We start from the raw sequence: 143544 nt of genomic DNA on the forward strand, positions 1-143544 counted from the left end.
CTTCATTAATCAATAAGATCACTTCCTGTTGATGAAATGTGTTTCAAAGCTCCGACCAATCAGGGAAAGGCTTCAGTGATGCCACGGTTCACATGACCTGGCTCCTGGTGAGATGCTCTCTCTGAATTCTGGGGGATCTTCTCTGTGGGCGTGGAGAAAGAGCAGTGATTGATGTGATGAGTGGTCTTTGTACAGCACCTTTTTCTGATGTGGTTGGCTTTTCTGCGTCAGGGCATGACCTGCACTGCTCAGTGAAATGCAGCCTTTCAGTTATTTGGCCGATGAGTGCAGCATGACGATTAATTTAATGTTGCACACAGTTACTTAGAATCAAGAAAAGTATGACCATATACTGTAAGTATTTTGTTAATATCTTTCATTTTTGTTCTGACATTAAATCATTAATGTTGAGTGTAATGCATTTTTACATACATCAGGCATCCCGTTAATTTTCTGGGAATACTTGAGTTCCATTTTTGCCCTCTTTTTTGTTTGGGTATTGTTCCACAGACAGTCTACAATTTTAGCCGTTCTCCACCCTGACAGATTTCTGTACATGCTGGGATTCAAGGTCAGAAGCACCCATATCACCTATTCATGGAGCAGCCAACAGCAGTTAATGAGCAGTAACCATGAGTCAGAGAACTCAATTTGATGCTTATCCTGAACCTTCTTCGACATTGGATTGAAGAATTAATTAAAGATTTTCAATTAGCACATAATTTCATTTACCTTTTTTTTTTGCCTCTGATATGGTTGCTCTGTCCATGCAATTCATGGCAATTATTTTACCTCTAATTAATAAGGAATTATTATATGTTGAAAACAGATCAGCATTCTCTTAAATTAATTACATTTTAAAACAAGAATATGGTGCCATCTCTATTCTTTACAAAATAGTAAAGCTGGTTAATAGTGAAAACTGGACATTTAAAGCAGTGGTAGGTTATTTGAGGACCCAGGGCCACATGCTCTCCATATTCAAAATCCTAAAACAAAAACGGAAAAATTCTATAAATATTTCAATATATAAATAAATCCAGTTTATACATAGTAAAATGATGGAATGTTAACTTTAATTGATATATTAATTTTTTGCTGACAACAACATTTTGTAAGTTTTTAAATTTTTGAAAAGCCCTGTATCAGTCTGGGAGGTGTAGGGATGTTGACGTAATGGTGGCACACAGAGGAGAATTTGGGAGCCCATTAAAAAAACCCAATCCAAAACCACCAGAACTGAAGCCAAGCAGAGTCGGCTAAATGAGTTAAAACTGGTCTAAAGAAACACTGATTATGTGCTAGACCTCAAAGCAGAGGTGATACTCCCATGCCTATGAGTTTTAATGGCATGAAGGTCTACCGTGGGGGACATTTCCTCTGTATCCCCGCATCAAGTGAAAAGGCTTTGGTGGCAGAAAGGGCAGAGGTATCAGCTGTCTCACTGCATTAGATATCAGGGGTGTAAAGGGGGGAAAAGGACACTTCATGATAAACCAGCGATGTACAGTGTGGCAGTGTCACCTGCCGCATGCTGGCGAATAGCACCGATGAGCTCTCCTCTGTATCCTTGCGTCTCTGCGTCACGGAGAGCCGGCTTGGGTTATGCACTTTGACACGGTTCTGTGGTCATCGTTTCAGGGTGGCACGTGAGGTGAGGTCTACGTCTCTGTGATTTCTTTCACCGCTTGTTACCCACAATGCAGTTCTCCATATGTCATACGCATGGTAATAGCAAGCCATATTTGCATAAGGGTACCCTCTTGGCCTCTAATTGATTTTACATAATGTAAAGTGCTGACTCATAAAAAGTGTTGCCAGATATGTTTCATATTTGGCCTCTACCTTCAAAATCCTGTCTCTCGGCATTTCTATTTTTGCAAGCTGTCTTGCTGCCTCTCTTACTGTGTGGTAGCCTGTAGCAGGGATAAGAAGCTATTGAGCATCTTGGTGCAGCCTTCCCTCTGCTGAGCTTTGTCCTGGGGTGGGGCCTGCTGTGGATGCAGAAGCAAATTTGATCACTCTATTATTTATTTTTTTGTACTGTGGAATTTGGTAACAGAAATTGGGATCAGGGGGGTTGCAGATTCGAGTCATAGCCGGGGCACAGCCCTTGAGACTGAGGGTGGAAGGAGTGCGTCCAGTTCTGCACTGAACCATTTCCTGATAATAGCCTGGGCTGCTTTTACTGTAGGATAGCCAGGGATGGGTAATACCATCAAGGTCTTTTCCCATGTTTTATTTATCAGTGGAAGTGCCATTTGTTATTTTGCTGCTCACAAAAGAGATATTCTTCACCTTTTCTTCACTGGTGTTAACTTTGGCAAAACAAAGCTACCCCTCCCCCCCCCACCTTCCCTGTTTGTTTATTCTGAAAATAATATAACTCTTACCCCAGGGTTCCAACTTGGCAGTCAAATGGTCCTAAATCTCAAATCATAAAAAAATAAAACAGAATTGTAATTATTCTCTTGGAAAGGGCCAGATGCTGTAGTATATTTTGTGTGGCAGTGTGCATTTATTCCTGTACTGATTCCCCCCCCCCAGTACTGCTCAATCAGAAGCTTGATCAAGATATGCAATGTCTGTTGTGACAGGAGTGGGGACTGTTAAGGGTGTCATGTCTTTCTTTGACAGGACACTGGTTAATTGATTCTGCAGGTCATGTTTATATGAGCCCATTTTTATAATAACCAAGGGTAAGAACATGTACACCAGATAAGAGCAAACCCCAGTACTAGCTGGTGAACTGAACACAGCGTAGCAAAGACCGAAATGCTCAGACCTACTAGACTAAGATCCCTCACTGCAGGCAACACTAATTGACACTAATATGCATATCACTACAGCTTTTCTTCACTGTGTTTAGACACTGTATGGCACATCGTTGAGGCCGACAATGCATTACACTAGTCATAGTTAACCCTTTGAAGAGTAGGTTGGTTTTTTTTGGAATACTTTTTTCCCCCCTTAAAATTCTAAATCTGTGTTCTAGAACTCAGTTTCTTTCCATCGCCAGTCGTGATTGTTACATCAGCATTAGAATGTTCAGGTGAGAACATTCTAATCGCATATTTTTGAGCAACCGAAGCTGAAAAAAAAGTTTAGAATTGAGGGGTAACCTTGAAACCCCCCAGCCTCTGCATCGAGGGGGCACCTGCAGTCTCCTCGGCTGGGCTGCAGTCTCTGCCGCGTTCCGGAGCGGGTGGGTTTGGGTCTGTCTGCCGCTCCAGAGCGCTCTGCGCAGAGCCTCTGTCCCCTTCCAAAGAGGGCTGACCACTGCAGAGGAGCACTGCTGAAGTTTGCCCCTCATTTGTGCGCGCATTTGGTTCATGCTGGTCGGATGAACTCTATCGGTTGGAATAACCGTTCAGCTCTGGGCATTCTGTCGTGTGTGTGTTTGCTGTGAGCAGAAACATGCCTGTAGATACATACAGCTCATGGTCAGCCCCCTGGATTTAACCAGCATTTGACCTTAAAAGTTTGACTTCCAGATTTTTTAGGTTTCCCCATTCCTTTCAATGAGCATCAATCCTAAAACGTATTTGTGAAGGAAAGGGTAATTATTGTACTTCATTGTACATTAAAATTGAGGACATACATTGATAGACTTTGTCGGTAGCTCATTTTTGTGTGTATAAACGTTGTGAGGTTCTTCTCTTATCACTCCTCCAGACGAAACTGCGCCTGCACATTGCCACTCAGATTTGCCTGCAGCTTGCTGAATGCATTGACTCACTGAGCAAAGCAGTGGTGATTTGCTTACCAGCAGATCTGTTCTAGTGATGTAAGATTCTGGTTAAAAGTGGCTCTTTTTTTCCTTCTGTTTTTGCTCTATTTTTCTGTCTTCGGTGCTGCTCAGTCTTGTCTGTTCGCCGTCCACCTCTCACCGCAAGTTAAAAATAAAGTCATGTCAGCGTGCGCTGCAGAGGTGTGCTTCAAAACGACGCTTTGCTCAACAATGGGGGATTTTTCTGTGGCGCGGGGGCGTGATCGGGCTCGCAGAGTCATACTGAGCTACTGTACTTTTTTAGTGCCATTGTGAACGAGGCAGCGGCGGACCATGCCTAGCTGCCACGGGACGGGGTGCATATTCCTCCTCTTGTGCGGAGGCGAGGCGGGCCGTCCCGTTTCCGGAGTCGGGGCGTGTGGAGGAGGCGCATGCCGCCCCCCCCCCTCCCCCCCCCACCCGGGGGGAGGTTGCGGCTGCATTTCCCCTTTAAAAGTCGTGGCGCACGCGGATACGCAGAGCCTCATGCAGGATCTGCTGCGGCAGTCGGGGGAAGCACTGCTGAGCGCTGCAGTTTGTGCTGCCAGAGAGAGAGAGGGGGGGGGGGAGAGAGAGAGAGCACGAGGGTGGGGGAGAGAGAGAGAGAGAGAGAAAGAGAGAACATGAGGGGGAGAGAGAGAGAGAGCACAAGGGGGGAGAGAGAGAGAGCACGAGGGGGGAGAGAGAGCATGAGGAGGAGGGAGAGAGAGAGAGGGGGAGAGAGAGCAAGAGAGCACGAAGGAGAGAGCTAGCACTAGGAGGAGAGAGAGAGAGAGAGCACGAGGGGGAGAGAGAGAGAGCGCACAAAGTGGAGAGAGAGAGCATGAGGAAGAGAGAGAGAGCACGAGGTGGATGGGGATAGAGGAGAGAGTGCATGAGGAGGAGGGGGAGAGAGAAGGAGAGAGCATGAAGAGGAGAGAGAGCACCAGGAGGAGGGGGATTCAGGACAGTGAGAGAGTGAGAGAGAGAGAGAGAGCCTGAAGAGGAGGGGTAAAGTGAAGAGGGAGAGGGATGCAGCTAACAATGTCATTCTGTTTAGGAGGCGTTGCTGCAGTCAACTTTACCCTGCTGGGAGAGCGCACTTCGCCGTCCCCCGGGTCGCCTCCCGAAAAAGCGCCGCGTCGGTGAGTATGCAGAAGTTTCTCCCGCCTCGCGCACGTCTCTCCGCTGCTCTCGTGCACGTCTCTCCGCTGCTCTCCCGGCTGATTCGCCGGGAGGCAGAAAGCGATCCGGAGAGCTTCCTAGTACCGATGGCTGTGATGCTGTAACGCGGCGGAGGCGGTTTTTGGTTGATGAGGGAGCAGCAGCAGCAGCAGCGCTCGTGTCGCCCTCGCTGCCGGCGCCCGCAGCGGGTAACGCCGCAGCCTGTAGCGCCGCTAACGTAGCCTCTGCGCAGCGGCCGCCTTTCTCTGTGCGCCTCCTTCAGCTGTTTCCTCAGCCGGGTTAAGATCTGAGCAGCGTAGGTGTGTGTTAGGAACCGATGCCGGCCAGGTCTTTGGGAGCGATCTGCAGCATTGGAACCTGACCCACAGGGAGAGGTAGATGACCGTACTGTACTTTGTATGTGGGACTTTGTGCGGGTATTTTTTTTTAAAAACGGCTTCGGGAATTTGCACAGTTGAGTGCGGTGGTTGTGGCCCTTGCTGGCAGAAGTGTGTGCGGAGTGAAGGGAAGGGCAGAGGCTGCCTCAGAGGCAGGGTCAGACCCTGGCACCCGCCTCGTTACCCGCCTCCCCTACCCGAGCGTGGACGGGACAAGCTCCTGCCCGCTGCTGAAAAGCTGGCTGAAAGAAAGGTGAAGGATCTCGTGGCCAGCCAGAGATTAGCTGGGGCTCAGAGTGGCCCGGCAGAGTATGAGATCGAGTGTCCTTTGGGCTGCACGTGGCTGACGGCCCCGGCGGGTTCAAACGTGATAGAAAGGCCAGGAGAGGTGGCTGTCATCTGTCCCACCGGAGTGGGCTGCAGGTAAAATGTGGCGTGGACCTTGTGGACCCGCGGTGGGACGGGAGCCGGGTTCCTCCCGTGCTGCAGTGCTCTGGCCCAGTACCCGGCAGCGCAGTGCTGTAGCTCGCCGACGCTCGCCTCCATGACGTTTCGGGAGAGTAGCGGGATAGCCCGCGATCCTCTCGGTGCGGAAAGAGGTCCTTCGGGCTCATTTTCCCTCCACCCTTCGTCAGTTATGCTTTCTTTTTCCTCAGATCCGCACCGCTCCTTCCCTGCTCTGATTGGGGGAGTCCGCGGGGCTGAAATCCTGCCTGACAGGTTTGATTGGCTGTGCTCGCTGCAGTGTCACGATTTATCTGCTGCCGTTTTTCGCCCAGTTAATCTTAAGGGTGAGACGAGTCGCGCGCTAACAGGGGTAACGTATTGCCGAAAAGTTTCTGCGTGGAGTACAATTTGTACGAGGTGACAGAAAAAATCCATCCCTCCCGCACTGAAACACTGGAGCCTACCTTCTGCTTATTACAATTCTGTACCTTCTCAGGGTTCATTTCAGGCTAAACGGTGTAGCCTCCTCCTGTGGGACGCCTGCTGAAATCACTGCACACTTTACAGGGTGCGGGACTGCCGGATGGGATGTGTGTTCAGAGTGCGCATGAACTTCGGGTCTGAGGCGGTGTGCGGTCTGACGAGGCTCTCGGGCTTCCGACAGATGCACTGGGCGCCTCGTGGCCAAAACTAAACTGCAGCAGACAGAGCACTCACCTGACATCCTCTGCAGCTCTCGCTCGCTCTCTCTCTCTAACGCTCTCTCTCTCTGTCTCTCTCTCTCTCCATTGCAGTGTGGTTAAGTGGAGTGCATATGTGTGAGTCACTGAGTGTGTGTGTGTGTGTGTGCGTGGATGTCAGATAGTGTGTCTGAAAGTGTGTGTGTCAGTGAGTGAGTGAGAGTGTGTGCGTGTGTATGTTTGTCAGTGTGTGTGTGTGTGTGTCTGTGTGTGCATTTCCTTTTTTTATGCAGCACTGTCCTCAAAGCCCCCCTGCGTAGCGTGCATTAGCTGCAGGGACGGCCAGCTGGCCAACTTCCTGCAGTGCTTGGTGTGACCCCGCAGCTTCCCCGCACTGCCGTGTGGTGGGATTTCACGGTGTGGACGCAGAGGAGAACAGGAGCAGCGTGGGAGTTGGAGTCCTCTCAGCCAGCGGCAGCCGGGCTCGCACTTGAGGGAGACGCTGGAGGTGAATTAGCTGCAGGATCTCCCAGTGCTGCATTGTCCCGCGCTCTTCCGCTGGGCTCAGATGATGTAATCGATGCAGCAAGCTGTGGACTTGCTTGGGTAAGGAATCTGTGCGTCCTCCCTGCTCACTCCGTTTTTTCCCCTCTAAAGCAAATCTGGAACTGTGCATGGTGCAGTCAGTGATTAGTGGCACGTCACTGGTGGGGGGGGGGGGGGGGGCAGGGGGGGGTATGGGGGTGCCTGGTGGAGGACATTAACTCAGCATGCAGCCCCAGCACCTTTCAGTCCTGCAATAACGACCTTCTGTGTATGTGTGCGTGTATATGTAAAATACTTTGGAATTATACATTAGTAGTGTACAAATTGTATATATTTCAGGCTTTTTTATTCTTAAATGACAATTAGAAAATTGGGCTTTAATTCCCGTGAGAATTCAGGTCACCTATTTCCCACACAGGTAATCTTTTTTATGTTTAAATTTGGGGAATGTAATTCTTGGGGGTTTTTTTTTTAATGATAATGTAAAATTGTGATGCGCTGTCTCACCACTGTCCGTAGCGCATTGTTTTCAGTATGATGTTGATGCGGTTGGGCATTTCGCTTTTTGAGTGTCTTGTGTGGATGTCAGGAGAGCAGTGTACACACAGCGAGTCGGGTCCCGCGGTGCTGAGGCGCGGCGGGTCGCAGTTTAGCGATGCGTAGGTGCGTTCAGCTTCTCGGCGGCTCAGTGCGCAGGCTCACCTGCCACCGCTGCGCTCGCTAAGGTGTGCAGTTATCTGAGCCCTGCGGCAAGACACCGCACACCGTCCCGTGTCTCACAGTCCCCCTGAGATTCCGGACCAATCGCGCGCACGCCTCAGCGCGGTGGGATATGTAGTTTTCTGTCACCCAGCTGTCATGTCGCTGTTTCCTGAGTTTGCAGCACAGTTCAGTATTCACCGCCACCAGGCTATGCTGCTTGCAGCCTTGCAATGCGGTGGAGATGTTCAAGGAGCTAAAATAGCGCGGCGTTGTCTGAACCGTAGCCGTTCCTGTGCCTGTTTGCTTGTGTGACCTTTCTGAATATTATTTGTATTAAAAAGGGAAAATTAATGAATGTCACTTTGACACAGACATTTGTGTGTTTGCAAATGTTTTTGTCATTTGCTCTTCACCTTTTCATAATTGCTGTTATCTTCCAAACTGTGAGTGCTCTGTCTCGGTAAAGCAAATTAAAATGCAGTTGACATTAACATTTATATGAAAATCCATTGTTACCTTATTGAGAAGGATTTTTGTTGTGTAGCTCATGGGAACATGGGCACAGGTGATGGCTTTTTACATTTGTACTTCATTTAATTCAGCAGCAGTGAAAGAGACCCTGGAATATTAGAATATACCATTAATTAATCAAAGACTCTCCAGTGGCGTCATTGACCCAAACATGAATGCTGTCGTATTTATTATATTTCTGAAATTACCCACTAGCTCCTTAGGTCTATTTCCAAGGGTAGATTGCCTGTACAGTTTGGGTTGTATATAATTACAATCCTATATTTGTTGCCTGCCAGATTTGTCTCTTAGCCTCTAAGCGTGCTTGTATATGTTGGGAATGTGGCTACGGTAGCCAATGGGAAGGGAGAGCAGGATTCCGGCATATTCCCTCAGGCTCTGCAGATTATCACGTGAGTGCTCAGACTGCATAGTGCTGATGTGGGCGAGTTATGACTTATGATTGGATTTTCTTATTGTTTATCAAGGTGTGTGTGTGTGTGTGTCTGTGCGTGTGTGTGCGTCTCCAAATGTGTATGTGTACAGTATGTAAGGGTCTGTGCGTATACGTGTATGTACATGTGCGTGTGCCATTTTTTCTGCGAGCCAGCCGACGTAGGGCTCAGCGGTTTGCTCAGATCCTCTGTCACAGCCTCCGTCCTCAGACGCCGAGCATATGCGTGTGGCCCTTTGGCCTCAAGGACGACGTATCGCCCTCTGTAGTGTTTTTTGGCCGACGTTATTCATAAGCTGAGTAAGCGCGTATGCTCTGTGGACAGGACGGAACAATGAGTGAGCCCCGGAGGAGCGTGTGCGGTGTGTAGAGTCAGAATGACCCGGTGACAGGAGCAAAGGGGAATCAGTAATGGATGGCCTTAATTTCGCCTCTAATTTTCATGATTAAGTGGGACGAGCGGCTGTGAATCTTTCTAAAGTGCTGGAGAGAGCTACTCCCTTGAGAGGCTATCCCGTTACTCTTCCATAACGTCCTGTGCGTGCGTGCGTGTGTGTGTGTGTGTGTGTGTGTGTGTATGTGTGTGTGTGTGTGTGTGTGTTTGGCCAGGTACACATGTGTCCTTGTGCGTGCTCTTTCAGTTTCTCACAGTTCCTCACAGTAAACATTTATTCATTTATCATATTGATATTTGCATCTGCTATTTATGTCATTTTCGTGACAACATCTCTATATGTTCTTTACATTAGTGCTAAAAGATGTATATCTAATTAAGGCCATCCATTCTCCTGCATTTGCCTAATGTAGGTCAGAAATTAGCCAAATCTCCACAGTGCTACTGTCTTGTCTGCAGTACATAGGGTTTCGCTGGCTGTCTGGTCAATGACGGAAAAAAAATCTTTTTTTTACTGCAGAAACCTGCTGGTGCGGCTGGGTCATTTTACGGCCTCCTGCATTCAGGAAGAGAATTTGCTTATAGTCAGGATGTTGAAGTGCAACTATCATTTCCCCCCCAACATTTAGCCTCTTTTTATTTTGGCGGGTGAAGATACGTAAAATTGTAGAGATGGAGAAATCGGGAGTACGTTCCATCAATGATGAAAAATGACCTGAATTGCATAGTTTTGCTGTGGGGTTGTTTTTTTTCGTTCCCCACCAGGGGGTGCTGTTTTATTTTAGGAGTGTCTCATGAGCCACATGCTACTCACAGTTGCCATCTCTTCAACCCTGCTACATTTGGTTGAAAAGTGAAAGTTTTCTATTTGGGTAAAACCTGAGCTACATTGGGGTTAACTTAGTCTATTTATGTCAAAAATGTCTCTCAAACTTGATGTCCACCCCTACAGATTCCAGCTTTTGCTAACAGGGGTACTTTACTACTCACTTTATTTACTCTCTGTAAATTAATAGCAAGAATTTGATGACATTAACATGAAAAATATCCATGTTGTGCAAGGACAAGAAAACGTGATACTTAATGTTATTGATTATAAGATGGACATTGCAGGGCAAGCTGCAATGAGTCATACCCTCTATATAAATGAGGTTGCAGTTGCATTTGTGTCAGTAAGGGTGGCTTTATTTTTACTTATAGACTCATGTGTTGTGCTGCTCATTTTAAAATGAGGTCAGTCCTTATTACTTCATATTCCATGTAACTGCAGACAGTTGTGTTAGTTCGAGATATCATTAACCAACTAAACTGAAAAGAGTCATGACCAACAGTCATTTAAGGTACAGTTCAATGGTTTTTTTAAACTAGTATTTCAGTTTTAGTGTATGTTTTTGATTGGCTCAAACACTTTTTATGTGCATTGCACAATATTTTATTTACTTACAGAAGTTTCTGATGGCCAACCACCTTTACAATGTTATTTAATAGTTTATGGTCTAAAGCAGGAAAATACACTTCAGGTAACTCCAAAGCAGCTTGTACAGCAATTTTGCTTCCACAGACTGTACAGCTATATATAACAGAATCATTTTACATTTTATTCACAATTATAAACACAAACATCCGTTTTTAATTTGTGGAGGAGCTTCTTTCATTGAGCGTTTCAGTCTCAGTCTCAGGTTGTAGAAGCCATAGGAAATAGTTACCAACCCGAAACTAATAAGAAACTGAAAGTGAACTGTCAGTTTAATGCATCAATACACACGAAAGACAACAGAATTACAGACACCAACTTCTTTATTTTATTTTGTTTTAGGACCTCAAGAATATATTGCCACTTTTATAATCCTGACTGTTGTTTTTCCACGTCTTTGCTGAAGTCCCACCCTCTCTCCAGGCCTGTGAAGTAGAGAGAGAGAAGCAGAGACAGTCCCTGAGACATGCCCCAACTTGCACAGGCTTGTCCGGGTGAGTGCAGAGGGTTTGTGGTCAGCAGAGTTGTCTGGACCGCGGGGAGCAGACGCAGAGACGCACGGCGGAGAGGCAGCGAGAGAGCAGCTGTGACTGGCTGGCCCGAGAACGAACAGCACTGGGATATCATCTACTTGCCCAAAAAGAGCACTGCTGCTAAGGGATGAAGTGAACTTCTTCACCCAGAAACATGGGTCCTCCTGACCCTCCCCTTCGCCCTGCCGTGCTTGAGGGGAGTTTCCTGTGGCAAGGCGGTTACGTTGTGAGTACGACGTCAGGGAATGTAGAAGCTTTCTTGGTGTTTTACTAGGGAATTTTGAGGAAAAGCAGTAGTTCAGTGTTTTCTATTTGTGGATTTATTTAATTTTGTGCAGTGGGTCGGTGTAGTAACGTTGTTTCCTGGATATGCCGGTTATTCAAGTGTTCGAGGGAACTTCTGTTTGTTTCCTTCTTACCCTCTAGTCTTATTCAGTGTTTCAATTGCAGTCTGGAACATTTTCTGCCCTCAAACCTATACTTATATTCTCATTGGCTGTACAAGGAGAAAGTGTGGCTTTCTAGGGCAAGGACAATAGCTTTAAATACACCGTGTAACAAAGTTAGTGAGTAGCAGGCTCTCTCACATATGGCTTGGTAAAAATATATATATTTGTCCTGTCTGAGCAGGCCAGGATAGCTGGTAGGGGCTTGCCGTGATAGTATTTGAGGCGGAGTGATTGTATTCTGTCCCCTGCATGTTCTGGGTATGGCATCAGCAATCATATGAAGTCTGTGACATCATGTGTATTATTAAAAGTGAGCAGTTATGACACAAGATCTGTATTTCGATGCATGTGGAACCAGACATGGGTGAGTTGGATAAGTTGGATGAGCAGGATAAGTCATCATCATTTTTTAATTGGCCCACTCCAGAGCTAAGAACTGCTTTGAATGGCGTTTTGTTGTGTGCTTTTTTACTTTGAAAGGAGTCGTTAGGGACAAGCAGAGTTTAAATCATACCTGAACATCCTAGGGGGCGGTAGTGCGCTGTGGAGTCTACAACCAGGCCTTCTGTGGCCTCACCTTTACGCTGATCGTTGGGCTCAACCTGCTGTGATTTATTTTGCCGGATTAACTAGTGTGCCAATTATCTGAATAATCCACTAGCAAATAATCACAAAGCTTCCCCTTCATTGTGTCTTCTGTTGTTGTGTTCCCTTTCCTAAATTCACATTACTGAACACAAATGACAATCAGGGGTTTTATTGAGTAGAATTCTTTTCAAAGAATGGTCTACACTTTTAGCTGAAATCCTTCCATTACACACGATTTTTGAGCATTTCTTTATCAAAGACTAGCAAACATTAAATAAATGAAATTTTAAGTTTGATGAAGCTTTCGCATTAAATTACCTGATCAGCACCAATCAGATTAATTGATATTTACAGCCAGTATTTTGTTAATTAATTCTAGCATGAAGAGGAAAGAGTAGGCAACAATTACTCAAGTTCTGATAATCTGTGCGTAAACAGCAGGGAAACATGACACACTTTTTGTGATGTAAAAAAGTGTCTCACAAAGAAATGCTACACCAATTAGTACTGGTTATTCCGTCAGTCAGTTGCTTGAATAATAATCAAGTGATGAGTGATATATAAACTGAAGAGTGATATTTTATGGAGCTTTATTTTATAGTATTTTATAATTATTTTATAATTTTCTTATTTCTCTAGTGACATTCAATGTTTATCATTTTTTAAAATTAAATTTTACTTTTGTCCATTTTTGTCAGTTATTTATATGTCTCTCTTTTGTGTGTTTTCCATGACTTGGTAATTTGATATGGATGTATTTTGAAAGCTACTTGTGTGGAATGTTCTTCTGCTTGGGTGAAAAAATAAGATTTTTCTGACATGTTTTGACACGACATGATTTGAGCTTGTATTTGAAGAAGTATTACGTCAAAAGAGAAATGATAGTCGTAGTAAACTCATTTTGTTCAACCAGTGAAATGGCCACTGACTTCCCTTTTTGGTCAAATAGGACCTGACTTCCAGGAAAAATATAGGATTATTAAAATTGTGCCTTTCATTTCTTAGTTCTTATTTTTTGACGCTTATATTAAACGCATTTCTGAATTCCTGGAAGTTAAAGTTACTACAGGAACTACCCTTTGTCTGCATATTACAAAGAGGGCTCTGTATGACTGTTTTTTCTTCCACATAAAACGTATGATTGTTACCATGTTAGTAATCACAAATAATGTCTGTAGTTCATTTTGGGATATCACACTTTGAAGTTTTAACCTCATATGATAACACTGTTTTGTACTTCATATTAGTTCCACATTTAATAAAAAGTAATAAAATATATTTCTCCTTTTGTGTAATATAAAGAGCATATAAAATTAAAGCAATTTTAGACTGGAATGTTATGTGTAATAATTCAGAACTCTGAAGTTTCAAGGTAATCCATCTAGACCAGTTCCAAATGCTTATGCATGGACAGCTGCCTACTTAAACACACCTTTGAAAATATAAAATCCTTGGGGGCACAGTTAAGTATTTCTTAATTAGTATGTCTTAATTAGCATGAATCCCTGACCACCCTGTGCTTCTTTAGTGCAATATTGCACTGCACTGTACCATTGCACATGTGAGCAATATTTTTTACACATCATCACTTGTGGCTACTACCTGAGCATTGATTACTGATAACTGATTACTGATAACTTTCTGATAATTTGAAGAACCCCAGTGAATGCAGTGGAAATATTTTTTACTGTACTGTTATTTTCTGTATGAGTTATTTGCTCTCTGGATAATTCCTGTTTTAATACTGACTACATTTGCAGGAAAAAAAAATGTTATTTTTGTTAATGTTGTTTTTTTAAAATACTATTTATAGGTACTACAAATCCAGTGTCTTAGTAATTATCAGTTGTAGGTACAGTGGGCTGACAGGATGGTGCGTCGTGTTCCAACCTGACGCTGCAGGCAAAGCGTAACCTGATGAATTAAACTGAAGCTTCTCAAAAGCTCAGCCACAGCGGAACTAGAGCTTTCTATCACTTTTCAAATGATGTGTACAAGTTTCGCTTTTGCTGTAAACTTGGCCACAGCACTGATTTTTTTTTTTTTTTTTTTTTTTCAATCAGCTGCTTTCGATTCTCATGTCCTCCTCCCAGCCAGCACTGCAGCAGCTGCTGAGCAAACAGTGAAGCTTTCTCTGAAGAACAAAAGGCAAAATTCCAGCTGGTTTACTGGAATCTCCGATCTCCCCTGTCTGACTCACCTTTAGCTCTGTCGTGCTGTATATAAGCACGCAGGCTGCTCATGATGATGCTCACCGGTGGTTCTCTTGTCGTTGTTTCTCAAGGGCACGCGGCACGCACCTTCGCAAGGTCAACTGTTCGTCTGTGCGACGGCCCCACGGGCTACCTGTTTACGCACCGCCGAGCCCAGGAGAGGGAGGTTGCCAAGCTGGCTGACTCCGCCGGGACCTGCGTTCGGGGTAAGACGCCCTCGGTTAATGGATCACCGTCTCTGTCGCTGTCACGGGTTCGCGGTGCGAGACCGCCTTGTTTTCGATGCGCGCAGAACGGCGGACCCTGCAATTTCACAGCGTAGTGCGTGTTACTTAGGAGGCCTGTTATCCAGCGAAACGGGCACTAGAGTCACTCGTAGGGACTCGCTGCCGTCGAAATCAGACATTTAAAATGAGCGCAGATATTAACGAAGCGGATATTACCACAGACCAGATTAATCTCCACAGAAGCGTTTTCTCAACGCCGCCGAGTTTCGGTCTCCATAATATCGCCATTCACACCTTTCTTTGATGCTTCTGCTTTTCTGACTCCAGTTCAAGGTGTTTTGAAGCAATCTGTCAGCACACCAGTCAATTTTCATGGAAGGTGTGTGTGTGAAATCTGCTGAGCGCTAACCATTCTGACATTCTGATGGCTGTTTTCCCCGAAGCAAGATCATAGGGAACGAGCAGAAAAGATTTAATAGAGAATTTGTTTCCTGGTTCATGTCATTGAGGTGCTGGGTAGTCAATGTGTTCCCCAGCCTACAGAACAAAATTAAAACTTGTTTAAGGACAGGAAGTTGAGTTGCCGCAGTGTCATTAAAGCTACTTGTGTGTGCTACTTGTAGATCACTACGGAGACCTCCATGCGCTTGTTCTTTTCCAGTGATGAGCTGGCACAGAGCATGTACCCTAAGACACACAATCCGAGCAGGTGCCACTTAAAGTCCAAGCATTTGCATGGTCAAAACCAGGGCTGCCCAACCCTGTTCCTGGAGATCTGCTGTAGGTTTTCTTTCTGACCCTAACAAAGCACACCTCATTCAGCTGCTAGAGATTTCGTTGATCTCCTGGAACAGAAATGGGCAGCCCTGGTCTGAGCATTCAAAATGCAGTTTGCATGTTCTCCACACATTCACACAGTCAAAATGCTGCTTATACAGCAAGTGTGCTTGTCAGTATCTCAACTTTGCATGCGCAGTCCACACTTTTCCATGCAATCAAAAATCTTATTTGATGAAGTCACGATTTGAATTTGAAAAATACACTGTCAGAAAAACTGTGAAGCTCTCGCCTATGAGGGACACAGTTCCATTTTTTATTTATATTTTTTTGACTGACACACACGCACCCACCCACACACACACACACACACACACACGTAGACACACACAGCCGCCCGTCTGTCTCAAGCATGTTGTCAAGGTTATCAGAGGGAGCCTGTGCATGTTCCACTGCTGAGGAGCTGGAGGCCTTTAATTATTGATGCACCAAAGTTCCACAAATAGAGCTGGGATTGATCAAACGGCTGCAGGGTAAACTGATACTGAGCCAGAATGCTGTGTCTGCACTTTGTACTTCCTGGTGGCTTCTGTCTGGGCAGGTCTTTTCCAGTGATGAGGTATTAACATGTTTGTCTGTTGTACAGAGGGGAATTTACCGCAACCATGTCTGTGATTTGCAAACCAAACCACAGTTACTTTTCTTTTTTTTCATGTGCCAATCAAGACCGGGAGAAGGATGACCCATCTGACATTTTAGGATTACTGTGTGATTTTTAAGAAGATATGTTTTAGATGACAGTAACTGACTGTTTAATTCAAGTAATTAAAAAATAACTGAAAGAACAACAGGCCTTCCAGAGTGAGATGAATGGTAGGACTATTCCCAATAACTCAACATGCTTTCTGGGTCCGTGTAAGGTATGATACAAAGGAAACTTTGTGTGAGAAACCTACGCACAACTATGCTGCCCTCACATATGAAAACAGCAACAGGTGAGTTTTATTGAAGCACACTGTGTACTTCCAGATACCTTGAGTCTGTGTTGTCATTTGCAGTCCAAACGTGCATCCCCTTATAAATAGGTAAAGAATCAATGGGGGCAGCCTCCTACATTTTTTATACGTGCACACATCTCTGTATGTCTTTGTCACTTTTGGAAACCTAGGGATGTGGCTGAAATGTTCTTCAGGGCTCTCCATAGCCGGATAGCTGGAGCATTAGGAAAAGCAATGTTCTTTGCGAACAGTCTGATGACCACGAAAAATGAAATAACCAGTAGTTCTTATTCAGTACTGCGTCTTGCGTTTCCCTGAAAAAGGTAGGGAGGCTGAAAATGTGTAGGGAGCACAGTGAACTTTCCAGTGTTGTTGCAGGTGTCAGGAGTGACATATAACTAATTGAAAAGGCCTCCCTTTGACATCCTGTTGAGCGTGGTATCTGTAACTTTCTGCATTTCCCTGTGCCAGGATGCCAGGCATTTTCCTGCCGCTGCCGTGAGCACCCATATCCGCGCTTTCAGCCTCAGCTGATAAGGAAACAAATGATTGAATTCGGCGAGAGCGCTCCTTTTCTGTAGCTCCTTTGGTGCCATTGACAGCTGTGTGAGAGAGAGAGAGCGAGAGAGAGAGAGAGAGAGTATTCCAGATCTATGCTCAGAAAAATGTCTCAGGAAACTCAAGTGCCTGCACTCCCTGGTTTTTTTTTTGTTTTCAGAGGGGGGCGTGTGTGGATTCGTTGGTTAGCGGATTACGCGCTCGTCAGGTCCCAGCCCACTTTCGCTTTAAGACGACCCGGCGTGAGGAGAGCGGCGCTCGGGAGCGAGGCGTGACTGCTGTACACAGCGCCGGGCTTCACGCCGTCTGGGAGCGCAGCGGAGCTCGTCCAGCGAGAGGTTCATTGTGAGCGCGTGCGCTTCCTTCTCAGCGCCCTGCCAATCAGACGGGGAGAGAGAGAGAGAGAGAGAGAGAAAGTGAGAGAGGAGAGGAGGAGAGCTCCTTCCAGGCTTCTCTACTGCTGTGCACAGGACAACAGCGGTGAGCTTTTTAATTTTTATTTGTGTGTGTGTGTGCGTGTGTGTGTGTTTAAACAGGTGTGCATGTGCCTTTAAAGCACCAATTGACTGCGAGACACTGAGTCCCTTTTAGAAATCGTTATGGTTGTGTGCTCTGATTCTCTTTTAATGCAAATCTAATTAAGTTAAACTCCTACCTGTTCCACTACAGGAACAGTACTGTACGTTATGTCAGTGTATCACAGGCCTCTTAAATGATCTCTGTTCTGTTTCTGAGACTTTGGGACTCTGTCAGTCACTGTCCACATTGGGGGGTGGGTGGGGGGGGGTGAGGGGTTATTCCTCTACCATCTGTTGCCACTTGCTTGGGGGTGGTGGGGTGCTGAGGTCTGGAGTAATCAAAGCCTCTGTTATGCCTAAGCAGGCACTGTACAGGAGAGAGAGAGAGCTGGGAAGTAAAGAGAAATAAACTTCCAACCAAGCATTCCGTTTGGGTTGTTAAGTTACAGGCCCTACAAATATGTTAAATTTGAATATTTATTGGTATGAAAAACCAAATGTTGATAAGTTGTGAAAATAGCAAATAGCTTTTCTTCTGCTTACACAAGAAAAGGACAATAATATTGTTATGCCCTCCTCCATTTCTTGGGGTGCATTGATAGATACAGCTGGCTGCCCCACCTGGTATCTCAACAGGCAAAATATACCACACTTTGCCACGGCAACTACTCTCAGATAAAGCCTCTTGACTCAAAATATGAAGGAAATGTCCGTGTAGTAGTATATGTTTATTTGTGCAGTTCAGCATTATGCAGCAGTTGTGTGCCTATGTAATTATGTCTGATGTGTGGATCTATAAAGCCAGATGATGTATAGTAAAAAGCTATGTATTTTTAATTACATAGGATGCCCCACTTACGGGATATTCCAGTACATTCAGACATATTGGGAGATAAATCTTTCATCTTGTTCTGTAGAGGGGGGAATAACTGATATGTAATAGCTAATGTGTGAGTGTCATCCTTCTCACAAAAAAGAAATAAAACGTGTTCCTCTAGGTCTGTCCAGTGAGCTGCCATGTACTGAACCACAAAAGACTCATACTTATACTGTAAGTGTGCCTTTAAAATCGGAACAGCGTATTTGGATCAGGGTTATCAAGAAGTAAGAAAATCGCGACTTTATGTTTGATGTGTTACCCTGCTTTGATCAAAACATTTCAAACCTTATGACACCACCTACTGTTAAATGCATTCCCTATTTTTAATGGTTCACTATAATTAACCTTTACTTGAGCCAATTAATTTTACTTACCTTAAATATGTACTGTGGCAGATTTGCACCGGTCCATTCACAGATAAGGTTTGAAACTGATTTATTTAGTTGCCATTCGTGCATGGGTTCAAATGAGGATACAGCTTGTTAATGTGATTACTGTGGAGCTCATCGGAAGTTCGTAGAAGTCATAATCATGTAACACTGAACTTTGAGCCATGTTGAGGAGTACCTTCTTTGCCTGTTTTACACCAGTGCTGTAAGCCCCATCACTAGCTTGTACACACTATGCGTACAGTTAGGTGTTAAATCAAAAGTAGCTGGCCTTAAATGACACACTTCTACCTGTGCTCAAACCACCCACCAAGGTAAATGTTTCCAAATTGCTTTTACATCAGGGAACGCACCGCATGATTTGAGCATTCCCCGCAGGTTGCAGTCATCGGTTGATCAGTAGTCGTTTGCGTATGAGGATGGGTGATATTTTTGCACAGCAAATAAGTAAGGGAAAATTTATGCTCAAAAATACATCCTTGTGCTTTTAGACAAGTTCAGCATTTTTTTCAAAAATGCCTGTACCAGGGAAGGTCTAGAATCTTTATAAAGTGTTTTTGTTAGATTTATGCACACAACGCTTGCCCATGAAGCACGGGGCATTAAATTGTGAATTTCAAGCATCGTTTTAAAGAGTCTTGTGTTCACGCTAATGGAAGCCTCATTTAGCTGGGGCGGTTTGCAGGAAGTTTCCCCCTGGGAAAACAAGTGATTTTGAAGCTGCAAGTGCTTTTCTCAAACTCCCTTCTGACAAAGGCAGGAAAGGTCGAACGGACCATGCCAGTGATATACAGCATGTAAATATGCCTGCATACATGTGCAGTTGCAATCAGTTGTGTGCATGCAGTTGGCAGAGTTGCTAGTTAAACAGTCCGCACTTAAAACAATCCTTGCTGGGTCTGCAGCGATATATGAGTTTGTGTGTGTATGTGTATTTTGAGTATGCGTGTTTGTGCAAACGCTTGTGTTTGTGTGTACACCCTTGCATGTGTGTGTGCAGTACAGTGTGTACTTGTGCTTGTGTATGAAAAGCAAACACTGGCACAAAATATGTATCGACCAATCTCTTTTCCATTAACACTGGCCTTTCACTCAGAAATGGAATCTGTGGTTACATTATTCCAAAGGGGAGTACCTTGGTGGTGGGGGCTTTTCGTTTAATCAGGGGTGCAAAACTCCGGTCCTGGAAGGACCTAGTTTTTGTTCCAACCAATTACCTTAGTTTTAGTTTTTAAACTGTGCCGATTAACTTCTTGTACTTGAGCACAGTAAAATCTTTTGGATACACTTGCAGTCTTCAGCTGTAGTTGGTGCTGGTACAAATATCAGGTCAAGAGATGATTGGGTCACTTAAACAATTAGAGCAGAGCAGAAGTTGGCACAAAACCCTGAAATGGATCAGTCCTTATTGTGCACCCCTGGTCCCTGGTTTAAAGAGAGACAATGGGACTAAATTCTCATATCACCCAATTTATAAAAATGAGCTGGAACGACTGCCCAGTTCTCAGGGCAGAGGCTGTTCTGTACAGGAAACTCAAATTTGGGTTATTTCTCAGAAGTGCATTTTCAAGTTAAGCTAGAGGGAAGATACTGCCATTTAATTCAGAACAAATATACGCTTCACATATTAAATGCCAGCACTTTTAGGATCTTGTAGAAGAACACCTCGCACGGAATCGTAAGTGGCATTAAAGTGTGCACTCGATTGATTGCTGGCTTATCCTCAGATCTTTAACATGCACCCATTTCCAGAAATGGCTCAGAACTGAATGCGTGAATCTGAACCCCAGCAGGAGAGCTCTGGTAATGCTCAGAAACAATATTGTTAGATGTTCAGGCCACATCCAGCTGCATTATCTGAGCGGTGAGCTATGGACATGGCCAGTTTTTAGCTGCGACCGCAGCTCTATAGCTCTGTCTGTCGTTCGGTCGGTTGGTTGGTTGTTTGCTTGGTTGGTCCACAAAAAGTGTCCCACCCCGTAGCGGCCACAGTTTTCACCCCAGGAGGCTGAAATTTGGCATGGACGTTGGTCATGACCGAAGGTAGAGCTGAGTAACTTTCAAGGCCAATTGACCAAGAGGGGGCGTGGCGATGGGCTTGGCCTATCACAAAAAGGCGCGTAACTCCCGAGTGGATTCACAGATTTGCACAAGATTTTGTGGAAAGGTTGGTCATGAGCCAAAGAAGAGATCACATGTTTGTGTGAGGGCGTGTGCGTGGATGCATGCACACATGGATGCATGCGCGTGTGCAGTCGCAGCTATTGCGTATTCGCGCTTGTTACTCTGCAAATTATTATGCTGCACTAAACTTCAAGGGATAATTTTCTTGTGCGTAGGTGGATTTTTTAATTAGCGTCTTCCTTTCAAAGTCTTCCTTTGCTTCCGTCAGATCGCCAAGAGTTGCTGAAATTTCTCTCAGCGGTGAAAAACAGTCTGCGATTTCTTAGTGTACTTACATGAAGCTTCAAGGACTTATGAGTGTTAAAATACTTTTCTTATGGCCTGCATTCCTCAGTGTAGAATAGCTGGTATTATGAGTCTGCTGGTTTGTACTGAGTGAACTTGCTAAGCAAGTGATGAACAAACACCAGGTGGGAAATAGACATACTAGAGACCTTTTGCGTGGGAAATGAGTAACTGTGTCTATTGTGATTACAAGTGAAAAGATTCACAAGGCAGACTGTGCTTTATTAGCAGATGCGTAAAGGTCCGTTGGAGTAGCCTAATTTTCTGTCTGTGCCTCAACAGACTGAGATTACACCTGGGCCAAACACATATGTGCTTTTCTACATCGCGAGGAATTATATGACGGAGTGAAATCTGACAGTGAAGAGGGAGAGCCAGGTTTGGACACTGGAAGTTGACAGAGCAGAGTCTCTCTCTCTCGCTCTCTCTCTCTCTCTCTCTCTCTCTCTCTCTCTCTGACACACGTGTGGGTGTAGAGGGAGGTCTTCCTCATATCTGTGTGCTTCCGTCAGTGGGCTTCTCTTGGCGGTGGTGTGAAAAATGAGGCTACGTTCCAAAAATAAACCAGGCGATGAGGAACACCAGCTGAGAGCTAAAGAATGTGGCCCCCCATCACTGTCGCATCTGTGATCTGGCCTTCCCTCTCGCTTCTCCGCGCACAGGAAAACATACACAAGGCTCACACAACACATACAAACAAACACGTGCAAATGAAAGTTAACACAAAGAGAGACACTCACACACACACACACACACACACACACACACACAATTTCCCTTTGTGCTTCTGCTTGGCTGAAATAAGAACTGGATCCAGATCAAGCTTCTGTTTGACAGAAGAGATATTTGTGTGATGCAGGGAGGTGCAGTCTGTAACCTCAAGCACTGTGCACTAAATGAAGGTGCACGGTCTCTGTGCGCTATGCGTTTCCCAGCCCTGGCTGCTGCAGGGTACATTTTGGCACTGCATACAGAACGCAGGGCCTCTGAGGGCTGCTTCGGCCCTGCCAGAACACCAGACAATCGATTCAGTTCAATTTTATTTGTATAGCGCTTTCTACAGAGAACTGTCACAAGGACAATTTACAGAGTAGCAAGGCAATCACTTCTGCTATAGGGATCTTTGACTCCCTTCTCCCCGTGTGGGTTTTGCTGGCCTTAGGTTCGGTTCCTGCTGCCTTTCGCCAGAAGTCCTCCTGGGAAGTTGCTGCTTCAGCTCTTTGGAAGATACCGACACAGCGGCTGCCCTTCCTGTCACCTGTGACATCACAGTGCTGAGAGGCTTTTAAAATGATTGGCTGGAGTCACTCCTCAGAGGCCCCTGCAAGGTCCGTGTCAATCACTGTGTTAAGTGCAGCCTGACAAATGGGCAGGTAATGGCCGCAGAACACAAGGGTAAGTTATCCAATGCCCTTTTAAGGAAACAGTCCTAACTGATTGACTTTAGGTGGTCCATTTATTCTTAGTCTTGAAATTGACCTTTCTCAGGGACCGGGTGGTTTTTAAAACATAAAGAAATCCACGTAATTAACAACCTAACTACAAATAATTTCCTTTGCATAAATTCCCTGATTTTCTTTCTTAACAGTAGCTGAAAGGCAGCCAATGGCAGTTCAGTGCCTGTACACATGACGGACATTCCACAGACGGAACGTCAGAGGAATGCCCGCGGTGGGCCTGCTTACCGCATGGATACACCTCACCGGGCCCCCAAGACCCACGGAGGGGCCACAGGGGGCCCACAGCGGGGGGGCAGGAGGGAGGAGAAGACCCAGGCACCCTGTGGGTGTTTCTGTGGCAGTGTCTTAGCTGGTTGTTGTGAGGAGCGAGAAAGAAGCAATCAGCAAGTATACTGCCGCAGAAACTCTTCACCCTGTGATGCCCCACCCCTTCCCCCCTGAGGCCACCGCCCCCCACATCTGAGACCATTGGCTGAGCTAGCTGGAATGACAGGTGGGTAGTTGTTCTCTGACTGGCGACTGCATCCACGTAGAGATGTTGGTGCTCAGACAGTGTCATTAGGCCCTTAGTGATGCATGTGAATGAAATCACTCTGATTTATGAAGGCAACACCGCCAAGGCTGTGCTTTCACACTTTCAGATCCGTTAATGGCTGTTATATGGATGCAATTCACTATTGGCATTTATTGTACCTGAAGGTGTTTTTTCTCTCTCTAAAATAAAAATATTGCTTGTTATAAATGGTCTTGTTTATTTATTTTTTTTCAACAAAATGTGTACTATTGCATTTAGCCCCTGGTTTACATAATAGTGTTATGAGAGAAGTCTGTTGCAGAGTGAGTGGTGTGTGTAAGAACTATTCTCACAGGAACCGGCCACTGGCATAATCGCTCCATGCTGTCGATTAGGTCCACGGCTCTCCCTGGGCCACACCATTCAAGTTTTTTTATTTTTTATTTTTTTATTTGGTTTATTGGAACACTGGGGCCACAACAACATTCTTGTTTAGGGCCACCCAAACCGAGAGGAGGGGGGGGCGGAGATGCCAGCCACTCTGACAGAGCAACTGTGAAAATGCCAACAATACTTTTTAAAGTCTAGCTTAGGCCAAGAGATAGGCACCTAGACTGGTAATTCTAAGTTTTTGTTTAAAAAAAAAAAAAAAAAATTGGTTTGTCTTTGGTCTTGTGATATTCATACGAACATGAGACTTAATGTCTCTAGTCTTATTACTGCTCCACAAGTCTCCGTGTACTGTAGGTCTCAGAACAGATTTGTAGGACGGTCTAAACCATCTCTTGATCTCTTGGGGAGAACTACAGGCGTGACTTCACGGTGCATGCTGTCCGAATATCAGCCAGCTGATACAGCAGTCTCACGTGTTCAGTGCTTCGGTGCTCCAGATTGGCGCGTGCTTAAGGATGCCTTTTGGATGAACACTGGCGGTGTGTGTGTATTATACATGAGCTCCGCGTACGCATGAAGTCTGTTGACCGAGCATCCCAGGAAGATCAAATAGGAGCGCAATCTCACTGCCGGGACGCGTGAGTACGGTTTATTTCAATGGTAGGTGATGGAAAAAGGCAGATTGAAACCCACTGAGGCTTTAATGCTGGAAGGCAGTGTAGCGAGGCCCTAATCGCCTGTGAGACGCCTCCAATCCCAACCCTCACCGCTCCAGCATGCAGCCAGTGCAGAACGAGTCTCATCAACCTCTGTTAAGTCCCGACTGGCAATAAACCGCTATCTGGAGGATGTCTTGTGTTGGGGTTTTCTGCATTGCTTGCTCTGATAATGCCCAGTCGGGAACTGTATCTGTCTCTTTCTGCAGCATTAGATCGATCTTTATAAAAACATTTAACACCGATGGTCCTTTGTAATGAACAACATCTAATGTTCTTTTACAGTGGAGTACTTTAGTCCTGTATGCTGAGTTTTAATACAGTTATCAGTCATGACCACAGCACAGTGTTTTGTGTGTGCTGCAGTATCAGAGAATTTAATGTGATTAATAATAAAATTTGAGCATTCGCAAATTATTTATAGTTTTCCGCACAATTGAAGAATAGAAACTTATGAATGGCAATTAAATACACCCTATTATTGTTATACTTAATATCAATTAACATAATCAGTTATTAAGAATAGTTTTTTATATTTTGTGGTGCACTGATTTGATTCTGAAAATTGTTCCACTGCCCAAAACATTAAAATGTCCCGTGTTAATTCAACTCAGACTGCATATGAATCCAATAGGAACCATGTGTACCCTGTAAAATGTTCAGTGTTAAAGAGTTGATTTAACACTGAACATTTTAATGAGAACTATAAGCAATGTATACACACAAACATTCCCACACTTCATTGACTTGCATACCAGCTTGTCTCTGTTTCAGTTTAGCCCTGTGTAGCTACTAGGACCGAACTTGGTTGTCAGTAAGGTATGCACCAATGGTAATCATGCTGGAAACATGTTGGTCCAAATGTTGCTTTTTCCATGTCAAATGTAGTAACCAACAACAGATAGCAGAGGGAGATCATGATGCCGAATATTGTTGGTGACCTTCAAGTGTCAGTAGTCCCCTGTGGACATACTGCCTATCTAATTTAATCGCTGCTTGATGGAAAGTAGGAAATATCCATGTAATAGATATAATCATGATCTGTTGTAAAAATAAATAAAAATTGCCCTCAAAAATAGCATTTGCTATTCAATCATTACAATTTACTTGAAATGAAAATATAGCAGTACTTACTGATACAGAACGGTCTGGGATGGCATGAATGGTTATGTTTGTGATATGCATTATGATTTTGGATTATTACTAGTCCCAGTCTAATATAATTGACAGCTGCTCTGGTCCCCAGTGTTAAAACGTTGTTCCACAATGTTTCTGTGTGTTCACTTGGTGCCTGTTTACAATGAGAAAAGGCGAGAGTACAGCATACCTCACTGTTCAGAGTACTCTGAAGACACCAGTCCCAAAGACATACTAAAATTTTAATTCTGCCCAGCATCAAAGAAACTTATTCTGCGGAAGAGCGCAACTATTATGCGAGCTAATTGTTCACAGAGAGGATGGAATGAACATTCAGCTGAGCTTCTCAGATGAACTAAGGTGTTGAATTCATGCATTATTCACACATTTACAAACTGAGCAAATGCAACCAAAATTGATTTGCGAAAAGAGCAGATTTAAAAATTCCAAAATACATTAAAATTAAGATACAATCAACCAGAGAACGCACATTTGTTTGTTATGTGTACCTGGCAGATTACACCACCTGGTGGTTGACTGCTCTAATTTCATATACGTGTAAATCACGAGTCTATTAAATTAGATTCGTTTCGTCATAATTATAGCATGAACAAAGGATCTTTGTGTTTGTTGAAAGTGTCAGCCAAATGACAGGCTCTTTCCTAGGCTCTTCACGGTCTGTCTCAATTCTCAGAAAAAGAAAACAGGGGCAAATGAAATTTAATTACATTCCGGGTCTTCTAATAGGCTAATGGCTACTATTACTCAAGTTACATAATTATCGTGTGTTTGATGCAGGGTTGTTAGTTCCCAGTATTGTACTGTGTTCTTATTTAATTTCTATTTGATTAATAGAATTGAAATATTCCCAGATGCAGTGATTTAGTTTAGTCATGCTGATGTAAAAAGACAAGGGGTGAGAATATTAATTCACGTTACTTTCTGTAAGATTTCTTTCAGCTATTTCAAAGACAATATCACACTAATCATTTTTTATTTTAAATCCGTAACTACTTGATTTTTATCTGTGGTAAATCAAAGTTCTCCACTCCACAGTCACTCGATCGCTGGAGGGCAGTATGGTTCACTTTGGCCGTATTTCAGAGAGGAACTCTGAGATGACTTGGAGAGAAGTTTGCTAGCAACCTGCTGACCTAGAGCACAGCAACAACAAGGGATAAGACGCGACTACTGGGGGTTCACATGATCGTGTTTTCATGCTCGAATGAACAAATCCAAAAAGTGCTGAGCCAGATTGTGCTGCAAGTTTGGGTTCCGGGTTAAACTTTGTAAGAAAGGGAAAGGATACGGATCGGGACTATTGTTTTTATGCGATCAGATGGTGAAATTCCATTAGTTTTCTGAACATGATTTTTAGTTCTGTGTTCTAAGCTTTTTTACTTTTCTTCTCACTGGTGTAGAATGATTGTGTTAGTCTCGAAGTTCATGTTTAATAGTAATTGCACCCCGTGATTGCTCTTGCCTTCAACGTAAACATTGGGTTGGTCTGAAATAGCACGAGCTGAGTCGGAAAGAGTGGATGAAGCAACAGGATTCCTAAAACCATTGTGCAATAGATTAAACCAAACGCACCTTGGACAAATGTAATCAATATCGCCAAATTTCGTTTGGCACTTTGTATACGTGGGGGTATCTCCAACATTCAATACAATGGCTGACGAAAACGAGACGGAGGTGTATGCTTATGAACAGGTTCTTATTTTGATTTCTTGTGTGCTGTCATTTTTGGGATCTACCCTGATAATATGCACCTATGTCATTTGGACAGATTTAAGGACCAAGCCAAGAAAGCTCCTCGTTTATTTATCAGTCGCCGACTTGCTGTCCGCGATTTCTTACTCCTATGGAGTTGGGAAGATTTTCAAATCGAACACTTGGGACTGCGTTCTTCAAGGTGCGATATCCACTTTCGCCAATACAAGCTCGTTTTTCTGGACTGTGGCGATTGCAGTTTACTTGTATATTTTCATCGTGAGGTCCAATCAGCAACTTGCTGACAACCTGGTGCTGTGGTTCCACATAATCAGGTAAGGAAGGAGTCAAACTTCCCATGTATGTGTGACATCCGGTACAGTACTAACAGCGTGTATTATACCGGGTATTGTATGGATTTTTCGCCTGAAGTAAATGTAGTTTGTCAGTAAGTTTTGTTATGCAGGTTCAGTTTTAGTGAGTTGCCCGGGGAAGTATCTCGTAAACTTGTTCAATATTCAATAAAATTTTCCTATTTCTAACTATGATAGCCTACTGTTCATACAATGTGTCTTTGTGACAAACAGTCGAGCGGACTTTGCAGAAACGCTTAAAAACAATACAGTTGTTGGACTTGGACCACGTCGTCAAATCCTGACCAACCCAGTTGTAGTTCTAAGAGTCTTGAGGAGGAGCAAAAAAAAAACCACTTATATCAAAAGTTTAATGGAATTTCAGAATCCAAAGAACTCTCACTGTCATTTAGGTTGCTATTAACATAAATGTTTTCCTTCTTGACATACAGTATTTAATCACGCTTAGAAGGAACAGCATAGCCTACACTTCGGCAAATGAATCAAGTGACATAGTGACCGTGAAAATTCTTCACGTGCATTCACATTCATGTGGTCAAATCACGCTATCTGAACCGTTGGAGCGATGCCTCCCATGTGTTATGCGGAGACTGCGGACATATAGAATTACGGGTGTCAAAATGGAGAAGGCGCCTTCACTGGGATGTTTGGACTCAGCAATTCAGCGGAAATGCACACTTAAATCAGACGAAATCCTGACATGACCACCAGTAGGCCTACGCGGCCTTTCTGACTGGCGTCATGCGGATTGTTTCCTCCTTTGCATAAAACTACAGAACCTAATTGTGTTCAGTAATAAATTAAATGTTTGATTACTTCAACAAATAATGTAAAATAGTATTTTTCCCAATCAAATGTTATCCAAACTGAAAATAACTTTATATAGTCTATGGTACATGTTTTTTTTAGAATGCTGGTTTTCATGGAGTGCAACAAGGGGTTTCCAAAAGATAACTCAAGCAAGAATTACTACTGTTTGCTGTGTGTTCTGGGTATTGGGTAATCAATGTAGGAATTACAACCTTTTTTTATACGTAGTTGCCCCCCCCCCCCCCCTTCATTTTAGTGAATGAAAAGTAATCTTTGACTTTATTTAATGACTAATTAACATAATCATACTTAGAACTTGGTTACAAATCCATCGCATTTGATGACCGCCTGAAGTCTGTGACCCATAGACATCACCACATTACATTTATTTTGCAGACGCTTTTATCCAAAGCGACGTACTATAAGTACACTGATGTCCACCACAGGCTGGGTATCTTCCGTGGTGATGCTCTGCCAGGCCTGTACAGCAGCCATCTTCAGTTCCTGTTTGTTTTGGGGGGATTTTTGCTTTCAGTCTTGTCTTCAGCCAGTGAAATGCCTAATCAGTCAATGGTTTTAACAATGTGTCAGTTTAATGTGTAGGCAATGCACAAAATGAGAAGTGCCCCTGTGGCATTTCTTAGTGCAGAGTAGCGCTGAGGCGGCTACTCTGCACTGAGCCACGTGGTTGCCCTGAGTTTCGCTTCTCTTGCTGTGGTAGTGTGTACTCATCAACCGATGACTGCTTCCCCCCTCCCCTCCCTTGCAGAAGTGCCCAACAGCACTTGGGTGGGAAGACAGTGGTACCTATTTCACAATGTGCTTCTTTTTTTTGTTGCACAAAATCTTTGATTTGCAGGAAGGACAAAAAAAAACTGGAAGCTTTGGTTTGTTATGCTTTAAAATAAAGACCTACCTGTCACAAGACTAAATTCCCTGCGATCGTAGAAACACTTGATGAGTGGAGTCAGGTGTCTGACTCCAGTCCCATATTCACATTGTGCTACATTGTAAGCAATTACATTAACAAGAGGTGAAATAACGTTTTAAACAAATTAAAGACTGAGGCGAATGAACAGGCTCCTAATTTCTGAAGGTGTGGACACTTGGCCACTAAAACTAACCATTTGGTAGATAATGAAGAATTCAAAGACAAAGAAAATAACACGCCAGACCTGTATTGTGTTAATAAGTTTAAGGGAATAATTAGGAAAGAACTTAAACACGTGTTCAGCAACATAATTAGCAGCCTATTGATTCACCTCCGTCTTTAATTTGATCAGTTCAAAAAAGTTTGTTACCACTTTTTATGCAGTTGCGTGCAATATAGCACAATAAGCACAATGGGACTTTATTCTTCACGGTGTGTATGGCAATTTCTGACATAATGTACAAGAGGCCTTTTTCTCTTTTCACAACCACGTTTCACTTCCTTGAGCACCATGAAGGGAGGGCAGCCTGCGTCTGTGCATAAAAGCTCTCGTTCTTTCTCCTTCCTAAAGTTTCCTTTGTCGACTTTTTCCTACCGTGGTTGGACAAGTATGAGGGTTGCTTCTGGGTATTTACCGACCTGAACGTGACAAGGATGTGTGAAAAGACCACAATTCCTGTCCTGTTCCTGTCTTCCCTCAGATGTTTCCACACTGACAGGTTTGCCTGCTGAAAGCCAAACTACCCACAGAAAGCCACGTGTGGCGGGTCCTTCTCAGTAGATCCAGGACAAGGGTTCCTTTTTAGAGAATAAGTTCCCTTTAGAAAAATAAGTCACACCAGCTGTTCTTTGATTCTTTTAGTCAACGATGAAGTCTCAGGGCTGAAGTCGTAGGTAGTTGGACTTTTTGTAATGACAGGTCTGGGGCGGGGATTTGTATAATGTAGCTAAATTTTTACGTGGGCAAGCAATCTTCCCCCATCTGCCGTACAGTGTTTCTGGTACAAGTGTAGTGTCAGCTTTACCCTTATCTGGCTAGCAAAAATCCAAAGCTAGCTTGAAAATAGAATTCTTGCATTTTTGCAGTTTATCCTCAAAATTTCATTTTATAATATGAATACTTATGGTGAACATGCAGCTGTAGAGATCCTATATTCATGTTTGGAGGAATGGAACGGGTTCAGTATTTGTGCAGTTTGTGTCCCCAGAGGCTGTTGTTAGGAGAGTAGACACAGGGTTGCTCAGTAGAGAACCTGTTTTCCTGCTGCAGAGTCCCCAGCCCTTCCTACCACACTCCTGATCTTAACTCTCATGAGTTGAAGAAAAAAAAAACTGATCTGGTACGTGGTTGCTATTTGGAGTCAGTCCACCTTTGAAGCTTTGGTGTGGATTTCACACTGGTTTGTCCAAACCCCATTTCCATGCAGCATTGCGTAATGGGTGCAGAACTGTTGTTGGTTTTGCACCCCTGCCTTAACGCTGAATGCTACCGTCAGTATAGAGCAGTGGTCTCCAACCAGCAGACCCTGTAGCTTTCCAGGACCAGGGTTGGAGACCACTGGTATAGACGATCTGTGGACTTAATCCTGTGTGTGTGTGTGTGTGTGTGTGTGTGTCTACGTGTGTGCCTGCGTGTGCGTGCTTGTGTGTGTGTGTGTGTGTGTGTCACAGCTGGGGCGTGCCCCTGGGGATCACGGTGGCGGCTGTCAGCCTGCAGAAGATCGGGTACGATGCCTCCGAGGTGTCTGTAGGCTGGTGCTGGGTCAGCATCCACGCCCCCGATTACGTGCTCTGGATGCTGCTGACGGGGAAGATCTGGGAGTTCGCGGCCTACCTCACACTCCCCGTGCTCTACATCCTCATCAAGAAGCACATCCATCGAGCGGTGAGAGCCCCCCTCGCCCGCTGCTCACCGAAACTCCCAAAATCACGTCTGAAGTTCGCACATCTGCCGCTGTAAAGCATGCAGTAACACCACTGCATTAAAGATAATGCTGTTTTTGAAGAATTAAGCTGGCACAAACAATTTTTAAAAAAAAGGAATGCTACTGCAAACAGGGATTCTGTGTGCCACGTGTTTATGGTGTCAAAGGCAGCTTTCATTTGCCTGTTGATTGTTTGATTGAACCACTTTATGGTACAATGGAAAGCATAAATATTATAGTGTTATGAAAGCAGTCTTCTCTTATCTGAGAATAAAATTGTAGAGAAAGTTAGGTATACATCAATTGGAGTGATACCAATAACCTTTGATCTTTGTGTTTCTCAAGTGTCTTCCATCACATCTGGGTATTGAAAGGCTTGTATTGACAAGGAGATGTGAAATATCACATTTTCGTTCCCTTTTTTCTTCCCTGTAGAAGCCTCCACGTATAATATTTGCATAAACTGTAATGCTTGGAGCTGACATACAGTATTATTATGCACTTAGACCATAGAGTCATCAGTAGTTCTTAATAACCATAGAATAGCTAACAGCAATCATCTTAATTCTGAGCCTGAGACCAAACATTCTGTGCATGAGACCAAGCGTTAAAAATGGGCATCCAAGTAATTATATAGCATTCGAGTTGTTTTTAATTTTCTATCCCAGCATGCTGCTCTCTCAGAGTACCGGCCCATTCTGGCCAGCAGTTCCCAGGCCCAATCACGGTCTTCCATGGCCGACAGGAAGATGACCCTCATCCCCATCATCTTCATCGCCCTGCGGATATGGAGCAGCCTGCGCTTCTTGCTCTTGCTGGTGGGATCCCCTGCTGTCCAGAGCCCCCTGCTGGTCACCCTGCACGTGAGTAAATGGTGTAGTCAATGTGTGGAATAGCCTGCCAGGTCACATAGTAGAAGCAGAAACTTTTGGGGTTGTCAAGACCAGGCTTGATATGGTGTTGAATGCTATTGAGACTGTAAGTACTAGGTACAGTTTGGTCAGGAAAATGGCGAGCATTGTTGGGCTGAATGGCCTGTAATCGTTGTTATGTTATGTTGGGAGCACAGCCAGCTCACAGACGTTGCTCGCTGAAGCAGTGGCGGCGCTTTGGTTGGTTACGGTTACCCAGTTGTTGCGCCTCATTTTTTTTTTTCATTGCCGCCTTTTTTTTGTTCGTTTGTTTTTTTTTGTTCAGGGGATCGGGAACACCTTCCAGGGAGCGGCCAACTGCATCATGTTTGCGCTGTGCACGAAGCCGGTGAGGTCCCGCCTGCTCGCCGCCGTCTGCTGCTGCTGCCGCCGGCACGCGGAGAGCGGGAACGCGGACACGTCCGTCCACGAGACGCCCGGCGTAGACGCTCCGCCCCGACGGGAGGCCGCGGGCCCGCGCGGGTGGGGTGGCGGCGAGGAGGACTGCTGACCGCAGCGTCCAGGGCGAGATCGCCGAAACTAGGGACGCTGCAGCCCGTTAGCAGTGAGCTAACGCGGGGGGCCGAGTGTCCGTCCATCGCTGCCTTTATGTTTCGGAAAGTGCCTTTAAGGTCAGTGGACAAACTCAAACACGCACAGCCGTCTCTTGGACTACACTAGTGCAAACAGCGAGAGGCTGTTTAAAGGTTTTTTTTTTGTTGTTTCCTTAATATGCATGTACTGTCATTTCTTCTCTCTTGTTTGATCTCAGTGTGAAGAAAGTTAAGTTAAACGTGGCATTGTTTGAGTCATACAAATCAGCACCAGTTGGTGGTGCACTGTAGGCGAATGCATATCACTCGGTTCCAGATTTTCAAGTTTTTCAACTCAAGAGGTGCCGAGGCTGTGTTAAACTATCTCTCTATCTGCGTTAGTTGTCTCTGACCACCTTTTTATATCAGTGGGTATGATACAAGTCTTCCAGGGAGGCAATGTTGCAATTCAGACTTTGTACACTGGTGTATAGTGACAGACCACTACATTGTCATAATGGTAACAATGGTAAGACAACCATGGTGATCCACTACAGTGGTTGTGCCTTGGCATTATTGTGTGAATTAATTAAAATGTTTTTATATGTAATCTCTCTCATTGTGATGAGTGAGTATAAGATGTCCTTCAGGGAAGAAATGGTCAATATTCCTTGAATGTGAAGACTCTTACACATTGCTATTGCTGTATATTTTATATCTGTAGATAGTGTTTGTTTTGTAAACATTATTTTTTTCAATTTTTGGTACTTTTTTGGATGGACTATTTTGGTACTATGGATTTATTATACTTGTGTTGAATCAATTCACTATAAATGTAAAAGAAAATAGCCCAATGTTTGTTTTTTTGCTGCCTATGTTTATTATGTAGTTCCATTTAGTTTCATTTTTATCCTTTATGCCACCTTTCGTAAAAAAAAAAAAAAAAATGTCCTCTGTAGGGAATGGGTGAATTCTAATTGTCTTACCTTCATGAATTATGGATTGGACATTAAAATATGAAAATAGGTCAAGGTTCAAATTTGAAGCCAAAGTAAACTGTGGCATTATAGTGGGGAAAAAAAGGTTTTTACACAGTCTTGTAACAGTGGGGTGAAAAGTGTACTGTACTGTAAATGTTTTGTTTTCCTGGAATTTTTATGAGGGTTGTGTATTTTCACTTCAGTTGCAATTCCTGTGTAGCATAAATTCCATTTTGTAGCATAAAGGTTACTGAAATACTGAATCCCAGAATTTATGCTTGCATTTCTTTCCACAGCTGTACTTTAAAATTACACATTCTCTTTATTCCTTTAAATCTGAATGAGTTAGAGGAGAGCACATAATAACCTGTAATCAAATTATTAGGACAGATTGACTGGAATTTCAGAAGTTGACTTCTAATTTTTGCAGCACTATGCTGTGGCCCCCAGTGATTGTACAGCTTTGCACAAAGGAGTCTGGGTGGAGACAGGCCTGGAGTGCATTATTATAATGAATGTGTACTGGGAGCAGAATCTTCCACAGAAATGTCTCACACGTTATACCACCACTGAGATTCCAGGGGTGTCGCCACATTGCATGTTCCTGGAGCAGGTTGTCAGGCCAAATGCTGGAGATCAAAACGGTTACAAAAGCAAAGCAGTTCATGGAGGTTTCTCGAGTGGTTTCATTATTTTTAGCAGTAAAACTAACAGTTCCCACTACGCTAAATGGGTGATAGCGTACATAGATAGCGTTTGTTTAGAACTGGGCTGCCCAACCCTGTACCTGGAGATCTGCCATCCTGTGGGCTTTCCCTCCAACCCTAACACAGTCCACCTCATTCAGCAGCTAGAGATCTTGAGCTCACAATTAGCAGGATCAGGTCTGCTAAATTAAGGTTGAAATGAAAGCAGACAAGATGGTAGATCTCCAGGAATCAGGTTAGGAAGCCCTGGTTTAGAACCTGCAAAATAACACCTGTTTCCAGAGAACATATCCATATTGATGTTCCAGTATCCCTACTAAATCGTATTTGTTGATTAAAAAGAATAACCAGTTATTCTTTGAGGAAAATAGATTACCAGCGGCATAGTATACAGTGTACTTGGCTTGTGTATTCATTCAACCCTGGTCATAAGTACTGCCACTCTATCTGGTTTTTCTTCCAACCGGATCCATGACTAACATTATTTCAGTGGTTCCTTAACCACAGGTCACCGTGTAGCCGTGCAGACGTTTTGCAATGATTGCACTTTTATTTCCCGTTCTCTGGGAATGCCGTGTGACCTTCTGTGGAAGAACCTGTACCAAGCCTGGCAGGGGAACTGCACAAGCCAGTTGGTCTTAGCTCCCCGTCACATGACGAGTCAGCATGGTAACAATGTGGGAATTCTGGAACAAAAATGTTCCAAGCATCTGATGGGTGATGTCATGTGACAGCTGTTCAATACGGCATATGCTGAGAGGCCAGAAAAACAAAAAGTACTGACAACATCCGTGTACTAATAGAAGGCTACATCCTGTTTCATCAGTGTAAACTAGACCAATATTTATATATTGCTAAAGACATTCTATGCTGTGTTAGGGCTTCTGGCAAAGCTTCAGGAAGCTAAATCTCAACTAAACTAAATCCAAGGTGTACTATACAGTATTATATACAGTATCCTTTCATTCATTTACACAATCTCACAGGTATCAGTAAGCAGAATAACACACATTTAAACTCTTGAATAACAAACTATTTTTTAGTAAGGATTTTTCCTGATTTTTTCTCCTCCCTTTGGAATATTTAATTCCAAGAACTATCATGTCTATTATGTGCCCTATCAATTTGAGAGACATTTTCCCAGGCTTGTACAGCCAGCTGCCACCTATGGTGTCACACTTCAGTCCACAAACTAATCTGGGCTGCAACTGCACTGGATAACTGCACAGCTCACACAGACAGACAAACCGACAGACAGACACCGTTGCATGCAGAAATATTTCCATTGGTAATGCACTGCCTAATTATACAGTGCCCATATTTATTGTTAAGACTAAAGAGTGCATCAGTCCCCAAAAGCTGTGTTGTGGATACACTAACCTTGAAACCCTGGAATTATTAACCTGTTTTGTTAACCTGATTCAGCCATTTTTCAACTAAAAATGGCTAAATCTGGAATTGACAAAGCAGGAGGAAGCCATCATCTTTTGGTATTTGGATGCATTACAATTCAAAACCTTTACAAAGATATTTCTAGGTATTTTCACATCCAGTTCACACATCAAACATTTCCTGCAGTCTTTCAAAGCCTGGAAAACCTTCTGGCTGAGCACTTCGGTGGATTGCCCATAGATACACTGCATGACCATAACACACCCTTACTTATATATGCGACATCACATACACCAAGAATGTAAACATCTTCCCTCAGAGACAAATAGTCTGCACCCAAAACCAAGACTAGCAGGAAATGAGCCAACAAAAACTTATTAGAGTTATGTCCCTTATTTTAACAACCACTTAATTACACAATAAAATGATGTTGTTTCACAATGATAAACATATTTAACCAACATGATTACTATTTTGGGCTATGAGTGTTGCACCATCCAAAGAGAATTATCCCACAACTGCTCCTTTTAATTATTATGACCCGCGGCTTGATCCTGTCTCACAAAGAAGTGGCTTTGTTTGTTGTGCTTGGTGTGTATTATTCATTCTGTGTCTTGTTTGCATGTGATGCTGTAAGCACATCTTTCCTCTGGGTGTGAGGATATAGCATTCATTCATTCATGAGGAATGTTCTCTTGGTAGATTTCCCCACACCCCAGATTTTGCATTTTAGAAACATGTTACTCCATTTCCAAACAAAACGCAAAACCATTTTAACGGTTTAGCGGCTACTCGTGTGTGTTTCTTCAAAGGGAAAACAGGAGGAATTGGGTGTGCATCTGTGTTTTTTTTTTTTAATTACATGCAATTAAAAGCAAGACATGATAAAAAAAATCTTAACAACCTTCAAGCTGCACACACCACGTGTCACCATCACTATGTTAGCCTAGAGCCAAATTTGCCCTTGGAATCGGTTGTTTGTGCTGGTCCTAATTCAGTCGAAAAACACAGTTGCCCTAGAGCAATGCTTCTTGTTAATAAAATGAACAGGTGCTCCAAAGCCTGCATTGTGCCTAGCTGAGCTGCCTGTGTATATAAATCCAACCAGTTCCCAAGTAGCTATCGAGATGGTGGGCCTTTCTTTTTGCAGAGGTTATGTTTGTTGGATTGATTGATAGACAGAGAAAGTGTGGACGCCTGGTACCAAAAACTAGCTAAAAAAGAAATTAGAAAATGAGACAATAGCCATACTTCCACAGCTGCAACGGTCCCTGTCGAGACAGAGCAGCACCCAAGGTTTCCAAGCGCCCTGTGTATGAGGGTCACCCCAGACACAAGTTTGCTTGCTTCTGCATGCTAAGCAAGGACAGCCAGGTAATTTGAGGAGGCGTTGTCGATAACAATTTGACCTCGCCAGCCGAGGTCACGTGATGATGTCAGAGGGATGACCCGAGGCGTGCAGTCCTGCCCCTCTGAACGCCTTCTGTGGACAGTGACTGACGCGTTTAGCGAAGAGCGCTCGTAAGACGACGCTCCATCTCACTGCCTAAAATGTGCCCGGATGACTGCGACGCAAGCACGCAAGATCCAGTGCCATTACTGTACCTTCCAGAAACCCTAACTCCTGTGAGGTCATCCGTTCTACTGCATTACGCAAGCGGAACCCACCTCCAGCAGTACCATTCGCTCAGAGAGATCAGGTGACATTTTTCTGTTGATCTGGGTCACATAAATTGTTCAGGGTTTGCATGACAGTACAGATTTGCACCCGAGTCCTTCCTCCAGGTTTTCTGTAGTGTTTAAAGGAAATAGCGCTTTTGACAGGGCGCTAAGGTGCAGGAAGAAGTGTAATACTGGCAGAGTTCCTCTCGCTGTAAAGCACTACTGACGGGAAGGAGGGCTGTCCCTGGTCTCAGTTTATTGATCCTTTCATGTACAGCTTGTGTCTTTTATTAATTTCTTCATGGCTTATGGAGACCCTGGATTCTGGTTTCGTCCCTCTTTCCACTTTCGTTCAGCTTTGAAGACAACAGATGTACTGCGAGTGCATTCCGTGTGTGTAATATGATTTTCTCACCATCTTCCATAACAATATCATTTTTAAAAAGGAATCCCTGAGACTGTATAGCATACCTACTTTGAATTAAGAGAACCAGATGTTCTGTTCTATAATAATAATAATAATAATAATAATAATAATAATAATCATAATCATATTTCTTTTAAAAACTTCTTTGGTAAATTGGATGGATGGGGATTTTAATGGGTGGTGGGGGTGCAATGTTCTTTCAATGAAATCCTAACCCTGGCGCAACCCTATACCTGCTCAGGGTGGGCCTGATACAGTCAGCTTCTGGCTCAGGCCCCAGAGCTGTCTTTTCACTGCCTGTCTGCAATGTATCTTCCAGGGCCAGTTAGAATGCGTTTCCCTTGGCAGGATTTGCTGAGGGCACATTCTGCGGAAACAGCCGGTCAGCTAGCCTCTCTTTCCTGCTACGCGTCAGGCATTGCAACACATCCGATGCTGACCGCTCTAAAAACTGAGATAGCGTATGGTCAAAGGCCAAGCAATCAACAGCAAAAGCAGTCGTAGTCACACCCTCTCTATCAGCGCGTAGTAGGCCTTCCTTATTACATGATGGATGATTAAGTCAACACCAATTCACCATCCTGCAATCGGGGAGGGTCTGTTCAAATTTACCTTGGTTGAACACTCTGCCCATTTTGAAGATTCATTCACTCATTACCTATACCTGCTTATCCTGGGCAGGGTCGCGGGGGTTGCTGGAGCCTATCCCAGTGTGCATTGAGCGAGAGGCAGGATTACATCCTGGACAAGCCACCAGTCTATCGCAGGGCACACACACCATTCACTCACACACTCATACCTATTTAGATCATTCACAAACATTAATGGTCCCTACAGGATCTATGGGTGCTGGTTGGGTCACATTTTCATTATGCCTTCAGCCTCTGGCCATTATGGTTTGGAGAACTTAAAAAAAATTATATCAGTGTGCATGTGAATGTATGGCATAAAGGCTAAATGTTATAAGGAGAGTTTTAATTTATTCTTTATTCATGGAAGTGATCCTGCAAAGCGAAAATAAGGAGACAGGTAGGTTATTTAATTTGTGTATACATATTTCGCACATATATAAAGGTGCACAGGGGCGGCATGATGGTGTAGTTGGTAATTATTTCCCCTAGGTATGAGTGTGTTAGTGAATGGTGTGTCCGCCCTGCGATGGACTGGCGAACTGTCCAGAGTGTATTCCTGCCTCTCGCCCAGTGCATGCTGGGATAGGCAGCAGCACCTCCCGCAACCCTGATCAGGAATAAGCAGGTATAGATCATGGATGGATGGATGGAAAGGTGCACATGCATGAGAATTGAGATTATAAAAGCTGGCTGAATGAGGCACACCTCATTGCACACAAGGCAAAATGATGACACATTCCTGCACACCCAGACTGCATTCTGGAGCCACAGGCATGTACACTCACAGTGAGGAGACTCTCCCCCAGTCCTCCCAGCTCAGCACAGACCATTATTCTATATGAAATTCCTGGAAGAACACCATTAAGGCTCATTTTAATTTCATCACCCGCCAAAATGAAACGCTTAAGACCTCTTTCATTGGTTAATCAATGAGATGGATGAGTAGCTTCAGGATGAATAAAAAAATTAATTCGGCAGCAATTTGGTGCAGGGAAGGTCTGCGCTTGGTTGCATAGCGGCCTCTAGTGCTCATTTATTGTCATAACCATTTGTGAAAGGCAGCAATAATCGTCAGAGTTTTTATTCTGTATTTGTAGAAGCATGTGCATTAGACTGTTTTACATTTTTTTAAAATTTTATACAAGGCTGTGCATAAACTTCCTCTTGTTAAATCCAGACCAATGCTGAACATTTAGAAAATGAGGATAGTGTAATGTATTGGTAGTTTACCGTATTATTAAATCACTGAAGCAAATCTGTAAATAATGTTACATGGAATGCAATTTTTTATGTTTTTGAAGATTAAGCATTAAAATGTTAACCATGGTTATGATAAAATGATATGGACAATCTATGAAATAATTTGGGATGATTTCCTGACAAAATAGAGTGGTAAATTTAAATGACGTTTAGAAAGGATAAGGTACTGTGCATTGTGCCGTGCTGGGGCCGGTATGAGGGAGTGTATTATGATTCAGGAATCAGGGTGGTAAGGGGGGGGGGGGGATGGGCAAAAGGGCTCAGATGCAGTGGCAAAAGCCTATGCTCATGTGGAAGGGGCACCCCAGTTTTAACGTACGGATGATGAACCAAAATTGCACTTAGAGTTGAGCTCTTTAGTGTAGCATTGAGGAATGGGGCAAATGCATCAGCTCCGTGTCTGGAGTTAGTCCCCTTTTTATGGGCCTCCAGACAGATGGGGTCCTAGGCAACCACATATGTCACCTACGCCTAGAATCGGCCAGAGGTGGCTTCACTCTGTTTATATACACTCTGTATGTATGTGTATATATATATATACATATATACTGTATATACATATAGCCTGAGGCTCAGAGCATCTATATGCTTTGTACACACAAAACAGCATTAAGAGTCAGAGCAGGATTCCAATATTGCGGGAGATGAATAATCTCAGCGACTCAGTAGGGTTACCGGGGCGAGGTAGTGAATGATTACTCAGCGGGCAATCAATGGACGTCCTAATTAAAAGTGCACTCATTTGCAGGCCGTGTAATTACTTACGCCCTTCAGTGACTGTGCGGGGGTGAGAAGCAGGGCAAGTGGTTTAATGAAGGATGAAGACATTTTTGGAAACCCCCCCCCCCCCCCCCCCCCAACTCAACCCCCTCGCTGCTACGCTACCTGCACACGGAGCACTGAGACTGGAGGGCAAACACTTCTTCAGGATTCCTCCTCGTCTGCGAGCCAGTGTTTATTTTCCACCCTGGAAGCCACATAGTAAAATACAGGGGAGGGAATGCCAGTCAGCAAAGAGGAACGTCTCTAACTGATAGCATCTGGTAACCTACAGGAGCACTGGTGAGTAGATAGGGTGGGATTTAAGTCAGACAGGGATCCTCCTACCACAGCAGAACAAAATCATCTGCACCTTCCACTGTGGACTTACAAGTGGAAGACATACAGCAGCTCAGGTTATTGGAATTTGTTGTTTTGAACTGACATTCTCAATTACTTTACTTTATCCTATTATATTCAGAGAAGCCATACAGGCAATACTGTATTTTACAATACTGCCAAGTTAAAATAAAAAAATATTGCGTAGGCAGTATTGTAACTGAGGGACTTTCCCTCAATGCTTCTCCAAGGCATTGAGATTGAGACATAAAACAAATACGGAACGTGATCAACAAATAGAAACACAAAACAGAAGTCAAATTTACACCAGTTTCGTCACTCGTACAGGGAAACTTAGCAACATAATTATTTAGCTATTCAATCAACCTCAACTTAGAGTGCATTTTATCTGAGAGTGACGCTGTTGTTCGTACTCTGGTCAGTCAGAAAAATGATGAACTGCCTCAAGGTGGCTCTACTGCTTGCTTAATTTTCACTTGACTAAAAATGCCCCCACTTTGAGGTTTTGATCAGTGTACACTGCTGTGCAAAGGTCTTAAACACGTTCCTTTTTGCTCTGTGATGTAGAAGGGAACACAGGCCCAGACACTTACATGATGTTTGGATGGTCCCAGGAGAAATGTGGAACACCAGAGTTACAGTAGTACACATATTTATTGCCCTTAAAAGATTTCAGTAGCTTTAAAGAGAATGTGTGTTTATCAGGGGAGTCCAGTCTTATCCAAAAAAGGCCAGTGTGGGTGCAGGCTTCTGTTATAGCCCAGTACTATCATGCCTGATGCTATTTATCAAGGCCTTGATTGAAGACCATGATTAGTTAATTAGTTGAATCAGTTGAATTTGTACTGACAAACGGACACCTAACAGTCAAAACGCATTTTCACATGCAGACTGGATGCATTCACTTGCGCACAGTTCACTATGCTTTATTTCCCAACAGAGAACTAAAACCTGGAACAAAAAAGGTGCAATTGTGAAAGGGGGTTTTTTACTGAGTACAAAAGAAACAAAAACTTAGCTTTCAAAACAAAACTGAGCATCATTTAATTTTTAGCTTAATTTAATATGTGCTTGTTACTCAATTCTTACATTTTCATGGTTGTCCTCTCAACAAGTTACCAAAAAAGGTACCAGGAGTCCCTGCCAAAGTTCACACAGGCAATGCCATGCGCAGCCAAAGGAGCAAACAAACAGTCAGTCTTTAAAGGCCTGATGAACCACAGGTGAGCCAAATCAAACTAACTCCACCCAATGGGCTCCTCAAACAAGGAAGTGGCTCCTATGCCTGACACACCCTCAGGACTGAATAGCAGGCGGTGTCTCACGCATGTTGGTGCTGAGGGTCAAATGTTCAGTCAGACCTGAATTCCACCCATAAAGTAGACGGTGGTTAAACACCTATGCTTTCTGTCAGTCATGCATGGGAAGAGAGCTTTGCATGATGACAGGAAGTATTGCCCTGTCACGGATACCATGAAAAGTTTTGTGAAGATGTTTAATACCTTAACGTTTACGCTCACCTTGTGACACCAGTTTACGCATATGGAAGAACGATATATGGAATTATATGGGAATTACATGTATTTAATATATGTACTTATATTTTATGTTTATTACACATAAATTTTATATCATATATTTACATACATTGAAATAAAATAACGTTATGAGGCACAAGTGCATTTTATACGTATATATAAATATATGTTCAATATGTATATATTTTAGAAGTTCAAAATTCAACCTTCAGTTGCAATCATGAGCATGCACATGTGGCTTAAAAATGACTAGGTTACCAAGTTTTTTTAAACTGTTGTATGTTTGGGATTGTAGCAGTCGGTCCGCCGGAGAGGTGGATTGGTCTCGGCTGCGCTGGCTGGTGGAGAAAGCACACGCACCTGGGTTGCGTTAGCTAATCAGGGAGCTAACACTGAGAGCGCAGTTATGATTTTCGGTTTTATTTGGAGCTCTGAAAAGAAAGGAATCCTCAGCTGGGATGCTGGAGGAGCTGGACCTGGCTGGGAAGGTGGGTCAGCTACAGAACAGGGAACTGCAAAGTTGTGCTGCTTTGTTTTACTTTCTTTTGTCTTTGTTAATTTAGCTTGTTGTTTTCATTTATTGTTTTCGCCCGGAACCCGTGAGGGGGAAGGGTGAAGTGTGAAGTGGGTCGTTTATTTGAATTCATGTTTGTGTGGATGTTCTTTCTCCATGCGACAGACAGCGGTTTTGCACGGTACAGCACGGTACCCTCTCCGGGATGTCACGCTTGGCGTGTGACAGGGATGTTGGCAAAACGATTTATTTTAACGATTTATGTTCACTTATCACGAAGGGAAGGAAATTCCGGTTTTACATTATTTTGAATGCTGAAATGCCAGATCTTTTCTCAAAATATTGACGGTAACTCAGATCTGACGGTTATGATTTCTGCTTCAAGTCTCAAATACAATCTGAGAAATAGTGTACTATTAAGTATGGGAAATTCAATCATTGAAATTCTACAACTGACCCCAATTATTCTCCTTTCTGTTATGGTTACTTATAATTTTATGGCTTCTGTCCACTAGGAAAAAATTGCCACATATGGTTTTGGGATTAAGGAAGCCTGGAAGGTGGTGGGGGACATTGGTTTTAAAATCGTCAGCAGTTGCTGGAGCCAGTCACTAAAGCTTCCAAATCCAAACATTGCTCACCTGCATATTCAGCAGGAGGGACTGAGCAGGGTCTTTCATAAGATCAAAGAGAAGGATGAAACCAAAAGAAAAGTGCAGAAATACAGAAAGGAAAGGAGATGAAGGGGGGGATATAGAAAAGAAGACGAGAAACAGAAACCATCTGAAAAAAAAAACACGAAAGAGAGAGAGTGAGAAACAAAGGAACAAGTGAGGAGGCAAAGGCAGAGGCCCAACCGACTTTGGCAGAAAGGCCTTTCTCCCCAGGGGGACAGAGGAAGTGAAGAATCCGTCTGAGCTGAAAGGTGAACCGGAGGAGGAACCCCGCCCCTCGGCACCGTCTGCTCCTCTGCGTCTGGCTGCTTCTCCCTCGCCGGGAACAGACGAGGACAGAGAGCCGCCGCTGATCCTTCAGGAACAGCCGAAGGACGGGGTCAGAGGGGCAGAGGGCGGGGCCCAGGAGTACCTTCCGTCTCACCCAAATCCTCAGCCCCAGACAGCCGGCGGTGTCTGTCACTTCCGCGAGCGCGGGGCCTACCGAGCGCCGAGACGCAGCTGTCATCGTTCAGCGTGCGACCCGCCTGTCAGGACCTGCAGAGAGCACAGGCGAGCACAGCCTCCGCCTCAGCTGTGTAGGGGCTCTGTGCCATACGCAGTTCAGCCGGGCTCCTTAAATCCCCTCACCGCGCACTGACATTGCTGCAGTGTTCAGCGTGTTTAAAATGATCACCTCCAACGCTTAATATTGACTGCGTTTATTGTATTATATTAGGTCAAAATGAAGATAGTATGATCAAAAGGGAATAATATTTTAACATTTTATATTATCCCCTTTTGATGAATATTATATATTATTCTTAATATTAGGTGCATCAAACTCAAACTGCTGTATTCTTTTAGGTGAAAGAGATGATAAAGATGACAGCCTTCATTTAATTTTACATAACATTTAAAATTGATTATGAAATATACATATACACATGGTTCTGTTGTGCTCCATTCAGATCAGTGATGCTGTGATCTAAAACAAGAGAAGCTTGGCTCTCTTGAATATGACTCAGAAAAAGGAACACAGAGAAAATTAATTTGGAGGTGTTATGCCGTGCAAACTACAGTCAGAAATGGAGAGGGCAGAATAAAAGGCTAGAACCTAAGTAAAAAGAAATGTGTTAAATAAATGAATGATTAGGGTCAGCAAATAGGCACGCACGTGCACACAGACAAAAACACGAAAAAAAAACACCACGCCATTTTTCTACTGTATTTTACAATTCTTGGATTTTATTTTGCTTCCAGCAGTACATGCAGAACTTCACTTCACATCCACCATGCTCTATATAAATCCTACATTTTTAGTTGCTCTGGATAGGAGTGCCTGCTAAACAAACTTTATGTAAATGTATTATTCAATCTATTACTCGCGTCATTGTTTTTGGTCATGGGAGGGCTCTAAATCCCCCCCCCCCCATTTGTGTTCTGTCTTGCCCAATAGGAGCACAGTTGACCCACAGCACAGCTTTGTTCTCCCTTTCATCTGCCAGACGACGCTAGTGCACATCCTGCCAGTGATGCGAGAACAACAGCAACATATCACTGCAGATGAGCCAGCTGTGGAAACAGTGCAGGCAAGATGAGAGGCCCGCATCTACCAGAGCAACAGGGATGAACCCAATACGACTAGCACAACTCGAGAGCTGCAGCTGGAACTCCAAGGCACTCAACCACATGTATTCAATGTGTATTTCAACAATGACTGGAAAGGAAGTGAAGAGTAGGCCGGTAAAATGCCTGTTAGCAGGCTCTGTCGAGCTCAGATTAGATTAACTAAGTTAAAGGAATGTATCATACTGCTTTAAAAAAGAAACAATAAATGATCTTGGTATGTATAAAAAACACAATATGATGCTAAATAAACATGTAGGTACATGCTGATTGTTTGACTCCCCTTCATTTCACACGTTTGCCTTTGGTATTTCTCAATGGTTACATTTCTCCAGGCAAACCAAATCAAAGTAGTAAAACACACATTCCGTCATCGATGTTCCCATTGTTTCGCTTACCTCCTGTATATCTACTGAACCTGTCGAGATACTGTTGCAATTTGTGAATGGTGATGTGCACATTCAGAATTTTTTGAAAATGGTAGCGAAAGCTAGGATGATTTTGCACTTGATTTAGGCAATCAAAACATGATATGACACAGCTGAGCTATACTTTTAATTGTTAATAGCATAAGCCTATATGTGATAGAATATAAAGGACTCACACAAGCCCATCCATTCATTCATATGTGAATATCAGCGAATGGATGTTATTTTTGCTTCTTTATGTGGCATTTTATATATTTGCCTCAGCATTTGCCCAAATAAAAACACAGCAGGACTTCCCGCCTGGTGGAGGGGGGGCGCCACATTTAGGGGCACCTGTAGTTTGTCTTGAGCTCCACCCCGCCGTACAGGCGGAGCGGGGTGACCCCCCAGCTGAGGACGTTCCCCTTGGGGCTGTCGACCCCGCAGGCCATCTGCTCCCGGATCTCTGCCGAGTTGAGCACGCGGTCCCACACGTTGACGTCCGTCAGGTGGCCCACCAGCGGGTCGGACTCGGAGACGCCCAGCAGGCCGTCCCTGTTCTTGCCCAGGATGAAGGTGCCCCGGGGCTGCAGGTCGTATTTGGGGCGCAGGTTCATCACCGCGGCCGACGCCCCGTTGGCCGTCAGCTCCGCCCGCCCGGAGTGGGAGGCCCAGGTCACGCAGTAGTGGCCCCAGTCCCGGGTGACGGCGCCGCCGGCGAAGTTGACGTACTGGTTGCCGATCCACAGGCCCGCCTCGTAGCCCGTGGTGATGGCGAGCTCGTTTTCGCGGTCGGGGCAGGAGTAGGACAGGACGGTGTGCACGGTCTCGGGGTTGGCGCGCACGTGCATGCAGACCGTGAAGGAGAGCAGGTCCATGGGGCGCATGGGGGTGACCTCAGCGTAGCTCCCAGGGTACCCCTCTGGGAAGTACAGCACCAGCGGGTAGAGGACTCGCAGCCCTGAGCGGAGCAGAGAATGAGAAGATTCACTTTAAACGACTCTGATCTCTGCCGTGACGTCACAGACAGGACTGCCTTAGCTAAGGGGCTCTCAGAAGCCTACGGGATTAGTTCCGCACTACAGCATTACATTTGCCATTTGAAAGGAATTACACATATTTTGCTGAAGGGGGGGAAAAAAAAAAACAATGAAATTGGTGGAACTTCCCTTTAATTAAAGATGGAAGATGAAAACTTCACCAATAAATTGCTGCCCTCAAATCACCACTGAGCCCACAAACCCAGAGGACTTACCACTTCTGGGCAGTTTGGTCTCATCAGCTCTCCCTGTTAGGGACAAGACAAGACAAGACAACCTGAACACAGTGCTTGGTTTGAACATTTGGGCCATTTCTACTCCTTAATTTTCAATTTTCAACAAGTGCAAATATGCTATTGATTTTGGGTTATTTCATTTAATTATTTATTTATTTTTTTTACATTTTTTTCTCCCATAAATATAAAAAATGACTTACCGGAGGCAATGCGCTTGTCCACGTTTGTAATGATATCCTCTATCTTCGTAAGCCTAGCTTCAATTTCCTCTTGTCGACAGAACGCTGCAGAAAAGAAAGGGAAGGGAGAGCGTTCAGTGAAAAGCCAAGGCAAAGCAGCTCCTGAACACCAGCGGGCTAAGCAGCTCCTGAACACCAGCGCACTCACAGCCCTGACTGAGGCGGGGCAGGAAGGAGGACTCGACCACCCGGGCGTTCAGCGGCTGAGCGATGCGGTAGTCATTCCACAGGGTCTTGTTCTCATGGTCCATCAAGGTGCTCTCCAGCTTTCTGATCTGGGAAGGAAACGATAAAGCAGCGGGCAAAAATTAGACCCCATTTGATTTCACGCATGCGCGCACACACACACGCACACACACACACACACACAGATGCAGGCACATATTTAAACACTGACTCACACACACACAATTTCTACATCTTAATGTATCTTAAGTACAGAACATTAAGTAGACCCCATTTTATTACACACACACAAAGATGCAGGCACATATTTAAACACAGACTCTCACACACACACACAATTTCTACATCTTAATGTATCTTAAGTACAGAACATGTGGAATTTGGTATGCTATATGATGTTTTGTAATATGTTCTATTTCCTTTCCACTCATCTAATATAAATATCTTGAGCTTTAAGAGACCAAACTAATGATTCCACTTGTTATAATAAACAGCAACAGTACTTTTGCATATGAACATGTGTATGTTGAGTAGGTATTTGCCTTTTCAAAAGCAATATAAAGTACAGCCTGTGTCTGTGTACCAAGTAACTAGTTGGTTTTTGACAGAAAAGTCCTAAATAACTGAAGTCATCCACACTTGACAAGGGGAAGGCCTATGCATTGAATGGATAACAGATCACATTTCATCTTGAGTTTGCATAGAAATGAACTGCTGGGCTTTCAAAGGAGGAATGTACAGAATGCTGTGTGTTGTATAGTTTTCAAAGAGAGGGGAACGCACCTGGTTGTGGGACAAAGTGATGGGGGTGTCGAACACAGTCCACAGAATGCTCTCGTAGCAAGGGGGGGTGGTCAGGGACCCCTGATACCTGAAGAAGTGAGACAGGTTCTCCGGCAGCATGGAGCGCACGTCCACCGAGGTGATGGTCATGGACTGCCCTGAAACGCCAGGAAAACAGGAGTATAGAGGAGCCAGCAGGCTAAAGCATGCCTTCAGACCCCCCCTACAGGGTTTCAGTTTTTGGGGTCTATGCATTTTAACCCCCTCAATATTCAAACTGACACACCCTTGGGTACCAGTGTAGCATGATGGTTAGGGAACTGGGATTGCAACTGTAAGGTTGTAGATTCCATTACCATTGACCAAGATAGTTAATCTGTACAGCTTCTGTAAGCTGTATAAATATACTGTATATACAAAATGTAAGCTGTGTAAGTTACAAAGAGAGTTTTCTAATAGCATAACAAAGGGGGGTGGGGTTTGGCTGGTCGGTGGCAACTTGGTCGATGTGTAAAGCATCACCTGCGTACTTGACCTTGGCCAGGTTGGCGATGAAATCACTGTAGTACGTGTTCTCGAAGTGCCCATCCTAGAGAACAAAAAAAAAAAAAACATCCCAGACAGAAAATTCAACCCAACAAGAAGATATTCAACATATATATACATAAAATATTCAACATGTTCTCATACAAAAGATTTAGCAGCAGATTTACCACTCTGATAGAATGTTTAGAATGTTTAGAGTGATAGAATGCTTTTTGATGTGGAGAATATCCTCTCTAACACCTTCCTTGCCAGTCTCTCAGAATGAAAGATGCATCGCTGACATTAAAACAGTAGCCAAATAAATAAGGTACAGACATATGATTTACATCGCTCCCTGTGCAGAGAGCGTGCGAGTATTTTCCACAGATAAGACGGAAATTGTGGTATATGGCGATAGCCTGTCACGTGAGCCCTTGTTTTACCAGCTTTTATTCCCCCAGTTTAGAAGGGCAAACCGATTGTGCTCGTGGGCATCGCTGCAGCCTCTGAGACCTCACCTCGTAGATGAACGCCAGCACCGCCAGGCCGTCTGGTTTATCCCGGGCCTCTGTGAAGCTGCTGTACTTGTCAGAGTTGTAATGGACAACATGCATCTGCAACAAAGAAGGCAAACAGAAACAAACGGTGAGTTGAAGACATCTGCGTTCACGCTTACCCAGGACGTCCAAGCCGTCTCAGCATGGACTAAGGAGTAAGGCTTCCAGGGGTGTCACTCCTTGTCCTGGAGTTGGAGTTGAATGGCAATTTTGAGGAATTTCAAACTCATAGCCTGACTTTACCCAGGACCTCAGCACAGAGAAAGATAATTCTGGCTTGTGACAGGAGAAGCGTGGTCCCCTGTCCTGTAAATAGGCTCTAAGATAGAAAATATCAAATGTAATGGCTGATCATTCTGTTTGCACCCTTGGAAAAAGCACTGTTTTCCTGCATGCAATGTATTAATGTTGCAATTTAAAACTGCCGGCTTTGAGTTAAGCAATGTTTTTATTTTACCGCATGCATTTACTACATGCAGTGTCTGTTCCAGAATTATAATAAACATTTGTGGCCCAGTAGCTTCAGGTAGGGCCGCTGCATCTGTAAATCCTACAGCATGCAGATTGCTTTTGAGATTGAATTAGTCCCTTTATTGCTCAACACAACCCTGCCACCACCTTAACATTTTACTAGTGGCATATAAAATTTTGTACATTTTATGCTGCAGGCATATTTACTTAATAGCACACATTTTATTGTCCTGTTAAATACATCCCCGCCATTCAATTACTATCAGTCTGGGATGGAATATAGTGTCTGTGTGAGAAAACAGAATGCTCTTCCTAGTGCTTCCAGTTTCTCTGCTTTAGAAAGAGGAAGTTTCAGCATCTCATCAGTGAGCAGTCATGGGCTCGTTCTCAGATGCATCATTCCCATGCCGTAGGTTTACTGCAGTTGTGTCTGCCGCTTTTAAATGCTTGTGCTTGAAGAGGAAACCACTGGGTACATGAATCCTGGACACGGCGTTCCAGAGCCTGAGTAAAATATTATCATTATTTTTAAAGAGGCCTGTTATTAATTTTCATTGCTGACATGGCAGATTTATTGCTTCTGTCATACATTTCACACTGCAGGGAGCAAAGACTAGGAGTAGACGAGAGATCAGCAGAGCAAAAAAATAATAATAAAAAGAATAAAACTGGTGAAGTGCGTTTCCATCAAGTTTACGGTAATCAGTCCATTCCTCCGGTTATCAACAGCGCGCTGTAGCAGCACACTGCGCCAAATGCATTGCTGACATTTGCATACATTTTCTGTAACTAAAATAAAAACAAAAAGGTTTTCAGCGCACCTCTGCCATGTAGCGGATGCCGTCCAGGGTATGCTCGGATCCGCTGGCCTCCAGGTCCCATCCTCCCCAGTGCAAATGCATCTGAACGGCCGTGTAGCGTTGAGGGAAGCCCTTGGTTATCACCATGGAGGGAGGAAGGTCAATTTGAACTGTCCAGGGCAAGGAAGAGAGATGGGAAAAACAAAACAATGTTGTTCCACTGACTTGAGACCCGAGCAGGGAGAAACAACGACTCTCCCAGAATAGCAATTTTTCTCTCTCCCTGCAACTCTCCACGAAAAAAATCCACGCATATGCATCATGGCGAAACAAAGTGGTAACTTCTTAAATGTTAGTAAGCCTACAGAGTAGTGTTCATCTAAAACGCTTCCAACATAACTTTGATTCACCGTGTGCTGTACCTGCATATCCACACTAGAGGGCAGCAGGTATCAAATAAACTCACTCCACGTGCATTATCTCTGCGTTGGATACTGTGAAATCCCACATAAACGACCTACCGGATTATCGAATTTGTTATATAAACAAGACTGACAGCCTTGCGAAGTCAAGTGGCAAACTGTAAGCGATTGTAGTACATTAACAGTACATCCATACTTGCGCTCTTGGTGCGAGGTAGAACTACTGAATTGGCCTGTCATGTCTAGATTTGCGCTGATTAGCCAGGTCAACATTTGTTGGCTCAGATGAGTCTCATCGCTCGCCATACCACCCGCACTTCTTGGCTGAGAGGGTTCGAAAACCGTCTTTATGGCTGTCTCCAGGAACACTGACATAAACTAGTTAACTACTGGCTATGAAATGAAAGCAGTGTTATTTTGATCCAGCACTCAATAATTTGCTTTACGATTGCACCATTAAGCATTTAACTTTAAGATAAATTTAGCCAGTTAAGAACAACCCTAATTTGACACACCTGATTCTAGGGCTGCATGCTTTTTTTTTTTTTTTCATTTTAAGCAAGCAGACACACCAGATTCTATTAATCAACATAGAGTCTTTGCTAAGGACCTTAGTAGAACTGTGTGTGTGGCTGCTTGGTTGAAACAAAAAAACTTGTACCAACACTGGCTGTTTCTGGATACGATTGAGGAGCCCTGTATAAGAGGCTTTGTAATTTTCCTGAAAATAATTCATTTTTGTTTATTCACGTTTTGAAATTGTGTCGGCTGCCATATGTTTTGTGCTGCGTCAACATAGGCAACATATCTGGAAAGCTATTTCCCTGTTTTCCTGTAAAGTGTGTCTGTGTGAAACAGTGCAGCGTTTAGAACCTTTCATGTGTCCCCTGGTCTAATTGATGTTGATTATGTGGGAGTTTACTGATTCTACACCGTAAAATGCCCAGTGTTAATTCAACTTTAAGGGACCGTAGGCACACGGGTAGCTTACTCCTTGGACAGCGCGGCCAAAACAGACCATCTGAGAGCTGTTGTAAAGGTAGCCTATTAGCAGAAGGTCAGGCATATTGAATTATGCTAGTCTACTTGTTGGGGCAAAAAAATGTCCATCCGATGATACCTGAGTGTCCATTGTTGGTCATGCGGAAATTTCCGTTCTCTATCTTGTCGTAGCCAGTGAGCTCCAGCGCTGGCATATAGGGGTTGTGTCGGACTTTTCTTCGCTGGATGTCGATGGGGGACTGTCGTGCCCCACCGCACTCGGGGTACTTTTCTGCCCAGTGCATCTGATCCAAGGCACCTTCTGCGCGCACCCAGAGAAGATAAGAGACAAGAAAACTGAACATTTTTCTGTGCAAATTCTTCGCTAATAATAATAATAATAATCATACTAAATAATAATCATAGTTACAGTCATAATAATAACTATAATTATAATAGTCTATTATTATTATTATTAGTAGTAGTAGTAGTAGTAGTAATTGGAGTAGTATTTCTGTTTTGTTTTAGACCAATATAGCCCTTGGGAGTCCTGTCAATGATAACAGTTTATGTATAGCTGCAATGGCAAAAGCATCAACTTCATCAACACATATCTGTAAAAAACAAAAAAAAAAGCACCAAATAATAACATGGTTATTGTAGTTTTGATATCTTTCCTCTAATTATAATTTACATTTTATATGCAATACTCACACACCAACATGTATCTCTGCAAGAATGCAAGCCTACTGTAGGTAAAACATAAAATGTCCCTCGTTTAATCCGCTTTGATCAAATACATTTTATTTCTTATGCACGCGTATAAAAACTGAACATTTTACAGGGTCAAACTGCCCAAAACAGTGTATATGTGATTAAAAAGCAGAGACCTCTTTTTAAAAACAATGTGCAAAGCTAGTGCAAGCTTCAGTCTTTCACTGAATACTGCTTAATGGTACCTTTATACAACTGCTGCATTATTTTAACAGTCCAAAGTAACAGACAAAACCACTTTTACAGAAGCTCAGATGTGTAAGATGCATACAGAGATAGGCTTAACCAGAATAATTTCAGGTTGGGTACAGGCATAGGAAGATATTTTTACCTTTATAAGTCCAGTGAATTCCTTCATCTCCTCCAAAGGTAAAGCCCAGGTGGAGAATGTATATTAGCAGGAGAGTGAAGCGCTCCATGGTAGACGGTGTCCCTAACCAGGTGCTGCTGAGTTCCGTTGGAGTGTGTGAAGTGGTGCTGCTCTGTCGCCCCCGCGACAAAATATCGCCCTAAAATATGAGCCCTCCCACGGTAGACGGCTCTTGGGCTTGTCAGTCATCCACTGCTTAGGCGGTGACTTTCACAAACAGCTGAACCAATAGCAGTTTCCTGCTGCTTTAGTAAATGGGTTCGCACACAAAATCCCCTGCTTTCAATTTCTGCAACACATCGTGTACAGAAGCAGCCACGGGTGACATCTGTGCACCGTAAAAACTTCACAGTTCTCTTGTGTTTGTACAGTTAAATGCAAAGGAATTGGGACGGTGACACTTTTTGTTGTTTCCCCTCTGTACTCCGGCACATTGCATTTGAAATAAAACAATGAATGATTGTCTACTAAAATTGCAGACTCTCAGTTTTAATTTGAGGGTATTTACATCCATAGAGAGTGTTTGGAATTACAGCCCTTTTCATGCATAGTCCCCCATAACTGTATTTATACTTTTTGAAAGTTATCTTGAGTACTGTGTTTTCAACACTTTAAATACTGTTTTCGTGCATTCTTTTTAGTTTCACTAAAGAAAACCTGCTCTTTTACTAGACAGAGCATACATAGCTAGGACTGGAACATGGAAGAGAGAGTTAAATATTTAAAATATATTTAACTAGGAGGGTCAACTGAAAACCAACCTCTAGTGTAGTGTAACCGAGGGAATGAAGATGGGTAGGGAATGCGTGGGACTCCCATCAGCTGTTAGAGGGATGATTACCTGGGCCGATGTAAGGGCCATGTTTGAAGAATTCACCAGGGTACCACTATTGTTTTGATTAATGCCACCTGCCCGTGATTAACAACTTCTTACACAAAACAGAGCATTATAGAAAGCTTATACAAAGAGGAAATGATTCATCACTGAACTAGAATTGGGAAGTTGGGTGAAGTTGGGGGCTGTGGTGTAGTTAGGCCATGTATCTTATGATTCTTTAAAGGCTCACGTAAGTGCAAATAAACACAATAGACTTTACAAGTGGTCAGGCCTAGCTCACCACAAGCTTCTCTTTTGTGAAGATCTGAAGCTGCAACAATTTCAGAGCATTATGGAGTCAGTGATGCTGCTTAGTCACAGTAAAGTGTTCAGAGAAAAGAAATACCAAACAAAAAATGTCCAATGATGTCGTGAATCTTCATAAAAAGTTTTCTTTTATTGTCTAATTACAACACTTTAATGTCAGCATGGTTTTGTAAAGCAAATATTTCACAATCGTATGTTTAAAGCAATAAAATAGCTGCAAGTACAAAAAATCCTGTTTCTGAAATGTTTCTTAGTATATTGCATTGAACTGCAGCTCTTTTAGGGCTTCCTTGGTGGTACTTTCTGTTAAAACACTTTAGGCCAGCGGCCGTACCATCATGCACCCTGCTCCTGCTGAATAGCTAAATCTCTCCTTCAGACGAGATGCTCACCCTAACCCTAACTGAGGTCCTGACTCACTGTGGTCATTAAAGACCCCAAGACACTCATCGCAAATAGTAGGGGGTTCCCTGGGGTCCTGGCTAAAATCCCAACCTGGATCACTCAACCTGTAACCTAATCTTCCCCTGATTTAATTGGCCAAAAATTGTTCTCTCCCTCTCTGCCTCAGCTGATGTGTGGTGAGCGTTCTGGTGCAAAATGGCAGCCGACCTCACCCAGAGATGGGAGCTACGCATTCGTGGTGGTCGAGGTGAGTTTCCCCCTCATCACTATTAAAGCTCTTTGAGCGCCTGGAAATGCAATGTTTCATTCATTCACTTGTCCGTGGTGCAGTGGCACGTTTCGCCAGCCGCAGTCCAGTCCTGACCATGTCAGTCCTGATGGTTGCCGGGGGCCCTTCGTGGTGACGCACAACAGTGTCACCTAGGAAGTGAGTTTTCAGTCAGCTGGGGGCTGCCCGCCTCATTGTCCAATCAGACATCTGCTTACCCCAGGTGCGCACGGGCAGCAGTGCAGCATAATGGGTAAGGTGCTGGTCCTGAAACCTAAAGGTCACAGCCGTTGTACCCTTGGGCAAGCTACGTACCCTACATTGCTTAAGTACATATCCAGCTGTATAAATGGATGCTTTGTAAATGCTGTGTAAAAAGTTGTGTAACTTACCCTGGATTAGACCACCTGCTGAAGGCCTGTAATGGAAAGTAACATCCTCCAATGCTCTACTCGGCCCAACTCTGAATGTACGGAAGACTTTGCAGGCCTGTGGGCAGACCTACATCCATGACTGGACCATCCAAATTCAGAGATAAGTAAATGATAGGGGTTTAAAAAAACTGATTCTTATTTTCCATTATGCCAACTCCACCTGATACCTATGGAATTGGCACCTACTGTCCTCTCCGAACCTCCCCCTCACTACCCATCTTCCGCCGTGGCCTGAAGACTCATCTCTTCAGACTACACCTAGACTAACCACCACCACGCTGTATTTCACTCTTTTATCAAAAAAAAAAAAAAAAAAACCCTTTTCCTGTCACTTGTTACATGTTGCCCCATCCCAACACCTCTTGGTAATTTGTATTTGTCCTAATACTGTAGCTTATTCTTCTGCCTAGTTGGCTTTGCAGATGTTAGGCCAGAATAGTGTTCACTGTTCTCGGCTAGAAATAGCTGTACAAAATAAGTATTGTACCTTACTGAACCCGTGTTTAGCAGTTGTCTACGACCATGAAATGCACTTTTTTGTACGTCGCTTTGGATAAAAGCGTCTGCCAAATGAATGTAATGTAATATAAAAAGCACAACCAGGTCATAAACAATTGCAAGCTGTTTCAGCGGAACTGTTTCCCACTTCAGCCCACAGTGTTTTCGTGGTTGGTGCTAGTTCAGCAAACTTTGGGTGAGATTGTGAGGGTTTTCACAGTGGATACTGTGGTCTGTATGCATGGTGTTATATAGAGAATTTATGAGTATGGCAGGAGTAACCCTCATTTTCCTTCTCTCATGAGACTGAGTACAGGGTCTGCTCGTGTGATTGACAGTGCAGTGAAAGGAGAGGATGGTGGGTAAGGGACAGATGTGGTCAAAGATGAGTACAGCACCAGTGGGTGATTTCCATAGAAGGCAAAACAGGAAATATGGTGAAACAGGAAGTAGATTACAAAACAGAATGCTCACGAGAGGAGCTGTCCAGCATGCGATGACCCCAGCTGACTGAAAGTCCCCATCCTATAGGGTGGTAGTGTAGTATAATGGGTAAGGAGTTAGTCTTGTAACCAAAAGGTCAAAGGTTCGATTCCCCAGTAGGTTGTTGTACTCTTCTGCAAGATACCTAACCTGCATTGTTTCAGTACATATCCAGCTGTGTAATTGGATACAATGTAAACAAAAGTTGTGTAAGTCGCTCTGGATAAGATCTGCTAAATGCCTGTAATGTAATGGAAATCTGAGAAGTTCTAGAAGGTTCTCTGGCCTTTAAGCAGAAAAGGCCTAAGAATTTGTTTTGCACTGTCTTTGTGTGTGTGGGTTAGAGAGAGAGATAGAGAGAGAGAGAGAGCATCGTGCATTACTGAGAGTTGTATCACTAAAAGTTGCTTCACTTACTGAAATACTGGTGAGGTAACAGAGGAAGGGGAGTTTCAGGCAGTGGGAGAGCAGTGCACAGCCAGCGGCCTGTTTGAGTGTTTTCATGTTCTGTGGAAAAATAACACATTTGTGAGAGGGTGGCAACAGTTCACGTTTCTGCTGAATGTTTTGCATTGTGTGTTTTGAATGGGGGTTTTGCTCCAGTGGAAAGGTTAGCAAGCCCTACCTAGAGTAGTCTGATGGTGTGCAATGTAAGACCCTTGCTCTCTGTAGCTTCTCCAGCCATAACCACTGAAAACCGACGTAGTCTAAATCAGAGGTGGACAACAAGGGCCATATATGTTCCTGGTTTTCATGCCATCTTCTGGCTTTAATTACTTAATAAGCCCAAACGTTTACGCCGTCTGACATTTTAGCTACGTTTCCTGATAAAACCGTACAAATGACAGCCGAAGACTGTTGTTGTGTCCCTCTATGAAACGTTTTAACCGTGATCTAATCTATGAGTGAGCCAGTGTTGGTGTACACAGCCAGTTAGCTCATTCAGCCAGGGTAATTGTTTGGAACAAAAACCTGAATGCACACCCGCCCACCAGGACCGGAATAACCAACCCCTGGTCTAAATGATCCCTGCCTCCAGGCTGTGGTGGGATGGAGTGAGGGCTGAGCCGCACGCATCACAAATGCCATTGGGGTGAGGCAGAGACCTCCACAGGAAATATACCAAAACAAGTCAAAACAGTTGGCCAGTCATCGATACAGCGCAATGGTTTCCCAGCGCCTGGGAGAGCTGAGCAGAAGTAGGCAAGCATAATATCATCGTACCTTTTTCAAGGTTTATGATCCTTTCACATATCATATATTTTGTGACTGAGAGAAAATAAAACATAGAAATAGAAAATAAAACATTTTACTGGTTGCCTGTAACCTGTACAAAAAAACCTGTGAAGCAGAACTGCACATAATTCTTCACTGTAATCTCGTTTTTATGATCTCTACGAATCCAGAATACAAGCATAAGTATTTATTCCGCTATTGTAGGCTAGCAGCAGCCAACTGCACAAATCTGGCGAGACATCTCTTTTTTACAGTATAAGCATAACATAGACAGGTGTAGATAAAATTCAACCCCCAGGACCTGACTAGTAAATTAACTTCTTTCAGTTAAAATGCCAGCAGCCATATTGGCCTGTGTTAGTATATCACATATGCATTAAACAGGGGCCAATGGAAACCTGGCTTATTGCCATGCCCTGTCGTGCGTTCCTACTGGGTGCCTGAAGTCTCAGGGTAAAGGAATGTTTTCTCTGATGTATGGGAGGCACCGTTGCAAGCAGTGTGGTTTTGGGCAACAGGTGGACCCCATCACCTGAGCCTTAAAGGGAGAGGCAAAGCATGTTTCCCAGCATCCCTTCAGGAAGAAGTGAGGTTGGTGCTGGGGAGTGGGTGGCTGAGCAAGTGTCATTTCATAACAGTTATTGTGGCCTAATGTACTATTCTATGAGCTGATGTGAGTAAGAAGGAGAGCTAAATGAATAAACTCTCAGGGGAGTAGTTGTACACACTTGAGCAGACCACAGTTCAGGCTGACAGATGACAAACAGGTGGCTCATGGAGGTCTGCTAAATTATGGACTGCATTTATATAGCGCTTTTATCCAAAGCACTTTACAATTGATGCCTCTCATTCGCCAGAGCAGTTAGGGATTAGGTGTCTTGCTTAAGGACACTTTGACACGCCCAGGGCGGGGTTTGAACCGGCAACCCTCCAACTGCCAGACAATCAGTCTTACCTCCTGAGCTATGTCGCCCTATATTAAATTAAATTAACGCCCTAAATTAATTAACATATATGCAAGTAAAAAAACTGACCTACAATTTTCTTTGTTGTAATAAAAATTATTTAATTTAACGAGTATTGCCAGTTTTTCTACTCTGCTACCCAGAATGTGGACTACTGCAAAGTATATGCAATCTTCTTTACCAATGTCCTTCTTGACGATAATTAGCTAATATTACATTTCACTTAATACTGAAACTGACATTTCGAATTTGGAACCGTTTATGAAACAGTGGCCGAAATCTTCAGGTAGGATAAACACAGGTAGAAGCTTTTTTTTTTTTGTTGGATTTATCGGATATTCTGTACCTTTCTCTCCTTTTATCTAGAATTGCCACCCTCTCCAGACTGGAGAATGTGCTGCTGGGTACTCCACATCTGGCCTGCATCGATATCCCTCACCCTCAGCCGTTCAGCCCGCTTGGGAACATTAGCCTGTGGAGACACGGGTTTGTGTTTGCACACGCAGAAGTTGGCAGGAAGCCAGAGAGCAGCCATGCTAGTCAGAACCTGCACCCTCCAGGAAAACCTAAATGTATAACCTTTGAAGTGAGAGCTTCAAGCCCTGCAGAGGAATGTGAGGATGAAGCAGAGGGAGATTTGATACCGTTGCTTACTTTAATGTGAACTTGGGTAATATCCCCTTTGTGCATTTGCTAACCCTGACTCTGGGCAAAACAGAACAGTGCTGGGATGTACCAACTACAAATAGGAGAGGATATGTGAGGTCTTTGCCAGTTATTTAACATAAATGTAGAAATTGTTTCCTGATTGAAATTGGGAGGGGGGCAGATTTATTTTATGGATGAATATTGGAGCGGCACCAGATCCAATATCCTGTCATTAGAAATTTGATTTCCCTGTCCAGATACCCAGAGGCAAGAGAGGAACTATCCACAGCATCAAAATAGGGTACTGCACAGCAAAGTGGACATTACACAAGTCATATTTCCTGCATAAAAGGTGCATAAAAAGTTCTAGGAGTTAAAGTGCCATGGAAGTGTAGCAAAAAAAACTAGCTTCTGTTGGCCAGAGGAAGCCCAAGAGAGTGAGGAATTGTCTATGCCTAATTAAGATGTTCTATTTGTTGCAGTCTTTACAATTAGTTGCTAGGCACTACCTCTCATTGGAAGGATGCAGGTGATGACATATCTGTTTTACCCTGATGTTGGAGGCAATACTTCAAACCCCACACCTCATTCTTATACAGCCTTTGGGGTATTTTCAGTTCGAATAGCAAACTGATTAGTGAGTAGGTCCAAACCGTCATCGCTTCTCATGAGAACATACATAACTGCTGATTTGGGCAGATTCATGAGCACACAGTGTGTCCCTGATTACAGCCCCACTCGTGGGCAAGGAGAGGGTGGTAAGTGAGAGAGGTGCGTGCAGCCCTGCCCTGAAGAGAACTAAGACCGCAGGTCTGGAAACATGAAAGCTGAGAGCGCGTGCAGAGTGGCGTCCGAACGCTGAGCAGAACAGGAAGTAGATCATGGAAAGGCTGCATGACAAGGGGTTGACGCAGGACAGTGTACCACGGTGACAATGCTTGTGCCTGAGGAGACAGCAGACGGATGCCAGGGGCCAAGGCCTCTGGCGAAGGTTCTCTCCCCCCTTTCACAGATAAGACGAGTGTCTCCGTGTTAATGTGTTGCTGGCAGACCACAAATCCCTAAAAATGGCTGTGGTTCAATTGAAAAATGACACAGAAGAGACGGGTGAGAGATGATAAGAGACGACACTGTGGCCAACAACAAGAGCAGAGGAGAAATAAACAGGACAGCGAATGGCACAGATGAACCGTGTTTTTATTTACAGAAAAAGGATCCCTGTTGGAAAGGCTGCCTTCTGCCATGGTTCATCTTTCCTGTATGCCACCTGTTTTCGTGTTGGTTCTGTTGGGTTGTGTTGTTTGGTGAGGCGATATTATAGTGCATTGAGTTGTGTTTTAGTTTTTCAGGTAGGAGTCCCTTAGCAAAACTTGCATGAGGGTGTGCAGCTGGACACCCATAGAATGAGATATCGGGGATGCTTTTTTGCATTTCGTCTATGTAGCGTATGCTATAAAGCCTGTCTGTAATGTGAAGGTGAAGGGCATTATTAGTATACTGGACTCAATCCAAAGAAAATGAAGTACCCAAAGTAGAGAATACATATTGTATTAACCATTTCATCACGTTTAAAAATTATTATTTTATAGCCATTTTTATGAACTCTTACCCTTACATTTATTGTTATGTCTTGTCACGTTTTAGTAAAAGATTAAGATGGGTCCATTAACAGTGATTAAAATGACACTTCCTGAACTTAATTCATTCCTGATTTCTATATAATATACATATTATGCTTACTCTGGTTTGAAGACATCTGCAGCCTTAATCCCTGCAAAAGCAAACCAGCCAGAACAAGCTGTAATCCAGTGTGTGCTGGCCTGTGCATACTGTTTGCATGGCGTACAATTCAACAAGGTGTTTCTGATTCACTTACACAGCAGAATAAAAGAATTGGTTGTCACTTTATCATTCTTTAGAAATGAAAATTGCAAGCCAAATTGCCCCTCGGGGACATTAAAGCTTTACTCTACTCTATTCTACTCTACTGTACTATTGATTTTGGTTGGAAGTTTGGCCAGTGCTATTGCTTCAAAGCTGGAATGCAGAGGTTGGTGTGCACAGCTTGGCAGCAAAGCTGCCTATAGGCCACGCAAACACCACAAGCACTAAATGCTATATAGTTTTTCCTTTGTAGAAGCCTACATTTACAGTCTTGTTGAGGGCTATTAATTGATTGCTATTCTGTACACTTGTTTTAACAGACATCCATGAAGTCCAATTTACTGAAATGTCTTCATGAGTCAATCACTTTTTTAAGGGGGTTTCAACTGCTCTGAGCAATCAAGGATTCAAACTTAAGTTTGAACCCAGTCCTCATTGCCAATTAAATACTAAACCCCCTACTGCAGAGATGGGCGTGGAGACACATATCTGCTTCTGCTTTTCATGCCAACTTCTGGCTTGAGTTACTCAATTAGCCCTGACATTTACGCCATCTGACATGATAACCGCATGAATGACAGCCGAAGTTCTTGTGTCCCTAAATGAAATGTTTTACTGTAATCTGTGAGTGAACTGCTGTGAGTGTGTACAGCCAATTAGCTCATTTAGCCAGGATAATTGGTGGACACAAACACCTGCACTGGCACTCCAGGACTGGAATTGCCCTACTCCATGCTGTTTACATGAAATGGCTGCCTTTACTCATGCTGTCACACAATCCCATTCTTTCTACTGCTACTCAAGGTGACAAAATTAAAACACTGCATATCTAATACATATTCAGGTGACACAATGGAGGCTTAAAAACATCATGACACAAGCCCTACCAACCATTTTTTTCCCACAGCACCTAGATTTTATGAGGTGTATGCATAACCCTATAGATAATCAAAAAAAAGGAATAAGCTTACAATTTGCAAATCTTTATGAACATTTATGGCACTGGCATAAAATAAGAACCCGTTTCTTAACTTACATAGATCAGCACAGGGCAATGTGTTGGAAAAAGTGTATTTACAACTTTACCAAGAAAATATTTTTGAGAAAATCTCTATTTTCACCGTACATCTAAATTTACCATTCCATTTCTGGGGCAATAGACATGGTGGAATGAAACCTGATGCACTAAGATGTACAGTACAATACAATGAAAGATACATGTATAGAACAGTGTTTAAAAAGCAGAAATGCAGAAACCCTCATCGCTGTGAACCTGACAGTGAATATGACACATACATTGAGATAGATAGATAGATAGATAGATAGATAGATAGATAGATAGATAGATAGATAGATAGATAGATAGATAGATAAACCTTTATTGATCCCCGGAGCGAAATTCAGGTGTCTTAGCAGCAACAGCAGTGAGATAGTGAGATAACTAGTACTGTTGAATATCTTTATTATTATTTTTATTTTATTTTTATTACGGTTGTTGTGGTGGCTTTTGTAACAGATATTGTCATCAGATCCAATCTCCAGACTTTTACAGGTGCAGGTATCTAGACAAACCACTAGGTGGCACACATTCATTTTAGTTGTGATGAGCAGCCGTTTCAAATCCCTGCTCTGCAATGGCCCGTTCTAACAGTTCCGCTAAATGACTAATTGACTTCCTTTCCAACAGACAAAGTAATTACGTGAAATTCATATAAAGAAGGGGTTGAGAATATTAAAACCTGAAAGTTGAATTATCTTGCAGCACTTTCCCAGTACATAATTGAACACTGGTCCTAATACATTAACTTAAATTCTAAAACCATCAAGTTTGTTCATAAAAGCCCAAAACTCCAAAAATTAAATTAACATTTAATGATACTGAATGTCATTTGCCAGGTTTCTCTCTATCTAGGCATTCTGCTTAAGTGGATGCCAAACAGTTTGCTTGTATTACCTGTACATGCCACTAATTTTGTGCATTAACAGTGGCTGACATGATTCCAGACAAAAAATACGTCAAATTAAAGTCATATGTCCTTGCTAAGTCCCCGCAGTGAAGTTGGGTAGTTGGACAAGGGTGTATGTTCAGGGAAACCACAGTTATGCTAACACTGATTTTGTAATACGTGCATCGTTCAATGGCCGAGATCAAGTCAACAATATCCCGGTTACTCCATTAAACTTATCTGTGACTTTATACAACTTTATCTTCGAATTGAATATGATGCATATAGATAGATATAAATGGTTCGACGAATAATAAATTACTAGTTGGTTACATTCATAAAGCCACGGTATAGGCTACAAGGATAATCTTCCGTACTCGTTCTAGTTTCAAATCGTAAATAATTATCATCACAGAGTAAGAGGACTTGCTCTACCAAAATGTAGGCCTACGGCAATTTCCATAAAGCCAGTTCCTTTTCTCTTTACTCACATCAGTCAGTCTATTAATCATCCGTCGGTTGTGAGATTTGAAAAAATATGCATGGGAATGTGATATGGCTGTTCAAGGGAAATTTTGCGACCACAAAAGGTTAAAGACAAGTAATATCAAATGTTACTCATTGAGATCGGGGCTGTCTTTTTATTAAATACAATGACGCACTTTCAGTGTGTGACTCCCCGCACGTAGCCTACTGTAGCTACAACCGAACTCACGTAAAACCCTTTCTGAGAATCGTCACGTCCTCCGTGCCCAATTGCCATTGGTTGCAGCAACAGGGTCCGTACAATACTGCATTTTAAGTTTCCCAGGCTTTCCATTTTAAAATCGAAATAGCTATGTTCAGTTTCCCCTCGGCAGAACAAACCGCGCAACAGTTACACACCTGTTAAATCTGAGATTTTGTGAAATAACTAGGCTGGTAATTTAAACCCCCGCATTTTAAGATCTTGCCCTCAGTGGGCGTGTATTCGATGTGTACAGAACCAATCAGATCGGTCGAAAGGCGTGCTGCGTTCACTTCGCTGATTTTATTGCACTAGAACGGCCGTTTCTGTTCTGTCAGTCTGTCTATTCTGGTTGAGGACGGCTCTGCCCTTCCGCTCTCCTTCACCTTGCGCAGTTAGATAAGGTAAGCGCTTTGAAGAATTAAATCATTGGATACATTCCCAAGACATATATAGCTTCATATTAGACACTGAACACTGGTATCAACGTATCCAAAAGATTATGCCATACACGCTAGCTCTTTCGCTTGATAACTTCCAGCAATTAACAATCTATATCTGCTTGCACGAAGGCAAGTTGCCGCTAGCTTGCTAGTTGTATAGTTTCTAATTTATGGCACGTAAATGTATTTTTAACACAGCGGCTAATTATGTGGGTAGTGTTACAGTGATTTAAGAGGCGTTAACGGGGCAGGCAGCCATGCCTCGTGAGGGTGTTCCGGGTGTTCACATTTCTAGCTATCTACTTGCTTACCAAATTCGGTGTGCCTCCCCAGTTGCAGATATTAGGCCAACTGGCCGTATTACATTAGGCCTACTGTCATGGCAAGGTTTGGGACATATTTTCCTGCCAGTGTAGACGCAAATTTGTTGTTGTGTGTAAGCCTAGCTATGTGATACATTCTTGGTGATGTATAAAATCAAGTTAATTCAATATTCTAACAGTAGCCTAATGCAATATCTGCAAATGCAAACTGTAGCTTATGTTGCTTGTTTGCCAGTAAAATGTATCGCTGACTGCAAATAATTGGATCGGTGTAGTCTATAAGGCAGTTATCAAGCGGTCTTATTTCCTCCACGGGAGAGTTATGCGATAAGGTTGCCTGCACGTACGTACGTGGGTGGGGAAATGCTGCCTACAAGCAGCCTAGATGGCCAGCAACGCCTGTTTCCTGAAGTGAGTCAACGGCAGGCATTTTGTTCATTCATTCCCCAAGATTCAGTAATCTGTTCCATTCATTGATGTGCCTACATTTCAAACATATTAATGTTACACCCGCCAATAGCTAGCTCTGCTACGTTCTAGCTACAATAACTTGTTGCTGACTTTATTTGGACAAGACGGTGAACACAGATATTCACCACACTGGATACAGAAGCTACTGTAACTAGCGAGGAGGCTGTACTGTTGAGCCAAATATGCTTTCACCCAGATACCTGATTATTCTCACGACGACATTTTGGGTGGGCCTAATGTAGATATTAAATGTTTTTTTTTGTATTGGCTCCGTTTTAGATAGAAAAAAGTGTATAAATTCGCGTTGGCCGGCCGGGCTCTGGAACTCTGTTTTAGACCATGATGTCATTCTCTTAGGCATATTAGTGGTGTGTAGTTTGCCTGGGTAGACTGCACCCACTTGTATTTTAGAGAACAAGTCAGTACTATGTTGGACCTGTCTACTCACTATCCACAGTGTTAATATTAATGGGCAATTCTGTATGAATGTTTTTATAAATTTCCTAAATTGCAGAGAAGCGTTTTATCCAATGTGAAAAGTAATGAAGCATCTTTTAAAATTTGGACCTGTCTCTCCTGTAAAGATCCAGCACCATGTCCATCCTGAAGATTCATGCCCGTGAGATCTTTGACTCCCGTGGGAATCCCACTGTGGAGGTAGACCTCTACACCAAGAAAGGTAAGCTGTGGGCTGACGCATGCAAGCAGGTTTGTGGATCGTGACTTCTGCCACAGTCCAGAGGTCGGAAAGAATGGAAGTTCAGTTTGGCAGGTTTAATAATTCAGTTGATTGCTCGGAGGACATCAAGTGGAAATATCTTTCCCTTCAAATAAAAAAAGGAGGCCTTGATTGTGTAAGGGACCAGAGTAACCCGAGATCATTTGAAAAGCAACAGATTGATATTCCAGCCTTGGTGCTTCTGGCATCAGAAAGATAGAAGAGAAAAACGTCCAGAACAATTGATTCCGATTCTGTTGCATGCGATGGCCACGTCACTCTCTCTGCTTATGGTCTGAGCCCCCTTAGAAGTACAGTAGACTGGAAAAAGGAGACGGGACTGGAGGTTGGATAAAAATAGCCTGTCTGATGCTACACATCCGCAATGCCATCCATTTTTGCTAATGATTTAAACCTGAGAACCACTAAATGTCAGAAGAGCGCTTTGAAGCCCAGCCTGTGAATTAGCAGAGGATGCTGTATTAAAATGGTGGCCCTGCTCACAGATTGAATCGGTTGTAATATTGGTTCCTTTGTCAGAATGAACATCAAGAAGAATTAGGATTATGGTGCTTGTGGCAATATAACCTTAGGAAAATAATGAGAACCCAATTTGAACAACAAATGAATATTCCAGTGTCATATCTACTTATTTTATTACTGAACTTGCCGTTTTTCCAAAAGACCAGCCCCAGTAACCAACACTGATCGGTGTTGCAAAATTGTTTGACCTAGTTTTAATTTGACCAATTTCTTGCTTGTTGGGAACAGCAAATGAGCTGGGTATGAAATTGCTACTCTATCACATATGAACTGAGAGAGACTTAGACTACAGAATTGATGCTCAGGTAAAAATGACTCAAACTCATTTCACAGTTCATTGGTCCTTCCTTAACCAATGGCGGTGTAGCATTGACCCTGAATACCACCTATTTATTTAAGATGAAGAAAATGCCAAATGGGACTCCCATGATTTACATGTGCTAAATCAGGGGCAGTCTGCTCAGTGCACTTCTCAGTCATGGAAACTCTCCTTTGTAAAGCTGTCCTTTTTTTTTTTTTTTTTTTTTTAAAGTGAAACAAAGGTTCACCGAAAGTCCTTCGAAATGACTAGACTGTTAATGAGGTCAGATGCATAATTGATGTGGGCGGATAACCAGTACGGATCTGGCTCAAAGTGTGGCGGAGTGATGAAAAGAGAGCTTCATTTGTATACTGGCCGCTGCGTTGCTGTTGCAGGGGCATGGTCTGCCCCCACCCCCACCCCCACCCTCACCTCTGACCGTCTGCCAGGTTTCCTCTGGCAGCCTCCCTGAGCTGCACAGAGGATTTAATTGTTGGAGCGTAAAGAGGGGGCAGTCACCCTGATATAACGGGTTTCTAACTGATGTTACGTAACCTGCAGCCCTGCACTGTATTTTTAGCAAGGTGCTCAGAAAGGGATCCTGCTTAGAAGCGTGTTTGGCACAGTACTTTCTGACTTGAGAGCGTGTGAGTTCTGAATGAATCAAAACTTTGCATTCATAGGTGGAATTGAATTCAGTAGTACTGTGTGGTGTAGATGAATGACGAATGATAAAAATATTCAGTTTTCACATGTAGTCCTATGAATATGACCATAAGATTATTGGGTTTGAATCCAGCAATGTTTTTACATTTGTTTTACATATGGCCTACACAATTATTATGTGTTTACATGCTGACATTAAAATCCTTATTAGAGGAGTGGAAAGCTGGGGAAAGAAAATAGTTTCTATAGAAAACTGACCAGCTACTTGGGGGTTGATAATTGTCCATTTCAGAGGAGTTAAAATTCAGTTTGAGAGTCGAGTGCAGTATTTCAACTTTTGAAGCAATACTCTGCCTTCCAGGATGGTCAGAATATGGCCACAAAATGAATTTTTAATTTTTTTATTAATTTTTGATTTAATTTCCTTAAAATGATTGAAATTCTAAACACAGTTTTTCTTTCTTTTTTAAAATTACTGTTCCTCAGTTATTTTCACTTACGGAATGTCTGCAATTTTGCGCTTTTCGTATTCTCTGTGTAAACTATAGCCATATTTTATTAAACTTATTATGATTTAATGATAAGCATAAACACACAAGGGGAACAAACTTCATTTTTTTGTTAAGTTTAAGAAGCTTTGGCTGCTTTTCTCAAGTCAAAATTGAGAGGTTTGTCTTAACGGCAGATCAGTATGGGCTGTTATTCCAGACGGGTGACTGTGGGAGTCTGCCACACGCATTTGTGTTGGAGGTGACCGATTCAGCCTGGACTTGGTGGCTTACAACTTCAGATGAGTCGGTGGTTAAGCTCTAGATTCACTATTGGTTTCTTGACCCTGACCGTCAGTTGACTAAGGTTAACAGCAACAAGCTGTAGAACCTGGACTTTCCACCCGCACGCACACACATACACGGGCACGCCCCCACACATGCACACGTACGTGCAGGGATGCATGCATACTGTACGTACACGTTGGAGCCAAAGAAACAGGCTGTGCCTTGGGCACACAGTGTGCACACAGGCTTGCCCAGACAGGAGGGCATGTCTTCATTTCCAATGCTTGAAGAATTTGATTTGATTTAATGTGGGTCAGGCCCTGCTCTGATTGGATATTTTCTATGTTCATCCGTTATTTGTATGTCAGGTCCCCCTTGCTTGGGGGTTTGTCTTAGATTTTTGAGCAGGGGAATGAATTGAGCAATCTCAAACAGTGCACTTCAAAAGTGTGGGAACAGTAGAGTGAAATTTGTTATTTTTGCTATATCTTTTACAGGGCACTGTATTTAGGGTAAAGGTACATGCAGATATTGTTCACATGTATACCATCTAAACATGGTTTTATCATTTTAACCACACTGTCCGTGTATGGTAATATAGTAAGTGCAAGAGTGCAGTGTGATATATAGACTAGCCATAATACGAATGCTTCTAAAAATTGTATTTGAGCCTTAGTAGTGATAACTTGGCCCACTCTGTATCCATGGAGATGGTCTTTATAAAGTGATTTTATAAATATAATGGAGATTTAGGTAGGCTAATGTAGGTTAAATTCACTTGCTCATCCGCAGATGATTAGGGCGTGTGATGGCTGCTCTCTGAACCGTTCTGTTCACGGTCCTGTTTTTGTGCTCTCGTCTGTTTTCCACTGCGTATACCCAGAATGCTGTTCTTCCTCCTCCCTCGCAGGTCTGTTCAGAGCCGCCGTGCCCAGCGGCGCCTCCACCGGCATCTACGAGGCCCTGGAGCTCCGTGACAACGACAAGACCCGTTACCTGGGCAAAGGTGCGTGTGGTGCCTGCGGCCACCGGGCTCCCTCAGCCAGCCAGCCAGGCTGCCATCTTCCCATTTTACTCAACTTTAAATTAAAGGCATACTATGCAGGATTCTTTAGCCTGTGTTTATAATCAAAGAAGCCTCCTACGTCATCTTCAGCCCCACCCACTCACGCTGAGAAAGTTTTCCCACCTAACGAACGAAGCTGAATAGCTAGCATAACGTTAGTACCGAGAAGTGAGCGACAGGAAGAAGGCAGATGTGATTATAGCTCAGTTAAGTCCACTATGTTGAACATAATAGTGATTTTATTGTTGGACCTTTAAATTAGAAAATTTCCGACCTTCCCAAATGTCCTTATTTTCACCAGCTTCACACTGCCGGTAACGTTACTTACAGGTCCAACGGAAAACAAGCCAACTTCACGTCGCTTTTAATCTCCTTGCTGAACTTCAGCTGACGCCACGGAGTAAAAGCAATTCCAACATTAACTAGCTCTTTAACTAGCCCTGTCGGCTTGTCTTTTTGCTTCACTGTATCTGGACTTCTTCGCTAGCTAGCTCTGCAGCCATACCCACCCCTTACCACGCAGAAGACAGCGCCACACCCAGAAACATATTTTAGAATAACAAATAGTGGTGAAGGTGCACAAATTTGGCAAAAGCGCAGAAAGACAGAGATGGCCACTGCATCATAGATGTGCCTTAGCATGGATACTGTATTATATTTTCAAGGTACAATCCAGCATAGTATGCTTTTAAATACAATTAGAATAAATTTGATATGATTCATATGGCTTTATTTGACTGTTATACTATACAGGCTCAAACTACACAGGGTTTTTCCATCCTTTCTTTCCCCACTTGTATATCTACTGAAATGGGCAAGTGTTTTCTTATCCATCTCCTTTAGTGAACGCCCTTAGCCCAGCACAGCTTTTACCTCATTGCCAGGGCTCTGTGCTAACATTTTTTTCCCATGGAGCACATAGGCTCCTAAGTAAAAAAATTTAAAACGCAAATCATGCCTGTTAGTAGGTGTGCTCTTAAGAAGCAAAATGGGGGCACTGTACAGCCCTGCTCATCGGTCACATATGGCTTAAGTTCCTCTTTTCTGCAAAAAAAGGAAATCATGGTGTTGGTCAACAGAGCAGATTCTGTTGTATCAAGGATGTTGGGAAATTAATGTTTTTGTGCATCAGTGGCTTCAGATTTGGTGCATCACAAACCCTTCTGCAGAGGCTGCCTTCAGAGAGCCTCAACACCCAATTAATTTAATCAAAGCCACTGAATAATTAGGTTCCCTCTGAATGGGATACATGCCTCTGCCTTCAGTCCATTTTGGGGTCTTAAAAACATTCTTGCTGAATATTCAACAACGGCTCCATTGATATGATAAGCTGGTGTTGTTAATGGTGTTTGGTTAGTGTTTTGGCCACTTAAACGTAAGATCTCGCCCAATCACGGCGGCCCATAGATCCAGACCCGCCCCTTTCTTATTGGGGTATTGAGACTAGTAGCAGACGTCTGAGGAGCTGTGTTATACGGACAGATGGCCTAGTGCAGAGAGGGTGTTTGAGCCTGGCGTCTGCTCCGATTTGAAGGAGTCCGGCGGTCGGTTGGGTGGCTTTGTGCCCCCTGCTTTCTTTCATTTTCCTGTTCACTCTCTTCACTTCAACCTTTACACTCCTCCATCCTTCTCTTCCCTTCTGTCAGGAGTGAAAAGAGCCGTTAAATATATTAATGAGTTCTTGGCACCAGCCTTGTGTAATCAGGTAATTCAGTGTGTGTGTGTGGAATAACAGAGTTGAAATGCAACAACTTGAGCTCTAATTCGTAGAGGCATGAATACATGGTTTTGGTTTGGACAACTAACTCAAGCAGGCATTTGTAGACGATCTGTGTCTTAATCTCAACTTGCGTATTTATATGAATTAAATCAACTCATTTTAAAATCACCTTTCCTTTGCATTGCATTTCCTTTTCCTGTCTGTATGTCTCTGAGTAGGCGACCTTGAATATTTGATTTTGATCTTTGATCGTCTAGTTTTGCCTGCTCTGCATGTCCCTCTTCTCCTTGGATAAGTGATGGATTTGCTTGTTCCCTGCAGGTGTCTCAACAGCTGTTGAGAATATCAATAAAATAATTGCACCTGCACTGGTTAGCAAGGTAGGAACATTTATTGTTTGACTAATACTCTGAATATGTGATATTTTAAAAGGGATTTCTGTAGAATCTTAGCTTCTTTTAGTGTTTCTGTATTTTTGTACAAGCGACTGAATTGGCCTGAATTAAGAATGGTACAGCAACCTAATTAGCTCAGGCTTTATAGCATTGACTCAGACCTTATAGCATTGATTTCTATAAAGTCAGAGTGGCATGAAATGTGGATGGTGGGTTTTCCACATCAGACTGTCTCAGAAAACACCATTTTTATTGGAGTGACAGTGTCCTTGCAAATGTGTGCTTTAACTCGACTAATCTTAACTAACTGCACGGTGACATGGACACTGTAATATTCACCTCTCAGGCGACTGGAGTGAGAGATGGTTGCTGAGTTGCCGGGCTGACTGCTTTTGTTTCTCTGCCCCTGTAACGTGTGAACTGTCCTCCCCCCCCCTCCAGGATGTGTCGGTCCTGGAGCAGGAGAAGATTGACAACCTGATGCTGTCGATGGACGGCACGGAGAACAAGTGTACGTTCCCTCAGCTTGGAGATGTGCTCTGCCGTCTGTGTGCCTAGCGCACTAGCGCTCTATCCGGAGTGGCTACACAGCTTACAGTCATACAGTCTTCTGACATTTGCTGGAGTGCTGCGGGTTAAGTCCTTTAAAGGTGCCGCAGTGTTTCCCGGGGGAGTTGGGCCCGCAGTCCTTATTATGAGCTTAGCCATTACACCACTCTGCCACACCGACGGCTTTACCGGCCCTCAGTGACCTAGATCTACAGCTGTAGTGAAAATGTCAAAGCGTTTTCTGCAATGAATTCATTTCTTTTTTTTAAATTGTGAATTGCAGCCAAGTTTGGTGCGAACGCCATCCTGGGCGTGTCCCTGGCCGTGTGCAAGGCAGGAGCTGCGGAGAAGGGCGTCCCGCTGTTCCGCCACATCGCCGACCTCGCCGGAAACCCCGAAGTCATCCTCCCGGTCCCTGTACGCCTGCAGTTACCCCGCTGTCAATTTTGTGCTTGCTCTGTTAAAGTGGCTCCTGTGTGGACTTGTGCCATCCTTTCATCCGCGGTCTCTTCTGCTTGTATTGTACCGTTTGTTTTTTAACCTAGGGAAATCTTGGCCTTCGCACTGCACATTGGTGCCAGTAGGTTGTAAAAGTAGTGAACAATAGGCCACTTTGAAATACAGGTCCACTTGGACTCCTTTTCAGTATGCATAACTACAGTCCTATAATCGAATTCAACTCGAATTTATTATTGCGACAGGTTAGTTCATCTGCATCCCTGTGTCTCACCAGGAGAGCTTTGCGTTCTGGACCTTTTCACCCATCACGATATAAATGTTTTTTTTTTTTTTTTTGCCTTAAGGCATTCAACGTCATCAACGGTGGCTCCCACGCCGGCAACAAGCTGGCCATGCAGGAGTTCATGATCCTGCCCGTGGGCGCCAGCACCTTCAAGGAGGCCATGCGCATCGGCGCCGAGGTCTACCACAACCTGAAGAACGTCATCAAGGAGAAGTACGGCAAGGATGCCACCAACGTGGGCGACGAGGGAGGCTTCGCCCCCAACATCCTGGAGAACAAGGAAGGTGGGAGGACGAGACTGGGCTTTTTGCCAATTATGCTTTTTTTTTTCTCAAACCAACCACGTTTTTCTCTGAGGAACCAAATACTGGCAGCAGGCTTTACTGCATCACATTTACCTCAACATCAGCTGTAGGCTCTAAGTTGAATAGAACTGGCTCACAGTTATCTACATACACCGTATATAGCTGGCTTATGAAAGTTTGTTCACAAGTTTGCATCATATCCATGTACAAATATACAATATTTGGGTAAAAGATGGATTTAGTTTAAAGAATGGGAAATTAATGGAACTTTAAAGTGAATGTTTTACTCAGCTGGAGGCACAAATCCCTGCAGTATAGCACCAGGTCCATGCCACTCAGGCCAGGGCCTGGGGAATGCCGTTTCGGGGGCTGGGGGGTGGGGGGGGAGAGCCCATACCGTGCAGGACATCGCCTGGGAATGCCGGAATGGGGGCAGGGAGAGCACATGGCTTCCAAATAAAGCCCTCAACTTGATACTGTAAACTGAATTGACTCCCAGTCGCTGAATTGGTTGACCTTTGACCTGCCTCTTGAGGGGAGGTCCTAAAACAGCAATTGCACAGTCAGCAGCTGCTACAACACTCTCCTGAACAACTGCTGTTGCCAATGTCCTGCAGTCGGCCATATTGCTCTTCATCCAGAACATTTTCCTTTACTCCTAAAGTACTTCCATAAAGCGCATTTATCTATCTAACGGTTGTTAGAAATTGTGACTCTGGCTTACTGGCTGCAATTAATTCTTTTTACTAGAAAGTTAAACTCTGGTGTTCTGTTGGCGAGAACATTTGCACATTGTAGTTGGCTACAATAACGACACGTTGGTCTAAAGTATTGTCTTTGAAGGCTCCAGAAATGCATGTGTTCATACTATATTTGTTTTATTGTTCATGCCTTTTGCCACTGTCTTTTCTCTCTTTCATTCGATGAAATGCCTGCTTTCTAGGCTATGTCTGCAATCTACAGGTATTGGCCAAAAAATATGAATGCCAGTGTAAAGTCCCTTAACAGGGTGTTAGGCCTGCCATATTTTACATCCACCTGTTCTCACCTCACATTGAAGCGGGTCTTTGGCTGGATCAGAAGTTGCTTCTGTGTTTTGCCCTGCACTTAAAATGGATGCCGGAGTTCCATGCTAACACCACCGTGGACACCGCTGCTCGTGAAGCATCAGGAAGACGAGCGGTCGCTGTTCCCGCCAAACGCACCCCTCAGTCGCATCCTTTCACAATCACTGCTCTCACTGCTACAGCCACGGCAACCATAATTACACAGATCACGGTTCCCCAGCTTTCACCTGCCCAATGATTGTCTTTCCTTCTTGCATTGCTGTATAGGCAACAGATATTACAGTCCTGCAATGTTCCAATTGTATAAACCCAGCATAGTACCACCACAGAGGTGGTGTTATTAGGATCTGCATGAGGGCATTAATAGCACTCCTGTAATGGCCGCTTCTGTCCTTGCAGCTCTGGAACTGCTGAAGAACGCCATCGGCAAGGCTGGCTACACCGATAAGATCGTGATCGGCATGGACGTGGCCGCCTCCGAGTTCTACAAGGATGGCAAGTACGACCTGGACTTCAAGTCCCCCGATGACCCCAGCCGTTACATCAGCCCTGACCAGCTGGCCGACCTCTACAAGAGCTTCGTCAAGGACTACCCAGGTCAGCCCCCCCCCACACACCCCCTCCACCCGTATTTCTTCCTAATCCAGATTATTCTTGCTTCTGAACCCTTGGAAGCCCCTCACTCAGGCCCTGCTAATCCCACTGAAGTCATGAGAACCATCACGCTCCTCCACCGCTAGCCTGCGCCGCGAGTCCAGTCATGGAGCTCTGATGAGGTCACTGGGGCTCTGATGAGGTCACTGGTGCTAAGAACAGTCTCATTATAGCATGGTCACTGGTGCTAAGAACAGTCTCATTATGGCGTGGTCACCTGTGCTAAAAACAGTCTCATTATAGCGTGGTCACTGGTGCTAAGAACAGCCTCTCTATAGTGTGGTCACCTGTGCTAAGAACAGTCTCATTTTAGCGTGGTCACTGGTGCTAAGAACAGCCTCTCTATAGTGTGGTCACCTGTGCTAAGAACAGTCTCATTATAGCGTGGTCACTGGTGCTAAGAACAGCCTCTCTATAGCATGGTCACTGGTGCTAAGAACAGTCTCTCCATCTCGGGAGGTCCATCAGGCTTTCCTCAGACCTCGGTAGCTCTGCTTATAGGGTCCATAAGTGCTTGACTTTGACTGTGAGAAATGGAAGGCTGTAGAAGGGCTGGGAGGTGTGGTTAATGCATTTATCTGTGAAGCACCCTTTTCTACGTACACGTATCCGTTGTGAATACAGTGACATCGTGTCAGAAATGTCAGAAAAGTGATTAATGTGTGAAGATCAGATCTATTAAAACAGTTGTTTGCCCATAATGGATGTTCATAACTAAACTAACTACACAAACTAGTAGAATTAAATATTGTAGGAACCTGTACATGAAATTCAGATAGTGGAGAATTGTCGAAGAAATGCGCTACTAACCAAAACATACAGTCGCATTGAATAACCTATTTTATAATATTGGTGAAAATAGATCTTTTTGGGTAGAACTGCACTCAAAGGGCATTTAAAAATGTTTTGCTCTTTGCCCTATGGCCTTATTATTATTTTTTGTTGGTCCGCAGTGGTGTCCATCGAGGACCCCTTTGACCAGGACGACTGGCAGGCCTGGACCAACTTCACCGGCAGCACCACCATCCAGGTGGTGGGCGACGACCTGACCGTGACCAACCCCACGCGCATCGAGAAGGCCGTGTCCGTCAAGGCCTGCAACTGCCTGCTGCTGAAGGTCAACCAGATCGGCTCCGTCACCGAGTCCCTGAAGGCGTAGGTCCCGCCGCGGAGCCGCACTCTGTCCCGCCGCGGAGCCGCGCTCTGTCCCCCCCGCGGAGCCGCACTCTGTCCCCCCCCTCTCCTGGGGTGGATGGGCCGCCGTTCAGCCAGCTAGTGTACCGCTAGTGTTACTGAAGATAGTGTTTTAGGGGTATTCTGACATGCTCGGTTCAGGCATCTCCTATGCGGGTAGAAGCTGTTGCCCATTTTCTGAGCATTGTTGAAGAATAACTAATTTGGAAGGGGATAGGGGAGCCTAAAACTGAAATGTCATGAGATGATACAATATGGGTTGAGAACACATTCTAGTCATGAAACTGCCCTCCTTACGTAGATTAACACATTATTTGTTAATGGGCGCTGGTTCTAATGCAGCGTCAGTCTCTGTGTGCTGTTGACATAGTTGATCTCTTTATTTGAACCCTGTCGTTTTGCTTAGTCATGCTGTTCTTGCACGTCCTGGCAATAAATAATGCACGTGAGGAGAACCTTTCTGAACCGTTTTTGTAGCGTCACACTGTCACATTTTTGGCACATAAGCCCAAAGAACAACATTGTCCTATATTTCACGGTGGAAAAGGTTTAAAATGATTATGCATATCATATCAGCCTGGTCTTACTCTGTATGTCACTCTGTGTCTCCCCCCCCCCCGTCTAGCTGCAAGTTGGCGCAGTCCAGCGGCTGGGGTGTGATGGTGAGCCACCGCTCTGGGGAGACGGAGGACACCTTCATCGCTGACCTGGTGGTGGGACTCTGCACAGGCCAGGTAGGGGGGACGCCCGTACCTGACCCCAGACACCCATGAGCCTTTGCGTTATACAAACCTGATGTGCAAACTGAAGACGTTCTTCTTCTGTCACATTGCCTTCTAACAGCTACCTTTAAAATTCCCCTTAAGAGTCTCAACCATCATTGTGCTGTTGTTCAAACAGGGTGCCAGTTACCACAGCAACGATGGTTGTTTATCATTTGATTATTTTAAATAACCTTTTTTTTAAGATTACTTGTTGCCTATCTTAACTGGACTCTTTATACAATTCATGTTTTTAGAAAATGGTGAAGCCTTTCAGAAATAATTCAGTCTAATACATTCGTTGATTTAATAACTATGATTAATATGTCACTCATTGCAGCGCAGTTGTTCTAATAATTATGTGATCATTAATTATTCATTCTCCCCATTAGATTAAGACCGGAGCACCTTGCCGTTCTGAGCGTCTGGCCAAGTACAATCAGCTGCTTAGGTGAGGCAAAAGAACACACCCGTTTCCAGGACTGCTTTTACTGTTTATGCATTCTGTGTATTTTTACTGGTTATGTATTTTGTGTAACGCTGAATTATGGCCACTTGGAGTCTTAACCACTGTGTCCCAAGACCTCTGACTCACTGGCTATTTAAGTATGGCCAGCAGTAGAGAGACTAAAATGCAGATGCAATTATTATATGCATGCATATATATAAGAGAACGAAGACCAAGACCAAAACCAAAGCTGTTCAGACACAAACAGGGAAGGATTCCTCACAGTTTGTGAGTTTAAGAACATGCCAAGGCATTCCGACAATGAAATTCACACCTGTGATCCACGTTATTTGCATACTGTAATTGTTCTCCTGTACTGAAGCAATAAGTGCTTTAAAAAAAATTTTAATTAAAATTTCTAATTGTTTGACAGGATTGAAGAGGAGCTGGGAGACAAGGCTCGCTTTGCAGGCAAGAACTTCAGGAACCCCCTGGTGAACTAAGGAAATGGAAGGCACTTCCCGGGGCTAGCTTCTTCGTGCATACATACACTCTCTCACACCCAACCCAGGATAGGTCACTCGTATTTCAGGCGGAAGGGCAGGTGGAACGAGGCGCATTATAATCCATGGTCCTAGTCTGCAGGCTGTCACACTGAAACCTCCCCATTCGTCCGTACTTCTGCCCCCTAGCTGTCGGCTTCTGAATAGCACTGGTCCCGTAATGTGTAATTTTTTCGGTTCGTTTTGTGAGACACTTGTTTTTGTTTTTCTTTGTTTTGCTAGGGAGTTTTTTTTTTTTGCTATTTCTGTTGTCTTAATTCTATATTTAGTGAAGAGAAGAAATATCACGTGCAATGCGTCACATTATTGAGGAGATGTAGTGTTGCTGTATGTGTGGCAGAAAACTAAATAAACCATCCTCTCTGAAACGGACACTAACACTGTTCATCTCTATTGCTAATTTTATCGCCCAAAGGATCAAGTCTAATCAGCTTTGTCACGATCTGACATGCATTTTACACTTCATGCACAACTGTGCTTGCCGTCTTCAACTCCTGATTCACTTCCGAGCGTAATGATGTCGTGGGTAGCATCCTTTCAGGTAATCTGCTGGAGATTCACATTTTCCCTGATGGGATCATTTGCTCATTCAGTAACCTTTAGTTTTTTCACAAAGTGTCAGCTCTTGGAGGTAGCTTTTCAGTTAAAATGCACAGACAGATATGATCCTGTTCATGAGCCCCTTAATGAAGCCATTGATGCTTGACTCTTGCCACATATGAAGCACATTTCCACTAGGGTGAGATAAGTGCATTAAAGCACAGGGAAGCCATTGAGATTTGCACTAAACGTACCTTGCACCACTGCTACATTAAATTAACTATTGTTGTGTGAAATCAGTTAAAAGCGCGTGCAGCTTTCTAGTATAGTGTGATGCCACTTTTCCAAAATTCATTTTGAAATGGCCAATTTGTTGGATGTTTAAATTATTCTCCTTGCCACTCCAAAGTGGATTAGCTGCTCCATTTTAACAGAGCTGTAGCTACTGTTCGTTTACAGCAGCAATCTCAGGTTCCAGTCACGGGGGGCCGTTGTATCTGCAAGCTTCCTGGCCTCCTGTCAGTCAGGCCTTTTAAACACGGTGTAACAACCCCAGCCAATCATTAATTTAAAAAGAAGCACTTAAGGGTGGGAAAAGACTGAAAGTCAAGTGACACTGCAGCCCACTGGGATATGAGTTTAAGACCCCAGATTTACAGGCTCCATTCACATCCATTTACTCAAGTTTCTATCCACAAGCATTTTCTTAGCCAAATGTCCATGCCATAAAGAAGCTTTCAATAAGACAATCTGATTTATTAAGCTGAGTTCAACGTGGAATTGATAGTCTGCCATAAGCAGGCACCAACATAAATTTAAACCAAATGCAGTATATAGAGATGCTGGTTATAAAAAAGGCCATAATTTATTTTACTCATAAATGTATTAATGTTTTATTCCAGATGGTTCCTAATGCACCTCGCATGTTTCCATTGTCACCATCATTTTGTCCAGCCCACCAGAGAGACTGACTCAAATATGTCATTTTGAGAATAGTGATCCTTCTAAGAGATCCTTCAGTTACCAGCTGAACTCTGTTTCATCTAATAACAAAAAAAATTTAATCTTGAGAGGCAAAAATAACAATCTGATATAAGGAAGCAGTCCTCTACTACTCTAGGAGTGTATGGGTGGGTTCTTCTGGATGTTTCTGCCAGCTGTAGTCTCGAAGGTGCAGTATAGCTATCCAAGAGCGTCCTGTATAATGTGACAAAATGGCTGACAAAGTTTCTGCAAGGACACTGAACACTGTGCATCCAATTACAGGAAGTGAACATTATCCGTTATGATCTATTGATCACAAATAAGGCATGGTGCACGACGTGCATGTTATTGGATGCTCTTGATAGAAGTGATTGCTGGTATTGATCTTGCAGGCAGGTTTCAAATGAGATATCTCAAACCCAATGAAAGCTGGAATAATACTTATGGCACCAAAGTGACTGTGCCAGCTTGCCCTGTGGGAGTTCTGTACTTGAGTTATGAAGACGGTATGTCAATGAACTTTCATCAACAGGCTTTCAGCTGCAAATGTCATTTACTTCACTGGATGAAAGGCAAAATGTGTTTTTTAACAGTGGAAACAACTTTGGATGTCTGAACACATGCAGAAACAAGAGCAATAAATTGGCTCAGATTTTCATTTTAAACTGATGAGTGCCATCTTGTGGCTGCATTGATATCGTCACTTCATATATTCATTTGTTTCAAACACAGTCTTGAATACACTGGGTTTCTATTTCAAGGATATGCTCAGGAATCTTCAGCAAGATTTAAAACCCTCAAAACTGGTTTCATTCAGATCGGTTACCTTTGGATCATTTCAGGAATTCAGGTAGGGGTTTTATGACCTGTTTGTACCTATGGGCACATACACAAGTATGAGTAATCTGTGTTTGATAGGAGTCACAGGAGCAGTGGGCATAGGAAAAAAAGAAAGGCAGACAGGTTTAAGGTGGTAGGTCTTCAGATCTGAATGAAAATGGTGACGTATTCAGGCAGGGAATTATACAATTTAGGGGCGTGAACAGATGCCAGCTTATGGCATTTTCATCTTTAAACTGGGCACTACTACATACATAAGGCCTTTAGTTGTGCCTTATGCTGTACTCAGTCCAGTTGAGACTGAACAGATAACCATATCACCATCATAAGATGCAAACTCTTGCAATACTCTTTGTGATATCCCAAACACTGACATTTTCACTTTACATTACATTACATTTATTTAGCAGACACTTTTATCCAAAGCGACGTACAAAAATGCATATCAAGGTCATTGGAACAACTACAAAACACACTGAATCAAGTACAAGAATCAAGCCTGCTCTATCAACCAATTTCTTAGATCCCACTAAGATATCAGTATATTGAAGGAATTCAATTTCAAGACCAAGAGGAAGCATGAACAGAAAATAAAAATGGGTACAGAATTTATCCCTGGCATTAAGTACAGATAATATAGATGTGCAAACGTGTTTGTCAGAAAAGATATAAATCAGTCTGAAAATTTTCCAGACTTGCCCACAAAGTCCCTTAGGTGTCCAATTAAAATAAAGAGATCAAGATTGTCAACAGCACACAGAGACTGATGCTGCATTAGAACGAGTGCTCATTAATAAATAATGTGTTAATCTACGTAAGGAGGGCAGTTTCATGACTATAATTTGTTCTTAACCCATATTGTATCATCTCATGATATTTCAGAGTTTTAGGTTCCTCTTTATTATGATTACTATCTTATTATTATTATCCACTGATGTAGCTTACCTAAGAAGGTTTCTCTGTTGTAAGATGTTTGTCTCTGCTTCAACAGCTGGGTCCTATTAACAATTAAAGTAGATTGTCAATGTATGATAAGGTATCAAGTAAAGAGTTCAGAGCTCAAATACTGTTGTCTCTGGTAATAAAGGGCTCGGTTGCTCTGGAAACAATGAAGCCAACATTCTCAGGGGGGTCTGCATGGCCTACATTCTTAACCTCTCTTTTGGGACAGCTTTACACCACTCAGGCATATACATTTCACGTGTGCATTATTTAAGAGCAGTCTGTACACGTTAAATATCAATGCCCGTGCTGTGCACTGTACTGCACCTTCCCTTAGGCCTAAATCATCTGCACTCTGAAATTACATAAAGAGATCCTGTGTGCATATGACATTTAGAAATGATTAGACAAAAAACAATGAATGCCTGAGTAGTGACCCTACCCCTATACCCATTTTGCAATTTACATTTTTAATAGTAAATTTTGGAAGACAGCATGATGATAATATATATATATTGTCACATGTAAAACATGTGCACACACACATATGCCTTCTGAATAAACACCAATAGAGCATCCTGTTATGCAATTGCCATATTGGGCTTTCTTTCATGTGCTTGAATACGGGCTGCCCTCTGCTGTTTAGGATTGGTACTTATTGTATGCGCATTTGCTGTGTTACCTTGTTTCAGTCAAAGCAAAATTGTCCTTAAAATTATGGGACCACTTTGGAACAAGCCTTAATTTTTTCAGGTCTTTTTTTTTTTTTTTTGGACAAATGAGTTTCAGAGGCAGCTGAAGATACCATAAAAATATAAGATGCTCAGGTTTTTTTTACCCTACATTGAACAATGGTTAAATTGCATCATTGCATTTGTATCAAGTTAATGTTGTACATCGTAACAAATGTCTGTGCCTTTTGGAATGAGCGTGTGGTGGGAATATTTCATGAGAATCCAAATGTGCTGCTCTTTTTTTTTAAGGCCTGGTACATCCAGGAGAACATGTACTCACTAAAACTAAAATACTTACACATACAATATAATTTAAGAATATCTGACTTTCACCCTAACATTTCCAAGCCATAATACAGAGAAATCGCATGACAGTCATGCAGGGTAGTCTATATGAGAATGCATGTGTGTATATCCACTCAACCTGAAAGATTAAGGTGATTATAATCAACTCACATTCTGTTGGTTTATTTTAGTGCCTTACCAAGATCCTCTTTGCTTCCAGCCCACTAATCTAATAAGTACACCCTAGTGCTTGGGGAAAGAAAAAAGTAATCTATTTTGAATTGTGCTTTCACTTCAAATCGTAGTATATAGCATCCATGGAAATTGTGCATTGGTTTAATATCCATTTAATTGTTGCATTCAGCATGCAAAGAATAACGACTGTCATAGCTTCAGAATTGCTGCCAAAACACGATATCTTAGCGATGGAAATGAGATTCAAGCCATCTGGCGCTGGCAGAAGTGATGGAGGTATTGTAGTTGCAGGATATCAATTAAACATGCATTCTCTTTACGCTACAAAAGAAGGCACACACGCAATTTCCTTCGGTGAGGCAAAAGCCTGCATTTTTAAAATCCATCTACTTGTTCCAGTTGTCATCTCTCTGATTACAAACCATTCTTCTGTGGGTGCCAGTGTGGCCAGCCCTCGCTTCCTGACAGTCCCCCCCCACCCACCCCCACCCCATTTTGCCTCTGTCCCCTCAAGGCTGGAGTGTAATTTGTTTGAACTCGTCTCTCTTTTGCAAGGAATCCTTGATTTTGTTTTTGCCTTTTTGAATTCTTGACTTTACACTTCAGCAGCAGCATCCACCCGAGAAACCGGTTTTCTTTTTGACGCTCATCCAGCATGTCATGTCACAATATAGCGGCAAGCCATGCGATTCCGACACAATATCCTGGAGCAGAGCCCTTGATGCCTTTACAGAAATGAGAAGAGAAAATAGCCAGCTGTGTTCATTATGTCCTGCAACAGAACCATTTTTTTTAATGTCACTTTTATTCTTTCACTAAAGGCTCTGCTCACTACTTATTGTTTTGTCATTTGCCCATCACTTCATCACGGCACATGAAAATAACTCATACACCTGCTGTGCACACTACAGTGTACCGTTTTAATTTTCCATGCAGGAAGTTTTATTCCTATTAATCTTGTGAATGGGTCACTCAGTTAAAACCTTCTGTACACTGTCACACTGTTGGATTCCAGTTAAATAAAACCTCAGCCAAAATTAGTTCCAGGTAAAAAAACAAAAGCAAAAAAAAAAAAAAAAACTTTTTATTATTTATCTTAGGTTAATATTAATGCTACATTGTTGCATTAATCTTCACTGAAATTAGATGTTACAGAATATAGGCAAATCCTTTTCAAAGCTAGTCCTCGTCCTGTTTTATCAATCTGTTTTACTGACTGAGCCGTTAACATGCGAACACCATCCAGTCGGTTATACTAAGAATTGCACTTCAGTTAATCAGTGTTCATCAGGAAGTTACTGTACTGTATGCTGGTGAAACTAATAAAAATAATGAATGGTTCAGTTAAGCTGCAGGAAGGGCTTGGATTGCTTCTCTCTTGACATGTTCTGCATGAAGTGACTCACCTTGGGAATATGTCCAATGTGAGAGTAAGTGACACTTGCTGGCTCGTGTTTGCCATACACAGAGAACCAATCCTTTTCTCCACAGGGGGTGCCATATGCATCCGGATGCTGAATTACCAGGAGCCAGAGGGACTGTAGAAATGTATTTGGAATGATGGAGTCGTTTCATCATCAATGCTTGGTAAAAGAATACAGTATTCTTGGGGTCACCGTTCTTGTTACAGTTTAAGATGTGCCACTGCTGGCCTGGACAGATTTAATGTAGAAATAAAGTTTGAGGAACACACAAGTCGGTTAATGTGCAGACCTATTCAGTTCACTCCAGACAATTCTAAGATTATTATTATTGTTGTTGCTATTCTTATTCTTCATATTATTATTATTATTATTCGTAGTAGTAGTAGCCTTTAAAAACATGGGTCACTGAAAATTGATTGTCTCAATACATTCTTCATTAGGCTATGTGGGTTGTAAAATATGCAAGTACATTGACTGATAGGAGGAAACAGCCTATTGAAAAAAGATCTTCCAAAAGACAAAAAAACAGATACTGTGAAACCATGTAGTTATCCTATCTGTATTCATATAATGGGAGATAACATAACTAAAAGTGAATCAATACAAGATTAGGCGGCTACAACCGTTCCTCATATCTTTCAGCACCTACCTCGTGGACGCCCATTTATACTCTAGACGCCACTCTCAGCTTTTAAATCACTACATGCTTCAAACTAATTGGCTATTATTGCGGCGCCCCTTCCACCTGAGTGGCCAATGGGGTAATACAATACTGCAAGGTGGGCTGAACATTTTCTGATTCACCATTCTCCTGCAGGGGAGGAGGTGCTTTAAGATTGAGGTGAGAAGGGAGCGAAAAATCCCCACATTGATATTTACACATACACTTTATTCTGAGGCATAAATATTACTGACAAAACACGAATCATCACAGTGGTGGCAAACGTTTATACAAACACAAAAAGTGGCACACACTTGCCCCTTCTTGCTAGCTCAGCAGACACTGTCTGTTAGCTAACGTTACGTTAACTAGCTAGCTAGACCGCTAACGTGAGTTGTTCCCTGCCTTCCCTGTTTTGTGTTGCAGATCTGAAACAAAAACTGATGTAGAACAAGAGAAAAGGTAAGTCTTAAATTGGAATCATGTTCCAAGTAGCACGCCTGCTACAGCATTGATATTTGGGAACTAGCTATATTTCTGCAAGCTGACTAGCACAATTAATTTAGCTAGATTTACGCTAATTTTTAATGAAAAATGTGGCCGTCAGTCGCAAGTGTCAAGTCAAGGGTGCTAACGTTGGATATCTATTTTAATTAGTCCTGGATGCCAAGCTAACATTAGCTTGCTGTTGTGCGAGTGGTGGCGTGGACAGATAGATTGTTCCTTTGAAACTATTTTATTCGCCGACTAGCTGTTGATAGCATGCTTATCTTAATGTCCACAGACACGTGTAAGAATTGAACATTGTTAGTTTTAACGTTAACAGTTACTGAACTGAAACACATTACTCAGACGTTCACTGTGCATTAATTTACAATGACAGAGCTTGCTAGTTAAGGTCAGTTTGCAAAGCAGGTTCAACGTCGTTATTGTTATTACATAGCATTAGTATACAGGTCACGCATGCCTTGGAAACGTAAACTGTTAGGTAGACTATGTATCGATATTGTTCACTAGCACGTCACTACCTAGTTTGCTAACGTTAGCCAACAGAAGGAAACTCCAATGGAAGAAAAGTTATGTCTAATGTTAAATGCAGGATTATTCCATGTTATAACAAGCTACAGGACTGCTGACGTCCACAACGATAGTTGAGTAGTTAATAATACACAATTGTAAATGAAACGCTAGATCGATTAAGATAGCTGGGTGCCATGTCCCATATGTAATAATAAATGTTGCCCCGTTTGCAAGCAGGATCGAAAACATTGCTATAATGCTGTACAAGCTACTAATGTTAAGTAATAACAGGACAAGAGACGCTTAGCTGGCGAACTCCTTGTCTATAATCGATGGATAGCTTGCTAGCTATTGAGCGTCTTATACGATGCCTTTTTGTTCGTCGTGTTAATAAGAACAGAACCAGAAATTTGTTTTCCTTGCATAAAACATGAAGTAAGGCATTTCCACTACCAGAGTCTGGCAAATCACAGCAGGTGACTCCCAAGGAAGTCTGAATTGAACTGCCATGTTCAGCAAGTGCATGCCTGAACTATTGATGGCTACAATGCTCTTCCTTAATTAACCCCACGCTGGTTGGTAGCTATCTTATTACGCTAGTTGCATTCATACAAAGCCGTGCATCGTTAGCAAGCTTGCCTCTTGGTTGGAAGTTCCAGATGAGTAGATGTATCAACCGTGTCTCTTAATGCAAATAATGAAAGTCACCGAAGGCATGTATGAAAATGGCTTTGATTAGTCTCGTCATTTCCATTTTGATCATTTGCCGAAGCCGTGCATTCACTGGCTGACAGCGGTCTGCGTTAGAGGTTGTTATGTTATTTTATTTTGGTTTACTGACAAACTAAAGAGATCTGTTTGGTAAAGCATAATGTTTTAGTCAAGCCGTTTTACAAACATGAGGTTGCTGAACCATTTAGCTAGTCAGCGCTATTTATTTAAGGATTTAAAAACACAAAACATATCCGCCTTTGTTACATTTGTTGTTTAGGTTTATCGTTGAAGAGCATATTATATTTTCTGCACGGTTAAGTTATTTTGTAACTCTGCGGCACGAGGGGGAAACGCTTTAGTGGTTCTCGTTCTCCATCATAAATGTGAAAAACCACATGATGACAAATTGGCAGACTGCAGAGGACATTCGTGCCTCAGCTGCAGGAAGGAAACGTGTCCATGAGCCGGGCTTTGTTTTGATCTCCGAGGCATGCGGTCCTCAGCACTTCGAAAGCTTTTCAAAAATCATAAACCTGAACAGCAACTGAGAGCTGGATGATTTCGGCTCTTCTGAGATTGATTTGCTGAATGTATTGGCACGGCACCACACAATCGCATAGTATTGCAATCCTGCACTTCATCGTTAACAGCCCATTCAACACTGACGTGCTGGACTCCAAAATATGCTTCAGCGGGGTTGACAATGGATAATGGGTTGTCACGCTGGGATAATTTCAAGTAACTTAGCTGAGCATGTTGCTGACTACGGGATTGGCAAGTTACGAATGCTAGGATGTGACTGGTTAACAACCAAAAATCATCTCGTTATACCAACTACAATTACAATTTGACATATTTCTTCTCATTAGAAAGTTATTAGAAACTGCCACCACTGTTTTATAAACATATAATTTCCACTGAAACTATGTTATGATTTAACGCAACAATGAAACAGTCGCATAGTTGCCCATTGGGACAATTGCAGTCAGCCTGGCAGAGTTAACCTCTAGAGTCTAGACCGGAGAACTGTATGTGAGATAAACGCAGCTGTTTCTGTTTAATGCAGTTCCGTGGTCTAGGCGTTTTAACCTGCGGTTTAATCTCCTCTAAATTGGTTGCAGTTGCCCCACTATATGTTCTACCTCTTTGTTGGGACGGGAGATGATTCGGTTGTTATTTACACGCTTGATTTCCGATGTAATGTGTCAGTAATTTTCAACATTTGAAGCCTGCCAATGAAGCACCATAGTGCTGTGTATGATGAACACTTAAAAGTTTAGAGCTTGATGTTGTTTAAAAAACCGTCTGAAGGGCATTTTGTGCACAGGGGAAATATGTCTTCAGTTGGTTACTTCACTGAAAGTGTATTCCAGAGCATAAGATGATCTATTTCAAGGGTTATCGGGCTTGTTCCAAGCATAATTGCAACCTCTGAAATGTAAGCTGTTAATAGTTCTTAATTAGACACTTTAAATGTCTGCTGAAGGATGAATTACTGTCTTAAGGCCACATTATACCAGAAATGGCTGTGCATGCCATAGAATAAATATCCTGCATTCATATTCCAGGGTTTTTAATGAATCTGATGAATTAATGCTTTCATTTAATGTAATGTGCTATAAGTCAGACGATTTCTTTAGGGAGGGGGGTTACAGTTTTTTAAAGTTTATTAAATTAAATTACAGACTGAAAGGGGAAAATTGGTGCTGGAAAAACAGGACACCTAGTTACCGAAGCAAGACCATTTGTGTGAACTACAGTGTTCAAAGACAAAGCAGTTGGCCATGGGCCAAACCTACATTGTTTAAATAAGTTACACATGGAAAACATTAAGCATGTTTACAAAAACCCTGATTGACCAAGAGATTGACTGTAACAGACACCATAAACGGCGGGTCCACTGGATTGAGTTCAGGAACCCCTGATCTGTTTTGTTTGCAAATCTATTTTTAGCGGTTATGAGGTCTCGCATTGAAGACAGTTTTCCGCATTATAAATGGATGTATAAATAGCTTCATAAAGCCACATAATTAAACATTGCAAGAGTTATAATTATAACCATAACCTCAGTATGTCTGTGGGTCCCTAGTGCATAGCTTCATTTGTAGGTTTTTATTTTTATTTTTTTCTGAACGCCAGCGCAGTTGCCACCAGAATAAATCAGATCTTATTGCTGTAGCATTTTTAATGTTCCAACATGCATTCAGTTAAAGGCAGCAAATTGAGTAAGAGCTGTGTTTAGCATACAAAAAGACATTTGACAGGTGTGCTGTTTAATTATGCAGTGGCAGAATCACAAGGTGTGTTTGTTCGACCTTCCGAGCCTGATAAATAATGAATCGCACTGCGGTTGCTATTAATGCATTCAAACAAATGTTTCAGCGTGTTAAGCCTTAAATATGTCACAGTAGATGCAACAGCGCTGTCACCAAAAAAACCTGTTAAGTTAAGCTCTGCTTGAACAGCTCTCTTTTTTTTTTTTTTTTCCTCCACGCCGTGGCGATGCGTAAATGATATTGTCTTCAGTGAAATAACCTTTCCATTGTGCTGCGGTTTTTCACAAGCATCTGCTTGTCCTTTAATGAATGATGGCGAACCTCCATTCTCTCCCTTTGTGATGTGGGAAAGAAGACGCATCCTCGGAGGGATAATTGTGAGCGCGGCAAAGGCTGTCATTTTTAAAGCAGTCAGTGGAGCTGTTTCAGCAGCAGGGCTCCTCACAGCAGCAGGCTATTTACTCGCCTCTCATTAATATGGATCAAACGAGAGGGAGGACGAGGGCGAGCGAGGATGAGAGAGAGGGAGACAAACGCTGGAGCAAGCTTTCATTAGCGGTGACCGTTCTCCATTTGCTCGAGGGCATTTAAAAAAAAAAAATCTTTATACAGACAACGGAGAAAGCTTGTATTTTAATTGCGTAATAAGGGGGAATTTGGGGGAAAAAAAGAGATTGCTAGAATTGTATTTAAATCGTATTAAAATTTTTGTTCTTCGGTTAGGCTATCTGTTCCGAGAGCACATTGCAATTTTCAACAGTGCATTTTACTCCCTGTCTTTGTTGCTGAATGATGTACTGAGTCACGTAATTGCAATCGATGGTACTGTCCCCCGAGCAATTGCTCTCTCACACCGGGTTTTTCCTGACCAGGATCGGGGTGGCGATGATGTCGGGGTGGTGATGTCATCAGGCTTGGAATGGTCTCAGTCGGCATGGCCGAGACAGGGGTCTGGTTGCATCACTGGGTTCATTAAAACGGGAGCCCTCGTCACATGACACGAGGAAACAAAAGCTTTTTTGAAACGACGTGAGCTCGAATGCCAGCTGAAGCTCTGCCTGCTGTCGTGGAGACGGCATTCCCAGATAAGCTCAAATGGCTTCCATTGTTCAGGCCAGGCCTAGATAGCATCTCAGGTGTTGGCCCATATATAGGCAGAGCCGTGGTTCGGGCAAGCTGTTCATGTTGAAATATGTGTAATGATGCAAATGACGGCAGCCATCTTTATGCTGCTGGAGTAAGCGCATAAATCCATGCGTAGTTCCCCGTGGTCAGATGTAAGCTTCTTTCTGTGACTAAAGCTGAGATTTGATTTGGGGTTGACGGATATGTGTGGTAATCTGTTCTTAAGCCAAAAAATAAATGCCGCTTTTGAGTAAGCAGGACCGTTGGAGTCCACATTTTAGTCGTAACAGATTCACATGGATTCACTTGAGCTATGCTAATGCGATAAAATATAAACTTGGTAGTCTGAATCTATGGATTGCCACAGTAGCTGTTTGTAGCTGTAAGTGTTTGGTTTGTAAACGGAAAGATGTGCTCTGTACTGGTGCCTCATCATCACAGTCTTGATCCAACAGGCTAACTGTTTCAAACTGGAGTTTGCTTGCAAGTGCTCAAGGCCTGAAGTAAGCTTACTACATGTCAGAGTATGCCTTGTGTTTTCTGCATTCTGCTCTTATAGACGCGTGTGTATGTTTGGACATGCGTTGTTTTCACGTTATATGATGTGGCCTTAGCTCTTGTGACGGAGAAACAAACTGAGCCAGATGCCCACACTCTTTGTACTGAGTTACGCTGAATTATTCCAAAAGTACAAAATAAAAAAAATAACCATTTGTGCTTCGGGAGGCTGAAAATAGATTTTTCAAAGGCTAGGTTTGGCACATAACAATATATAACTTCCATTTGCTCACTCCTTGCAGCTGTTCTTGTAGATTTATGTTTAAATTGGCCTTGTGTAATACATCTCCATGCATGAGATAAGGAAAATAAAGGCTCCAGAGACTTTTAAAAAAAGTGGTATGACGGTAAAGCCAAGGGAAATAGCTTTCGCAGTTATAAAGTGTGCTGTAAACCAATGTTTAAAAAAAATGGTGGCATACATTTTTAGTCTAGGTGAATAATTCTCAGGCAATAATTTGAATGTCTTATTTGTGTTTTTGAGTTGAACACATACCTTCATCCCATCGTGCACTCAAAGGTAAACGATATGATTAGTGACAGTTGGTGACAGATATCACTTCTATACTGTAATGTCATTGGGGAAGAATGAATTCGCTAAGGACTCTTCAGAGTGCTGTGAGTGGGCCTGCCGCTAGCAGAACACCTTGAGCGGTGCTTAGTCGACAGTCACAGGGAAAACTGCTTAGCGGTGCTCAGAAACAGCCTAGCGAAAGCGCGTCAAACTGTGTTAAACGCTCGCCGTGAGATCGCTGACAAGTGTGCGGAAAATGGCCGACAGACTGAACCGGTTCCCTTGTTAACGTTTGCGTTCTCTGGCCCTTCTGGGTCCAAGACCGCTGTTCTCAGTGTCCACACGGGAATTGTATTGGCTGTAGGAACCTGACGTTTCGCATCTTGGGTCCTGCGTACTTCCCTAACTAGGTTAGCTATTCGGCTGCATGCCTTCACGGACGCAGTAAGCCAACAAATCATAATGCTTTCGAGCTCAGTGGTCCAAACAAATTCCAGGGCTAGGTACATTGAGCCATCCAGTCCTATCAGTCAGTATTTACAACAGGGGGCATGAGGCTGGAGTCCTGCAGGACTGCACTGTATGCAGGTTTTGTGCTTTCCTTTCCGTCAGCAGCCCATTTAGACCTGCGAAAGGAGGTGTAAGGCCTCTTTAGCCAATCAATGACCTGAATTAATTGCTTAAGTGCTGAGATGTACCAAAAAAGCAGCAGACTCTGCGTGCCCCCCCCCCCCCCCAGGACCGGTCTTGACACCTCTGGAGCACCACATCTGTGGTATCGACACGGAGGTATCGAAAAAGGGTTTAGCCACCCCCGTGGAACAAACAAGAGATATCAGCAGAACATGATCTAAAATACACCAGGATCTGGTATTGGGTGGTGGAGGCACTGCATCTTCTTCATGACAGCCAAGCGATTCTAATTTGAGATGATTAATTTTTAATAAGTGTGTGTCAGGGCGTCTTGCTTCAGCAGAAAAAAAAATCATTTTTTGGAGATGTGCTGCGCAGGGAGCTTCCCTCGGGCTGAAGACTGGCAGCGGGCTGTGCCCAGGGTCTCTGTGGGCTGCCTTTAAGAGAGGACTCATTCTGTGTCTCTACTGTACAGGCAGTTAGTAATCTGACATGGTGTAACCTGCAGGCCACAGGTTAGCTTACCTCCTCAGTGATGTCACCCGCAGCAAAGTCAGGCTGTCTTTTTGAATAGTGCCATGTGTGTCAGTACTGTCTGTTCTGGTAGCTAGCACACACAGCTCTCTGAAACAGATTAAGGCTGAGGTGTTTTGTGCGTTTTTTTTTTTTTTTTTTTTTTTTTGCCTACTCATTTCCAAAACTTGCTGGAATCCCATTTCTGTCCCCCACCCGTTACACTGAGAAGTTAATGCTCTGAACAAGGTAACCGTGTGTTTTTTTTTTTTTTCAAACGAGCTCTTGATGGCGCGTTCGAGTGCAGTGGTGTCGTTAAATTTAACGGGCTGTCGGCGCTCGCTGTCGGCTGAACACGCGACGCGGCTTTCTCCCGGTTTCCCCTTCAGAAAGAGGACGTCGTTCTGGAGCCCCAAAGCTGCGCTAATTGGCAGCAGCCGAGCGCCCCGCGCGCGTGTTGCTTTAACATATTAGGCAGACACTCTGGGCGCGCCGGTGCAAATGAGAGGCGTTTTTCCCCCCGCCGAAGCGCGGGGGCTCTCTCTCCAGTCACGCTGAGGACTGACAGGGGGCTGTCTCGCACACCCCGCATTTACATTTCTCCCTCAGAAACGGGGGAAAATTCCGGCAGACTAACATTCGCTGCATCGATTTTGCGTACCGTTTTGTAATTGTACGATAAAAGCCCGTTCATGTCGGTGGGGAGACGACTTACAGGCTCACACTCCTCCTATAAAAATGTCTCACAGAAGGATGGATACTTTTTTGTGGGAGAAAAAAAATAAAATGGTCTCAGACTACAAGGCAATGTCACCTTATATCCCACCGGCTCCTGTCCAACTGTTCAGTATTGTGGTTTAATTAATGAGCAAGCTGTTCAACACAACCCCCCCCCCCCCCCCCCCCCCCCCCTTTGTAAAAAAGAAAAAAAAGGACTGAAAATGCCAGACTGCTTGGACTTGTTTGGGTTCCAATATCAAATGATTTGTTATTTTTTCAAGTGAACAGAACCATCTATCACTGCGTGAAGTCATTTGTTCCTTTGTCGTAGGCATTAATGAAAAAGTCTTTGCTTTGTCGTCAGGATGCATGTTTTTGCATTTTTTTGTTCAGTGAGTGTTTTGTTTTTGTATATTCTCTGGTTTGTAAATTCTAGTCTTTGTATTAAATACTCCAAAAAATACTCCAAAATAAAATACTCCAGTCCAGTATTTGTAGTCCCAGCTCATCACTAGAGTGTGCGGATGTGTACCTTTTTCCCAGCAGTCCATGCTGTTACTCTGCAGTTGACCAGCTGAGCTGTGCAGTCATTGTGTCAAAGCAGATCGCTCCATGCGCAGTTGGTGCAGGCAGACTGCAGGTACCTGGTCTGTCTTGCATCAGCAGGGTATTCCAACCTCTACTTGCTGTAGTGATCACTGGATAATGTGTGTGTGTTTGTATGTGTGTGCGTGCGTGCATGTGTATGCTTATGCATGTGTGTGTACGCGCATGTACATGAGCTTGTGCATGTTTGTGTTTGCCCACGTGCATGTGCGCACGTGTTCTACCTTTCATCACACTACTCAAGTTTTATCAGTAAGCTCCCCTAAATTGCTAAGGAGCAGAGAGGGGGCGACTAATTTGGAAAGGAAAGCTTTTGCTGTGCAGAGGCCAGGCATTCTGCTGTTTCATTATGAGCACCCCCCCACCCCCTCTGCTGCAGCCTTCAGCTGTTCCTGTTGAGCTTGCTGGAATATTGCACCCTCTTTAGATAATGCCCTCTTCAGCAGCTCTCCGATTTGCACTGAGCACGCATCGCGTTGTTCCAGCTTGTTTCATCCACATGGATGGTGCATTTGTCTGAAGCCTGCCTGGCATGCGTCTCTACCCAGAGGAAAGGGGGGGGGGGGAGGGGGAGGGGTGGGCATGGTCATAAAAAAATAAAGAGAGAAATAAAAACAGCAACTTGCCCCCCCCCCTCTGTTTTCAGCTATTTTTTTGTCATATTTAAATGTGCATGTGTTCCATATCATTTTTATAAAGGAATACATGATAATTTGGCATCTAAATGCAGAGGAGGGCGGTGCTGTTCATTGTTTCCATCTGCTATTGTTTTTCCGTGAGGGATGGCGGGATTCCGTTGGCAGGGATTTGGTACGCTCCACTCCTCTGGGGGAGGATTTTTCCCTGGAATGGGATTTCTCCTACCTGAAGTGCCCAAATTAAAATAAACACAAACAAAAAAAAAAAGAGCAAGACAAGCCATTTGCTGTAGAGGTCTGTGTCTGTGTGTCTCATCGGTGAGTGGTTTTGAGAGCATTGTTAGAAGGGCATTAGAAATATGTAGTATTTGTTCAGTGCAGCTGAGTATCCTTATACATCCTAGTGAGGTGATGGTGTGTTTCATGAAAAACCTTTTTCTGTGTGTGTGAGAAGCTAAAATATTTGGTTGAAATTAACCCATATTTAATTAAAAATATATTTGTCTTAAATCCAGCAATTAAAAATATTTTTACAGAATTTATTTATTTGGAAAAAACGGTGGAGTTGGGCTGTAAGGAACTGGCTCGGATGTAGGCCGTACAGAAAAAATAAAAAAGCCCACTTGATCATTTGTAATTGAACAGGAGCAATTACTCCGGAGTGATAGTGAGACAACAGCATGTCAGTGCAGCTCACCACTGAGAGCCATTTCCCTGGAGGAAATGCACAAGGTCTTCCGCCTCAGTCAAGGACAAAGATCTGACAGCCTTAAAGCCCTTCATGGGCCTGACTGACTGAGCAGGCAGTCGTTTAGGCTTGAGAGTGCCTTTTTCTTTCTTGGTCTTAAGTGACGTATTGTATCGGTAAGTAATGAATCGCTGCATAAAATGGCATATTCCAGTGGATGCAGGGGGCCTAATGGTGCAGCTGCCATAATGGACAGTCTACCTGACTTACGTTTTTTTTTTCTCTGTAAGGCGATTGCCCCCTCCAGCCCCCCCCCCCCCCCCTTCAAAAAAAATGATCTCTTCTTTGATCTCTAGGCTTGAGGGTGTCTTTTTCTTTCTTAGTCTTAAGTGACGTATTGTATCAGGAAGTACAGGAAAATGAATGGCTGTATAAAATGGCATATTCCAATGGATGCGTTGGGGCCTAATGGTTTCGCTGCCAACCACCATAATGGACAGTCTACCTGAACATTTCTTATGTATTTATTTCTTACTTATTTTTTTGGTAAGGTGATTGCCCCCTCCAGTCCCCCCGATAAAAAAGATTTCTTTTTTCGGTATATATATTTGGAGCCCAACGCAACTGCACATGTCCTGTTCCCGCCCCAATTTGGAATGGCCAATCGTCTGCAACCACAGCCCAGCTGTGTGCATTTCACAAACCCCACTGCTGAATCGGGAGGGCGTAGACATCCATAGTTCTGCTCCGAAACACACGGACATGGACTACAGCTGCACCTACATACCACGGACTGCAGCTAAGCTTGTACAGAGCTGAGTCACAGGAAGACCTTTCATATGCAGCTTTGACTGCAATTGATGCACGCCTTATTGACCAGCAGGGGTCACTAGATAGCAGTGATGTGGAGCCCTATCTGACAGAACCCTGCCATTGCCTGGGCGACGCTATTGCCATCTTCACATTGAAGATGGATATAGCCATCTGTGGAGCTACCGACCTCAGTCGGCACTGGCGCGGTTCGGATTCGATCCGAGGCTGTGAGGCTCGTCCACTTACCCCGTGATCTCATCTTAGTAACTCCTGTTGTCATATGTCCTTCTAACGAAAGGTGTGCCACCTTTTCATAACCCCTGTCCAGCTTAGGGGAGCTCATGTGGGCTCTTAAATGCCTATCAGTAGGCGCAATTTTATCTGTAAGGAATCTGGATAATTTGTTTTTATTATCTGGTAAACAACTAGAACAAAATTTCCATCACACTTTGAATTTTTGAACACCTGGAGCCCGTATTTTACCCAGTGATAAATATGGGCCCAAGTCTGCTGGGCACACGGAAGTTTCTCTCCTCGTTTTTCACCCCATTTTGTAATGCAGTGTTGTTACAGAAGACCTGTCCCATAACCCCAGTGTTCAGTGAGTTCTGGAGGGCAGCACACAAGCGCAGTTGGACTATAGCTGGCTGACTGCCTCCGGAATCCACCTCCAGAGGCCCGGACGGCCAGCCCTCCTGCCACTGATGGACCACAGGTCTCGGGCCGAACGGGAGATACCCTGCTGTCTGAAGCCCTCCTTCCAGGGGAGAGCCTGCCCAAAATTAGCCTGCGTTGCCCTTTGCGACACCCTGCGGTCGATGACCCTCATGCAACCTGGATTTGGTCCAGGCCATAGAGTGTACCGGTGTACTCTGTTAGAGAACGAAGTGGAAAGATATTGCCCATAACCTTGAAGCCCCTGCCCTTGGTATCTTTGAAGGAAATATGCTGTTGGATGTTGGTGTGACTGTGTGTAGAAATGGCACGCGTTATACGTCCTCCGGGCTGGGCCCAGCTGAGTACAGCGGGGACCCGGTTCAAATGCCCCCCAGAACAAAGTCACCGCGGCGTGCCCCCGTTTACTGCCCTTCCTGTTACCGCTGACGCGGGGCAGGCTTGAAAGGCCCCGCTGCTGGCTTCGCCGTCGCCGCGGGTTACAAATCAGGTCTGACAGCCTCCCTTAATGACAGAGCGCGGCGCGCGCTGGCTAGCGAGCTAGCGCCCAGCGCAGGCGGCGCAGATCGCAGCTCTGAAGGGGGAGAAGCGCAGACGTGCGAACGCGCCGGCTGTAAGTGTGGGTTATTAAATCTCGGGAGCGTCGGCGTGCTCTTTGAGCCGGCTCCAGCTCCGGCTCCCGCCGTCTGAAGCTCGGCGCGAGCCTGCTAGCGCCTCCATTTTGTCCTAGGCCTATTCTCTCAGATGTGTTGCGCGCTGTTCTCCCGCGGTCTCCTTTTAATTTGCGAAGAGCTGGCACGGCACGCTGACGGCACGTTGTGTGCCCGCGGGGCGGCAGACGCTGCTCTGCCTCGTGCGTCTCCTCAATAGTCCCCCGAGGAGAGACTGAGGAGTCAGGAGAGATGAGATATTGGCCTGTGTATAACAACCTGTTTTACAATGCGGTATTGCTATCATAGAGACAGAGAGAGGAACACCAGGAAGTGCTCCTAACCGGGCCTGAGCAATTTGAAACACAGCGTGGCTGTGAGACATTCCGCTTGATCTGGAGTGCTCTCCAGTTCCGCTCAGTGGTACCGCAGAAAGCAGCAAATATCGACTGGGCCTGTATTGTGATAAGCATTTTCTGCGTATGAATGGTTCGAGGGAAAGAGCTGTTTTAGAATTTGGGATATCTTGTAGCCACACACATGGCTGTGTACATTTTTGGAACTGGTGTGCATTGGTGGGCATCTTCCAGAAGGAAAGCAGTGTGTAGCAGTGCATTACCCGGCACAAATCCTGCTTATAACTTAAGGATACATAAGAACAGGCCATTCAACCAATCCAGGCTCACCATTTACCTGCAGACTATAGAGTATCCAGCACTGCCTTCCTGGACGGTCTCTGGCCCTACTACACGACCTGTGAATCTGTTCCATGCGATGACACCTTTTACTTTCTTTGTCAAGTTATATTGAAATGTGGTCCGTTGAGTCATTTTATTGAAAACTCTGACTGTGGTATATAGGCTTAAGCTGTGCTAAGGTCATTGTAAACTGCAGCTAGCAACAGAGATCCACAGTGGGTTTTTGTGCCCATAAACTGTGAGATGCAAAACAATTTCCCGTCATGAGTTTGTCTTTCCATTCCTTTTTCTTTTCTTTTGTGTTCGGTTTTTTTAACAAACTGAAATGCTGAACGTCACTTTTAAAGCTAGTCTTTATGGCGCTGCAGTTTCCTGACAGTAGATCGATCACAGCGCAGTATCAGTCGGACCATCGGTAGTAAATATGCTCCCTTCAGCTGTTTACAGTATTTTGCATCTGTTAAGACCCCTTGCGTTGAGGAACGGCAATTGTGTTTAATGAATAAACGACAAAGGACACGCTGTCCGCCCTGCCTTTTGGGTTTCTGACACATGCGGTGAAAGCGGAGGTTTGACCCACCTGCATGTGCTTATTAATAAAAAATTTTTTTTTTTAAACATGGGGGAATGAAGGCATAGAGGCTGCCCCCTCCACCTGCAAAAAAAATAAAAAGAACCCACCCCCCCCAGGCCCCCTCTCCTCCACCAGCTGCTGTGGCTGATCCCTGATGACAGGGTGATCACTGAGAGGAGTGTAGCAGAGGTGCTCTTAGTCCGCACACAGCCACGGCGGGTCTGCCATTTCACTTCTCAGGGCGCCGCGTAGCGAAACTGCGGCAGAGCCCAGGCCCTTTTCCCGATTCCGAGCCGTGCGTCCCCCCCCCCCTTCCGCGAAAGCAAACCGCCACGTTTACCGCCGCGCGCCGCGCCGCCCCGCGAAAATAAACGCACATCTGGGTGGCCGTCCACCGTGAGAAAATGTCAAACGTCGGCGTAATGGGCTTCGATGAATATTTACGTTCGGCCTATTATGTGTGTATCTGTGGGGGGAGAAGAGGCTCGGGAAACGGATGTTGAATCTGCTATAATGGGCTGACCTCCCTGTGGAAGTCCGCTCCGATGCGAAATGCAACATAAATGTCAGTGGGAAAAGGGCCGGCCTGTCACACAGGGTTACTTTCACACTCGCACTGAGGCTGCTCAGTGGCTGTTAGTCTCCTGAACGAGGCCGTCTGACTGCTGCCTGTGCTGGGCTCGCCTCTCAGAACTGCTGAGTGGATCTCCCCTGAATCGGCCGGCTTGTTCCAGTAATAGAAAAGCCATTGTTGTCAGGGGTGGAGGAATACCGGGTCCAGGGTTGATTTATGTACTGATTTGAAGCGACTTTGAATGGATGGGTTTATGCATTTGGTTGTGGTTTGTGGCGCTTTTTTCCAGCTAGGAAGAGGAAGGCTTTTGTTAGTTTGCACTGACACATACAGTAATGTAGGCTAGGGTCTGTTCTGGGTACATGACAACAAGAGACTTAACGCGATCTTTCTTCCATTAAAGTGCAGTTAAATTGGCACGATTTTTTCTTATATCCCTCTAGTGTTTATTCACAGACACCACCGTAAACATGAGTTGGATTTCAGGCTTCCTTGTAGCTCCCTGCTCAAACACAAACAGATAAGGCTGTTGACACAGGAACCGCTTACAGATATTTTTTGCTGAGTATGATTTTGTATGTTAAAAGTGGCTGCAGATTCATTTCTGACGTGTTGTGCGGACGCTGTATGGCCATCGGTGACTGTACCTCTTTGAGGAGCAGTGCATCCAGCATGTTTCTTTGGCTCCATGGTTAGCTGAACTTAAAAATCAAGCAATAAAGCTTTTCTTGTAAAACAATAATAAGGAAATAATTGAGCCTGTTTGGAATGAAAGGCGGGAAACCTCCTAGCAAACTCAAATACGTTTCAAATGAGCCCCTGCTAACGGTTCCCTGTAATGTTTTGAAATTGATGTTGGCAGCGCGATATTAAATCAGCAGGATCTCCCAGCCATCAGCCTGCCGCTGTTCGCCCCCCCTCCCATCCCCTCGCCTCCCCTCCCCTCCCCTCCCCTCCCCTCCCCCCTCCATACAAAGCCGCTGCAATGTTAATTAACCGTAAAAAGCCAAACGGTGTTTCCTTGCGCCCTGTCTGACGAAGCGGCCGCTCGGAATCGCCCCCGGTCCTCACGGGGGTCCTCCGCGGCGGGGGGGGCCTCACGGGGGGGTCCACCAGGGCGAGGGTCCTGGGGGCTCCCTCTGCAGCGGGGGTGGGCAGGAGCCCTCGCTGCGTAGCGTTTTCTGGAAGCCCGGTGCAGTGAATCAGACCCCAGGTCCTGGGCTCTCTGAGGGTTTGGATTAGTGCTGGCGTTTCTCTAACGTGTCCACTGAAGCTGCTGCAGATCCTGCTCGGGTGACTCTGGGAATTGATCTTTTCATTGATTTTTTCTTTTTTTTTTAAGATCAGACACTGTTTTTAATGCCATTGGTCATCTTCCTTTTTGGCATCTAAAGGTTCCTTTGAAGCTATTGAAGTCTGGAGTGGCCAGTACTTGCTGGCCCAGTGTGTGTGTCAAATAGGCCTACATGACACAGTTCAATAGAGTGGGGGACCAGTTTGGGTCGGATACACAAACATACTTAAAATTATTTTATTATTTTATTGTTAAAGATTTTTGAAAATACAAATGAAACGATAATGCTTTTGATTAAATGCTAAATTAAACAGGCTTTTCAGTGTATGATACTTTTCCCCTCAGAATTTGCATGTATCTGGTTAATACTGTGATTTATAGCTTTTTTATCCTTTTTCAGTTTTTCTCTGAATGCATTTGATCACATGGCCTTTGTGTAGGAGTGAATCAAAAACCAATTTTATACAAAGCATTTACCTTTGTATAACTGGGAATACATTCAACTACCCATATGTGGAATATGGATAGTCTTTCTAAAGCATTGCTTTCTGTAGATCCTGTTTAATATTTTTATTGTGGGCTGTATTCAATGAGACATGTAGCTATCCATGTTGTTTAATGCTGTAATAATATGAGCTGAATTTCCTGTCGTGTACATCAGAAGTGGTTTTGATACTTTTGATATATTTTAATTTTGACAGTACTCTATCATAAATAAATCATTGCCAAATCAGCATTGTTAGGGGATTTCATGCATGAAGTAGGCTAAATTGTGCATGGTCTTCAGTAGAATCATCTAGATAAACTGCTGGAATCTTAGATTGTTATTTTAGGATACATTATGTTTCTCAACGAAAGCTAATGTTCATAGGATAGACTACTGCAGTACTTAAAATATCTCCATACACAATTGTGTAAATTAATTTCATAATGTACACTAATCCTGAATGAAAAATGAAGGAAAAGGCATGCAAAATATACAAGTCATTCAAATTTATGTTGACATGTAAATTTAAATAATAAATTAGGCTACTTGACAATAAAAATTTAAATAATCACTTCTAATAGCGTATAGGTGGGTACTGAATTAATCGCACTGGGTAAAAACAAAAACGACAGAAGGGGCTGTACCATCATGTGATTTCCTCCTCTACCTTTTATTTTTTGCTTTGTCATTTTGAGTGTGTTAGATGTCACAGATTAGCACCTGGTAGAATCACATTTATCGATGTAACTTGTTTTGATATCTGTGGTGTCAGTGAGTGCTGTTGTTCCGGTGTTACTTCTCATCTGTCAATACCAGTCCATGGATATAGTCTGCCTGCTGACAGTGATCTCTGCTGTCACCAGTAATTAACATTGCTGTTATAATCCTTCTATGACAGACGCCGAGAAGGTGGTCTAGCATCTCACCGTCACGAGTCTTAGTCCGTAAATGGACACGTAGCTAGCTTTTTCCATCAAATCTGAGATGGAGTTTGATGTTATGTATAGCTATCCGTTAAACCGGGTACAATTTTGGCAACTTGTAATATATGGTCAGGGAATGTTAATTTGAGCTGGCTAATTCCCAGTAATCACATCTAGGTAGTTACAGATCTCTATTGTAATGTAAATAGAAGGTTGTTATTCCAGCCAGATGGAGTCTCTTGGCTTTGGAAGGCAAGCGCTAGGTACAGCAATCTACCATTTGATATTTAGACGTCATTCATCGCATAATTCAGACTGTAAAAGACTGCACCAGCTAGGCTATAGAACAGACATTTTGCATGTGGCTGCAAGATACTGGGTAGGTTGTGCAAGAGGATACACAGAGGATGCCCTTTATTAAAGGATTAATTATGCGGAACAGGAAAAATAAATAATTATGTGGCATTAATAGATTGCGCATTCTGTGAGTGTTTAAGGTTTTGGCTGAGCGGAAATGTATTCATGGAGTGATTTATTATTGAGTATTTAAACAGCATTTGATCCTTCCTGTGGGTTTTTATCTCTTTCTGGATTATTCCTATATTTAACATGCCTGCCAGGGGGTTGCACTGTAGCAGAAATATAGGCTAATACTGAAAAAAATCCTGAATAAAATCTGGTGAATATTTAGGCTAGTTAGACAGCTATTAGTATTATATTAGACAGCTATTAGTATTATATTAGATCATGCTGAAGTATTCTGTGATTATTTATTGGCCGTTTTGGCTCAATTGTCTTTGACACTCTGTAAGCAAGTGCACGCTATGCTGTTGTATTTATTTTGTAAATAAAAAATTAAAAAAAGGAAGGAAATGTAAATATCCTAAAAGGACTTCCTTGTTGTTATAGAAACACCCCCTTTATCTGGATCATGCAAGTCAGCCACAGGCGCATTTCTTTATGAAATCTGTCCGTTTGCCCCAGCCTCCTCCATGCCAGCGTTTCAGTTCGTAAAGGCGTTCTGCTGTAATTGAAAGGTTTGCGTTTCTTTACCCCAGTGGGTTTTGGATCCACCGTGTTTCATTCTCAGCTCTTTGTTTTTCCTCACAGCGACACGTGGGGCTTTTGTCCATCATTTTTTTGGTGTCTGCAAGGGGGGGGTTTAAACCAGCGCAGCCATGAGCAGACAGAGCACAGCAGGACTCCAGCCTCTGACTGTGTTGGGATGGCCTGTGCTCTTCACTGTGTGAGCACAGGCAGGCACATTTGCTGCTCTGACGCTGTTGCAATGGCCTGTGCTCTTGACCGTGTGAGGGCGCAGGCACGTGTGCGGCTCTGACGCTGTTGCAATGGCCTGTGCTCTTGACCGTGTGAGGGCAGGCCCATTTGCAGTTATAACTTGACTACAGAAAGGAGCTGTGCGATAGGTGAAGGGCGGAGGTGTGATTTTAAACCGAGGATTCGTTTGTTTGATATCTCCCCCCCCCCCCCCCCCCCCCGGGTTTCATCAGTGTCCGCTGGCCCAGCGGCTGACCTCACTGAGCGTGCCCAGTGTCACTTATCATCAGCTATTGGCTGGGTGTGAATGAATAAAGCATGGGGCTCCGGTGGACTCCTGCTCCCTCCGTGGTGAGAGAGCTTCGGCTCTGTGGACCGGGCAGCCGCGTAATGAAGGGCCCAGTGATGCTCTGGACAGCTGCGTGTTCAAATTTCACTCCCGGGGAAGTGTCTTTGACCCCCCTTCCCCCATCCCCGTCACCCCCAGTGGTCCCGTGGAGGTGCAGCGGCAGGAGCCGGGGGGGGGGGGGGGGGGGCTTCCAGCCACAGCTTTTCTCATCTAATCAACACCGTGTTCTGCAAATGACACATTTAACAATATGCACAATCCTCTCTCTCTCTCCCCTGAGGTGTTCTCTCTCTCTCTCCCTGTCTCTCTCCCCCCCCCCCCCCCCTCTTTCTCTCTGGCAGAAATGAAAAAGGCCAACAAAAAGACAGGTCCTCTTTGTGCTTTTTTGTCTTTTTTTTGTCTCTCTCTCTCGCTCTCTCCTTTCTTCTGGAAGCTCATCAGCCCTGTGTGTGCCGGCGGTTATAATGAGAGCGATGAAAGGCGGCGATAAGTGTACCCGCGCGGCGAGGCGTGGGGGTTTGGAGGGGGAGGGCGGGGGAGGGGGCGCTGCCTTTACCGGGAAAGTCAGGGTGTCGAGGATGAGAAGCTCGCCGTAATTCCTGGTGACACTTGAAAGGGAAGCGCTAATGTGGCTACAGCGGGCCCCCTGAGATAAAAATCTGCCTCCTGAGAACAGAAAACATATTTAATGCCACCAATAAAACACATCATTTATTGCGTCACATTGCATTCCATTACACTGCGTTACATAATGTAGCTTTGCTCATAAAACATCGCCTTAAGCTGGTAATGATTGCTCTGCTTCCTCCCCCCCCCCCACACACACACTCGCTCGCTCACTCACACACACACACGCGCGCGTGCGCGTACACACACTTCCTACTTCAGAGTGGCCGGTACGTCTGCAGCTAGGTGTTTGAGTGAGTGAACCTTCTTGGATGCTTGTAGTGCTCTTGTTCCTGAGAGCTCTGCAGCAACACCTGATTTGACTTGGTAATGCTCCGTTGATGATGAGGAGGAGGGCGGGGGGGGGGAGCTGGATGGTGAAATCAGCCAACGGAGCACAAATGCGCTGAAAAGCCACTCTGCGATACACACTGTCATCCACTTCAGTGCCGCTGAAAAAAAGAATGAAAAACAGAGAGAGAGAGAAGTGTCAAGGCTGGATGGCTGGATGCAGATCCTGATTTAGGGGCTGTAGAGGTGTGGATGGCACTGCTGTCACAGTTAACCCCCACCCCCACCCTGGTGAAGTTATCTGTTTTGTTCCTGTGAGCACTGGTGGGTTTATCTTTGAGAGTGTTCTGTAATTTAATCATCATTAGCCCTCTTGGTGCTCATGGGGTAGGGGGTGTGTTGGTGGCAACGTTGTCCTGTGATAAGGAGGAAGAATACTGAACACTTCCTCAGGGCAAACCGGGTGGTATGTTGATTATGAAGTGCTCTGGTTTACGTTAAATCTGCTTCTAATTCCACGGATCTGTTTTTTTCTCTCTCTCTCTTTTACACAGACACTGGCTTTTTGGTGAAAACACACACCATTGCCACAGTGAATAGTGATAGAATATTTATCTGCTGCATTGAATACGCTTCAGACATGAAATTCTTTACACCCTTTTAACACCATGAGTGCCCTCTCAATAGCACCTTCAGCAAAAGCGCTGAAGAGAGAGACGATTGCAACACTGCGTCTTTCCTGCGTTATGACATCAGTGACCTCCGCAATTAATATTAATGCGATCTAAAGCCCTCTTAAGTGGTCTGATCCCTTTGGCTTCGTTTGGTTTGAGTAATAATGCTGTCCCCAGATGGAGATCAATGCAGGATATTAGAATTCTGATGTAGCATGTGAATACGGCGGGGGGGGGGGGATGGGGGGGGGGGGGGGGATGGGGGGGGCAGGAAGGCCAGTGGATGCGGTGATCGGGAACGCTGTAGGCAGACGAGACCATGTGACCGTAGCCGTGATCGGGGATTGGCCGAGCTGTGTGGTAAATCAGTTTGACCCGTTCCGCTGTGTTCCCAGCTCGGACCTTTGACACAGCCTTGGAGCGCGAGCCGTTTGCCTTTCCGTTAAGACCGCTGATGGATCGAGTGAGGCCGTTCCATGTATGGGATAGTCCCTGCTCTGCCTGTTACTAAGAAATGTCATTTAAGATGGGTAGGCGTTAAGACAGTCAGAGCTAAAGCAGCTACGCTAAGCTGCAGACGCTGCCATTAGCCGGTTTACATCCAGTCGGACGAGGGCAGATCTCAGCTTCTTCCGCAGGGCACAGAATCTCAGATATGGAGAGAGAAAAACATGCTGGGGTCGAAGGTCCATAAAAAATTGGGATGGGACCAGGGGAAAGGGTGTGGCGTTTCTGAATCTGGGTTTTGGGTCTGCGCGGTGCTGCTTCCGCGCAGTTGGCGGTGTGGGCCGCTGTTCCTCTGGACGGCGGGTGTCGCGTTCGTCCGTTTCCCGTTGGCTGGCTTCCTGTCGGCGCGCCGCTGCTCTCTCCCTGTTTGGAGGCGGGGCTAATATGGACGCGGTGGATAGTGTGACGAAGCGCGCCGCTGCTCTCTCCCCGTTTGAAGGCGGGGCTAATGTGGACGCGGTGGATAGTGTGACGAAGCGCGCCGCTGCTCTCTCCCCGTTTGAAGGCGGGGCTAATGTGGACGCGGCGCATAGTGTGACGAAGCCCGCCGCTGCTCTCTCCCCGTTTGGAGGCGGGGCTAATGTGGACGCGGTGGATAGTGTGACGAAGCCCGCCGCTGCTCTCTCCCCGTTTGAAGGCGGGGCTAATGTGGACGCGGTGGATAGTGTGACGAAGCCCGCCGCTCGGGGCTCCCCGGGGACCAGATTATACGGGAGATGTATCAAACCATGAATCATTTACGCTGCCCGCCCCCGCTCCCCCGCTCCCCCAGCTCAGATTGCATTTTTAATGAAGGATTATTGCATTTCATAAACAGACCTTTAAGAAAAATTCTAATAATATCGATCCGTGCCTGGTGTGGTAAAAGACACAGAGCGCAGTCCCCTCGCCTCTCTCTCTCTCTCTCTCTGTCTCCCTCCCTCTCCCTCTCTCTCTCTCTCTCTCTCTCTCTCTCTCTCCCTCTCCCTCTCTCTCTCTCCCTCCCTCTCTCTCTCCCCCCCCTCTCTCTCTCTCTCTCTCTCTCTCCCTCCCTCCCTCTCCCTCTCTCTCTCTCCATCTCTCTCTCTCCCTCTCTCTCTCTCTCTCTCCCTCTCTCTCTCCCTCTCTCTCTCTCTCCCTCTCTCCCCCCTCTCCCTCTCTCCCTCTCTCTCTCCCTCTCTCTCTCTCTCTCTCCATTCTTTGTCTGTGGACACAGAGAGCAAAACACTCAAAGCATTCTGAGTGGGGTTTTTACCCCCCCCCCCCCCGCTTCCCGCCTCATAATTAGCATTTTCTTGCTCTTTTGTTTTTATTTCAGTTTTTATCTCACTTGAACATGGCGGCGCCTCGGTGGAGGTGTGATTTTAAAGCGGGGATTCTGCTGTCTGACGTCTCCCAGGACCCCCCGTGTTATTTCACACCGGCGTTTTATTTTTCTACTGCTTTTGTTTTTGGAGTTATTTCCGGGGGAAATGATTTGGGGGGGCGGGGGGCACTGGGGTTAATGCGCTGGAAAAGAGCGGTTTAGGCCGATTACGGCGCCTGCGTCCATCACTCTGCGCGGCCGGCGCTGTTTTATAAGGGCAAACTGTGGTGAGCGTTCAGTAGCACGGTGAGAGGGGAAGCCGCACGTCTCCTCTCTTTCCCTGGGAACAAAGAGGAAAATGTGACTGGGCTGCCTTTTAACTGAGCTGTGCTGTCAGAGTCACTGTCTGATACAAATATAATCAGTTTCACCTTTTATATGAGGCTTCAGTCTGCCTGAACCTGTGAAAGTGCAGCATACATCTCTCTCTCTGTCTCTCTCTCTCTCTCTCCCTCTCTCTGTCTCTCTCTCTCCCTCTCTCTGTCTCTCTCTCTCCTCTTCCTCTCTCTCTCTCTCTCTCTCTTCTCCTCCTCCCTCTCTCTATCTCTCTCTCTTCTCCTCCCTCTCCTCCTCCCTCTCTCTCTCTGTCTCTCTCTCCTCATCTCTCTTTCTCTGTCTCGCTCTCACTATCTCTCCCTCTGTTTTTCTCTCCCCCTCCCTCTCTCTCTCCCTCTCCCTCTTGCTCTTTCTCTCTCTCCTCCCTCCCTCTCTCCCTCCTCCCTCTCTCGCCCTCCCCCCAGGAACACACTACAGCTTTTGTAAATACTGCTCTCGTTCACGAGGAATAATGTGCTTGTATCTCCACAGGGGGATTATAGAAGCCATCTTGTTTATCCCTTATTAATGTCTATCTCTCCTGGTGTATGTGTGTGTTTGAGCTGTTTATATGATTGTGCATCTCTCAGATGTGCATATATGGTGCCTTATTTTTTGTGCTGAAGTTCTTATGCAGTGCTTTTTTATGCAGGTTTGTTCGCATAAGGTGTTTTTTATTCAGTTATTTTTTGGTTGTTATTGTGCAACATAAATGGGCAAACCAATGCCATCAGTGATTTCAGAATATATGGATAAAGAAAGGGTTTGTTTCTTACAATTTAGCAGTGCAACGTCAGCAAAAAAAAATGTTTAAAAGAAATATTTTTGTGTTTATACGGATTGATTTTCCTTAACTGTAAAATGGTTTCCAAATAAAATGGAATTAACTGAGTCTGGTGCATTATATGAATATTTGAATATTTCATGCCCTTCTGAAAGCTGTGCTGTTGTGTGTATTAATAATACAAGCCGTGCGTATTGGGTTTCAATATTTGTGCTGAATGTTGATTTTCTCAGTACGCCAGCTATTAGCAATGCTGTTGAGGTCATTAGTACATCAGTTTATTTTTTTAGTGGCTGAGGTGCCGTGTATTATTTATGTTATTGTGTAGCATAGCGGCCTCCGCACACTTATCTGAGAGACCCCTCGACGCTTCGCCTGGTTTCATAATGATTTTCTTTGACCTCGTGTGGCTGTAACAAAGACCCTTGCAGGCTGTGTCCTTTAAATGTAGGCTACTTCTGTTGAGAGGTGTAATACTAGACGTCATCGCGGATGTGGACTTTCAGATGGAATAAAGCATTTCGAAAAGCATTTCGGCATAAAACTTGCTTAACCATGTAATGTATTGCACATCAGCTGGTGTTGTATAAATCAAATAAGGAACACTGTTCAAATATTTTAACTAATAAAATAGGAGCGTTGTGCATATTGATTGACAAGGGGGGTTGTGCATATTGATTGGCTGTTTGTGACACTATACAGAAAACATAAAATAACTAGCTTTATTGATGGGCCAGTGAGGCCTCATCATCCCCAAAATGGCTGCCGCTATCTGCCACAATCAATACTGCTTTTTTGGCAAAGTAGTCTGATTGATTAACAAGTGCTTCACTTTCCCTTAAGTGTAGCTTCGACATTGTTTTTGTACAGGGCCATGCTGTTCTGTGGAAATGCACTTGAGTGATGGGAGTTCTGGCTCCTAAAAGAAAATAAATAAAAATAAAAAGAATTCTCAAAGTGTGTACGCACATGTGACGTCTGTTTCAGTTTGAACACTTGTGTTCCATATAGGCTAATACAGTATGGGCTAAGTGTGTTCCAATGTTAATAAGAGGGAGTTGGTGAAAAGGCAATGGATTTTTAAAAAAACGGAACAGGCAATGTTAGACACAAAATTATCACTTGTTAAAAACGCAGAAATAATAGCAGTGGGGACACATTGTTTGGGTAGAGCCCTGTGCAGTATTTTGGTGACATTCCCGGACAAAGCGCTGTACAGTCAGCCTGCTGACCATGTCCGTGCTCCTCCTGTTTTGAGGAAAGAGGTCAGTGCCGGTCTGTAGCCCTCATCGGCACCTTTGCTTTGTAGCATTTGGAACTGATTTAGGAGGCAGGTGTGGGCGGGGCTTCCACGAGCAGCACAGTACCCCCCCTCCTCCCTAATAAACACTTCCCCCTCAGGCCTGGTGGTAGGAAGGGTTCAGTCAGGATACTACTGTGTGCAGTAGCTTTATTTAAAGCAAATGAGGCTAACTCTGACACTAAGAAAGATGATCCTTTTTATATTTATTCCCCTATTTGTCTGTCTTCTCCTGAATTGGGATGGCTGGTCTTGTCTGTGGGCCTCTCCCATGGCTGCTGGATCCTGTCAGTCTGAGTGTGGACTCTTCAGCTGCTACTGCTTCTCAGTCTGCAGGGCTTAGGACTGGACCATGCAACTAGGCACAGTGCGCCATTGGACTGGGGTCAGTGAACCTTGGGAGTGGGCTCAATGCACCATGGAACTGTGCTCAGTGCGCCAGTTAGCAAGTGCATGAGGCTCCTCATCAGGAACATTACCGCAGTCTGACGAACATAGCTCAGGAGGTAAGACTGATTGTCTGGCAGTTGGAGGGTTGCCGGTTCGATCCCCGCCCTGGGCGTGTCGAAGTGTCCTTGAGCAAGACACCTACCTCCTAACTGCTCTGGTGAATGAGAGGCATCAACTGTAAAGCGCTTTGGATAAAAGCGCTATATAAATGCAGTCCATTTACATTTACGAACACAAACTGCAGCATAAAGCACAGAGCACTTCAGCTCACATCCACAGCCAGGTACAGCTGAAAGGGGCATTATCCTGTTCTATTTATGGATTATGAGCTTGCCTGATAATTTCACAGGCAGGCCCAGGAGTGTGTCTGACTTGTTATGACTTAATGAGGTTTGTTTTGATCGTTGTTACTCTTAATTTTGAACTGGTGTTTTTTAACATATAAAAGAGCAGAATTGCTATGTATGCTGCAACTCCCACTCCCCCTGCCCTGTCCCTTTCTTATTATTTTAGTGAAGTTTGATCACATGGTATCGTGGAATTTGCCATACTAGTGTCAGCAGTGTGGAATGGTGGTGACTTGCAGACACAATGAAACATCGACGCCTTGGTAACAGTGTTGACATCACCCCTCTGGTGACAGAGTTGACTTTTATGTAAACTGACTTGACCCTTCAAAGCTGTGTAATACTGACTTTCTAATACAAAGCTCATATTGGCAGCATGGCATGTGACGTGTGCAGAAGGACATAAACATGCATCTTGTGCTCATTCATTTTCATGCCTCTGCAGTCGTAGTGATGTCACTGTGATGCGTATTGGCATCTCCCTGCAGTACAGTTCCAGTACAGTATCTTTAGGCTGTAGTGTGTGCCTTCCAATATTGTGTTTAACTGTCAATATTGGATCTTCTTCTGGTTTGGAGGAAGAGCCAGCCAAGCAAACAGAGGAACCGGATCAATATGGCTTCAGTGTGCGCAGTGAAGGGTTCAGCACGGGGCGTGTGCTGTGTGTGCACTGGCTGACGGACTGCGAAAAGGTCACGGAACAGAATCATAAACGCAGTTCAAAGCGTGACACCCCCCCCCCCCCCCAGGATCATGTGACCGGCGCCTGGTAACCGTGTCACCGGGGGGGGGGGGTGGCCTGTGACCCTGTGAGGTCCCGCCCTCTGTGGACGGGCTCCGTCCTCGCCCCATTGTGTGAGCGGGTGAAACGGGCCCTGTGCTCCTGCCGCCGGCCCCCTCGCTCTGGGACAGCTGCTGGGGGCCCCCAACAAGGAGCCGCCTGTTTCCTCTGCCCGGGACACGCCCCCTGAGCGGCGATAGGCCACGCCCCGTCACGCACCGGCGAGCTCGGTCACGGCCGCCCCTGACCGCAGCTGTGCGTCGGCGCGAGTGAGAGACTCGGAGCTCCATCGCCCTCAGACTGACGGATTCATTTGTCTGTCTGTCTTCATGGAACGTGCTAAGAGGGGGAGGTAATTAATAGGCCCTGACAGCTTCCCCAGGACAAGGCGGGATTGTGTGCAGTGGCAGGGAGGGCCCCGCCCTGGTTGCATGTGTGCCCCCACCCCCTTTACCTCAGTACCCCCTCGGCCCTGTCCCAAAGCCCGCGGCAGCGTGGCGGGCGGGGCGGGGCATGGCGGGGCGGAGCCGCAGGCGTCCGGCGTAGCGGCGGGAGAGAGTAATGTATTCGGGAGGCCGCGCTGCCCGCCGCTGCTTTCCCTGCTTAATTGAGGGGGAACTCCCCCGACGCCCGCTTAGCGCGGCGCTCTCTCTCTCTCTCTCTCACGTTGGAGCCGCGCGGAGGCCGCCGGACCCTGACAGCCGAACGGAGCGGCTGAAGGCCGCGGCGGGAGCGCGTGAGGAATGATTAAATAAGGCGGGCGGGGTCCCCCGGCCGCTCGTTTCCCCCTCCGCCGCTCCGCCTGATCCGGGCCAGTGCTGCTCCGCGCCGGGCTCCTGCCTGGAGCCACTCTGAAATAGAGGTGATAAATATTTCAGCTGTGTCGGAGAATCCGCCTCTGAAAAAGGAGGGGAGGAGGGGGTGGGTGTTGGGGGCGGCTGTACAGGAGGGTTTGACACCCATTATTTACTGATGGGGAGGGGGGGGCGGAGGGGGGGGGAGCTGGGAGCTGAGTCAAGGGCAGGGAGATCAGAGCACTTGCTGTGTGTGTGTGTGTGCATAAGTGTGTGTGCACGTGCATGCACACTCTCCCGTGCATGTGTGCGTGCGGGTGTGTGTGTGTGTCTCTGCGTGTTTGTGTGTCAGTGGGAGAGTGGGTGTGTGTGTGTGTGTGTGTGTGTGTGTGTATGTCCGTTCATGTGCATCTATGATTTAGGTTGCATGCTGGTGCCCTGTATGTCTGCACCTGCCTGCATTGAGCCTATCGCATACTGACGTGACTGTCCAATGACCGCCTCTCCCATCCATTCAGTTATGGCAACACCAGCCTTTTCAGTGTGCACAATAATTGTTGGTCTTGTTGAGATGACAAAGATACACACATCTTAGACACAAGGTTAGAAATGTTCATAGCAACAGCACATACACGGTTTGGTGTACTGCAAGGTAGTGTAGCAGGAAGTGTGGATTTTGTTTTCTTGGTGTTTTTTGTTGCTTTTGCCTGCAGTCGTTTATCAAGCTGCTAGCCGTGCGTAGGCTGTCCGGTTCATCAGCGCCGTTTGTGCTTGCTTTGCAAAAATATTAAACCAGATCGTCGTGTCGATGTTGCGCTGAGTGACATCGTCTCATGTGTACTGTGCTCCGTGCTCCAGGGACCAGGCTGAACGAAGGCCTGCTAGTTTGTGGAGGAGGGGAAGGGGATTTCAGTGCATGGTTCAGTTGGTAAGCATGGCTGCAGTTCTGCGTGCTTTAGTAATGTCGTGTTTTTAAAGATGGATGGCAGTTGGGTATTGGCTTGGACCAAACCCTTATCTTTGTAGCATAGTATTAGTCATTACTGGCTGTAGGCTAGATAAGATGTGTGTTCAGTACCACCTGGTATTGGGCAATTCGCCTGTAGTTTTGAGTCTTCTGTGAAGATTTTGTGTTTTGCCCTCATTGTATTCCTTTTTTTTTGTTTGTATGAAAACATTGCTGATGTTTATTTACACCTTTTGTTTGACAGGTGATTTTGGCATTGTGACTCTTCCTAACTCATATTAAAGACTTATTGACTAGAAAGAATGTACCTGGAAGGTTTACTGCCAAGCCATTTCGTGTGTTCCAAAGGCTGCCTCTGGCCTACACTAAGGGTGAAAACAATGGAACTGTGAACCTTTCCCCGTGTGAGTGGTGCATCAGTGGTGCATAAAAAGCTTTAAGCTTTCACGAGGGACAGGCACTGCTGTGAACTGGAGCATTTAATGTGATGCAAAGGCAAATACACAGGCTGTAGCCACTGAGCATGGGAAATATTGTCTATGGTGAACAGTCCCTTAATTGCCTGAAGTGCGGAACCATGCTAATTGGTTGCTGTGTTGTCGTGACATCCAGACTCCAGAGTTTGTTTTAGCTAGTTAGGGGGGGAAAAGAACTATTTTTGTTAATAATTTGATTCTCTGTTTGACATCCAGAGTTTGTTTTAGTTTGGAGAAAACATTTTTGCTAATGACTTGATTCAGTGTTTCTATTACATGCTAAAGTGTTAGTTTTTGCTGTCTAAATAGTTTGGTTCTGGAATCGTGTGATTTTATGGTGTGCGGGGGTGACTGAAGTTGGAGGCATTTGAATTATCCCAGAAAGGCTGAATTTATTGAATTAGTCACACACATTAATGCCACAGAGTGGCAAGGTGTTAGCTGCATAAATAACTCCTATTAATGTGCACCAAACATCACAAATGCAGTTTCTACATTTCAGTATAGGCCTATATGTTTATTTTTACCATTTAATTTTAACAGTTAATGTTCATGACTTTAAATGTTAAATTATTACACTGTGCCTTTACATGCTCAAAAATACATGGGTAGTATCCAGGCAAATATTCATTTACCTTACACTGAATTAGTAGAATACATGCATGGTATAAAATCTTTATTTTTAATAATCGTGAACCGCAATATTTTTGGCTCTACCATGGTACTAAATGAACAGATCATACTGTTTTTCTGTGGGGAGTGGAGGTGAAGCAGGTTTCACAGAACATCATATTCCAGGTTCCTGAGCCTGGATCATCTCTTCCTTCCTTGAAAAATCTGAAAACATCAACAATTATTCTTGCTTATTATAGAGCCTCTCGAAATACAAACATACCCGGAATCAAAATGTAATTTAGAACTCTGAAATGTTCTCAACACAGGAAGTAATGTGAAGGCTCACCAGTTTAAGAATTTGAGTCCTTTAATGGATCCGAATCATATACATTTTACAGACTGTTTTTAACAGGCTGTTCATTATGTAGGTGTGACCTTGGTTTAATATCAGTAGCCAAATCAATGCCGGACACAGTTTCACTGGAAAATGATTCATTTCTATTATAGCTTTCGTGTCATATGACCCGGTCATGAATGGAACCTCATTATGAAGAGCCTTATTCGTGTTGTAATCAACGTCTGACACTGGAGACGCTGAATTGCTGCTGTATCTCTCCCCGGCCCATGGTAATTTGTTGGTCAGAACTACCGCACGTCAAATCTGATATTATATCGAGCAGAGCTCACCGCAGACAAAATAATCAGCTGTGGTTTGAGTGGAGTCCGAGGCCCTCTAGCTCCTCACAGAATCCCTGGCCCTTCTGACAGGCTGTAATGACGTGTTTTTTTTCTCTTTCTTTTCTTTTTTTTCTTCCTCTCACAGTTTTTAATTAAAATCCCTCCCCTGTGTGTGGCAGGCTGTAATGGCCTGGTGGGTGAGTGGAGCTGGCGGGGGGGCGGGGGCAGAGAGAGAGAGAGAGAGAGAGAGAGAGGGAGAGAGGGAGAGAGAGAGAGAGAGAGAGGGAGAGAGAGAGAGAGGGAGGGAGAGAGAGAGAAGGAGAGAGAGAGAGAGAGAGAGAGAGCGTGAGGTCCCTTGGGAGGAGAGCAAATGAAGTGTCAGGTGCGGGTGTGTGTGGAGGTGTGAGATGGGCGGGAGTTCAGGTGGATTACAGGCTAACCTGTCACAATGTGTCCCCTCCCCTCTACCCATCACAGGTAGAGTTTGGTACAGTGCAGGTTATTCAGTCAGGTATGCATACATATTTATGTGAGATTATACAGCTGGGCGGATTTGTGTTTTTTTTGGTCTTGTGTGGCTTGGAGAGAATTGACCTAAAATACCGATTGATTTTGGTTTGAGGAGAATTGGCCTGATTAAGCTTACGCAAACGCGTGGGGAGAATGCACGCAGACGCACTGCGCAGACACACCGACGCACTGCGCAGACACACCGACGCACTGCGCAGACACGCAGTCGTGCCCTGTGCCGTACTCCTGTAAGAGCAGCAGCATTGTGGCTGCGCAGACACGCAGTCGTGCACTGTGCCGTACTCCTGTAAGAGCAGCAGCATTGTGGCTGCGCAGACACGCAGTCGTGCCCTGTGCCGTACTCCTGTAAGAGCAGCAGCATTGTGGCTGCGCAGACACGCAGTCGTGCCCTGTGCCGTACTCCTGTAAGAGCAGCCGCATTGTGGCTGCGCAGTCGCGCTGCGCAGACTGTAAGAGCAGCAGCAGCATTGTGGCTGCGCAGTCACGCTGCGCAGACTGTAAGAGCAGCAGCAGTATTGTGTGCGCAGTCGCGCTGCGCAGACTGTAAGAGCGACAGCACCCTGTCTGCGCTGTGTTTTAAGCTCCTCGTTTGCGGGAGCGCGCTCTCCTCTCTTGTGCTTAGCTGGCACTCAGAATGACAGTTTGGCCCAGAGGTCACTGCAGGAAATGTTTCCTTTCCTCATGAGACCTTTACTTCATAATCCTCCCCTCCCCCCTCCCCCTGCCCCCCCCCCCCTTCCCCCAACCCCCTTCCTCTTCCTGGGTAATTACCGAAGCGCTGGCTCTGTTTGGTGAAGCGGACCAGTGCTTCGTCACCTCCCAGTATCAATAGAGGAGTCCACGGGGGTGACAGCCCTTGCGCCGGGCTATTTGGCTGCAAGGTTTTGTTAATTACTGACGTCCCTCTTTCTCCTCCATCTGTTACCGTGTGTCAAAATGGAGGCTTCAGATCCAGGGCGGAAGTCGGAGACGGGATGGAGCGGAGAGAAGAGAGTGAATGGAGAGGACGCTGGTGTACTTCTGCTGGGGCAAGCCTGACACGGGCTAGAGGTGTGACAGAGAATGGTGCGCGAGTCAGGGTCTCCGAAAACAGCGCCCCCTACAGGGGAACGTGCCAGCGCCCTTACCTGCTCTTATTCCCGTGGCTTGCTATTCAGGATGGAGAGCTTCTGCCGCCCCTGACCCTCTCCCTCTCTCTCCGCCGTTCAGGCCCGCCCCCCACTTAGCGGCCCAAATTCACGTGCGCTCTAAGAGCCCCCCTCCCGAGCCACAACAGCACCCCGGCAAACACCTGTTTTTGGGCCGCGGACCAAGGGCTGCCTGTGCTCCGGCGTCTGGAGGAGTGCGGCCCACGTTTTCACGGGCACTCGGCGGTAACGATGTGTCTCTGCCGGCGAGCCCAAAATGTTTGGCTGTAGAGGGCGCGTCGGGACGCTAATGGCACGTTTCGACCCGCGGCGGGCCGGCGATGGCCCCCCGTTCTGTGCCGCTCCGCGTCCTTCCTGATGCCTCCTCTCATTCTCGGTGCTTGGGCCCGTCTGTGAGCGGCGCCGTCCTCCCTCTCTTTTTACAGCTCGCAGGCACACGTTGGGAGAGGCGTGTGCTGTGCCCGTCCCTCTCAAACCGCCCCCCTCATTCTGGCTAAACGGCTCGCTCTCCATCTCCTTTTCAGCTTTTTTAAAGTGCATTTCCAAAGCTCTCTGCTCTCTGCAGCGTCTTACCTGAACTCAGCTGGAGAGATTGAGGAAGTATTGTCAAGTTATGAGGCTTTTTTAAATTTGTTGTTCATTTTTTTCCCTTTTATTTTCTCACCCTTCCTTCCGGGCACGTACACTAAGAAGCATGTTTCTTGGCGGCAGTACTACCCTGGAGTCTCACTCTAAGCCCTTCTGTCACTTCTGTCCACCATAAAACTCACAATGGTGAGAGAATGTCTGGGGTTAGCAGGAGTGATTTGCTTAAACAATTTTTAAGAATCTTTTAAAGGAAAATATTTACTAGAATCCTCATAAAATACACTACCACATGATCCAGTTTCTGAACATTGCCTCATTTTATTATGTGTCCTTTTGAAGACACTAATTACACCAGGAAATGTGCAGGTATGAATCTGACCGTAAAAATAGCCGTAGTGCGCGTTATACAGATATGTACAGTGCTCTGAATGTCCTCATCTTGTTTAAGTTAAATACTACGGCCTATGAGAACTTGACCAGGACCCACCTGTAGTAAACTTATAGTCCAGCCCACCTGTAGTAAACTTATAGTCCAACCCACCTGTAGTAAACTTGTAGTCCAGCCCACTTGTAGTAAACTTATAGTCCAGCCCACCTGCAGTAAAGTTATAGTCCAGCCCACCTGTAGTAAACTTATAGTCTGACCAATCAGAACACAGTTCACATTTCCTTTAACTAAATGTCTGCATCGTGTGTCCTTGTTCTCCATTCTGTTTGAATGTAGCCCGTGCCCTCCACACTGTTAACTGTGTTGAAGTTGCAATCCATTCTTTTTATTGGCTACCTGTGAAATTCTGTGGGAAGGTAAGAGTTGGCAAGAACTAAGGAGTTATGCCAGCCAGGGATTCTTGACAAATGAGACTGAGATATGTGGTTTGCATTGATGGAATTCACTTTTTACTGTTAAAATAAATGCCATGGTTGAGTGTTTCAATCTGTTTGACCTGTACACCAGCAGGTAAGAGGGAAAAAAATGGCACAGTCGGGTCTGAGAATCCATCGGGGGAAGTGGATTTCATTTGAGCTCAGTTCTCTTGAAATGTAGTGATACATGGATCATAGATTTATATCTCGGCTCTTGGAGGTCGTCTGACATTTTGCACCTTTATTTACAGTCAGTGCACGTTCTGTGGCACTGTTAAAAGAGCAAGGTTTTTTGTAAGGTTACTAAATGTTTACTGTACTGTTTATACAAAACACTTCAGAGTTTCACTAGAACTGGTTTCACCATTAGTCTGTGTATGTAGGGGCATAGGCCCTGCCTTCATAAACTGCACAACTGCGTTGCCTCCATAAATCTATGAGGACTGGCGATGACTTATCCCATGGTATAGCATACGCTTGATTTATGCCCTGCTGTTTCTGTGCTTAATTTCTTAAAATTGCGTTCTTCCTGATATACTGTACCATTTCCCCTCAAATTCAAATATAACATGGAAGACGATTGGCAAATATAATTTTTTACGTTTATTTTTGCGATGATGGATTTAAATACGACATTCTTACTGCAGTAACATCTGTATGGATGCCTCTGTATATAATATGTAACAAGTCTTGATTTTCAAACCCCTGTCTGTTAAAACAGCACTGGCATCTGCAGAATTAGACTGCAGTGCAGAACAGCCTAGCTAAATTTACAGTGAAGATGTTTCTTGCGCTCTAAGCGTTATTTTCGATGCTCGGGCCTGGGCGAAATGTCTCCTGGAACAACAGCAATCGTGGGGGCATTACTTTAATTTGGCCCACTATTGCAACGTTTGCGCCGTTGTGAAATATATTCGGGGTCTAATAAAATGAGCATGAAAGATTGTGAGAAAGCACAGCGTTTATTTGAGCTTGCGCTGCCGTTTAAAGACTCTGGTTCAGGAGCAGCCATCTTGGCACTGTACGGCTACGTAACAGGTCAGTGCGGCTCTGCAGCACATGCTTTGAGCTGAATTGAGGTGATTTAGAAGAAACGGATGATCCGTCCCCCATCCCCCCCCCCCCCCCCCCCCCCCCCGCGACTGACTACTGCTTAGGCTATTGAAGCAAAATAAGAGCACACTTGACGTATGAACAGAGCATTAGATTCATATTTATTTATGCGATTAACCCGAGCCCCAGACAAGGGAAGGGAAACATTTTCATTTCCACCTTGATGTTGCTAGGCGATGCGCGGAACCATTTCGGGTTAAGCGTCTCGCCCAGGGGCGCGGCAGCGCCCGTCCCACCTGGGGACCGGGCGACTGTGATCGTTTCGCCGGGCGGCCCCAGCTCCCTAATCGCCCCTCTGCACCGCTGCCTCCCGCGGCAGCTCTCAGTACCTGTCACAGGTGACTTTACCGTGTCGCCTGCCGTCCCCTGCGGTTTAATTAGCCCCACTCCGCCTCACAATCACATAAATACTGCACGCGCGCCTGTTTTCTCATTAAAGTCCTCGAACGTGCCTGGAAATGAAAAAAATTAATTTATGTACGGGTTTCTGCTCCCTCATCGAGTGGAGATAATTATGGCGAATAGAAACGGGAGCAGTTTAGAGAGAGATTTCATTTCTTAGTTAATATTCACTGAATAATACATCCTGACACCAGAGGTCTGCATTTTCTCTGGGATTTTGAAATGCGGTTTGTTTTAATATTTCCCCTCTCTATGGTTTCAGCTTGCCTTACAGAATGCCACTTTGATAAAATAGTCTCTCTCTACTGGAACCATTTTGTAAAATGTCTTTTTTTTTTTTTTTCTTTCTTCTTCTCCTTTGCCGGTCTGCCTTGCTACCCTGCACTTGTGCTTGGTATTCGCCTGCTATTTGCTCTTGACTTTGGAGGGCCTTTCTGAAATGGCCAGGGATGATCACAGAGAATCCATTTTTCAGTAGGGTTCTATGGTCACTTAAGCCGCGTTTCCACCGCAGGAACTATACCCCGGAACTAGGAACCTTTTGAGGAACTCAGTGCGTTTCCACCGCAGGAACTAGGGTCTAAATTTAGTTCTGGGGGCTTTGTTTTACCCCCCAAAACGTTCCTGCTCGAGGGGTAGTACTTTCCGAAAGTACAGGAACCTTTTGGGTGGAGTTTGCAGCGCTGAACATTTCTGATTGGTCGAGTACTCGTAGCATTTGTGTTGTATTTATTTTCCGCCATTACCCGCCATGTTTGAAAATATGCAGCGGCAAACCAATTTATTTTCATAATAACTTCAAATCAAACTTGTATGTTATGCGGCGCAGTAGCCTACTTTTGGTTATAGCCTGTCAACGTCTTGGAATTATAACGTGTGCTCTTCTGTTCTTTTCTTGCTTTAGTATTCGTTTTATAAAATGCTAAGCATTCGTGTTGGGACAGCATATTACGTAGGCTACCAAAACATTCAAACGGATTAATTCGGTTGCTGAATATTTTCTTCCGGATTTTCTTTGTTAGCCCGTTGTAATTGACTCAAAACGTTTGATACAGTTATGTGAGGTATGCGGTAGTTCTGCATAATTAACATTGGTGATACAGTACAAGCAAACTGGAAATCACCTTCCGCACTTTTTATCCGGGTAAAATAACAGGTTAATTCTAGTAATCTTCCCTTTAGCTTTTTCAGACTGCCGTAATTTTACTCAATTTTACTGCCATTTTTCAGGCCAGGAAGACTATGGACTCATTTATGGTGCATGGTTCGCATCTGGAAGGCACACTTCGCTGCTTGGCTAGCAGTAACTTCAGTAACTTCAGGAAAGCAAACGGTGGCTGTACCACTACTAATTTACATTTTCACGCAAGTCCGAGTTTTCGTTCTATTCTTGTCATTTTGCGATTAGCCTATATGGAATTGACGACGAGAAAGTAATAAAACAGCAAATTGTTTACAACGTGTGCATGTTTTCTGCTGTTAATGAATGTGTTTGAGAGGATATATGAAAATCAATAAATACAAAAGTAACCATATATAGTCATTGTTGATAACCCGTTGTATATAAGTGGAATAAACCCCTCCGGGCTGTCCCGGTTATTAGAAAATAATGTAGGCTACTTCGGTGGTAGTATGGGGTTACAGAAGAAATCATATGACAGATGGACCGACGACAACGTCAGTGGGCTAATTAGCCTAATCTTCGCGGTACTTTAGACCCCGGTGGAAACGCAGACAACCATTAGCTGAAGGAACCTTTTAGTTCCTGGTAAAGTAGTTCCTGGGACTGAAAGTTCCGGGTAATTTTGGTGGAAACGCGGCTTTAGACTGTTTGAAGAGGGACTGATAAGTCTGCTCCTTTGGGCTGAATGCAGGCCATAAATCCCCCCACCCCGTCCGCCCCTTCTCTCTCACACCATGTCCCTTCGCTGTCTGTGAAATCTCTTTCTGCCTCTCTCCCTCTCCATTTTCAAAATGATTTCTTTAAAGCTTTCAAATACCTGCCCTTCCTGGGATTTTGATAGGAAATAGCATGTGTAGGAAATTGAGCTGACCTTGGTCGGGGCGGCCCTGTGTAATGCTGATGCATGGGCTTGTTTCGCCAGCAGCCGCAGAGCGAAAGGCATGTTTTTATTTCCCAGCGCAGGGCAGTGTGTCAGGACTGATAACTAGGCTCATTTTTTCCCCCCCCCTCCCCAGCCTTGCTTTGAACGGAGATAACCGCCATAGTCCGAGAAGGCTGGTGCGTGTGTGTGTGTGTGTGTGTGTGTGTGCGTGTGCGTGTGCATTCGTGTCTGCGTGCGTGTGTGTGGTTGTGTATGCTTAGTATGTGCACGTGTGCGTGAATGCGTAACGATGTTTGCCGTTGCTAAATGTTAGATGACACACATCGCATATGTAACAGGATTACATACCGGCGTGCTGTCTTGGATTCATTATTGGATCCATATTTTGGATCCATGGTGAATTTCTCCAATACATTTTCAGGGTAATGTGTCGTGGCGGGGGGGGGGGGGGATGCCTGTAAATTTGATCACCGCTCGACGTTTAAGAAGACGCCGCACGCGCCGCACGCTACGTCAGAGCCCTCCTTCTTTTAGCCGGCGCTGGAACGGCGTGCCGCCGGACGGGAGGGTTGCGTCACGTTCGTTCGGCCGCGCCTCTTCGCCGGATACGGGGAACTTAGCCGCAGCGAGATGGGCGCCGCTGTGTCCGTCCGTCCGCCCGCCCGTCTCCAAGCTCGTCGCCGGGAGAGAAAACGGGGGGAGGGGGCCGCCGTGAGCGTTAGCCGCTAGTTCTCCGCTAGTCTTCATCGTCTTTCAGCCTCGCTCCCCCGTTCGCCGGGGGGTTTCAAACCGCCTTAAACTAATTAAAGCTAAATCTCTGCCTTACCGTACGTCCTATACGCTGCGGTAGAACGTATAATTATAATTCATTCGATTCTAAATGATTGTAGCGGGGTAATGAATTTACCGTTCGCGCGGCGCGGCCGCGGAGAAGCTCGGCATTACGTATGCGCAGGGCATTCATCACTGTCAGGTCGCCCAAACCATCCTTCTGTACAAACGTTGTTGGGATGAAGGTCAGAGTTCGCCAGTGCAGTAATTAATATTTTGACTCGTGCGTCTTCATTCTGGGTGCGGGGGGTGTGGGGGGGGGAGCGGGCAGAGGCCGCCCCAGCCCTTAGCTGTGTGTGGTGCTGATAAATGCTTGGAGCTGACAGCTCAATGTGTTTCCTAATGGGAGCCCCAGTCCCGCTGCTCCTCTGTTCGCCCTTCCGTTCCCTGCCGGTAAGGAGAGGTCGGACCGGGCTAAAGGAGGAACGCAGCCCTTTCCATTTCTCAAAGGTCGGCGCGCGGCCGGCCCCGGCCCGCCTCTTAATGGACGGTAATCGTCGGTAATCTGTTGTCGTTTCGGAGGGAGAGAAATGGACGGGCCGGGGTCGGGCACCGGCGCACCTTGTGACCCCACTCCCGTAACGGGCTGAGACGATGGTGTAGTTCTTATGATGGCTGGGGGATGCTGGGAGACTGAGGCTGTTGTATCACAGACAGGAGGCCCGGCATGGCAGCATTAATGACCTGCACGTAGATCATAGCTTTTTTTTTTTTTTTTTAATTAAATGAGATGTAGTTATGAGAATTTTTATAGTTAGGCTATCTATTGTTTTTTTTTTTGTAAATGTATTTTGTAACCGATCATTAGGCATTAGTGTGAGTCCTTTTGGGTGGAGAGGGTAATTTCGTCCACATTGCTCTTCTCTAATGGTGTAATGGTGACCATGTGGGTGTACATACGGTTTGTAAGCAGTTGAAAATAAAGTAGCTGTAATTTCATCACAGGGTTTATTGAAAGCGCATCGATATATTTTCCTCCGCTCCCTAATGCTAGCTAGGCTACACCCAAAAATAGGGGGCCTGCTGTTTTGTGTGTCCTGACGGCGCACAGTATTTAAATAGTGACAGTAGCATCTTTTTACTGTGCTATAATTGCAGCCATCTATCAGCTGTTGAGCTGTTGTAAAACACATGAGCGGACGGAGAAATAATAAAAGAAAAGCGGCCCTGCACACGTTATAAATCAGGAGAGGGGGGAGAGGCTTAGTCATGAGATGTGTCTGCTCTCCCATTTGGAGTTGCGCGGGCGTCAGCAGAGTTGTGGAGGCGGGTGCATATTCGCTGCTGCAGCCGCGAGCCTTCGGGGGCCCTGGGGTTGCTGGCTGCGGGGGTTGCAGTGTCAGGATGGACAGGGGGCGCACGGTCTGAGATGAATTGCTCAGTGAGTGCGGGGATGAAGACTTTCGGGGGGCCGGTCATTTTTGTGCATAGAGCTCTCTGGCCTTTGCTTCGAGTGATAAGCCTGCGATGGCCGCGCTGCTCTTCGTCAGGCTGGCCGTGCTGACTGCCAGCTGGAGGAGGGGCTGGACGCGTGAATGAGCGGTTACATCGGCGCCGAAATATTCGCTGCTGCGCTCGTCGTGCCTGTGATTGAGAGCTCTGCCATTCTAACCGGGGAAAGTAAAATGGTGGGTCGTCTTGCCGTAAACTGAATGATACGGGCAGGTGGTCGTTAATGCGTCCGGGCCGGCCGTGTGGACGAGCCACGAGACCTCACGTGTGACGCGGGCGCGGTGTTCTCCATACAGAAGAGGAGCGCGTTGAAAATGCATTGGAATCCCTGCCTCTGCCGGTTTGGAGGGTAATGCTGATGCCTTTCTTCTCTGCATCTGGAGCTTGCTCATACTTCACAGAGAAAAGTTGTATTGTGTATTTTGTGATTTTTTTTGTTTTTGTCTCACGTGTTTATAGTGGGTTGATGAAGAAATTTTGGATTTTTCAGAAATGTTATTATCATCATATGTTGTCTCCTGCCCTGACCCTCAGCAGCATCATAGTCTTTGCTCGAATGAGTAAAATATCTACATGGCTGTTCTCCCTCTCTCAGCCACACATTACAGCATGCATTCACAGGCCATGTAGGCACCATGACAGCATCATTAGAAGCGAATGTCAGTATTAATAATGACTCAGATATAAATGACGCGGTTGTGGTGCTGCACTGTTCCTCGCCAGAGACAGATCCACACTCTCTTCAGTCACAGTTTAGTCTTCACGTCATCTCAAACCAGGGGGCAGTGAAAATATATGTTTTATGTAGTAACTGAAATTCACCTTGAAAGGGAAAAGGAAGCGTTCGATCGTAGTGAATGCGTCTTTATCTCTATTTGCGGCTCATTGCTTTCATCATAGTTCGGTATAACGTGGTGATTTATCTGAAGCGATGTTTATTTAAATGCCCGTAGATGCGCGTCTCTGAGGCGCTCTTTGGATTTCGGGCCCTGGGTGTGATGAGCGTAGGGGCTGGAGCAGCGCAGTGGGTAATGACGCTGCCTCTGTGCTCTTCCTGGTCCATAATCAGATTTCGGCTCTCTGACAGTGGCGGAGCGCTGGAGTGTGATGTGCTATTGAGCGGAGTGGAGTGGAGTGCGGGGTCTCCTCCCACCCTGCTCTAATGAGGCCCGTGAGTGGGGGGCCGTGCGCCGCCTTTCAGAGGACAGCCAATCAAATCGCAGCTGCTTGGGGGAGGGGGGGGAAAAAAAGCGATCGATAGTTTGATACAGTGATCTAATCCGCAGAGTTAATAACCTTTAGCTCCGGTAATTGCGGGGGTCTGAGTGCTTCAGCGCTGTCAGTCACGTGTGTCTGACGGACCAATGAGTGCACGCTTGTGTGCGCGCGTGCGTATGATGCATGGGTGTGTGTGTGTGTGCGTGCATATATGTGCGTGTGTGTGGGTGTGGGTGCGTGTGAGTGTGCATGTGTTTTTGTTTGTTTAGTATGTACATATGTGCTCTTGTGTTGGTGTTTTTTGTTGTATTTGCATGTTTTCCTGTTTGCGCATGTGCATGTGACATATGAGTAAACGCACACTAATGCTGTGCAAACTGATGGTGGGGTTTGCAGGATTCGGGGATTAGGAATGAACCCCCGCCTGGCAGCTGTGCTGTGTTTTCGCCCTCATCCGGGCAGTATGAGCGCTGTGAATGGTTCCTGTCTGAATGCACGAGGTGAAATGTCAATGTTATTGAATGGGCACTGTGAGGCAGGGCTGTGATGATTTTATTTACGAGCTCCAGTGGAGGGGAGGGGGAGCCATGGTGTGTCTGTGTATGTGTGTGTGTGTGTGTGTGAGAGAGAGAGAGAGAGTGTTGGGTGTGTGGGTGTGTGTGTCAGTTCATGTGTGTGTGAGAGTGTTGGGTGGGTGTGTGTGTGTGTGTGTGTGTGTGTGTGAGAGAGAGAGAGAGTGTTGGGTGTGTAGGTGTGTGTGTCAGTTCATGTGTGTGTGAGAGTGTTGGGTGGGTGTATGTGTGCGTGTGCGTGTGTGTGTGAGAGAGAGAGAGTGTTGGGTGTGTGGGTGTGTGTGTCAGTTCATGTGTGTGAGAGTGTTGGGTGGGTGTATGTGTGTGTGTGTGAGAGAGAGAGTGTTGGGTGTGTGGGTGTGTGTGTCAGTTCATGTGTGTGTGAAAGTGTTGGGTGGGTGTATGTGTGCGTGTGTGTGTGAGAGAGATAGAGTGTTGGGTGTGTGGGTGTGTGTGTCAGTTCATGTGTGTGTGAAAGTGTTGGGTGGGTGCATGTGTGCGTGTGTGTGTGTGTGTGCATGCGTGTCTGTATTTGGCCGTGCGTGCGTGTATTTGGGTGGGTCGGTGGGTTAAGCGAACTCTAGAGGGCAGTGTTCATATTCCTGAGTCTTATCTTTTCAACGTTATCACTGAGAGACCCACAAAAATGTCACATTACCATGCAGAGGTCATGAAATCAACAGTGCATTTATGGTGACATAAAACCATAGCCATTATACTGTCTGAAGGGATGACATTTCTATTTATTTTATGAAGGCGGTGGTTTGTTTGGTAAATATTTTACATTAAACATGTTCCTTCAGGACGTCAGGGTGGTGTATTTCCATATCGATTCCCTTTATTTATGAGTTGTTCTTCTCTTTTTTCTTTTTGTCTTTCCCCCTGCCCCCTCCCTGTAATGTCACTGTGTTTCAGGGCTTGTTACGAGGCACAGGGTGGACTGCTAGGAAGTGAATGCAGTGGAGGTTAGTCCATGTGATGTGTTGCTGCAGGAAATGTAGAAACCCAGTAGAACCTCTTCCCTTTTAACCCCTCCCACCGTGCCCCCAGTGATCTGCCCTAGCAACCATAACCCCCCCCCCTCCCATTCTGTTGTGTGTTAACACCTTCCACTTTATCTTTCACTCTACACCTGTTCAATTCTCTCTTCACACGTCATTCTTTCATACCACAGCCAGGATTACAGCATGCATTCACAGGCCATGTAGGCACCATGACAGCATCATTAGAAGCGAATGTCAGTATTAATAATGATTCAGATATAAATGGCGCGGTTGTGGTGCTGCACTGTTCCTCGCCAGAGACAGATCCACACACTCTTCAGTCACAGTTTAGTCTTCACGTCATCTCAAACCAGGGGGCAGTGAAAATATATATATTAAATGTGAGTAAAAACTGAAATTCACCTTGTAAGAGGAAAAGAGAACATTTGATTATTGTCTGAGTGTGGCATTCTCTGTTTGTGGCTTATTGCTTTTATTATAATTCAGTAATAATGTGGTAATTTAGGCGATCTGAAGTGATGTTTATTTAAATGCACATAGATGCACGTCTCTGAAGCCTACTTTGGTTATTAGACCCTCAGTGTAATGAGCATAGGGGCTGGAGCAGCACAGTGTGTAATGACACAGTGCTGCTTATACATTCTACACCTGTTCAGTACTCTTTTCACACATCATTCTTTCATACCAAAGTTAGGATGCAGACACCTGGAAGAACCTACTGTACCATTCCACTGCTGTGTGTAAAAGTGCACACACCATTCCCGTTAGTAGGCATGAATGGAAAAATAAAAGCACGCATGGTCAATTATATCCTGGACCAGCATGCTAACTAATATTAGCTGTGGTAATAAACACGAGACAAGTTCAAATGTCTGCAGTTGATTCTTTGTCTGGTGCTACTGGCTAGCCATTTTCATAGATCACAAGCATGCTAGTTATTACACAGTTTATTGTGATAGCTAATTGGATACTGGTCGACGATCGGTTGGGATAATCTACATTGCACAGCCAATTAGTCTGTATTCAAGGTTAAATCCACCTTTTCACCTTAAAGGCAAAATGAATGAGAAGATTTAGCAAACTAGCATTGCCTGCCAAAAGCCGTCTACCAACCTCTAGCTAGCTATATCGCTCATATCTGCCTGTTCAAAAATTCCATGACTGAAGTGGCTTGGTGTGCTAGCTGTTTGCCAGCTAATAGCAGGCGGGCTAGTTGGCTTGGGGATGAGCTTAGTGGCAGCTACCTAAATAAAATAGCCAGATTATTCTGCCTTTTCACAGGGACATCCTTTGTATTACTGTATACAAGACAGGCCTAAGTCCTTAGTTAGCTAACTGATGTGTTTTGAATATGGTTGGCAAAACAGGCAGATTATAAGCAGAATGATAATCTCAAAATTTGTTGGAAATATGTAGGTTCCATTAACTATCATGGCCACAATGTGAACAGTTAAGTGTTACTTTGTGTATAGCAGTGAGTAATTAAATTCCCAATCTTCTGATGAATTTCAATTAATCTCCTTTCAAATGTACATTTGTCTAATAATGCCAGGTATTTCTTGTGTAAATTAGTTTGGTTGGTTTTTATTCAAATTAAAAAAGGTTGTTACTTTTAGGGTGTAAATGGACTAAATCCACATAAAAAACATACTGTATGCCCAGTCCTGCATATCACCAGGAGAGAGTTGCATCCATGGAAAGGCATTATCTGGCTTCTCCAAGTGTATAAATGAGTGTTATAGGGGATCGACCCAACATTTTACTCTCTACACTGGCATGCTGCCAAGCGTCTGCTCTATTACTGTAGATACTTAAGTGTGTACATAGACTGAAACTTTTTTTATGGATGCAGTCAAAACAGTGTGCAAAAAGTATACTGCAGTTTGCTGTATGGTGAACCATATGTTTTGTGTTATGTGTCATAGAAAATAGAGACATTCACTCACTCACTACAAGCTTTGTGACAAGATTTTTTTTTTTTAACCAAATGTTTTTGTGTAAATCTCTACATTTTTTTTTCATATGAACATCCTGACAGGCTGCAGCATTCCAGCACATGCTCCAGTGTGTTGGGGGCGTTTAGCCACAGCACAGAGTCTGCTAGTAATGTAACGTAATGTAAAGTAAAGCCACACGCACATGCATTAAGAGTGCTAGGAGCTGCAGGCATGCTGGGGATGGCTAGCGTTGGGGAAATGGCGTGGCAAGAAGCATTCCGATGTGACTCGGTGATCCACGGCGACGTCCAGCAGCCGTGATTGGCTCTGAGGGCTGTCGCTAAGCGATAGTGGGGGTGGTCTGAGTGTGCCCAAGAACACTGGCCCCTTTTCACACCGGAATTAATGTAAGGCTGTGCTTTGGCCGTAGGGAAGGCCAGTATCGCAAGTGCAAAGGTTGTCATAAGGTTCCTCATTGGTACAGTGGTGCGAACTGGTGATGGTTAAGGCGTCTTGTATCTCACAATATTGTTTGATTTCTTTAAATTGACCTTCAGACATGTATTTAATACATTAATGATTTATTAAATGCATGTCTCCTTAATTGTGCAACAACCGCACTGCTCAGCCAAATGGACAATAGCAGAAAGAACTGTTTTGCAGAGTTTCAGATTCATAAGATATATAATAGAATAAGTAGGACTCCTATCACAAATGACAGAAGATGAACCAAATATTACCAAGTGGAGATGCAGTTAATACACTTCTCAAGTATGTAAACAACTGCATGTTTCTTCATAGGAATAAATGGAACATTTTTCAATTCCTGTGCGTGTAGTCAAGTGGAGTGGGGGAGGGCTGTGTGCTGAGATGACTCCAAACACGCCCTTGACACATCCGCTGCAGTACCGCTTTGTGAATGAAAGATCGGTATCCTTCCCTGATTACGAATGCGTGGCTACAGTAGCTAGCCTATCTCTTACAATGGGAAATTAGGGTGAGGCGGACAGGGAACCGGTGGGAAATAGCGATGCGCCAATGAGCCGGCTATAGAAATGGGGGCAGACTGATTAATGGCTGTTTACACGCACCGGCCTGAAATCGGTGACAAATCTGACCTTTTCCGGGTCTGGCGCTGTGTCCATCTGTCCTCGCGTCTTTCTCAAGCACTGCTCATATCTGATTCTGTGCGGCTCTGCGGAGAGTCCCTTCAGCTTGCGGCTCGGGAAGGTGGAACGCATTTGCAAAAAGGGCGCTCTCTCGATAAAATGCAGTGAACATCTGCAAAAGAGAAGGCAACGCTGCTGTTCTCCTGCCCAGGGCCTTTGTGGTCGGAGATGAGGCTGCCCTCGCTGGAGCACTGCAAGCGGAGGCATCTGACGCAGTAGCTCCTGTGCTCAGAGCTTGCTGTTACAGACATTGTCAACACAAGTGCAGTCAAGAGATTTTTTTGACACAAATTGTCTAAAAACTGACCTTAGGATTGGTCTCAATTGTGCGGGTGTCAGACCCCTCTACCGCAGTTCGATGAGAAACGTTATCTCTCTTATTTATCCGCAGCACGTTCGCACCCAGAAACGACGGGCGCTTTCTGGTTTAGACCGTTTTTTAATCCCCAAAGTGTGTCTGCCTCCGTCTGCCCTTCTCCTCGCCGCAGCGTCCGCGGTCATTTCAGGAGAGCGCAAACGCACGCTGTCCTCCGGGCTGAGAGCAGCTGCTTCTCTTCAGTCTGCTGTCATTGTCTGGGAGGAGGGAGTACGCTCCATGTGCAGCTGGTGCAGGTAGACTGCTAAGACAGCTGGGCCGCTAACACAGGTAGAACGCTAAGACAGCTGGGCCGCTAACGCAGCTGGACCGCTAACGCAGCTGGACCGCTAACGCAGCTGGACCGCTAACACAGGTAGACCGCTAACACAGGTAGAACGCTAAGACAGCTGGGCCGCTAACACAGGTAGAACGCTAAGACAGCTGGGCCGCTAACGCAGGTAGAACGCTAAGACAGCTGGGCCGCTAACACAGGTAGACCGCTGATGCGGGTAAATTGCTAACACCAGTAGAGTACTGACGCAGGTAGGCCACTGGTATAGGTAGACCACCAACACAGGTACACTGGTGCCGCCGGTAGACCACTTATATATGTAGAGTGCTGACGCAGGTAGACCGCTGACACTACAGAGCTGCGTTGCTGCGCTCAAACCTAAGTGGCAGGATGGGCCACTGACAGTGCCGGGACAATGACATCAGAAGTGACACGCCCATCACTGCAGGTTCAGCTCCAGAAAGTGGCCACATTGAGTATGCTGTGGGAAATTGGGGCCATGTTTCACTGGGACCCAGCGGTTGCTAACGGCAGCGCAGGTAGCTCAGAATTCACCCAGCTGGGAGTGGAGCCTGACTGTGAGAGGAAGTCCTGGCTTCAGGTCGAGAAGCCTGTTGGGGTCTTGTTGAGTTCAGTATGTATGAATCTAATATTAAGCACAAAATGCACAAATGGGTATATACATATACATGCAGTCAGAACAGTTAAGTGTGCTATACCGTCGCTCACTTGCGATGTGGCTCTCCTTTCACTGTTCATCCCTGCTACCATCAGCTCCTCTTTCCATCCAGCAGCCGGTAAAGTTTCTTTATTTTTGGAAAATGCGTTTTTTCACATTTGAGTGGAATAAGCCGGAGAGCGATTGTTTTGGCATCATGGCGTCGTGTTTAACACTGTGAGAGGGACGCGAGTGCGTATCTGAGCACGAGCCTGGCGGTAATGAGTCCTGTAACGACGTGGAGGCGCGAGTGTTTCAAAGCCGGGTCGCTGCCTGCTTAATGAGTTTGGGTAATTGACTTTGCGTGGGCTGTGGAGCTCCTCGCCCTCTGCAGATGTGAGCAGGAGCCCACTTACGCTGCTTGGATAACCGCTGCTCGTCCTCCCGGCCCCTGTCCAAGCACACCTCAACCTTCTGCTGCCCATTGCTTGGGCCTCTGCTAGGGCCTCTCGACCCCTTTCCAAACACACAACAGCCTTCCGCTGCCCACTGCTAGGGCCTCTGCTAGGGCCTTCCGACCCCTTTCCAAACACACAACAGTGTTCCCCTGCCACTGCTTGGGCCTCTGCTAGGGCCTCCCGACCCCTTTCCAAACACACCACAACCTTCCACTGCCCACTGCTAGGGCCTCCCCCCTCCCAGTCCTTGGGAAAACGTGCAGGTCTCTGTCTGTTTTTCTCCTGCTGGATATTGTGGATGGTGGCTCTCATTAGGTGCTAATCCAGTTAACAAATCGTGAGCAGATTTTCCACCCCGCTGTTCCCTTTATAAATGGAGCAGCGAGGATTAGACATTAAAACAAGCTTTAGCTGAGAGGTCTTTGCATGAGCTGTCTGCAAACCTTTGACAGGAACGGGGGAAGAGAATAACTGAATCAGACAATCGTCACTGAGCATTACTGTATCAATGAGAGCACTTTACATTTCTCTCTCTCTCACAAACACATGCACTCTTACACTTACACACACTTGCGTGCACACATTTGTATTCAAACAGGTAGGCCTACATAATTCTCTTTCAAACAAGGACAGACGCACGCATTCATAGTCAAATCCTATAAACGAGGAGGCTTTACATTTCTGTCGAGCTCTCTTTCTGTAACACTCAATTGCTCATTATTTTACACATGCATAGTTGCCTTTACACATTTATATTCAGGCACATTGTCTCTGTCATACACACACACACACACACACAGATTCATTCCTATTCAAACAGCTGACTTACATAGGCGCACACAGATTCTCATTTCGACACGTGCAGTTATACACATTCAGAAGAACACACCCGCGCGTTTGCCCTCATTCGCTATCTGTAAAAGGCAGAAGCTTGATGCTGTAATGTAGCGTAGCATTGGAACTTAAGAGAGAGAGACAGCCATTGCATTTATCTTAAAGGTCGGTCAGGTGGAATCTGCCAGTGCTTGCCACCTCTTTCCATCGGTCACTAAATCACACATGGTAACCAAATGGAAATTTAAAATGAACACCGCAAACAGTCATCTGAAGCTGCCATCGGAACGTACTGTGCGTTCGTTTTTATGTGTACAAAATACGACCATCAACCCCCCCTCATTCAGAGTGCACGCATTTTTTCTCCCCCTCTCTTTTAATAGCTGTACTGAGTTTCCAGATTGTTAAAATTCAGTATGCAAGCTGTGAGCCCTCAGTATAACAGCCTAGATCGTATCATATCGGTTGCTTGCGGGCCATGATGTTTGTCCTTGCAGCATCCTGTGAGTCACCCGTGGCTCCCTCGCGTTCATGCAGAATCCTAGTGGTGGGGGGGCTCGGGGTGTGCTAATATTCACCTACTTCCCCAGATGCCACGGTCTGTAGGACATGTAGGGAAATAACACAACTATTCATTTCCGCTTCGGCATCAGCCTTCCGAACGTACGCGTTCCCTGATGTGACACGGATTCAGAAGGGGTTTTGTGGCTGTTTTTGTGGGCAGGGACATTGGCTATAGTTTCACAGAATAATGCCCGCCCCAGAGTGTTTCCATCCCAGCATGCTCCTGGGTCAGGGGGATGAGAGAGAGATCCCAGTTGAAGTGGAGACGGTTTGTTTTTTAACGGCCCCTCGCCCCCCCCGTCCACCCCTGCCTGTCCCGGCCCGGCCCCTCGCCGTCCTCACGGCTCTGTCTGCCGCCGCCGCCGCTCTCGGACGGGAGAGGCGGGCGGTTATTCCAGTGCAGTCAGCAGGGCCGCCGCGCTTCACACTGTCTCAGCCAAGATGGCGTTTCTATCCAGAACCCTCGCTGTAAGCACTTTTCCCAGTTTGTTAATAGGGTCCTCAATCACCAGTGTCCTCCCCGCCCCTCTGTATCTTTAACTATCTGAGGCTGAGCTGCCGGGGGACACTTCATTGTCCTTTCCCAATCCCCCTAACCCCCCCCAGCCACCCCCCCTCCCTCCCCTCCCCTCCCCTCCCCTGCCTGACTCTTGTTCAGGTAAGTGATGGATACAAACAGGGCCGTCTGTGGCACAGAGAGGACTTTGTGTGAAAGCACTCAGCCTCTTACACTCTGAAGGGCTGAAGGCTGAAGGCTGAAGGCTGAGACGGGTTCGAAGCAGTCACCGAGCGGTGGATCTGCGCGTGATATGTCAGAATCTTTGATGTGTATTTCTGGTGCATTTATTTGCAAAAGGATTTTTTTTTAAGTATTGGTATTAAAAAGCCAAGATATTTTGAGTTGACCTCCATTAAAGCCGGTTAGAACGTTTCCTCTTTTTAACAAGAGGTACCAATGAGGCATCGTGAGATTAATTCTGACTCCGGTATATTTGTACAACAGGTGTAATCCACCTGGGAGGACACATCCTTTGTTGTTTGGTTTTATTGGAAGGGGAGGCATGTTTGTTTGAGGGAAATCTGGGCAGGATTAGTTGTGGAGATTCTCCTTAATATGCTTTGAATTCCCAACGATTTTAATAAAGCAAAGAGGTGCAAATCGGATCGTGCTGACAGAACGTATTGTGCTGAAACTACATCTTGAGTACTCTTAAAGCTCAGGAGAAAAACCCTCAAGGGCTAGCGTTATTGTACTGGAATCACAGCGTGATCGCAAACTTTATTTCATTCGCTTTACACACTTTCTTGCCTTTGAGAAAGTGGGAAAAAAAATGCAGCTGCCTTTTGAAATTTATGGCCGTGCTTTGCTCCCCAAGGTGAACAAGAAATTGGCATGTAGTTCTTTTGTCTGTCCAGCAGATGGCAGGATGTGGAATTAAGCCACTCTGATTACTGGCATCAGAGAAAGCCAAGTAAAACGTGAAAGCATAAATCATGCTAGTTTACCCCGTGCCAAAAACCATGCTGTTGGGGAGGCTAGGTTTACAAAGGAAAATGCACACGTGTATATCAGTGCACTGAGAGAGATCATTTTAGTTACTCATTAAGTAAGGCTGCTCATTGTGCATTAATACAGTGAATTCGATTGCAGCAGGTTATTACAATGGCACTCAGCTGCCCTTTAACCTAAAAGCATGGTTTTGTTTTTCTGGCTTCATGCTGGATTGTGCTCGCGACTCACTGGCACTTGCCTGGTAATGGACTGTGTTGTCATTCTGGGCTTGTGTCTTTGTGCAGAGCAGAGAGGCAGACCCTGGCTCTTCCCGGTAGTGTTTCTGTGGTTAGCGCACCACCCAGCAGCGTGTCTGAAGTCAGCGCACCACCCTCTCGCCCAGAGTCTCAGACTGTTGTGAGGAATTTAGGCTGTTGTGAAGAGGCACCTGAGGTGTTTGTCTGGGTTGTGTGTGTGTGTGTGTCTCTGTGTGTCTGTGTATGTGTGTGTGTGCGCTTGTGCGAGGGCTGAAGGGAAGCCTACTCCATTCATGTGTAGCAGGATGATGACAAGTCTGAAGGACTTTACCTCAGAGCATTTTTACTGTAAACATTGTGTCCTGGGATATTGGGTAGGGAAACTGTGTGTGTGGGAAGGGGGGGGGGGGGGGTCTGCCATTTTTCTGGGTTGTAAATCTCTCGTACTCCTCAGTACTACTCTGTACAACTCCGTACCATTTCCCTCCTCAGTACTCCTCTACTCAGTTCCCCTCCGACATTCTGTCTATTTAAAAGATTCAAAAATTAGCCTGCTACCGTAAAAGTGTTTGTTTTTAAACCAGTTATTTCTGACAGGGAGAGAGAGAGAGTGATAGAGAGTCTTTGTGTCTGTCCGTCTGTGTGTCTTTAAGACAGAGTTTGTGAGAGAGGGAACACAATAGGAGAAATTGTCTCTGTTTTTTACTCAGTTCCTCTCAACCGTATAATTACATGAAGACACACACATCCTCTCTCTCTCTCTCTCTCTCTTACACACACACACACACAAATAAACACACACACAAACACACACACACAAATAAACACACACACACACACACACACATAAACACACACACACTGTTTGACAGCCAGGCACCTGGAATGGTGTTTGAGCTCAGTGTTTTTTTTTTTTTTTGAAGGCTGCGGTTTTAAGGACGTGCTGAAAAATGAATTTGCATGTGTTTGTGCAGTGGGGCAATAACGCAGTGTGTAAACACACAAATGTGAGCGGGCCCGCCTCTGGGCCGGCGGGCTCCTGGGTTAGCCAACAGCAGAGGAGCAGCAGAGTAAATAAGTCCGCTTCAGCTGTGCTTCACACAGACGCATTCAAGGTAATGAAACATTCCTGACATTCTTTCAGAGGGAGCTCTGCTTTTGACCCCAGCCTTGCGGTGGACTTTAATACACGCAGTGGAACTGTATTAATTGCCTGGAACTACACTGCTGTACTCTACATATGTGTTTTCACCATGTGGTGCATATTTGTATTTATTTATTATTATTTTTTAATCAGTCTTGTTTTTGTCGTAAACATACCTTAGTTATCCGCGTGTGCATGGTAGAGTGTGGATATAAATAGGTGTTGTGTGCCTCTTTGAATGTGGCTTTTGTGTGTGTGTGTGTGTGTGTGTGTGTGCTTGTGTTGGTGCGTGTGTGTGGGTGTATGTGTGTGTTGGTGCGTGTGTGTGTGCGTGCATGTGTGGGTGTGTGTTTTTGTGCGTGTGTAAAGGTGTGTGTGTGTGTGCGCACATGTGTGGGTGTGTGTTTTTGTGCATGTGTGTAAGTGTGTATGAGTGAGGTACTGAGTGTGTGTGTGCGTGTGCGTGTGCGTGTGTGTGTGTGTGTGCGTGTGCGTGTGCGTGAGCACTATGAGTGTCCTGAGTCTGCCTGGGTTAGTGAGGCAGTCTGAGAGAGCGCTCTAAAACATCTGCCTAATTCTAGAGATTTCGTCTGAAAGATTTGGCAGAAACATCCTGCAGCCCCTGAGAAAGAACTTCCTTTTTACATTTAAACAATCGCGCTGAGAGAGCCTGACTGGGGCAGGCAGAGAGTAAAGGGCTGTATCCTGCGAGGGGAATGTGGTGCTTTTGGGGGGGGGGGGGGGGGGGGGGGGGGATGTGTTATCTAACAATAACATGTCCTTTTTAGCACATCCTTTGATGTGCGGAGCGGCGCGGCGCGGCTGTGCGTTTCGCTGAGCTCGGCTCGCCGCGCCGTGGCCTCTGCCCGTGCCGAGCCGGGTCTGGCGCTAATTAAATGATAAAGGCCAGGGAAGAATACGGGGGGACAGGGGGCAGGCCGACGCCGTCCGTCCGTCCGTCCGTCCGACCGGAGCGCGGCGCGGTGCCTGTGGAGGAGCAGGGGGAAAGCAGGATTATTTGTTCCTGGTGGCGAGCACCGGAGTGTGAATGTGACCTCTGCAAAGGGGAAAGAGCAATAAAGCAGAGCACCGCTGAGATCATCCAGGAAATCTCGGCAATTTGAGCAGCCATTGTTTTCATTTGGCTCAGTAAAACAGCTCTCGACCATCAGTGGAGATCCTTTTGTTTTTTATGTTGTATTTGAAGAGGGGGGTGGGGGGTGGAATAATATCTTGTGCATTCCACTGAAGACACTGAAGTTGCTTAGTAACAGGGGACACCAAAGGGATACCAGACAAATCTAAGGGGAATTCTGTGGGTTTTTTTTTTCTTTGGCTGGGATATGAAACATCTTATTCGCTCAAGTGGCTGCACTGCTGGACCAGCTTGCAGTCCGTCTTGCATGGGACAAAAAAAAACAAAACATTTTTTGTGTCTGTTGCAGTCTCTTCTCCAATCAAAACCAGATTTCCTGCAATTTGTCAGTGCGCCCCCTGCTGGTTGTCTTTAAGTATGAATGGGCCAGGGGCAAAGCAACCTGCCAGGTTGCTCATATGCCCCGCCCACTTCATCCATACAACCCTCATTGTTATTTCTGCCACTGACTAGCTGGAATTTCCTCTTTGTTTAGAAATGTCTTGGTTCAGATCAGAAACCCCCTCCCCAATGAGGATGCAGACAGACTGTCGGCATTTCTGATTTGTGTAAAATGCTTTCTTATTAGGGGTAACTGGATGAAGAGTATGGTGTACATATGGCCTGAATAAGTATATACTGAAGGGGCTGGCTGAAAGAGCTTAGGGGTTATCTGTCCTATTTTCAGGAACAGCGTTTGTTTGGCAGCAGCTTGATATCAGTCAGACTGAATCAGTGTTTTCTGGTATAACTTGTGGTGTTGCTTATGTGCCCGTCCACCTGCTTCACCAATGGGAGGGAAATTAGCTGATTCTGTGTGGGGTCACCACAATACCAGAGTATGTTTGTGTCACAAACTATTTTACTCAACTTTTTTGTAAGTGGCAGTGTGGTATTATCTGGGCCAGAGTTGCAGTCGGGGGCTCATCTGACCAGAAACACACCTGTGTGGAGGCCTGCTTGTTTAAGCCTGTAGTGTGCACACTGCTTTGCTTGTAACTGCATTGGTTCCCTTTCATTTTCTGTTAATGGTGTTCAATATCACAGGGCCCTGTGATAAATGTAGCTCTTGTGAATACCTGGAGGAGGATTTCCTGGGTCTGGGACTGGATTCCACTCTGTCCTGTCTAAGGCTGTCCGTGCCAACAGCAATTAGAGTACAGGAAATGTAGCTTTCACTGTCAGCAGCCATTTTTTACTTGTCTTTATTGAGCATATTAAACTTCATTTACAATCCCATCTCCCCCACTTACATTTAATAACGGGACAATTTAGTATTCTTGAATGTCTGATGTGTCAAGTGAATGTCAAGCTGCCTTTGCTTTCAGAAGCCTGGGATTTGTCTTTGCAGGCCAAATCTGTAAAAGAAAAATCATGTTTACCGCTGTCAAGTTCAAATGTGCTTGAGCGCAATGCTCCAATAAAAAAATAAAAATAAATTGTGAAAGCAGCCCGACCTTGCCAGAGGAGCGTGCGGCTCAGTCTGATTGCATCACTTTTCCAGAACCCACCCGTTTAAATGTGTTCACGTGACTGTGGCGCTTGTGCACTGTAAACATTGCCAGTGCTGGTATAAATATTTGCACTCTGCTTAGCTGTTAGAGATCCGCTTCAAAATCAGGCGTTGACTATAAAAACGGCCGAAATTCCCAAGGATTCCATGATCTTACAGAGGACAGTGAATGCGGTGTGTGTCCGTTTACAACAGCGCCAGTGGCTTATTTTCGTGAAACCCATCTGCTCCGGGCCTTCACAGACACAGCTCTAATGAAATTATCTCCTCACAGATTGCCCATGTTGTTGAGATTCACATGACTGGTGAATGGCTTGATGGAAAACCAGAGGAAACGTGCGCCTTGAACAAAGCCCGACTTACCCTGAAAGTGTATTGTGCTACTGCTGTAGGACTGGAATTGGTGTATATCTTTTTTCATTAGCATTTGCTGCTTTAGACACATTATTATTTTCATTCATTTATTTATTTATTTTTTACACGTGATATCTCTGCTTCTCTAGCCTTTTGAGGCTGCCGTCGGGTTTGGGCGCTGCGGGGATGCCACGAGAGCTCTCGCTTGTCCGTTCATTGGAGTTATGGGTGCGAGGCTGCGCCTCAGATCTGCGCCGGTAAACGGTAGTCGCGCAGTCTGGCTTGCGCGGAGGTTAGAACGTGCTAGCCAGCCCTGGAAGCGCGCGGGAGTTCCTTCGCCCTCTCATACTGAAAACGTGACACACAACCTGGTTTGTACTGTAACAAAGGGCCTGCAACAATACCACACCAAACTCGATTGCTATCGATTCCCGCTGCCTCTCTGAATACTAAAGGTGTTAATGTAGACAGAGAAAATAAACTGGATGTTACATTGTGTTCATTTGGTCATGGCTGAACAGGATTAATGAAGATCAGATTTCATCTATTTAGAAGGCAATTAAACCATTAGCTATGTTTCCAGTTGGACATCTCATTAATGCAGAATGTGCCTTTCACTTTGAGCCATTTCACAGGTTAAAAAAACAAAAACAGACATCTCAGTTCTGTCATAGTTGCATTAGGAAGGAAACCCATTTTAATTGACCAATGCATTCACTCAGTGGTTTGCTTGAAGGTGAAAAAATGGGCTTTATAAATAAAGCATTGTTCGATAATTCCCCAAGATGCTCAATTTAGAATTTTTTTCCCTGTGGCACAGCGAGGAACCATATATCAATTATCTTTGACATAATGCTCAGCGTTCTAATAATAATAATTATAATAATAATAATAATAATGAGACAGTAAACGCCTTATTGACGCTATGCCAGTTTTTTTTGTTGCAAATGTTCAAACGTATGTCAACAAAAGGGTGTCAACTCCAGGGCAAGATCATATACGCATGAGCTGTCTGTTAACGTCATGCATCATTCTTTGAAATACCCATTAGTAGATGTGAATGCTGCTGCTTTGAAACGGGAGACGGGAAATTAATTATCTATACATGCAAACTAGGGCGACCAGCTACAGCACACCGCCGCAACGCATACCGAGTATTTATCCTATAATTTATCCCTGCTGGCGTTTTGTTTTCTCAAGGATTTACATCTCGCGATAAACCTCTCTCAGATCAATTAAAAAAAGCATTCTCTTCTAACCGATCCTGAATATACCCAATTGTTAATCTATGTTGGTAGCATGGCTGAGTTGTGGAACATGTTTATTCAATTAGTCTCGACAAAAGAAGGGATTTTGCCATCTCCCTTTCGTTTCCCCCCCCTTTTCCTTTCCTCTTTGATCTGCAGTTTCACGTCAGAGCGTGGCATTAATATTCTTTGCTGCAACCACGGATCTGAACGGTTGATCACGTTCGGGACGCAGGCTCTAATATCTTGCTTACCGATGCATTTTCTCTCAGACCGTGTCCCCTTACGAGTTGCCATCAATCACGATCCCCCCCCTTCACGCCGAGCAGTGCCCGTGTAATCCAGTCCGGGTTTTTCCGGCAGCCCATTTTGACTGGTGGTGGGGTAATTCTCCTCCACTAGTGTCTGGATAAAGAAAGACTAGGTCAGCCATGTGGATACGTCTGTTCAACAGCTGAGGGAGGGAGGGAGGGAGCGTGGTGTGTGTATGCACGAGAGGGAAGGGGGAGCGAGCAAGAGCGCGTGTGTGTGTGTGAAAAAAGGAAGCGGAGTCGGTAAACGTTGAGCTCACTGATTTCCCATCCGCGAACTACAGTATCTACTACTTGCACTTAATGCTCTCAACGTCGAAAGCCGTAGCATGGCAAACGGGGACTGAACCGAGACGTGCTTTTTGAAAAAAGGTCCCCTGGTGATTTGTGCGAGAATAAATAAGCAAAGCGAGGCCGTCTTTTGTTGAGGCAAGTGCCTTTTTCCCCCTCTGTATGGGCATCGGCTGTTAACGGATAAAGTGCCTGGGTGATCTTGTTTAGCCCTGGTTCTTGGACTTGGCCCAGGCAAGGGAGAAGGTTCGCCGGGGTCAGTTCGGAGCAGCTGCTGGGATTGTGTTTGAAGGTGTTTGCAGCAGTCTGTTGGAATTTAAAGATTATCAGACTGGCGGGTGAGTGTTATTTCATTAAAAAGGAGATGGTTGGTTAGAGGAGGAGGGGGAGGTGTGTTTGTGTCGGCGGGGTGGGAAGCACAGCATCAGGAACTTTAATTAAAAGGGGATGTTGGCAATTACAACACATGTTTATGAACGAGCTAGTAAGCAACATTTGTCCTTTCTTTTTGGAAGTACGGCCAACTTTTAACACTTGCTATTTAGTGTGCTCGATAAAGAAAAGCTTTAAAAAAAAAAAAAAACTTATCGCTGATATTGCATTGTTCAGTTCAGCAGTCTATGTAGCTGCATTGTGGCAATAATGGCTTAGAAAGAGCTCTTAAGAGTTTTGATACATCTCAGCAACAGACATTAGTAGCTAGTAGTTGGATAACTCCAAAGCGCCCCCCCCCCTCGCTGGAGGAAAAAAAACCGTACAGACCACAGACGCTTTATGAAATGGGTAACCAGGGTAGCAAATGTGTTTGCAGAGTTCACTGTTTCGCGTAGTGATAAAAAGCCACGCTGCTCAATCTTCATCATTTCCGAATTTGATACGTTAGACGTGTGCTCAGAGCCTTGGGGCAGGAGAAATGTATTCGGCTGTCGCGAATTGTTTAGGAACAAACAAATCCGCTCTGACTACTTCCTTTTGTTGTACCGAGCAAGTGAACTGTGTGCAGAGCGCATGCTATTCGGCCTCTAAGGAGTTGTGCGCGATTAGTTAACTCGCAGTCGGTTGTTTTCCTATTGCTGGGGAGGGGTTGGGGGTATTTAGAGAGGGAATAGAAGACGGCGTTTATGATTTTGCAGTTAGCTTTTCTGGCTTGGATTACTGTTGTCAGCACGTTCTGTGTGCTTTATCTCAGAAGTGGATTGGTTTGTTTGACCGCACAGGCCGCCGTCTATTTCACAGGAGCCGTTGGGCTTCTGACCTGAGTCGTGCAGTAGATTATTGTGTTTGTAGGCGTGATCCGACCAACTTTAATTGCGCTGAACCACAAACTGGGTGGGAGCATGTTTAAATCTGAACGCTTTGATTGCGTCTAGCTGTGTTGGGCCTTTTGTTTTTGTTGGAGCCTGTATAGCTTCTTTCCCTTTCCTTTAATAGAATTATCACTCATGACACTAAAAATTGCCTTTGTCCTCCTGAAGTTGGTGGTTATGTTTTATTTATTTATCTGGCTCTCTCCCTGCTTGCTGGTAGCTGACCCCCTGGCCTAATGATTCAGCTGTGATTCATGTACTCAAGTGGGAAGGCACTTATTCTGTAATTCTCAGTGTGTGAGAACAATGAATTGGAATTTATAACTAGAGTATTCAAGCAACCCCTCCCCCCCCCCCCCCCCCCCCCCCCCCCCCCCCCCCCCCCCCCCCCCCCCCCCCCCATCCAGTTTACCTCTCCAACCTCTTAGCTACGTTTAGAATATTTTTTCATGTTACAAGGAAGTGATTTTCTCAAGCTTCATCTCCCTGTCTGGAAGTGTACTGTCAGGGTAACAAAGCCCTCGGCAGCCATTTTCAGAGAGGTCGAAGGTCACGAGGGAGGCAGCGTGTGGCAGCCAGTACATTCCTTTCACAGAGATTCAGCATAACCTTTTCAACCCCAGCAGATGTGACCAGAAGGTGTCTGAAAATGTTTGAGCAGGCAACGGGGAGCGGCTTTTGTGCCGCATTTGCAGCAAAGCTGTTGAATTAGGAAGCATTTATGCGCTCCTCTTCTGATTTTAAGGCGCCTATGTAAGAGCAAGGATTGCCCACAATGGTTCTGCGCAACAGAAATGTCTGCTCTGGCCGGTATAACCCGAGCGCTTTCACGTTAACACTGTTCAATCTTTGACCATGAACAGTACGTGTTATGATTCATTAGTCTTCTCTTATTGCTGGTGTGAAAAGAATATAAAAACAGGTTGCTCGCAATTAGGAAGATCTTTTTGATTCGTGTTGTTTTTTTGTTTTTTTTCCTCCTCCTTCCTTCGAGGGCCTCCCGAGAGATCAGACAGCAGTTTACTCTAAATGAATAATTAAATCAGCAAGCTGCTTTGTGTGAGTGAGGAAGGAGTCACTTGTCTTCCTAATGAAGCAGGATGTGTTCATGGAGAGCCTCCTCGCCCCTCAGCTCTGTGTTTTTTTTTTGTCCGAGGAGGACACAGCCTTGCAGGCTTGCGTTGTGAACGGCAACGGAAATCAAGGTTTTTCAGATAAAATAAGGGCCCGGCCCGAGTGGTCTGCAGTGAGAAGTTTTTAACGCTCTCTCTCTCTCTCCCTCTGCTTGCGTTCAGCAGTGAACCCGAGTTGAGTTTTTTCTTTTTGTAAGCCTCATCTTAAAAGGAGTCGAGGGGAATGTTTTTAGATGGTAGTCATTCCTGAAGTGCCTCGGAGCGGACGAGGTGCAGCGCAGGAACAGCTGAGCGTCTGACAGGAGATGGCCGTGCCGTTCGGCCTGCCGGCGCGGTGAGAATTCGCCGCAGCTCTGCCGCCCGTCAGTCTTTTCTCTTTGCTTTATGAATGGGGCGGCTTTGAATGGAGGGAGAGAGAGAGAGAGAGGGGTGAACAGGACTCGATGTAACAGTTGGCGAGTAACGCGGAGCCCGGGCAGCTGTAATTAACACCCTCACTTTGCTGCTGTCTTTGTTGCTGAGAATGACCCGAGGACATCGCGGCGATCGCTGATTTTACCGCTTCACCTCCAAGTACTTATCTGTGTCTTATTTATTTTTTTCCTCTGTACGTGGTCAGTTTTGAATGCAGACCTGTTTAAATGCAAGATGGCAAAAGACACATTTTTTACATGTACAAGCCCCCCCCCCCCCCCTTTTTCAACATGCTAAGCAGGATTAGCAATGCGTAATTTGTGGGAGCCGTGGATAGGAAAAGGAGGAAATGAGTTTAATTAAAATGCGGGTTATTTGTAGACACAAACCCCCCCCCCCCCCCCCCCCCTCAGCGAACCAGCTGAGCCCACTGCTGGCTGGAAGCAGGGGGCGGGGGGGGGCATCTGGACGCGTTGACTCGATCGGCAAAGCGAAAATCAGAGGGGTCCGCACAGGCCGTCCTGTTCCTCTCCTGCTCAGGAGAAGGCGGCGTGGAGGTGACTCAATCAGAGGGAAAATTAGGGAGCAGAGATCCCACGTCCCCCCGCCTCGCGCCTCGTGTGCGCTAGCCGCACACACACACACACACACACACACACACTCACACGTCTCAAACTGCGGCCTGTACGAGCCTGAGCGCCGCCGCGTTGGGCTAGCCACGCGCGGGCTTCTGCTGGGTGGAGGGGAGAATGCGGCCCAATGCTCGCAATGCGCTCTCAAATCTTTATTTCTGAGCGCGAGCGTTTTGGTCGGGGCGTTTCGCAGCTTTACTAATGCATCAAACCTGCTGTTAGCTCTGAATTATTCATTGTGCTGTGAATGATTCATCAGCCGCTCATTCTCTAATGATAACTGGCCTTGCTGGAAAGCGTCGCATCCCCCGGTAATTTGCCTATTGATCCTGTGTTTTGCCTATTGTTAAATGCTAGTCTGCCCCCTCCTCCTCCCTCCAGCGGCCAATGGCAGTTAACCCGCGTGCGCTGTATCTCAGAATGAGAGTGTGCCCTGAGGTTTCTGACCTGGGTTAAGGCGATGGAGTCTCTGCCCTTTTTCACGAAGGGGTTAGACCTGTTTCACCGTCGCCGGGGGCCACGCGAATCCTGGCGCTGTTGCCTCTGGGCCGGGGTTCCTTGGCAACGCTGATTATCTGGGCGAATATGCGCGGCCTCGTCAGGGCGCCCAGCGGACGCGCGGAATGATTGCGGTTCTCGGCGCACGCCGCTCGGCATTCTCACAACGGAATCCCGTCCGGTTCCGTCAGCTGACCAGGAGCAAGACCGACAGAACCTCCCCCTGGCACCGCCGCCGTTTTGAACCGGGGAATTGGAAGGGCAGGATTTGCTGAAGCATAATGAGGCATTTTACTAAATTTGATGGACCCCCTATTGCCCCCCCCCCCCCCGGTTTGCCATGGGAAATGAGAGCGTTTGACAAGGGCACGCCCGGCCCTGATTAATCCGGGATTGTGTCCACAGAGCTGTTATGGATTGTTTTCCTGCTGATGAGATGTGTACAGTTTGTAATCATCGGAGTTAATGGACCAGCCCAGAGCAAACAGGAGGCAGGCGATCTGCTTTGAGCTGGTTGATCTGATTTCTGACCCCCCGACACAAATCAGGATGTTTTTGGTGGTGGGGTCGAAATATGAAAGGTGTATTAAAGCTAGAGGGAATCACAGGGCATATGAAAAATTTGAATTGCATCAAGGGAGCATGTATTGATTTTCATGGCC

General features: G+C 45.0%; 4 protein-coding genes and 2 long non-coding RNA genes across 12 annotated transcripts in view; 4 read left to right on the forward strand and 2 right to left on the reverse strand.

Annotated features, from left to right (window-relative positions):
• The first annotated feature begins 26414 nt into the window (after window positions 1-26414).
• On the forward strand, window positions 26415-33776 carry gpr157 (G protein-coupled receptor 157). The gene is made up of 4 exons (XM_035389494.1): window positions 26415-27384; window positions 30836-31049; window positions 31758-31952; window positions 32287-33776. Exons 1-4 carry the CDS (start codon window positions 27008-27010, stop codon window positions 32509-32511), a joined length of 1011 nt encoding a protein of 336 aa, XP_035245385.1. The 5' UTR covers window positions 26415-27007; the 3' UTR covers window positions 32512-33776.
• On the reverse strand, window positions 31866-41446 carry LOC118211915. The gene is made up of 3 exons (XR_004762122.1): window positions 41306-41446; window positions 40479-40560; window positions 31866-31946 (listed from the first exon to the last, which is right to left on the reverse strand). It is a non-coding gene; the product is annotated as an uncharacterized LOC118211915 (long non-coding RNA).
• A 1093-nt stretch (window positions 41447-42539) lies between these two features.
• On the forward strand, window positions 42540-44306 carry LOC118211706. Its single transcript, XR_004762064.1, has 2 exons — window positions 42540-42738; window positions 43280-44306. It is a non-coding gene; the product is annotated as an uncharacterized LOC118211706 (long non-coding RNA).
• Window positions 44307-44643: 337 nt separating this feature from the next.
• ca6 (carbonic anhydrase VI) lies at window positions 44644-52999 on the reverse strand. Its single transcript, XM_035389109.1, has 10 exons — window positions 52799-52999; window positions 51833-52015; window positions 50312-50460; window positions 48981-49076; window positions 48460-48526; window positions 47938-48095; window positions 47117-47243; window positions 46930-47013; window positions 46709-46741; window positions 44644-46414 (listed from the first exon to the last, which is right to left on the reverse strand). The coding sequence occupies exons 1-10, from the start codon at window positions 52884-52886 to the stop codon at window positions 45798-45800; spliced, it is 1602 nt and encodes a 533-aa protein (XP_035245000.1). The 5' UTR covers window positions 52887-52999; the 3' UTR covers window positions 44644-45797.
• Window positions 53000-63726: 10727 nt separating this feature from the next.
• eno1a (enolase 1a, (alpha)) lies at window positions 63727-77554 on the forward strand. Of its 2 annotated transcripts, none has more exons than XM_035388458.1 (12): window positions 63727-63879; window positions 65297-65391; window positions 68627-68722; window positions 70429-70487; window positions 71339-71408; window positions 71730-71863; window positions 72250-72472; window positions 73960-74157; window positions 75168-75369; window positions 76034-76142; window positions 76562-76620; window positions 77051-77554. In XM_035388458.1, exons 2-12 carry the CDS (start codon window positions 65307-65309, stop codon window positions 77118-77120), a joined length of 1305 nt encoding a protein of 434 aa, XP_035244349.1. In that variant the 5' UTR covers window positions 63727-63879; window positions 65297-65306; the 3' UTR covers window positions 77121-77554. The 2 variants fall into 2 exon arrangements, with proteins under 2 accessions (XP_035244349.1, XP_035244348.1); XM_035388457.1 differs by lacking the exon at window positions 70429-70487 and adding an exon at window positions 70824-70882.
• A 6390-nt stretch (window positions 77555-83944) lies between these two features.
• rerea (arginine-glutamic acid dipeptide (RE) repeats a) overlaps window positions 83945-143544 on the forward strand; it is a 190812-nt gene continuing 131212 nt past the window's right edge. For 3 of the 6 annotated variants that reach the window (XM_035387348.1, XM_035387353.1, XM_035387352.1), the window contains exon 1: window positions 138808-139236. The gene's annotated coding sequence lies outside the window, so the exon portion shown is untranslated. Of the gene's footprint in view, window positions 83966-84211; window positions 84248-124795; window positions 124846-138702; window positions 138721-138807; window positions 139237-143544 lie in introns of those variants that run through there. The other 3 variants (XM_035387349.1, XM_035387350.1, XM_035387351.1) reach the window with 3 other exon arrangements.

Source organism: Anguilla anguilla, chromosome 13 (genome assembly GCF_013347855.1).
Source record: "Anguilla anguilla isolate fAngAng1 chromosome 13, fAngAng1.pri, whole genome shotgun sequence".
In the NCBI taxonomy this organism is placed as follows: domain Eukaryota; kingdom Metazoa; phylum Chordata; class Actinopteri; order Anguilliformes; family Anguillidae; genus Anguilla; species Anguilla anguilla.

What these genes read in the sequence shown, in the direction of transcription:
- ca6 (XM_035389109.1), bottom strand. Translation starts at nt 52,886, where the DNA reads ATGGAGCGCTTCACTCTCCTGCTAATATACATTCTCCACCTGGGCTTT. An exon ending in AATTCACTGGACTTATAAAG is followed by an intron (nt 52,016 to 52,798) that starts GTAAAAATATCT and finishes GGGTGCGCGCAG; the next exon opens with AAGGTGCCTTGGATCAGATG. An exon ending in GGACAAGCGCATTGCCTCCG is followed by an intron (nt 46,742 to 46,929) that starts GTAAGTCATTTT and finishes TGTCCCTAACAG; the next exon opens with GGAGAGCTGATGAGACCAAA.
- gpr157 (XM_035389494.1), top strand. Translation starts at nt 27,008, where the DNA reads ATGGCTGACGAAAACGAGACGGAGGTGTATGCTTATGAACAGGTTCTT. An exon ending in CTGTGGTTCCACATAATCAG is followed by an intron (nt 27,385 to 30,835) that starts GTAAGGAAGGAG and finishes TGTGTGTCACAG; the next exon opens with CTGGGGCGTGCCCCTGGGGA. An exon ending in AGAAGCACATCCATCGAGCG is followed by an intron (nt 31,050 to 31,757) that starts GTGAGAGCCCCC and finishes TTTCTATCCCAG; the next exon opens with CATGCTGCTCTCTCAGAGTA.
- eno1a (XM_035388458.1), top strand. Translation starts at nt 65,307, where the DNA reads ATGTCCATCCTGAAGATTCATGCCCGTGAGATCTTTGACTCCCGTGGG. An exon ending in GGACGGCACGGAGAACAAGT is followed by an intron (nt 71,409 to 71,729) that starts GTACGTTCCCTC and finishes TGTGAATTGCAG; the next exon opens with CCAAGTTTGGTGCGAACGCC. An exon ending in CATCCTGGAGAACAAGGAAG is followed by an intron (nt 72,473 to 73,959) that starts GTGGGAGGACGA and finishes CTGTCCTTGCAG; the next exon opens with CTCTGGAACTGCTGAAGAAC.